Source organism: Salvelinus alpinus, chromosome 6 (genome assembly GCF_045679555.1).
Source record: "Salvelinus alpinus chromosome 6, SLU_Salpinus.1, whole genome shotgun sequence".
Lineage (NCBI taxonomy): Eukaryota > Metazoa > Chordata > Actinopteri > Salmoniformes > Salmonidae > Salvelinus > Salvelinus alpinus.
In genome coordinates, this window is record NC_092091.1 from 8,496,518 (window position 1) to 8,640,696 (window position 144,179).

Below are 144,179 nucleotides of genomic sequence, written 5' to 3' on the forward strand. Positions count from 1 at the left end.
GGACCGTCTGGAGCAGCTTAGGCACGTGCCTGTCAAGGGGCCCAGGGACGTCCCTCACCCCGCACCCCCCCCCATGGTGGGCTCTCTATTCAAACCACCAGATGGGGACTGGGGTTTAGTTTTAATGAATACTATCCTTCAACCCCCACCGTACAGCCCTCTCACACCCCTTCAACCCCCCCCCCCCCACCCCCCCCCACCTCTCCTCACAGACGCCCCGAAGCATCTCTCGCCACAATTTGTTTCCCAAATTGAAATCTGACCGAGAGAAACATTGCCTTCATTGATAATACATAAGAATAGAATATATGAAAACATTATAGACTCTAAGGGCTGATATATAAAATAGATACACTAAGTCTACACTGCCTCCCCAGAATGCATCTGTATGTATATATATGGGACAAAAGATCCAAATCCCCAACAGCAGATATCAAGGTTAGAACAACACTAGACGTGATCCCATCTCTCTGTGAGGAGGAATCGACCGTATCAAATCGGATTGGTGTGAGATAACGATGACATCATCGTCAAACGTCTCCTGTCTATTGAAAGTACTTGACAGTCGGCATCATGGTAAACACAGTGATTGTGTTCACAGCTTAATAGCACATATTACTCACAATAATACCTTTTAATTGAGGGAATTGAGGGAAAAAGGAGGGCTAGCCTAACACATCACAAGATTATTGTGACTCCCAGAAGAAGTCATGCCAGCCTCTATTAAAGTAGACCTACAGTATAGTATGACTCGCTCTACCTCAGAACGCCATGTTGCCACCACTTCATTATCACCACAGCTATGTAAGGGGCTGACGCTCGAAGGTTCTCCTTCTCACCTCTCTTTTTCTCTTCTTCACAGTATTCATCTCTCGCACCCTCTATCTCTCTCTCTCTCTATCTCTCTCCATCTCTCTATCTCTATCTCTCTCCATCTCTATCTCTCTCCATCTCTCTCTCTCTATCTCTCTCCATCTCTCTCTCTATCTCTCTCTCTCTCTCCATCTCCATCTCTCTCTCTCTCCATCTCTCTCTCTCTATCTCTCTCCATCTCTCTCTCTATCTCTCTCTCTCTCTCCATCTCCATCTCTCTCTCTCTCCCTCTCTCTCTCGCTCCCTCTCCCTCTCTCTCTCTCTCTCTCTCTCTCTATCTCTCTCCATCTCTATCTCTCTCCATCTCTCTCTCTCTATCTCTCTCCATCTCTCTCCATCTCTCTCTCTATCTCTCTCTCTCTCTCCATCTCCATCTCTCTCTCTCTCTCTCCCTCTCTCTCTCTTTCTCTCCCTTTCCATCTCTCGCACCCTCTCTCTCTCCATCTCTCTCTCTCTCCCTTTCCATCTCTCTCTCCTCTTCTCTCTCTTTCTCTCTCTCTCCCTCTCTCTCTCATCTCTCTCCTTCTTTCTCTCTCCATCTCTTCTGCACAGTATAGCACATAGCTGACAGAACAAGGTAGCAGCCATGGTGATGATTAGTGTGTTGAAGAGGAGCTGTCTCTCTCTGATTCACACCAGGACACACACCAATGAAAGTGTGTAAAGCCAAGGCCAAACATCACAGAATCACTGCCACACATTGGCTGCACTTATACAGGCAGCCCAATTCTGATTTTATTTCCCACTAATTGGTCCTTTGATCGATCAGTTCAGCTCTTTTGCCAATTATTGGGCACAATAACAAAATGTCTATGTAAACACAGCCATTAACATCCATGTGTATAACAAGGGTTGGTAGTCAATAAGTTTCAGCCAGCCTGGCTCAATTTATTTTGACTGAACATTTTTCCGTGTTGGAGATGAGTATTGTTTTGGTTGCGCTCGTTCCAGGGGGATGAGAGTTTTCAAAACGTCCGAGTTTTCGGCAGCTATATAAAAAAAGATCAAATTTAAAAAAGCAATATATATATATTTACAAAAGAAAGTGATATATATATATATTTACAAAAAATAAGTGGATGTCTTTGTCTTGTGTTTTATGATTGACAGCCAGTTTATATTGGAGAAAGTGACGCATTTAAGTAGCGATGCATTTAAGTTAATTATGTTGTGAGATGGAAGTTGTTTTCTGTTAGCGGTGAGCAAACTTGTCCAACAAAAATATAGGATATATTTGTTGTCTTAAGGGGTTGGTGGCACCTCATTAGTCAGTATGTGTTACACCTGTGCTGGTTGCCGTCTCGTTAGTGGGAAGGTGTTTCATCTGTGCTGGCCCAGGTGCTATTTGAGAGTGGCTGGCCCAGTGCTCCGGTTGTCTTGATAGATGCAGCTTGTTAAACACATTTAGTTGTCTCTCCTTATTTTGATTTCGAGACAAACAATCCTTTATCGGATTAAATCTTTCGTCACCTTTTTGGTTTGCTTCCTGTCTTTAAGTTTGGTGTGGGTTTTTCTTTTGTTTGCGTCTTAGTGGGCAAATTTAATGGGCGCTCGTGGTAGGTGTCTTTCATGAGTGGCTTTCCAGAACCTTTCCTAAAATCCCGCCTGTTTCATTATGGTTGTTGTTAATGACTCTTTGTTAGTTCCCCCTTCTGTTTGAGTGACAATTTTGGGTTTTCTTGCTGGGGCACGTAACAAAATATAGCAGTGAACTCAAAGACGACATATACAGATATCCCCAACATAACAATGAGATGGCAAAAATCAGCCTGTCCAATTGATTGCTTATAAATGATAAGCCTGTCCAATTGATTGCTCATAAATGACTTGTAAAGTGAGGAGCAGGTGAAAACGCTATAGGAAACACACTGGGTTTCTGTTACCAGCTCCGTACATATGTTCCTCATAAAGGTGTTAATAAATTGCTTGTGTAACCGCTGCTCCAGACTCACTGACCCTTGTCTCTTCCGTCTCGTCTCTTGCTTTTTCAGTGGCGTGTTCAACGAGCCATGGCCATGTTGGCGTTTCCCTCCACACCCCGTCCGTGCCTGTCAGTAATCCGCTGGCTGTTATGTCACACACCAGCCATTGTTCTGGGTTTGATTGAAGAGGCCTGATCTGACTAATTGATCCCAGAGCAGCAGAGGTGATCTGACACACACATGGGAGGTGGGATTTGTGTGTGTGAGGGGGGTCTGTGTGTGTGTGTCACGAGGGCCAGCTAACCAGCTGTGTAGAATCGAGGGTGGGGGCCCAGTTTAGCCTACTGGTGAGGAAGAGAAGGCACACTGCTGACATTTTGTGTGTGTGTGTAAGAGGGAGAGAGAGAAGGCGAGGGGAGAGAGACAGTGAGATTGTTTGAAAATCTTTTCCATAAAGAATTTGCTTATATGCGGAGTTCACATTTTCTACATAATTAAAGGTACATATCAGAAGAATGTTGGATCTTTCTGTTTCTGTCTTTCTCAGTGTCTCGTGAAATGAAACTGATATACTGTACATGGTTTCCATGGAGACAAAACAGTAAACGATCCGGAAACAAGACGGACAGATTAATAAACTAAATTTATAGACAAAATGTGTAATAATCTACATAAATAAATATGAAAAAAGGCATGATTGCTTATTGACATCACAACCCTATGTGATCTTGTTCGGTGCTATAAACCTGCCAGGGTGGCTATCAGTGACGGTTGGTGCCGTTTAAGATGGAGGACATTTTTTATTTTTATTTTTTGAACATGGCCTTATTTCTATTACAGCATATTGGATGACTGTCATTCATATTCAATTCACCCAGTTCAATGTAACATCAATAGGTTTAGGCTACTAGTTGATACTCTAATTTTCCCTTCATCATGAAGTTGCTACAACCTAGCCTGTGAATGAACGTTTACAATGTAGGTGCACACAGGTTGAGAGAAATTTGAGTAATCAAGGTGACAGACATTGACACATTCAAAATGGCACACTCCTCTGGCCTGCATCTAGCTGATCTGGGGTGTAATCACTAGTGGCGCAGCGGTCTAAAGGCACTGCATCTCAGTGCAAGAGGCATCACTACAGTCCCTGGTTTGAATCCAGGCTGTATCACATCCGGCCGTGATTCGGAGTCCAATAGGGCGGCACACAATTGTCCCAGCGTCGTCCAGGTTTGGCCGGGGTAGGCTGTTATTGTAAATAAGAATTTCTTCTTAACTGACTTGCCTAGTTAAATAAAGGTTAAATAAAAAAATACAATTAATTCATTAATTCATTAATTAAACAAGAGTTTCTATTGGATAAATTCAGGTCTGTTTATCCTCGTTTCGTTCCAATTGCTTCCGTTCAAGAAATATTTTTCAACAGAATCGGCAGAATGAATACACTCCTGATCACGCGTAAACACTTCACTTTCATAGCAGCCACATACAAACAGCATGATCACTTTGATCGTTGTATAATTCCTTCTCGTATCTATGCATTCTCCTCCTCTCACATTTTCCGTTCCCTTGTGGACACATCAGGCAAAAAAACCTTTCCAAGCCAAACCTTTATACCATAACCACTACCGGCTACACACAGCCTACATCGTTGTCACCATATTAGCTAACGTCATAGTCAACATAGCTAACGCTTTAGTAAACCTGATACAATCATGCAGTACAATGTACAGTCAGCAAGCAGTTTAGCAGTTACACCTGTGGCAATAAATTTATAAAACCAAAAGCTTGTTAGAGTTCTAGTTTTGGATAGCCGTAGCCACAAAGCATCTCTCTCTGTTTGAGCCGGGTGTTTGAGTAGGCTAAACTAGCTAGTTGCATTGGTTAGCTCAGTAAGTGAATGTGTAAAAAAAAAAAAAAAAAACTACGAAACATAACTAGCTCTCTCTCTGTCTCTAGCTTCTCCATTTTTGAAGAAATTAATTTGTTCAAAACATTTCAACTATTGTCTTTCTCTTTGAGACAACTACTCACCACATTTTATGCACTGCAGTGCTAGCTAGCTGTAGCTTATGCTTTCAGTACTAGATTCATTCTCTGATTCTTTGATTGGGTGAATAACATGTCAGTTCATGCTGCAAGAGCTCTGATAGGTTGGAGGATGTCCTCTGGAAGTTGTCATGATTACTATGTAAGTCTATGGAAGGGGGTGAGAACCATGAGCCTCCTAGGTTTTGTATTGAATGTACCAAGACTAGGACTGAAGCTAGCTGTCCTCCGGCAAAACCATGGTGCTACCCTACAGAGTGCTGTTGAGGCTACTGTTGACCTTCATTGCAAAACAGTGTGTTTTAATAAATTATTTGGTGACGTGAACACATTTAGTATAGTTTTATACTATAGATATTTATGTTTCATTCTTTTTATTTTTATGAAATTCACTAAGTAGGATGGTCCTGCCCTGCCTCCTCTGAGGAGCCTCCACCGGTGGCTATGAGGGCCTATGTTGGCCAGCCTGTGAGACAGTCTAATTGTTATTCAGTGTCACTCGAGTCGACAAACAGTCTTGCTACCCGTACTATCACAGAGAGTTATGGAAATACATAATCCTAAATTCACTGACAATTTCCTTTATCAGTTAGTTTAACATTGATTTGTGTTGTGCACTGATTCAGCTACAGGACCAAATATAACAACAGAAACATACATACATATAAATAAATATTGCACAATAAAATTTAGATTTTAGATTCCCACAAAATGTGAGACTGTTCAGGGTTCGTAATTAGATTTTCAAAAGGAATTTGCTAGTCGGGAGCTCAGACTATACAATAGATGTACACTGAACAAAAATAAAACGCAACATTCAACAATTAAAAATATTTTACTGAGTTACAGTTCATAGAAGGAAATCAGTCCATTTAAATAAATAAATTAGGACCTAATCTATGGATTTCACATGACCGGGAATACAGATATGCATCTGTTGGTCACAGATACGAGGATCAGAAAACCAGTCAGTATCTGGTGTGACCACAATTTGTCTCATGCAGGGCGACACATCTCCTTTGCATAGAGTTGATCAGGCTGTTGATTGTGGCCTGTGGAATGTTGTCCCACTCCTAAGGGCTGTACGAAGTTGCGGGATATTGGCGGGACCTGGAACACGCTGTCGTACACGTCGATCTAGAGCATCCCAAACATGCTCAATGGGTCGTGACATGTCTGGTGAGTATGCAAGCCATCGAAGAACTGGCACATTTTTAGCTTCCAGGAAATGTGTACAGATCCTTGCGACATGGGGCCATACATTATCATGCTGAAACATGAGGTGATGGCGGCGAATGAATGGCATGACAACGGGCCTCAGTATCTCATCACGATATCTCTGTGCAGTCAAATTACCATAGATAAAATGCAATTGTGTTCATTGTCCATAGCTTATGCCTGTCCATACCATAACCCCACCACCACCATGGGGCACAACGTTGACATCAACAAACCACATCTACACGATGGCATGTACACTGTCTGCCATATGCCCGGTAGAGTTGAAACTGGGATTCATCGCTTCTCCACACATGGTCTGCGGTTGTGAGGCCGGTTGGACATACTGCCAAATTCTCTAAAACGATGTTGTTTGCGGCTTATGGTAGATAAATTAACGTTCAATTAGCTGGCAACATCTCTGGTGGACATTCCTGCCAGTCAGCATGCCAATTGCACACTCCCACATCAGTGGCATTGTGTTGTGTGACAAAACTGCACATTTTAGCGTGGCCTTTTATTGTCCCCAGCACAAGGTGCACCTGTGTAATGATCATGCATGCTATTTAATCAGTTTATTGATATGCCACACCTGTCAGGTGGATGGATTGTCTTGGCAAAGGAGAAATGCTCACTAACAGGGATGTAAACAAATTTCTGCACAACATTTTTGAGAATAAGCTTTTTGTGCGTATGGAACATTTCTGGGATCTTTTATTTCAGCTGATGAAACATGGGACCAACACTTTGCATGTTGCGTTTATATTTTTCCTCAGTATATTTTCACACATCAGAACCTCTAGAATCATCAAAGACAGGACGACCTTAGAACCTCATCTTAGCTCTCCTCCTCCTCCTCCTCCTCCTCTCCAAACTGCTCTGATAGTGAATGAGAGGCACGGGTCCTTGTGTCCCTGGGGACTCATTTGGAAGGCGCACAACATCCTCTCTCTGGCCTTCAGAGTTCAAGCAGTGGTTGCCTGGGCAACGTGTGACGCTACCATCTGTCACTCCTGCTCATTGAGATTTGGATTTCATTAACTAGCTCATTCTGATGTTGGACATACTGCCAAGCAGTAGAATCAGATTAAAATACACCTTATGGAAGAGCGGGGACTGTGAAGAGACACACATGTGCACACAAGCGCTAGCAAACGCACTCTATACACACGTACATTGTAATATTGTTGTTCGTTGGTATTATACATTTCGCATTGTAGATATGTAGTGCTGTAATAATGTTATGTTGTACTATTTTATCTTTTGTTTAAAATGTAATTTAAGCATCTTAATGTGTTTGGGGCCCAGGAAGAGTAGCTGCTGCCTTGGCAGGAACTAATGGGGATCCATAATAAACCCCAGGAAGAGTAGCTTCTGCCTTGGCAGCAGCTGATGGGGATCCATAATAAACCACAGGAAGAGTAGCTTCTGCCTTGGCAGCAGCTGATGGGGATCCATAATAAACCCCAGGAAGACTAGCTGCTGCCTTGGCAGGAACTAATGGGGATCCATAATAAACCACAGGAAGAGTAGCTTCTGCCTTGGCAGCAGCTGATGGGGATCCATAATAAACCACAGGAAGAGTAGCTTCTGCCTTGGCAGCAGCTGATGGGGATCCATAATAAACCCCAGGAAGACTAGCTGCTGCCTTGGCAGGAACTAATGGGGATCCATAATAAACCACAGGAAGAGTAGCTTCTGCCTTGGCAGCAGCTGATGGGGATCCATAATAAACCACAGGAAGAGTAGCTTCTGCCTTGGCAGCAGCTGATGGGGATCCATAATAAACCACAGGAAGAGTAGCTTCTGCCTTGACAGCAGCTGATGGGGATCCATAATAAACCCCAGGAAGAGTAGCTTCTGCCTTGGAAGGAACTAATGGGGATCCATAATAAACCCCAGGAAGAGTAGCTTCTGCCTTGGCAGCAGCTGATGGGGATCCCTAATAAATACAAATGTTTCAGTAGCTCAGTTTGTCCAAAAAAAAAAAAAAGGGAGATGACAGTATTATTGCACACTTGAAATAAAAATACAAACATTTGTTTAATGAAATTCCTCTTTATTCTGTTATTGATACAAACGTATATGAATGTATTAGCACAAAAACATGTATCCTTTAACAAATATATTTAAATTAATTGTATCTAACGAGGCCAAAGTTCCTCATTTGTCCAACGAACACTGACTGCCAATGACAGAATACTGATGAGGCTACACATGGCTTTGTTCTGCTCAAGAGAGGGGTAAATCCATTTCAATTCACTTTTTGACAGCTTTCATAAAAATTAAAAATTAAATTCCATACATGTTTGCCCATGGAGGAAGTGGTCAGAAAGTACATTTTTGGACCTGAATGCCAAAACATTCAGGAGATAAAAGGTGATCAAAGTTGACCTATTCTGCATACCCCACCATACAATGAGACATCCATGTCTTCATCACTGGAAAAGATAAACGGTTGAGTTTGATTTCATTTAAAAGCTTACAAACAGGGTTGTCAAACTGTTTTATAGATTTTTTTTTAACCTTTAACGTCAATTATCTAAAAGCAAGTAAACTACATTTTTATTTTTTATTTGTTGTGTCACTGTATTCAAGAGCACGTTGTGTCACTCTGTATTCAAGAGCACGTTGTGTCACTCTGTATTCAAGAGCATGTTGTGTCACTCTGTATTCAAGAGCATGTTGTGTCACTCTGTATTCAAGAGCATGTTGTGTCACTCTGTATTCAAGAGCATGTTGTGTCACTCTGTATTCAAGAGCATGTTGTGTCACTCTGTATTCAAGAGCATGTTGTGTCACTCTGTATTCAAGAGCATGTTGTGTCACTCTGTATTCAAGAGCATGTTGTGTCACTCTGTATTCAAGAGCATGTTGTGTCACTCTGTATTCAAGAGCACGTTGTGTCTCAACTGATGGCAACAGACTATGTTTTACACGTTTTTAGATAACTAACATTTCAGACCTTGTTCAGCTCAGAGAGGAGGTCACCCCAAACACTCAGACCTTGTTGAGCTCTGAGAGGAGGTCACCCCAAACACTCAGACCTTGTTGAGCTCTGAGAGGAGGTCACCCCAAACACTCAGACCTTGTTGAGCGCTGAGAGGAGGTCACCCCAAACACTCAGACCTTGTTCAGCTCAGAGAGGAGGTCACCCCAAACACTCAGACCTTGTTGAGCTCTGAGAGGAGGTCACCCCAAACACTCAGACCTTGTTGAGCTCTGAGAGGAGGTCACCCCAAACACTCAGACCTTGTTGAGCTCTGAGAGGAGGTCACCCCAAACACTCAGACCTTGTTCAGCTCAGAGAGGAGGTCACCCCAAACACTCAGACCTTGTTCAGCTCAGAGAGGAGGTCACCCCAAACACTCAGACCTCCAACATCAAAGTCCCCATCGGCAACCTTCAGTTCTGTCAGCTCTCTCTCAACGTCCTCCTTTGTTGACGGACAAGCCCCTAGTAACGACCTATAATGGTCAGACAGTGTCTTGAACGACACCCCGTCGGTGGTATACATTTGAACCCACTCTCCTTCTCCCAAGTCATACTCCAACTGTGACCCCCATTGCTTCAACATGTCACGGTAGGTCACTCTAAATCTCACGGACTGCTGGTAGAGGTCCATCAAAAGTCCAATAGGCAACGTGGAACACATATGCTGGAGTAAACTATGGTGTTGCCGGAGCCAAGCCAGGATAAAGTCTAATGAAACTCCTTCAGAAGCCATTTTTGTTGTTGTTGTTGCTGCTGCTGCCGTTGTTGCTGTTTTGTTGTTTTTCCTTGACAGGAGAGCAGCAGCAACGACTCCTGAGAAGATTTCATTTTCACCACAGGTTTGTAAGATGTTGTCCAATAACTTCTCTGCTAGGCCCACCTTGGACACGCCAGAAGCTGGAGAGAGCAGGGTATCCAATATCTCCATCAGTGTCATGCCTATCACGTCAACATCAGGACCAGGAAAGGACGTACTGCGTTTCAAATAAATGGCGCTTAAAACTTTACGTGCCGATTTCACTTCTATGAGCTCAGTGCAATGACCGGTGGCGTCCTTAGATTTTCCTCCAACCGTTCTAGTGTCGAAAAGTAGTTTGATGACTGAGCTCGGAACAGCGGCGTTGTTTAGTAACCCCACAAGCAGCAAGTGTTGACACTGCGACAGGTCAGAAAACGTGATGTCCGTATACCCCTGAAAAGTTGTTCGTAAACTTTCGTTTGTCACCTGTAGTTGTTTTTCCAAGATGTCCCTGACGGTTGGATTTGCATGGAACCGTGTGTAGACGTGTTCGCAGTACTGAGTCCATTGGAAGGCTCTGTCCAGGGTTTGTTTGTCCCACCGCTGCACCGTCTCTGTCTGCGACACCGCGAGTAGCTCCATGGTCCGCTCCAAGTTCTTTACAACAGCCTCCATGTGACGCTGCGATCTGCTCTCAGAACATTTGGACGTTAGTTTGAAAACGTTAAAATGACGCCTGAAATTACTCCAAAAGGTTGTTTGGAAAAGTCACTTTGGTGTTTTAAGTTACTTATTTTCTCCGTGTCCTCTTCTCTTTTCCCCCCACCAGTTGATGTTGTGAAGTGAACTTCCGGGTACGCGAGCGCGTCACAGTCACTTCAAAATAAAAGTTCTCAAGATAAAAGTTGTGTAAATCATAAAACCTGGCGAATAGAACAAATGTATTGTCCTTCGAGAAAATATTTCTCCCGTTTGAGTTTCACCATCTTTTTTTTTTCTGAATTGGCGAATATGTGTAGATTGTAGAAGAAGAACAAGTACATCGACTCTTGTCACTGTATTGTGTTATAGTCATTTATAATCGAGCAATTGCAATACATAAAATTGCACAGTGGCTGGGCCAATTAATGCTCTTCTCCTTCAGCATCTATCTAATTACAATCTTGCGCACGAACGAGTTTCTCAAATGTCAGATTAGAGAGAGAATGAAAGGAGGAGGGAATGCAGCATAACATTCCCTCCCCGTCAGTCCAGTATGACTGATCAAAAACTCCCCTCCTATCGGCAATGCAGCACTAGGCTCCACAAAAAAGATCCTCGACAGATTGAGAGACAGAGATATGCTATGCATTGCCCGAATCTACCCCGGGCCACTGTTTTCGGCGACAGAGCGGAGGGTAGATGAGCGATGGTGAAAAGCACGGAGGAGCTTAGACACTGCACGAGAGGACAGTGACAGTCCGGATAGAATAGTTGCTTTGCATAGGGTGAGTGGAAGATGCACCGGGACTGTTGATTGCATGCCTCTAATTGGTCTAGTAGGGTTGTTTTTGTACGATTTATACTGTATGCTTTATCCGCAAATATATTATTGCATTTGTTGTGAAGTTGTTACATATTTAGAATAAATCAGAATCAAATGATACGATTTCAATCACTTATTCAACAATACTTCTATTGTTATTTCTATAGATAAAACCCCCAGAGTTTTAGGAAAAAGCTTGGTTATAGCAAGGATGGGCAACTCCAGTCCTCAGGGGCCTGATTGGTGAGGTCACACTTCTCCCCCAGCTGAAGTTAACACACCTGACTCCAATAATCAACTAATCATGATATTCTGTTTATTCTGCAACAGTTGCCCATCCCTGGCCTATAGCCATGGGCAGATGGCTACACAATTGTAGTCTTATTTCCAAGGTTGGTATGAGAGATATTCTTCTGTATAGCTTCAAGTAAAACTCAAAATATGCTCAATATCAAATGTTTAGGTAGATTAACTGTTGATGTATGAGACCAAATAACATTTATCTACCAAACAAGCTGTGTGGAGTCAGTTAGTCAGTTGACTTGTTTTAGAGGAGAATCTATTCTTTAGCTGCAGCCAAACCTTTTTAATGAAGTTCATATGAATAACTTCAAAAGTTTTATTTTATTATGCTGAATGTTTCATTTCATTGGTTTATAGTGGGTGGTCATATTCAACTGTTTTCAGACATTTCGTGTGTGTGTGTGTGTGTGTGTGTGTGTGTGTGTGTGTGTGTGTGTGTGTGTGTGTGTGTGTGTGTGTGTGTGTGTGTGTGTGTGTGTGTGTGTGTGTGTGTGTGTGTGTGTGTGTGTGTGTGTGTGTTTTAATGTCATTTTAAATTGGCTGAACATGGACGTATAAACTGTTCTGGTCGGGTTCATTTTATGAGTGACAAGAATATAAACTTCTTTTTTTTTTATATATATAGTTGTAAAAATGAAAATGCATACCTACCGGGCACAGATGTCAATTCAACATCTATTCCACATTGGTTCAACGTAATTTCATAGAAACGATGTGGAAACAACATTGATTTAACTAGTGTGTAACCAGTGGGTAATGACATGAACACGTGCACTGACATAAGAGACAAAAACACCCCTTAAAATGCATTTACATAAGCAAACAAATCACAAACCTACCTTTTCTGCTACTGTGAACTAACTGGGCGTACTTCAGTAATAAAGGCACTGTAGACTTTACTGAAGACTCATCTCTTCAGGGCTATAAAAGGGCTATATAAATACATTTGATTTGATTTAGACTTGTTAACAGAAGGAAAATATATTTGAACTTGTAATTGATTTATTTATATATGTCTAATATATTTATCAATTTTGGACACATTGAAACCCAATATTTGATCAAGTTGCATACAATTACTATTATTAAAACTAGAATCCTTAGTTGCTACATCAATCTTTTGGACTTATAAATTAATGATGTACACTACCGTTCAAAACTTTGGGCTCACTTAGAAATGTTCTTGTTTTTTAAAGAAAAGCAAATTTTTTTAAATGACTATTGTAGCTGGAAACAGCAGATTTTTTATGGAATATTTACATAGGCGTACAGGGGCCCATTATCAGCAACCATCACTCCTGTGTTCCAATGGCACGTTATGTTAACTAATCCAAGTTTATCATTTTAAAAGGCTAATTGATCATTAGAAAACCCTTTGCAATTATGTTAGCACAGCTGAAGACTGTTGTCCTGTTTGGCTTCCTTTAGACTAGTTGAGTATCTGGAGCATCAGCATTTGTGGGTTCGATTACAGGCTCAAAATGGCCAGAAACAAAGACCTTTCTTCTGAAACTTGTCAGTCTATTCTTGTTCTGAGAAATGAAGGCTATTCCATGTGAGAAATTGTCAATAAACTGAAGATCTGGTACAACGCTGTGTACTACTCACTTCACAGAACAGTGCAAACTGGCTCTAACCAGAATAGAAAGAGGAGTGGGAGGCCCCGGTGCACAACTGAGCAAGAGGACAAGTACATTAGAGTGTCTAGTTTGAGAAACAGACGCCTCACAAGTCCTCAACTGGCAGCTTCATTAAATAGGACCCGCAAAACACCAGTCTCAATGTCAACAGTGAAGAGGCGACTCCGGGATGCTGGCCTTCTAGGCAGAGTTCCTCGGTCCAGTGTCTGTGTTCTTTTGCCCGTCTTAATCTTTTCTTTTTATTGGCCAGTCTGAGATATGGCTTTTTCTTTGCAACTCTGCCTAGAAGGCCAGCATCTCGGAGTCGCCTCTTCACTGTTGACGTTGAGACTGGTGTTTTGCGGGTACTATTTAATGAAGATGCCAGTATAAATGCCTCATGAGCTTAGTTCATCGGTATCAACTCATCAGAAACCAAAATATAAGCTTCTTTTACTCCAATGTTTGTCAACATTGTAAATGGTCAGTCCTTGCATCCATAGCTCTGTCAATTAATTTGAGAGTGGTTGCATTTCTCCAGGCCCATCCCTCAGCTTTTTACCGAAACAGAAGCGGGGTGACGCTTTATTGTTTCAACTAAGGATTCAAGCTTTATTCCAGCTCTGTTTTTGTATGAAAAAGTTGTTTGGCGATGACCCTGGTGGACCTGTTATTTGGTCCAGGGCGCAGTGAGGGCCAACCGAGACAGACTGGCATGTGTTGTTTTCCTAATTGAGTGACTCAGCTACATTCTACAATTCCCATACTGGGGTATGTGTTATGGCTGCACTATCCAGGGTCATCTACAGGCCTCCGTGGGAACGACTGGTAGAGGAGGATGGACCGGGGACCGGTAGAGGAGGATGGAAAGGGACCGGTAGAGGAGGATGGCCTGGGGACCGGTAGAGGAGGATGGCCCGGGGACCGGTAGAGGAGGATGGAAAGGGACCGGTATAGGAGGATGGAAAAGGGACCGGTAGAGGAGGATGGACCGGGGACCGGTAGAGGAGGATGGACCGGGGACCGGTAGAGGAGGATGGACCGGGGACCGGTAGAGGAGGATGGAAAAGGGACCGGTAGAGGAGGATGGAAAAGGGACCGGTAGAGGAGGATGGAAAAGGGACCGGTAGAGGAGGATGGACCGGGGACCGGTAGAGGAGGATGGCCCGGGGACCGGTAGAGGAGGATGGCCCGGGGACCGGTAGAGGAGGATGGACCGGGGACCGGTAGAGGAGGATGGACCGGGGACCGGTAGAGGAGGATGGACCGGGGACCGGTAGAGGAGGATGGACCGGGGACCGGTAGAGGAGGATGGACCGGGAGGATGGACCGGGGACCGGTAGAGGAGGATGGACCGGGGACCGGTAGAGGAGGATGGAAAAGGGACCGGTAGAGGAGGATGGAAAAGGGACCGGTAGAGGAGGATGGAAAAGGGACCGGTAGAGGAGGATGGAAAAGGGACCGGTAGAGGAGGATGGAAAGGGGACCGGTAGAGGAGGATGGAAAGGGGACCGGTAGAGGAGGATGGAAAGGGGACCGGTAGAGGAGGATGGAAAGGGGACCGGTAGAGGAGGATGGAAAGGGGACCGGTAGAGGAGGATGGAAAGGGGACCGGTAGAGGAGGATGGACCGGGGACCGGTAGAGGAGGATGGAAAAGGATATATGTGCAGCGGAAGGATGGATAGAAAGAATAAGAATCAGGAGACGGTTAGAGAGAGCAGGTCTGTCTTGTCTCAGTCTTTGACCCCTCTCCGCCTCTTCTTCTATAGGCCAGTGACGTGGAGGTAACCACGATGTGCAGCTCTCTGAATCCCAAGCAGGTAATTGGCCCAGGCCTGACGGACATGGAGCAGTACAACCAATGGCTGACCAGCCGCCATGAAGCCAGCCTTCTGCCATTGAAGGAAGACCTGGCCCTGTGGCTCACCAACATGTTGGGTAAGGATTGTGGGTTTGATTCCCGCTGGGGCCACCCATAAGAACATGTATGCACTCACTGTTGTAAGTTGCTTTGGATAAAAGTATCTGCTAAATTAATGTATTATTATTATTGACCTCTATGGAGAGCCCTTGATGTGGCTGGTGGTCTAACCCGGGTCTCTAGACAGGACAGGGTCTCTAACCAGGGTCTCTAGACATGCCAGGGTCTCTAGACATGCCAGGGTCTCTAGACAGGGTCTCTAGACAGGACCAGTTCTCTAGACAGGGTCTCTAACCAGGGTCTCTAACCAGAACAGGGTCTCTAGACAGGGCAGGGCCTCTAGGCAGGGCAGGGCCTCTAGGCAGGGCAGGGTCTATAGGCAGGGCAGGGTCTCTAGGCAGGGCAGGGTCTCTAGACAGAACAGGGTCTCTAACCAGGGTCTCTAACCAGGACAGGGTCTCTAGACAGGACAGGGTCTCTAGGCATGGCAGGGTCTCTAGACAGGGTCTCTCGACAGAACAGGGTCTCTAACCAGGGTCTCTAGACAGAACAGGGTCTCTAACCAGGGTCTCTAGACAGGACAGGGTCTCTAGACAGGACAGGGTCTCTAGGCATGGCAGGGTCTCTAGACAGGACCAGTTCTCTAGACAGGGTCTCTAACCAGGGTCTCTAACCAGGACAGGGTCTCTAGACAGGACAGGGTCTCTAGACAGGGTCTCTAACCAGGACAGGGTCTCTAGACAGGACAGGGTCTCTAGCCAGGGTCTCTAGCCAGGGTCTCTAACCAGGACAGGGTCTCTAACCAGGACAGGGTCTCTAGACAGAACAGGGTCTCTAACAAGGACAGGGTCTCTAACCAGGACAGGGTCTCTAACCAGGGTCTCTAGACAGAACAGGGTCTCTAACCAGGGTCTCTAGACAGAACAGGGTCTCTAACCAGGGTCTCTAGACAGGACAGGGTCGCTAGACAGGACAGGGTCTCCAGGCAGGGCAGGGTCTCTAGGCAGGGCAGGGTCTCTAGGCAGGGCAGGGTCTCTAGGCAGGGCAGGGTCTCTAACCAGGACAGGGTCTCTAACCAGGACAGGGTCTCTAGGCAGGGCAGGGTCTCTAACCAGGGTCTCTAGACAGAACAGGGTCTCTAACCAGGGTCTCTAGACAGGACAGGGTCTCTAGACAGGACAGGATCTCTAGACAGGACAGGGTCTCCAGACAGGACGGGGTCTCTAGGCAGGGTCTCTAGACAGGACAGGTTCTCTAGACAGGGTCTCTAACCAGGGTCTCTAGACGGGATAGGGTCTCTAGACAAGACAGGGTCTCTAGACAGGACAGGGTCTCTAGACAGGGTCTCTAACCAGGGTCTCTAGACAGGACAGGGTCTCTAGACAGGGTCTCTAATAAACATGTCAGATAGATGAAAGTGAACAAAGGGCAGACCAGTTAGTTAGACTGCAGGCTGTTTCAGGCAGACCAGTTAGTTAGCCTGCAGGCTGTTTCAGGCAGACCAGTTAGTTAGGCTGCAGGCTGTTTCAGGCAGACCAGTTAGTTAGACTGCAGGCTGTTTCAGGCAGACCAGTTAGTTAGACTGCAGGCTGTTTCAGGCAGACCAGTTAGTTAGCCTGCAGGCTGTTTCAGGCAGACCAGTTAGTTAGACTGTAGGCTGTTTCAGGCAGACCAGTTAGTTAGACTGCAGGCTGTTTCAGGCAGACCAGTTAGCTAGTCTGCAGGCGGTTTCAGGCAGACCAGTTAGCTAGTTTGCAGGCGGTTTCAGGCAGACCAGTTAGTTAGCTTGCAGGCTGTTTCAGGCAGACCAGTTAGTTAGCCTGCAGGCTGTTTCAGGCAGACCAGTTAGTTAGGCTGTTTCAGGCAGACCAGTTAGTTATACTGCAGGCTGTTTCAGGCAGACCAATTAGTTAGACTGCAGGCTGTTTCAGGCAGACCAGTTAGTTAGTCTGCAGGCGGTTTCAGGCAGACCAGTTAGTTAGACTGCAGGCTGTTTCAGGCAGACCAGTTAGACTGCAGGCTGTTTCAGGCAGACCAGTTAGTTAGCCTGCAGGCTGTTTCAGGCAGACCAGTTAGTTAGGCAGGCTGTTTCAGGCAGACCAGTTAGTTATACTGCAGGCTGTTTCAGGCAGACCAGTTAGTTAGACTGCAGGCTGTTTCAGGCAGACCAGTTAGTTAGTCTGCAGGCGGTTTCAGGCAGACCAGTTAGTTAGACTGCAGGCTGTTTCAGGCAGACCAGTTAGTTAGCCTGCAGGCTGTTTCAGGCAGACCAGTTAGCTAGTCTGCAGGCGGTTTCAGGCAGACCAGTTAGCTAGTTTGCAGGCGGTTTCAGGCAGACCAGTTAGTTAGCTTGCAGGCTGTTTCAGGCAGACCAGTTAGTTAGCCTGCAGGCTGTTTCAGGCAGACCAGTTAGTTAGGCTGTTTCAGGCAGACCAGTTAGTTATACTGCAGGCTGTTTCAGGCAGACCAATTAGTTAGACTGCAGGCTGTTTCAGGCAGACCAGTTAGTTAGTCTGCAGGCGGTTTCAGGCAGACCAGTTAGTTAGACTGCAGGCTGTTTCAGGCAGACCAGTTAGTTAGGCTGTTTCAGGCAGACCAGTTAGTTATACTGCAGGCTGTTTCAGGCAGACCAGTTAGTTAGACTGCAGGCTGTTTCAGGCAGACCAGTTAGTTAGACTGCAGGCTGTTTCAGGCAGACCAGTTAGACTGCAGGCTGTTTCAGGCAGACCAGTTAGTTAGCCTGCAGGCTGTTTCAGGCAGACCAGTTAGTTAGGCAGGCTGTTTCAGGCAGACCAGTTAGTTATACTGCAGGCTGTTTCAGGCAGACCAGTTAGTTAGACTGCAGGCTGTTTCAGGCAGACCAGTTAGTTAGTCTGCAGGCGGTTTCAGGCAGACCAGTTAGTTAGACTGCAGGCTGTTTCAGGCAGACCAGTTAGTTAGCCTGCAGGCTGTTTCAGGCAGACCAGTTAGTTAGGCTGTTTCAGGCAGACCAGTTAGTTATACTGCAGGCTGTTTCAGGCAGACCAGTTAGTTAGACTGCAGGCTGTTTCAGGCAGACCAGTTAGTTAGACTGCAGGCTGTTTCAGGCAGACCAGTTAGTTAGACTGCAGGCTGTTTCAGGCAGACCAGTTAGTTAGTCTGCAGGCGGTTTCAGGCAGACCAGTTAGTTAGCTTGCAGGCTGTTTCAGGCAGACCAGTTAGTTAGCTTGCAGGCTGTTTCAGGCAGACCAGTTAGTTAGCCTGCAGGCTGTTTCAGGCAGACCAGTTAGTTAGACTGCAGGCTGTTTCAGGCAGACCAGTTAGTTAGCTTGCAGGCTGTTTCAGGCAGACCAGTTAGTTAGCTTGCAGGCTGTTTCAGGCAGACCAGTTAGTTAGGCTGTTTCAGGCAGACCAGTTAGTTAGACTGCAGGCTGTTTCAGGCAGACCAGTTAGTTAGCTTGCAGGCTGTTTCAGGCAGACCAGTTAGTTAGACTGCAGGCTATTTCAGTCATGGGGCTGTGACTGAGCATAGTTCAGGAAGCAGTTTGATGTTGCTGCCTGATTTGAAATGCCGTGTAAAGCATATCCTATTCATGCTGGTTCAAATACATGGAGACATTGAACAGAAAATCATCTGTGTTACATCATAGTGTTTACTAAGTTTCACCTTAAGGCCTATCTGATATATTGTTTATTAAACATGCAAATTAGCTGATATCTCATTCCGGACACTGGATGAAGTCAGCCTAAATATTTTGGTTTCATTTTGTTAAGACACTGGACTTATACATAGCAGATTGTGACTTTCGGGAAATGACAGTTAAAGACGAGTAAACTGAATTTAGACTTTTACCAAACACCTATTTGGACCCGATCAACATCTATCTCTTCAAAGTAAGTCACGAGATACATAGAGTTCAGTTTGTAACATTCTCTATGAAATTAGCTGTATGTCCATTTTAAAGTGGTTACAATTCATGAATTGTACTATGATAAACTAATGAAAATAGACTTTCATAGATTTTTTCATAAAATATTAATAACTTTTATTATTAATACTAATATTAATGGATCAAAATACAAAAAAATCTCAAGATTTAGAAATGGATGCAAAAATGTTTGTAGAGCTTGGTGCTTGCAACACCAAGGTTGTGGGTTCGATTCCCACAGCGACCAGCACGGAGAAAAATAGTGTGAAAATGTACTCACTGTAAGTGGCTCTGGAGCGGCTGGTAGCCTAGTGGTTAGAGTGTTGGGCCAGTAACCGAAAGGTTGCTAGATCTAATCCCCGAGCTGACAAGGATATGGATATGTCGTTCTGCCCCTGAACAAGGCAGTTAACCCACTGTTCCTAGGCCGTCATTGTAAATAAGAATTTGTTCTTAACTGACTTTCCTAGTTAAACAAAGGTTAAATAAAGAAATACAATTAAAATAAGAGCGTCTGCTAAATGATTCACTACTGTTAGTGGCTCTGGATAAGAGAGTCTGCTAAATGACTCACTACTGTTAGTGGCTCTGGATAAGAGAGTCTGCTAAATGACTCACTACTGTTAGTGGCTCTGGATAAGAGAGTCTGCTAAATGATTCACTACTGTTAGTGGCTCTGGATAAGAGAGTCTGCTAAATGACTCACTACTGTTAGTGGCTCTGGATAAGAGAGTCTGCTAAATGATTCACTACTGTTAGTGGCTCTGGATAAGAGAGTCTGCTAAATGACTAACATGCAATGTAACCCTGTGGTACCTGGTCTTAAACACCGGGGATGAACTGTGGAGGGAAGGCCTGTTTGCTGTCCGAGTTTAACGCGCAGATACATTTTTGTAGCCTATTCAGCTCCAGCCATTATTCATTATTCCCTTTTAATTTGTATGGATTCTCCCGGGTCTTCCTGTTTTCCTGTTGATCTGAAGACCGTTAACAAACGTTAACGAGGCCGGAATGGAGAGTGGGGTCACACACGCTTTGAAACCTTCTCCTCCTAATTGAATAATTGCTATTATTAGCATCTTTAGTTGCCTAATTGTACGATAGGAAGAAGTTCAGCTGTAGACTACTGTATAATCCATCACTGTAGGAGTTGTTTAGAAGTTCAACTGTAGACTACTGTATAATCCATCACTGTAGGAGTTGTTTTGAAGTTCGGCTGTAGACTACTGTATAATCCATCACTGTAGGAGTTGTTTAGAAGTTCAACTGTAGACTCCTGTATAATCCATCACTGTAGGAGTTGTTTTGGAGTTCGGCTGTAGACTACTGTATAATCCATCACTGTAGGAGTTGTTTTGCATGATCATTGGTCCGTATACCAGCAGCCTCCTTATTCCAGGAAGTGCTTGTCATCAGTATATGACGTTTCATCCAATCTGACCCTATAGAAGACCCATCTACTTATCTGTGTCAGGCCGTGTGTGTGTGTGTGTGTGTGTGTGTGTGTGTGTGTGTGTGTGTGTGTGTGTGTGTGTGTGTGTGTGTGTGTGTGTGTGTGTGTGTGTGTGTGTGTGTGTGTGTGTGTGTGTGTGTGTGTGTGTGTGTGTGTGTGTGTGTCTCTCGGGCCCTATCTGTTAGCTGTGTGTGTGTGTCGGGTCCTATCTGTTAGCTGTGTGTGTGTGTGTCGGGCCCTATCTGTTAGCTGTGTGTGTGTGTGTCGGGCCCTATCTGTTAGCTGTGTGTGTGTGTCGGGCCCTATCTGTTAGCTGTGTGTGTGTGTCGGGCCCTATCTGTTAGCTGTGTGTGTGTGTGTCGGGCCCTATCTGTTAGCTGTGTGTGTGTGTCGGGCCCTATCTGTTAGCTGTGTGTGTGTGTCGGGCCCTATCTGTTAGCTGTGTGTGTGTGTCGGGCCCTATCTGTTAGCTGTGTGTGTGTGTCGGGCCCTATCTGTTAGCTGTGTGTGTGTGTCGGGCCCTATCTGTTAGCTGTGTGTGTGTGTCGGGCCCTATCTGTTAGCTGTGTGTGTGTGTCGGGCCCTATCTGTTAGCTGTGCGTATGTGCGCGTGCACTTGCGTGTCAGGCCCTATCTGTTGGCATAGGGTAGCCAGCTGAGGTGTGGCTTCTCTGAGGTGTGGCTTCTCTGAGGTGTGGCTTTTCTGAGGTGTGGCTTTTCTGAGGTGTGGCTTTTCTGAGGTGTGGCTTCTCTGAGGTGTGGCTTTTCTGAGGTGTGGCTTCTCTGAGGTGTGGCTTCTCTGAGGTGTGGCTTCTCTGAGGTGTGGCTTCTCTGAGGTGTGGCTTCTCTGAGGTGTGGCTTCTCTGAGGGTGGTTAGCCTGGGGGTGGAGGGTGAGAGGAGACGAGAGTAAAAAGACACATCACACTGTTTATCTAGCCTTGCTTGTGGCTCTCTAGCCTTGTGGCGCTCTAGCCTTGTGGCGCACTAGCCTTGTGGCGCGCTAGCCGTTTGCAAAGAGCCTTTTACTGATAATGATATTGTCCTTCATGATTACCTACAATGCAGAATGTTCATCTGCAGGCTAAACGGCACAATACAAAAGAGTAATTTGTCTCTAAAAACTGCATGTACATGTCAGATCCTCAATGAGAGAGGGGAAGGGGACTGAGAATAAGGCAGGAGCTTATAGAGGGTATTACCCTCTCTCTGTCTCTGTGTGTCTCTGTGTGTCTCTGTGTGTCTCTCACTCTCTCACTCTCACCCTCTCACTCTCTCACTCTCTCACTCTGTGTGTCTCTCACTCTCTCACTCTCTCACTCTCTCACTCTCTCACTCTGTGTCTTTGTGTCTCTCTCTCACCGTGTCTCTCTCTCTCTCTCTCTCTCTCTCTCTCTCTCTCTCTCTCTCTCTCTCTCTCTCTCTCTCTCTCTCTTTCTCTCTTTCTCTCTTTCTCTCTCTCTCTCTCTCTCTCTCTCTCTCTCTCTCTCACTCTCTCACTCTCTCACTCTCTCACTCTCTCACTCTCTCACTCTGTGTCTTTGTGTCTCTCTCTCACCGTGTCTCTCTCTCTCTCTCTCTCTCTCTCTCACTCTCTCTCACTCTCTCACTCTCTCACTCTCTCACTCTCTCACTCTCTCACTCTCTCACTCTGTGTCTTTGTGTCTCTCTCTCACCGTGTCTCTCTCTCTCTCTCTCTCTCTCTCTCTCTCTCTCTCTCTCTCTCTCTCTCTCTCTCTCTCTCTCTCTCTCTCTCTCTCTCTCTCTCTCTCTCTCTCTCTCTCTCTCTCTCTCTCTCTCTCTCTCTCTCTCTCTCTCTCTCTCTCTCTCTCTCTCTCTCTCTGTCTCTCTCTCTCTCTCTGTGTGCTCAATTACCACATTTGGAACTCATTAAAACTCTGGAACACCTCCCTTTACCCAAAGGATGAAGACAGAAATCCCCGGAGGTTTGTGTTCCACAGTTAGACACCCCACTGCCACCTCCTCCTATTGCAGTCAGAATGATCTAACTGAGAGGGAATGGACGTCTGGACGCCAGTCAACTAGAAAGACCACATGTTGATCACTGTTCTATCTCTGCTGCATTGTGTGTGTGTTTGTTCTGTGTGGGAAGTGTGTGTGTTCTCTGTGAAGGATAACGAGGTGTTACTATGCAGCATGCCAGCTCTGGCTTGTTCAAACTTTGTCTTTGTCTGCTCTTATGTTTTCAGATGTTGTAGGAACTATGGGCTACTATTAGAACAGTGGGCTACTATTAGAACTATAGAACTATGGGCTACTATTAGAACTATGGGCTACTTTTAGAACTATGGGCTACTATTAGAACTATGGGCTACTATTAGAACTATGGGCTAGTCTTAGAACTAATAGAACTATGGGCTACTATTAGAACTATGGGCTACTATTAGAACTAATAGAACTATGGGCTACTATTAGAACTATGGGCTACTATTAGAACTATAGAACTATGGGCTACTGTTAGAACTAATAGAACTATGGGCTACTATTAGAACTATGGGCTACTGTTAGAACTAATAGAACTATGGGCTACTATTAGAACTAATAGAACTATGGGCTACTATTAGAACTAATAGAACTATGGGCTACTATTAGAACTATAGAACTATGGGCTACTATTAGAACTAATAGAACTATGGGCTACTATTAGAACTAATAGAACTATGGGCTACTATTAGAACTATAGAACTATGGGCTACTATTAGAACTATAGAACTATGGGCTACTATTAGAACTAATAGAACTATGGGCTACTATTAGAACTAATAGAACTATGGGCTACTATTAGAACTATAGAACTATGGGCTACTATTAGAACTATAGAACTATGGGCTACTATTAGAACTATAGAACTATGGGCTACTGTTAGAACTAATAGAACTATGGGCTACTATTAGAACTAATAGAACTATGGGCTACTATTAGAACTATAGAACTATGGGCTACTATTAGAACTATAGAACTATGGGCTACTATTAGAACTATTAGAACTATGGGCTACTGTTAGAACTAATAGAACTATGGGCTACTATTAGAACTATAGAACTATGGGCTACTATTAGAACTATAGAACTATGGGCTACTGTTAGAACTAATAGAACTATGGGCTACTATTAGAACTATAGAACTATGGGCTACTATTAGAACTATAGAACTATGGGCTACTATTAGAACTATAGAACTATGGGCTACTATTAGAACTATAGAACTATGGGCTACTATTAGAACTATGGGCTACTATTAGAACTATAGAACTATGGGCTACTGTTAGAACTAATAGAACTATGGGCTACTATTAGAACTATGGGCTACTGTTAGAACTAATAGAACTATGGGCTACTATTAGAACTATGGACTACTATTAGAACTATGGGCTACTATTAGAACTATAGAACTATGGGCTACTGTTAGAACTAATAGAACTATGGGCTACTATTAGAACTAATAGAACTATGGGTTACTATTAGAACTAATAGAACTATGGGCTACTATTAGAACTATGGGCTACTATTAGAACTATAGAACTATGGGCTACTGTTAGAACTAATAGAACTATGGGCTACTATTAGAACTATAGAACTATGGGCTACTATTAGAACTATGGGCTACTATTAGAACTATAGAACTATGGGCTACTGTTAGAACTAATAGAACTATGGGCTACTATTAGAACTATGGGCTACTGTTAGAACTAATAGAACTATGGGCTACTATTAGAACTAATAGAACTATGGGCTACTATTAGAACTATAGAACTATGGGCTACTATTAGAACTATAGAACTATGGGCTACTGTTAGAACTAATAGAACTATGGGCTACTATTAGAACTATAGAACTATGGGCTACTGTTAGAACTAATAGAACTATGGGCTACTATTAGAACTATGGGCTACTATTAGAACTATGGGCTACTATTAGAACTATGGACTACTATTAGAACTAATAGAACTATGGGCTACTATTAGAACTAATAGAACTATGGGCTACTATTAGAACTAATAGAACTATGGGCTAATATTAGAACTATGGGCTACTATTAGAACTATGGGCTACTATTAGAACTATGGGCTACTATTAGAACTAATAGAACTATGGGCTACTGTTAGAACTAATAGAACTATGGGCTACTATTAGAACTAATAGAACTATGGGCTACTATTAGAACTATGGGCTACTATTAGAACTATGGGCTACTATTAGAACTAATAGAACTATGGGCTACTATTAGAACTAATAGAACTATGGGCTACTATTAGAACTATGGGCTACTATTAGAACTAATAGAACTATGGGCTACTATTAGAACTAATAGAACTATGGGCTACTATTAGAACTAATAGAACTATGGGCTACTATTAGAACTATGGGCTACTATTAGAACTATGGGCTACTATTATAACTAATAGAACTATGGGCTACTGTTAGAACTAATAGAACTATGGGCTACTATTAGAACTAATAGAACTATGGGCTACTATTAGAACTAATAGAACTATGGGCTAATATTAGAACTATGGGCTACTATTAGAACTATGGGCTACTATTAGAACTATGGGCTACTATTAGAACTAATAGAACTATGGGCTACTGTTAGAACTAATAGAACTATGGGCTACTATTAGAACTAATAGAACTATGGGCTACTATTAGAACTAATAGAACTATGGGCTACTATTAGAACTATGGGCTACTATTAGAACTATGGGCTACTATTAGAACTAATAGAACTATGGGCTACTATTAGAACTAATAGAACTATGGGCTACTATTAGAACTATGGGCTACTATTAGAACTAATAGAACTATGGGCTACTATTAGAACTAATAGAACTATGGGCTACTATTAGAACTAATAGAACTATGGGCTACTATTAGAACTATGGGCTACTATTAGAACTATGGGCTACTATTAGAACTATGGGCTACTATTATAACTAATAGAACTATGGGCTACTGTTAGAACTAATAGAACTATGGGCTACTATTAGAACTATTAGAACTATGGGCTACTATTAGAACTAATAGAACTATGGGCTACTATTAGAACTATGGGCTACTATTAGAACTATGGGCTACTATTAGAACTATGGGCTACTATTAGAACTAATAGAACTATGGGCTACTATTAGAACTATGGGCTACTATTAGAACTATGGGCTACTATTAGAACTATGGGCTACTTTTAGAACTATGGGCTACTATTAGAACTAATAGAACTATGGGCTACTATTAGAACTATGGGCTACTATTAGAACTAATAGAACTATGGGCTACTATTAGAACTATGGGCTACTATTAGAACTAATATAACTATGGGCTACTATTAGAACTATTAGAACTATGGGCTACTATTAGAACTATGGGCTACTGTTAGAACTATGGGCTACTGTTAGAACTATGGGCTACTGTTAGAACTATGGGCTACTGTTAGAACTATGGGCTACTGTTAGAACTATGGGCTACTGTTAGAACTATGGGCTACTGTTAGAACTATATGCTACTATTAGAACTATAGAACTATGGGCTACTATTAGAACTATGGGCTACTATTAGAACTATGGGCTACTATTAGAACTATATGCTACTATTAGAACTATAGAACTATGGGCTACTATTAGAACTATGGGCTACTATTAGAGCTATATAACTATGGGCTACTATTAGAACTATGGACTACTATTAGAACTATGGGCTACTATTAGAACTATGGACTACTATTAGAACTATGGGCTACTATTAGAACTATGGGCTACTATTAGAACTATAGAACTATGGGCTACTATTAGAACTATGGGCTACTATTAGAACTATAGAACTATGGACTACTATTAGAACTATGGACTACTATTAGAACTATGGACTACTATTAGAACTATGGGCTACTATTAGAACTATAGAACTATGGGCTACTATTAGAACTATAGAACTATGGGCTACTATTAGAACTATGGGCTACTATTAGAGCTATAGAACTATGGGCTACTATTAGAACTATGGGCTACTATTAGAACTATGGGCTACTATTAGAACTATAGGCTACAATTAGAACTATAGAACTATGGGCTACTATTAGAACTATATAACTATAGGCTACTATTAAAACTATGGGCTACTATTAGAACTATAGAACTATAGGCTACTATTAGAACTATGGGCTACTATTAGAACTATAGAACTATGGGCTACTATTAGAACTATAGAACTATGGGCTACTATTAGAACTATGGGCTACTGTTAGAACTATGGGCTACTGTTAGAACTATGGGCTACTGTTAGAACTATGGGCTACTATTAGAACTATGGGCTACTATTAGAACTATAGGCTACAATTAGAACTATAGAACTATGGGCTACTATTAGAACTATATAACTATAGGCTACTATTAAAACTATGGGCTACTATTAGAACTATAGAACTATAGGCTACTATTAGAACTATGGGCTACTATTAGAACTATAGAACTATGGGCTACTATTAGAACTATAGAACTATGGGCTACTATTAGAACTATGGGCTACTGTTAGAACTATGGGCTACTGTTAGAACTATGGGCTACTGTTAGAACTATGGGCTACTATTAGAACTATATGCTACTATTAGAACTATAGAACTATGGGCTACTATTAGAACTATGGGCTACTATTAGAGCTATATAACTATGGGCTACTATTATAACTATGGGCTACTATTATAACTATGGACTACTATTAGAACTATGGGCTACTATTAGAACTATGGGCTACTATTAGAACTATGGGCTACTATTAGAACTATAGAACTATGGGCTACTATTAGAACTATAGAACTATGGGCTACTATTAGAACTATTAGAACTATGGGCTACTATTAGAACTAAGTTACTATTAGAGCTATAGAACTATAGGCTACTTTTAGAACTTCATAAACTATTAGGACCTCATTTAATAGGCCAATATTTTAACTGCATGGCATACCAGTGATTCTCAATTTTCTCTGTATTTTTTATTGAATTCAGGCTTTAGAATTTAGTGTACATATATTTAGAATTTAGTACACATATTACACATTTGGCTTAACTCACTTTATTTTCTATATCAATTTCTATCCTTTCATACAGTCCTCTCCCTTATCCTGTCCTCTCCCTTATCCTTCTCCTGTCCTCTCCTCCCCTCCCTGTCCTCTCCTCTCCCGTCCTCTCCCTTCTTGCCTAGTTAAATAAAGGTTAAATTCTTCTCCTCTCCTCTCCCCTGTCCTCTCCTTTGTCCTTTCCCCTCTCTACGTTGCCCTCCTCTCTTCCCCAGGTCTGGAGATCACAGCAGAGAACTTCATGGAGCGTTTGGACAACGGCTTCCTGCTGTGTCAGCTGGCTGAAACGCTACAGGAGAAGTTCAAGCAGAACCAGACCAAGAACCATGGAGAGGTGCCTGGCGCCGGCCACGGAAAGGTACTGGCTGGGAAACCTTCACCGCAGCAAGCTAGAACCAAGGCAGGGATCATATAGCCCGGTTCCCATTGGCCCGTGTTCAAAAAGTATCTCAGAGTAAAAGTGCTGATCTGGGATCAGTTTTGCCTTTTAGATTATAATGAGGAATAGATTATATGGACAAAGGGGGACCTGATCCTAGATCAGCACTGTTACTGAGAAACCTTTATAATACGGTCCCAGATCTGTTTGTGCTGTATTGTAAACTCCTGTGGTTGGTTGGTTGGCATGACAAGACCGCACAGACAGATCTTGCCAGTGTAACAGTATAACTTTAGACCATCCCCTCGCGTGAACCAGGGACCCTCTGCACACATCAACAACAGTCACCCACGAAGCGTCGTTACCCATCGCTCCACAAAAGCCGCGGCCCTTGCAGAGCAAGGGGAACCACTACTTCTAGGTTTCAGAGCAAGTGACGTAACCGACTGAAAGGCTGCTAGCGTGCACCACCGCTAACTAGCTAGCCATTTCACATCCGTTACACCAGTTTGGGTATTCGAACCAACAACCTTTTGGTTACTGGCCTAACTGCTAGGCTGAAAGTAATCACCAGACTGATTTTGTTGTTGCGGTTCGGGTGTTGCCCCATGCAGTGCCAATCATAATAAAAACGAAGAGGTATATCTGGGAAATGTGAATTCCTTTGTCTCGTTTATTTTTGTTGTCCTTGAATTCAATGCTACCACTGAATTAGTAAATATCTCATGGTCTTACCGCAACCATTTGGATTATGACTCAGAATACTGAGCATTAGGCATCTCAAGGACTAAGAATCTTTGACATAGAATATTAGGAATGCCAAATAACCCAATCCAACCCTGTATTCTGGCTGTTAAAACAACCTCTGACTTCCCCCAGTTTGACAGACAGGATTTTACTTTAGAGGTGAAGAAAATCACACCCACACACTCCCTCCAGGATTGTGTTATAATTTAGCCTATTTATGGTTCCACAGGAATCTGAAAACAGACATAATATTAGCCTGCGGCTAGACAGATGGTCCTACATACATGCCGCATTTGAAAGAAACTGAAGTTATCAGTATTCCTACTTCTACTTGCTATATTGTATTTACTTCGCCACCATGGCCTTTTTTTGCCTTCACCTCCCTTATCTCACCTCATTTGCTCACACTGTATATAGACTTATTTTTCTACTGTGTTATTGACTGTATGTTTGTTTATTCCATGTGTAACTCTGTGTTGTTGTTGTTTGCGTCGAACTGCTTTGCTTTATCTTGGCCAGGTCGCAGTTGTAAATGAGAACTTGTTCTCAACTTGCCTACCTGGTCAAATAAAGGTGAAAATATATTTTTTTTAATGATAGCTGACTTGTTTAAGAAGGCATCTGTTGATTGGATAAGAAGGCATCTGTTGATTGGATAAGAAGGCATCTGTTGATTGGATGATATAGTGTTTTGATGTTTTCATATAAGACAGTCTAATCACCAATTGAGACTTGAACACATCAGATTCCCAGTCAGTTTGTGTTCTTAAAATGGATTTTCCTAAGATATTCTAGCAAAGTCTGTTTCTGCAAGTTCTTTGGCATGTCATGCCATGGCTGTAGTGAGCTGTTGGTACAAGCTTTCCCCCTCTTGCGGCCCCATATTTGAGTAGAGGCCACATGCAGGATGTTGGAGTGAGTAGCACTGTTTAGGAAGGTACTGTATAGCTTGTTAAACTGTATAGGAAGGTACTGTATAGCTTGTTACACTGTATGGGAAGGTACTGTATAGCTTGTTAAACCGTATGGGAATGTACTGTATAGCTTGTTACACTGTATAGCTTGTTACACTGTATGGGAAGGTACTGTATAGCTTGTTACACTGTATGGGAAGGTACTGTATAGCTTATTAAACTGTATGGGAAGGTACTGTATAGCTTGTTAAACAGTATGGGAAGGTACTGTATAGCTTGTTAAACTGTATGGGAAGGTACTGTATAGCTTGTTAAACTGTATGGGAAGGTACTGTATAGCTTGTTAAACTGTATGGGAAGGTACTGTATAGCTTGTTAAACAGTATGGGAAGGTACTGTATAGCTTGTTAAACTGTATGGGAAGGTACTGTATAGCTTGTTAAACTGTATGGGAAGGTACTGTATAGCTTGTTACACTGTATAGGAAGGTACTGTATAGCTTGTTAAACAGTATGGGAAGGTACTGTATAGCTTATTAAACTGTATGGGAAGGTACTGTATAGCTTATTAAACTGTATGGGAAGGTACTGTATAGCTTATTAAACTGTATGGGAAGGTACTGTACAGCTTGTTAAACTGTATGGGAAGTTACTGTATAGCTTGTTAAACTGTATGGGAAGGTACTGTATAGCTTGTTAAACTGTATGGGAAGGTACTGTATAGCTTGTTAAACTGTATGGGAAGGTACTGTATAGCTTGTTAAACTGTATGGGAAGGTACTGTATAGCTTGTTACACTGTATGGGAAGGTACTGTATAGCTTGTTACACTGTATAGGAGGGTACTGTATAGCTTGTTAAACTGTATGGGAAGGTACTGTATAGCTTGTTAAACTGTATGGGAAGGTACTGTATAGCTTGTTAAACTGTATGGGAAGGTACTGTATATCTTGTTAAACTGTATGGGAAGGTACTGTATAGCTTGTTACACTGTATGGGAAGGTACTGTATAGCTTGTTAAACTGTATGGGAAGGTACTGTATAGCTTGTTAAACTGTATGGGAAGGTACTGTATAGCTTGTTACACTGTATGGGAAGGTACTGTATAGCTTGTTACACTGTATAGGAAGGTACTGTATAGCTTGTTAAACTGTATGGGAAGGTACTGTATAGCTTGTTACACTGTATAGGAAGGTACTGTATAGCTTGTTAAACTGTATAGGAAGGTACTGTATAGCTTGTTACACTGTATGGGAAGGTACTGTATAGCTTGTTACACTGTATGGGAAGGTACTGTATAGCTTGTTACACTGTATGGGAAGGTACTGTATAGTTTGTTAAACTGTATGGGAAGGTACTGTACAGCTTGTTAAACTGTATGGGAAGGTACTGTATAGCTTGTTACACTGTATGGGAAGGTACTGTATAGCTTGTTACACTGTATAGGAAGGTACTGTATAGCTTGTTAAACTGTATGGGAAGGTACTGTATAGCTTGTTACACTGTATAGGAAGGTACTGTATAGCTTGTTAAACTGTATAGGAAGGTACTGTATAGCTTGTTACACTGTATGGGAAGGTACTGTATAGCTTGTTACACTGTATGGGAAGGTACTGTATAGCTTGTTAAACTGTATGGGAAGGTACTGTACAGCTTGTTAAACTGTATGGGAAGGTACTGTATAGCTTGTTAAACTGTATGGGAAGGTACTGTATAGCTTGTTAAACTGTATGGGAAGGTACTGTATAGCTTGTTACACTGTATAGGAAGGTACTGTATAGCTTGTTAAACAGTATGGGAAGGTACTGTATAGCTTATTAAACTGTATGGGAAGGTACTGTATAGCTTATTAAACTGTATGGGAAGGTACTGTATAGCTTATTAAACTGTATGGGAAGGTACTGTACAGCTTGTTAAACTGTATGGGAAGTTACTGTATAGCTTGTTAAACTGTATGGGAAGGTACTGTATAGCTTGTTAAACTGTATGGGAAGGTACTGTATAGCTTGTTAAACTGTATGGGAAGGTACTGTATAGCTTGTTAAACTGTATGGGAAGGTACTGTATAGCTTGTTACACTGTATGGGAAGGTACTGTATAGCTTGTTACACTGTATAGGAGGGTACTGTATAGCTTGTTAAACTGTATGGGAAGGTACTGTATAGCTTGTTAAACTGTATGGGAAGGTACTGTATAGCTTGTTAAACTGTATGGGAAGGTACTGTATATCTTGTTAAACTGTATGGGAAGGTACTGTATAGCTTGTTACACTGTATGGGAAGGTACTGTATAGCTTGTTAAACTGTATGGGAAGGTACTGTATAGCTTGTTAAACTGTATGGGAAGGTACTGTATAGCTTGTTACACTGTATGGGAAGGTACTGTATAGCTTGTTACACTGTATAGGAAGGTACTGTATAGCTTGTTAAACTGTATGGGAAGGTACTGTATAGCTTGTTACACTGTATAGGAAGGTACTGTATAGCTTGTTAAACTGTATAGGAAGGTACTGTATAGCTTGTTACACTGTATGGGAAGGTACTGTATAGCTTGTTACACTGTATGGGAAGGTACTGTATAGCTTGTTACACTGTATGGGAAGGTACTGTATAGTTTGTTAAACTGTATGGGAAGGTACTGTACAGCTTGTTAAACTGTATGGGAAGGTACTGTATAGCTTGTTAAACTGTATGGGAAGGTACTGTACAGCTTGTTAAACTGTATGGGAAGGTACTGTACAGCTTGTTAAACTGTATGGGAAGGTACTGTATAGCTTGTTAAACTGTATGGGAAGGTACTGTATAGCTTGTTAAACTGTATGGGAAGGTACTGTACAGCTTGTTAAACTGTATGGGAAGGTACTGTATAGCTTGTTAAACTGTATGGGAAGGTACTGTACAGCTTGTTAAACTGTATGGGAAGGTACTGTACAGCTTGTTAAACTGTATGGGAAGGTACTGTATAGCTTGTTAAACTGTATGGGAAGGTACTGTACAGCTTGTTAAACTGTATGGGAAGGTACTGTATAGCTTGTTACACTGTATGGGAAGGTACTGTACAGCTTGTTAAACTGTATGGGAAGGTACTGTATAGCTTGTTACACTGTATGGGAAGGTACTGTACAGCTTGTTAAACTGTATGGGAAGGTACTGTACAGCTTGTTAAACTGTATGGGAAGGTACTGTATAGCTTGTTAAACTGTATGGGAAGGTACTGTATAGCTTGTTACACTGTATGGGAAGGTACTGTATAGCTTGTTACACTGTATGGGAAGGTACTGTACAGCTTGTTAAACGCTGACTGTGCTGTTTTATACGACCAGTCTAATGACAGCAACGGGTTGTACACTTTGATAGAATCCTTGATGTTAAACACACCATGTTTACCATGTCAATTAAAGAGAATGTTTAGCTTGTTTTGGCCGTGAGCCCAACTGTAAATGTACCCGTCTCCATCCTATCCAACTGTAAAGTAATGTACCCGTCTCCATCCTATCCAACTGTAAAGTAATGTACCCGTCTCCATCCTATCCAACTGTAAAGTAGCCCTGTAGAGTAATGTACCTGTTTCCTCAACTCTGGTACTGTAAAGTAATGTACCTGTTTCCTCAACTCTGGTACTGTAAAGTAATGTACCTGTTTCCTCAACTCTGGTACTGTAGAGTAATGTACCTGTTTCCTCAACTCTGGTACTGTAGAGTAATGTACCTGTTTCCTCAACTCTGGTACTGTAAAGGCGTCTGCATGCTCCCCAGCTGTATTATGATTATATTTTGTGACGTTTTTCTTCGTTTTGGTCTTCGGGCAAGGGTTTTTTCAGCTGTTCGTGGACATAAAAACAATTTCTGGAGGACAGCCCGAAGCTCGGTAGACGCCCCTTCGTCGGTGTTGATCAACAGTAGGGATTGTTCAATGAAGTGTGTGTTGATCAACAGTAGGGGTTGTTCAATGAAGTGTGTGTTGATCAACAGTAGGGATTGTTCAATGAAGTGTGTGTTGATCAACAGTAGGGGTTGTTCAATGAAGTGTGTGTTGATCAACAGTAGGGATTGTTCAATGAAGTGTGTGTTGATCAACAGTAGGGGTTGTTCAATGAAGTGTGTGTTGATCAACAGTAGGGATTGTTCAATGAAGTGTGTGTTGATCAACAGTAGGGATTGTTCAATGAAGTGTGTGTTGATCAACAGTAGGGGTTGTTCAATGAAGTGTGTGTTGATCAACAGTAGGGATTGTTCAATGAAGTGTGTGTTGATCAACAGTAGGGGGGGTTGTTCAATGAAGTGTGTGTTGATCAACAGTAGGGGTTGTTCAATGAAGTGTGTGTTGATCAACAGTAGGGGTTGTTCAATGAAGTGTGTGTTGATCAACAGTAGGGGTTGTTCAATGAAGTGTGTGTTGATCAACAGTAGGGGTTGTTCAATGAAGTGTGTGTTGATCAACAGTAGGGGTTGTTCAATGAAGTGTGTGTTGATCAACAGTAGGGGTTGTTCAATGAAGTGTGTGTTGTCATTCAAACGAGAGACTACTCGTTTTCATTCAAATGTTTTCACTTGAGAAATACTGCACCAAACATCTTAGTTAGATGTAAAATTGAGCGACTAAGACTTCCTTGGTAAAAATGTATTACAGATTTATTGAGTTATCTTAGATTAATTCAGACTATTTTGAGATGAGGAAGTGTATACTCGCTATTGTTGAATTATATATTTTTTTTCTCTAGCTAAGGTGCGATACACATTTGGTCACTTCACCTAGGTGAGTTCTGCTAGGAGCAACACCTTTTAAGGTAGCAGACCTGTCAGTTCCAAGATGGTGGTTTCACTGCATTCCTTACTTGGCTGTATTGTTTTTTAAATATTTTTTATATATACTTTTAACGTTTATTTAACTAGGCAAGTTGGTTAAGAACAAATTATTATTTACAATGACGGCCTACCAGGGAACAGTGTGTTAACTGCCTTGTTCAGGGGGCAGAACGACAGATTTTTACCTTGTCAGTTTAGGGATTCGATCCAGCGTTCTAACCACTAGGCTACCTGCTGCCCCCAACTAAACGGGTAGATATTCAACACATCAGACCTAGTTCTACTCCCCAACATGTCTTCTCCTTTTTAAGCCCTATCCTTGTAACTCTTCTAAACTGTTCTGTAGACACCTCATAGAAAGGTTAGTGTCTTTAGTTCTTCCATGGCCAGAGTTTAATCAGAGTATCCGTGAAGATCTATTTTACACTGATTAACATTTAGTTTAGTGCTAACCGGGAACTACTGTGTTTAGCAGGAAAGAGCCTGTTTGTGTGAGGTGATATCGGAGGATATTTTGACTGACAGATGATAGTCTGATTGTCTTGTGCCACGGCCCACTTTTGGTGCACCTCATCATGCCTGAAATCTAGTTTGCTGATCGGGTTTGTCAGCAGTTACGCTACCTCCCTACCTACTTACCTCCCTACCTACTTACCTCCCTACCTACCTACTTCCCTCCCTACCTACTTACCTCCCTACCTACTTACCTACCTACCTACTTACCTCCCTACCTACTTACCTCCCTCCCTCCCTACCTACCTACTTACCTACTTACCTCCCTACCCACCTACCTCCCTACTTACCTACCTACCTACTTACCTCCCTACTTACTTACCTACCTCCCTACTTACCTACCTACCTACTTACCTACTTACCTCCCTACCTACTTACCTACTTACTTCATGTCTATTACAACACGTCTCCACTTCTGTCAATCAAAAGCCTGTTAGCAGCCTGTCCCCAGTTCAGCATGGTTTTCCTCAGCAGTGATGCTGACTGGCTGTGCCCTTGTGACCTCATCGATTTTTAGAATGCGGCCGAGAAATCAGAAATAGAGAGGGAGAGAGAGAGAGGAGAAGGGGAGAGAAATGAAGAGGGAGAAATGAGTTGGAGAGAGAAAGATGGATGGAGGAGAGAGAGAGAGGGAGAAATGGGTTGGAGAGAGAGGGAGAAATGGGTTGGGGAGAGAGAGAGATGGAGGAGGGGAGAGAGAGAGAGGGAGAAATGGGTTGGGAAGAGAGATGAATGGAGGAGAGAAAAAGGGAGAAATGGGTTGGGGAGAGAAGCAGGCAACAAAACAAGTCATAGAGGTAGATGTCAAATTTCTGAAAGCAATTCTGCATCACTAACTATCATGTTGTCCCCCAGAAGCTATGGATGTGAAGAGTCTTGAGGACATTTAGCTTCAAAGTCAATAACAAGGGAAACTGTTTGTTGAGAAATTTGAGATATATATATATATATATATGGTAATCACTTTAATGTTTTCAGGCACTAAGGGCTATTGCTGTTTAGTTATACCACTGGGCTGGAGCGTTGCATTGCATTGCATTGCAATCATTTTACTGAGGGAATGACCGAGAGGGGAGCAATGGGCTCTTTTGTTTTACTTTGAGCGAGAGTTTCTCTGGGTTTGCTTGGAGGCTTCAGAGAATTCCTAATCAGAACTGGGTTCAAATAGTATTTGAAATCATGTTGCTGGGCTTTATTGAGCTTGCCTGGCGCAATGGAACCGATGGAACCAACGGAATAGAAGAGTGTAAACCTCGACCATCTGGCACTTCTGGCAGGCTAAAAGTATTGTCTGTTACAGAGCTTTTGATGGTGGGTCTCCTGATGCTGGTCTGTTACAGAGCTGGGGATGGTGGGTCTCCTGATGCTGGTGTGGGTCTGTTACAGAGCTGCCGATGCTGGTGTGGGTCTGTTACAGAGCTGCTGGTGTGGGTCTGTTAGAGAGCTGCCGATGCTGGTGTGGGTCTGTTACAGAGCTGCTGATGCTGGTGTGGGTCTGTTAGAGCTGCTGGTGTGGGTCTGTTACAGAGCTGCTGATGCTGGTGTGGGTCTGTTAGAGCTGCTGGTGTGGGTCTGTTACAGAGCTGCTGATGCTGGTGTGGGTCTGTTACAGAGCTGCTGATGCTGGTGTGGGTCTGTTACAGAGCTGCTGATGCTGGTGTGGGTCTGTTAGAGATGCTGGTGTGGGTCTGTTAGAGCTGCTGGTGTGGGTCTGTTACAGAGCTGCTGATGCTGGTGTGGGTCTGTTACAGAGCTGGTGATGCTGGTGTGGGTCTGTTACAGAGCTGGTGATGCTGGTGTGGGTCTGTTACAGAGCTGGTGATGCTGGTGTGGGTCTGTTAGAGCTGCTGGTGTGGGTCTGTTACAGAGCTGCTGATGTGGGTCTGTTACAGAGCTGCCGATGCTGGTGTGGGTCTGTTAGAGAGCTGCCGATGCTGGTGTGGGTCTGTTACAGAGCTGCCGATGCTGGTGTGGGTCTGTTACAGAGCTGCTGGTGTGGGTCTGTTAGAGCTGCTGGTGTGGGTCTGTTACAGAGCTGGTGATGCTGGTGTGGGTCTGTTACAGAGCTGGTGATGCTGGTGTGGGTCTGTTACAGAGCTGCTGGTGTGGGTCTGTTAGAGCTGCTGGTGTGGGTCTGTTACAGAGCTGGTGATGCTGGTGTGGGTCTGTTACAGAGCTGCTGATGCTGGTGTGGGTCTGTTACAGAGCTGCTGGTGTGGGTCTGTTACAGAGCTGGTGATGCTGGTGTGGGTCTGTTACAGAGCTGCTGATGCTGGTGTGGGTCTGTTACAGAGCTGCTGGTGTGGGTCTGTTAGAGCTGCTGGTGTGGGTCTGTTACAGAGCTGCTGGTGTGGGTCTGTTACAGAGCTGCTGATGCTGGTGTGGGTCTGTTACAGAGCTGCTGATGTGGGTCTGTTACAGAGCTGGTGATGCTGGTGTGGGTCTGTTACAGAGCTGGTGATGCTGGTGTGGGTCTGTTACAGAGCTGGTGATGCTGGTGTGGGTCTGTTACAGAGCTGCTGGTGTGGGTCTGTTACAGAACTGCTGCTTACTGTTCATTTTTTAAATAGTTTAATTCACTTTTGTTTTATGTATTTCGCTTGTTTTGGCAATAATAAAGCCCTTATGAATTGAGGGGAGAGAGGCAGGGTGTAGAGAGGAGGGAGAGAGCTACCGAGACTCTGGAGGAAGTGGTGTTTCAGCTTGTCTGACCTAGAAACCTGTTCACTCTCCCTAAAAGAAGATAAGGGGAAAGTGAACCAATATTTATCTCTGAGCTCAATAAGTCATGTTTGTAGAGACTGGGCTTGAAAGATGGTCAGTCAGTTAGGCAGACTGTTACAATATTACTTCTCAGGATGGTCAGTCAGTTAGGCAGACTGTTACAATATTACTTCTCGGGATGGTCAGTCAGTTAGGCAGACTGTTACAATATTACTTCTCAGGATTTATTACCTTTCCCCATGTCTTTTTCTTCCTCCTCTCAGCGCTTACTAAGCAGGTTATTTCATGAGAGATTGAACATGGCACTCGCTGCCTAATATACCTGGGGCCAATTTCTCCCCAATACTTTAGTCAATTAACAGACCTGCCGGCCGCAATGAAATCTACAGCAGGATTAATACACGCTCCTCCGATTCAGTGGCTCCGGCGACGTGTTCTGACCAGCAACTATCTGCTCGCAGAGAAATGGAAAAATACATGTGTGGAACTGATCATTGATCGCATGGTGCAAGAATGAATGCAATCAATTGATTATTGAATGTTATCGATGGACATAGCTATGTAGAATTTAAATATACACCGGCTGCCTCCTGCTCAACGCTTAAACTCGGTAACGAATATTTTGAATGGCTGTCGCAGTTCACGAATTATAGGTCTATTGGGGCAAATCTCCCGGAATCTCCCATTCCGCTAAGAGTCGTTCACAATCTAGTCCAGTTGCGCCTGCAACTAGACCTCGTTTTCAGATGTATCAATAAATTATCTTATTTATATGCCTCGCAATCACAAATGTATTGTTTGAAGCACAGTTTTAGAAATTTCAGTCACAGTTGACAGCTCCAATAAGTCCCCCAAATGGTGAACGAGAATCATGATTTCTTCCAAGTTTTTTTTGTTCATCGTTCACCGGTAGGGAGTCCTGCGTGCTCTGGGCATTACTGACTCAAATGAACAGAATGAGTCGAAAGATGAGTCATTTTGAATGAACGAGTCGAACAGATCAGATTCTGTAAAAACAGAAACTTTCCATGAAAGTATTTAGACCCCTTTTAGAAACGTTACAGCCTTATACTAAAATTGATTAAATTAAATGTTCTACACACAATAAATCAATCTACACACAATACCCAATAATGACAAAGCGAAAAACAAGTTGACATTTTTGCAAATGTATAAAAAAATAAATAAAGATACCTTATTTGCATAAGTATTCCGAACCTTTGCTATGAGACTCAAAATTGAGCTCAGGTGCATCCTGTTTCCATTGATCATCCTTGAGATGTTTCTACAACTTGATTGGAGTCCACCTGTGGTAAATTCAATTGATTGGACATGATTTAGAAAGGCACACACCTGTCTATATAAGGTCCCACAGGTGACAGTGCATGTCAGAGAAAAAAACCAAGCCATGAGGTTGAAGGAATCGTCCGTAGAGAGCAGAGACAGGATTGTGTCGAGGCACAGATCTGGGGAAGGGTACCAAAACATTTCTGCACCATTGACGAGAGATACAGATATCTCTTGGATCATTCTTTGGGGGAAGGATCATTACACTATGACGTCATAATGGAGGACACACCCTTGTCATTCTGTTAAGGATATAATAGATACAGTTGAAGTCTGAAGTTTACATACACCTTGGCCAAATACATTTAAACTCAGTATTTCACAATTCCTGACATTTAATCCTAGTAAAAATTGTCTTAGGTCAGTTAGGATCACCACTTTATTTTAAGAATGTGAAATGTCAGAATAATAGTAGAGAGAATGATTTATTTCAGCTTTTATTTCTTTCATCAGATTCCCAGTGGGTCAGAAGTGTACATACACTCAATTAGTATTTGGTAGCATTGCCTTTAAATTGTTTTAACTTGGGTCAAATGTTTCGGGTAGCCTTCCACAAGCTTCTCCCAATAAGTTGGGTGAATTTTGGCCCATTCCTCCTGACAGAGCTGGTGTAACTGAGTCAGGTTTGTAGGCCTCCTTGCTCGCATATGCTTTTTCAGTTCTGCCCACAACTTTTCTATGGGATTGAGGTCAGGGCTTTGTGATGGCCACTCCAATACCTTGACTTTGTTGTCCTTAAGCCATTTTGCCGCAACTTTGGAAGTATGCTTGGGGTCATTGTCCATTTGGAAGACCCATTTGCGACCAAGCTTTAACTTCCTGACTGATATCTTGCTTCAATATATCTACATAATTTTCCTACCTCATGATGCCATCTATTTTGTGAAGTGCACCAGTCCCTCCTGCAGCAAAGCACCCCCACAACATGATGCTGCCACCCCCGTGCATCACGGTTGGGATGGTGTTCTTCGGCTTGCAAGCCTCCCCCTTTTTCCTCCAAACATAACGATGGTCATTATGGCCAAACAGTTCTATTTTTGTTTCATCAGACCAGAGGACGTTTCTCCTAAAGTATGATCTTTGTCCCCATGTGCAGTTTTTATGGCGGTTTTGGAGCAGTGGCTTCTTCCTTGCTGAGCGGCCTTTCAGGTTATGTCGATATAGGACTCGACCTCTTCACAAGGTCCTTTGCTGTTGTTCTGGGATTGATTTGCACTTTTCACACCAAAGTATGTTCATTTCTAGGAGACAGAACGCGTCTCCTTCCTGAGCGGTATGACGGCTGCGTGGTCCCATGGTGTTTATACTTGCGTACTATTGTTTGTACAGATGAACGTGGTACCTTCAGGCATTTGGAAATTGCTTGTGGAGGTCTACAATTTTCTTGGCTGATTTCTTTAGATTTTCCCATGATGTCAAGCAAAGAGGCAGTGAGTTTGAAGGTAGGCCTTGAAATACATCCACAGGTACAACTCCAATTGACTCAAATTATGTCAATTAGCCTATCAGAAGCTTCTAAAGCCATGACATCATTTTCTGGAATTTTCCATGCCGTTTAAAGGCACAGTCAACTTAGTGTATGTAAACTTCTGACCCACTGGAATGGTGATACAGTGAATTATAAGTGAAACAATCTGTCTGTAAACAATTGTTGGAAAAATGACTTGCGTAATGCACAAAGTAGATGTCCTAACCGGCTTGCCAAAACTATAGTTTGTTAACAAGAAATTTGTGGAGTGGTTGAAAAACGAGTTTTAATGACTCCAACCTAAGTGTATGTAAACTTCCGACTTCAACTGTACTTGGTTGGAACAGAAATGAATCTTCTGCGTTTCTCCCAATAAGACACAGACACACATTGATTCAGAGTCAGCACCACTGGAAGAAGAGCTGGTGGATGACCTGACAAACTTTGGTTTTGTAACCTTAACCTCTCTCCCTCTGATACTAACCTCTCTCCCTCTGATCCTAACCTCTCTCCCTCTGATCCTAACCTCTCTCCCTCTGATCCTAACCTCTCTCCCTCTAATCCTAACCTCTCACCTTAACCTCTCTCCCTCTAATCCTAACCTCTCACCTTAACCTCTCTCCCTCTAATCCTAACCTCTCACCTTAACCTCTCTCCCTCTGATCCTAACCTCTCACCCTCTCATCCTAACCTCTCACCCTCTAATCCTAACCTCTCTCCCTCTCATCCTAACCTCTCTCCCTCTCATCCTAACCTCTCTCCCTCTCATCCTAACCTCTCTCCCTCTCACCCTAACCTCTCTCCCTCTCATCCTAACCTCTCTCCCTCTCATCCTAACCTCTCTCCCTATCATCCTAACCTCTCTCCCTCTCATCCTAACCTCTCTCCCTCTCATCCTAACCTCTCACCTTAACCTCTCTCCCTCTGATCCTAAACTCTCTCCCTAACCTCTCTCCCTCTCATCCTAACATCTCTCCCTCTAATCCTAACCTCTCTCCCTCTGACCCTAAACTCTCTCCCTAACCTCTCTCCCTCTCATCCTAACATCTCTCCCTCTCATCCTAACCTCTCTCCCTCTCACCCTAACCTCTCTCCCTCTAATCCTAACCTCTCTCCCTCTGATCCTAACCTCTCTCCCTCTGATCCTAACCTCTCTCCCTCTGATCCTAACCTCTCTCCCTCTGATCCTAACCTCTCTCCCTCTGATCCTAACCTCTCTCCCTCTGATCCTAACCTCTCTCCCTCTAATCCTAACCTCTCTCCCTCTAATCCTAACCTCTCACCTTAACCTCTCTCCCTCTAATCCTAACCTCTCACCTTAACCTCTCTCCCTCTGATCCTAACCTCTCACCCTAACCTCTCTCCCTCTAATCATAACCTCTATCCCTCTCATCCTAACCTCTCACCCTCTAATCCTAACCTCTCTCCCTCTCATCCTAACCTCTCTCCCTCTCATCCTAACCTCTCTCCCTCTCATCCTAACCTCTCTCCCTCTCACCCTAACCTCTCTCCCTCTCATCCTAACCTCTCTCCCTCTCATCCTAACCTCTCTCCCTCTCATCCTAACCTCTCTCCCTCTCATCCTAACCTCTCTCCCTCTCATCCTAACCTCTCTCCCTCTCACCTTAACCTCTCTCCCTCTGATCCTAAACTCTCTCCCTAACATCTCTCCCTCTCATCCTAACATCTCTCCCTCTAATCCTAACCTCTCTCCCTCTGATCCTAAACTCTCTCCCTAACCTCTCTCCCTCTCATCCTAACATTTCTCCCTCTCATCCTAACCTCTCTCCCTCTCACCCTAACCTCTCTCCCTCTAATCCTAACCTCTCTCCCTCTGATCCTAACCTCTCTCCCTCTGATCCTAACCTCTCTCCCTCTGATCCTAACCTCTCTCCCTCTGATCCTAACCTCTCTCCCTCTGATCCTAACCTCTCTCCCTCTGATCCTAACCACTCTCCCTCTGATCCTAACCTCTCTCCCTCTGATCCTAACCTCTCTCCCTCTAATCCTAACCTCTCTCCCTCTAATCCTAACCTCTCTCCCTCTGATCCTAAACTCTCTCCCTAACCTCTCTCCCTCTGATCCTAACCACTCTCCCTCTGATCCTAACCTCTCTCCCTCTGATCCTAACCTCTCTCCCTCTAACCTTAACCTCTCTCCCTCTGATCCTAACCTCTCTCCCTCTAATCCTAACCTCTCTCCCTCTAATCCTAACCTCTCTCCCTCTGATCCTAAACTCTCTCCCTAACCTCTCTCCCTCTGATCCTAACCACTCTCCCTCTGATCCTAACCTCTCTCCCTCTGATCCTAACCTCTCTCCCTCTAACCTTAACCTCTCTCCCTCTGATCCTAACCTCTCTCTGCCACTGATCCTAATCTCTCTCCCTCTCACCCTAACCTCTCTCCCTCTCACCCTAACCTTTCTCCCTCTCACCTTAACCTCTCTCCCTCTGATCCTAAACTCTCTCCCTAACCTCTCTCCCTCTCATCCTAACATCTCTCCCTCTAATCCTAACCTCTCTCCCTCTGATCCTAAACTCTCTCCCTAACCTCTCTCCCTCTCATCCTAACATTTCTCCCTCTCATCCTAACCTCTCTCCCTCTCACCCTAACCTCTCTCCCTCTAATCCTAACCTCTCTCCCTCTGATCCTAACCTCTCTCCCTCTGATCCTAACCTCTCTCCCTCTGATCCTAACCTCTCTCCCTCTGATCCTAACCTCTCTCCCTCTGATCCTAACCTCTCTCCCTCTGATCCTAACCTCTCTCCCTCTGATCCTAACCACTCTCCCTCTGATCCTAACCTCTCTCCCTCTGATCCTAACCTCTCTCCCTCTAACCTTAACCTCTCTCCCTCTGATCCTAACCTCTCTCCCTCTGATCCTAACCTCTCTCTGCCTCTGATCCTAATCTCTCTCCCTCTCACCCTAACCTCTCTCCCTCTCACCCTAACCTTTCTCCCTCTCACCCTAACCTCTCTCCCTCTGATCCTAACCTCTCTCCCTCTGATCCTAATCTCTCTCCCTAACCTCTCTCCCTCTGATCCTAAACTCTCTCCCTAACCTCTCTCCCTCTAACCCTAACCTCTCTCCCTCTAATCCTAACCTCTCTCCCTCTAATCCTAACATCTCTCCCTCTTATGCTAACCTCTCTCCCTCTGATCCTAACCTCTCTCCCTCTGATCCTAACCTCTCTCCCTCTGATCCTAACCTCTCTCCCTCTGATCCTAACCTCTCTCCCTCTAATCCTAACCTCTCTCCCTCTCACCCTAACCTCTCTCCCTCTCACCCTAACCTCTCTCCCTCTCACCCTAACCTCTCTCCCTCTCAACCTAACCTCTCTCCCTCTGATCCTAACCTCTCTCCCTCTGATCCTAACCTCTCTCCCTCTGATCCTAACCTCTCTCCCTCTGATCCTAACCTCTCTCCCTCTGATCCTAACCTCTCTCCCTCTAATCCTAACCTCTCTCCCTAACCTCTCTCCATCTGATCCTAACCTCTCTCCCTAACCTCTCTCCCTCTAATCCTAACCTCTCTCCCTCTAATCCTAACCTCTCTCCCTCTAATCCTAACCTCTCTCCCTCTAATCCTAACCTCTCTCCCTCTCACCCTAACCTCTCTCCCTCTCACCCTAACCTCTCTCCCTCTCATCCTAACCTCTCTCCCTCTCATCCCAACCTCTCTCCCTCTCATCCCAACCTCTCTCCCTCTAATCCTAACCTCTCTCCCTCTAATCCTAACCTCTCTCCCTCTAATCCCAACCTCTCTCCCTCTAATCCCAACCTCTCTCCCTCTAATCCCAACCTCTCTCCCTCTAATCCCAACCTCTCTCCCTCTAATCCCAACCTCTCTCCCTCTAATCCCAACCTCTCTCCCTCTAATCCCAACCTCTCTCCCTCTAATCCCAACCTCTCTCCCTCTAATCCCAACCTCTCTCCCTCTAATCCCAACCTCTCTCCCTCTAATCCCAACCTCTCTCCCTCTAATCCCAACCTCTCTCCCTCTAATCCCAACCTCTCTCCCTCTAATCCTAACCTCTCTCCCTCTAATCCCAACCTCTCTCCCTCTAATCCCAACCTCCCTCCCTCTAATCCTAACCTCTCTCCCTCTAATCCTAGCCTCTCTCCACCTAACCTCTCTCCATCTAATCCCAACCTCTCTCCCTCTAATCCCAACCTCTCTCCCTCTAATCCCAACCTCTCTCCCTCTAATCCCAACCTCTCTCCCTCTAATCCCAACCTCTCTCCCTCTAATCCTAACCTCTCTCCCTCTAATCCCAACCTCTCTCCCTCTAATCCCAACCTCTCTCCCTCTAATCCTAACCTCTCTCCCTCTAATCCTAACCTCTCTCCCTCTAATCCTAACCTCTCTCCATCTCACCCTAACCTCTCTCCGTCTAACCTCTCTCTCTCTCAGGCCATCCCGTGTCGGAGGATCCCGTGTCGTGCCAGCGCTCCCTCTGGTTCCTTCTTTGCTAGGGACAACACAGCTAACTTCCTGACCTGGTGTCGTCAGGTGGGGGTGGGAGAGACCTGCCTGTTTGAGTCTGAGGGACTGGGTGAGTACGGATGCGTGTCCATTTGCCTTAATGTTCTGTATTGATTATTTCAAGCTACAAGACACCTGACCAAATCTCAGTTCTCTCCCATTAGGTTTTAGAACAATGCATTGAACGTTTCCTGAATTCACTGAAGTGAAGTGAAATGAAATTAACCTCAATCCTGGTGAGAAGAGTACACTTCCTCTGATCACTGTCGGTCAGGTTTCCCCCTCTCTCTCCAGCCCTGTCCCCCTCGCTCTCCCTCCAGCCCTGTCCCCCTCGCTCTCTCCCCACCCCTGTCCCCCTCGCTCTCTCTCCAGCCCTGTCCCCCTCGCTCTCCCTCCAGCCCTGTCCCCCTCTCTCTCTCTCCACCCCTGTCCCCCTCGCTCTCCCTCCACCCCTGTCCCCCTCGCTCTCCCTCCACCCCTGTCCCCCTCGCTCTTCCTCCACCCCTCGCTCTCTCCCCACCCCTGTCCCCCTCTCTCTCTCTCCCCACCCCTGTCCCCCTCTCTCTCTCTCCCCACCCCTGTCCCCCTCTCTCTCTCTCCCCACCCCTGTCCCCCTCGCTCTCCCTCCACCCCTGTCCCCCTCGCTCTCCCTCCACCCCTGTCCCCCTCGCTCTTCCTCCACCCCTCGCTCTCTCCCCACCCCTGTCCCCCTCTCGCTCTCTCCCCACCCCTGTCCCCCTCTCTCTCTCTCCCCACCCCTGTCCCCCTCTCTCTCTCTCCCCACCCCTGTCCCCCTCTCTCTCTCTCCACCCCTGTCCCCCTCTCTCTCTCTCCACCCCTGTCCCCCTCTCTCTTTCTCCACCCCTGTCCCTCTCTCTCTCTACCCCTGTCCCCCTCTCTCTCTCTCTCCACTCCTGTCCCCCTTCATCTTTCCACCTCTCTCGCCACCCCTCTCCCCAACCCTGTCCCCCTCCCTCTCTCCACCCCTGCCTCACTCTCCCCACCCCCGTCTCTCCCCACCCGTCCCCCTCTCTCCCCAGTCCTGTCCCCCTCTCTCCCCAGTCCTGTCCTCCTGCCCCAGTGAACAAAATCACTTACAGCCCAGACGGAGACCAGCTATCCCCTCCTCTCCATTGCTCTCTACACCAGCTCCTCTTCTGTTGTCCACAGACTCCATCCACAATAGCCTAACTTCACAGAATACCCACTTGGACAGCAGACTGTCCTGAAACTGCTGTGACTGCCTTGGCTTACTAAATGACTGATATGGACTGTAATGTGTATTTTAAACAGTCGTTCACTGTACAGAACGTCCCAGGAAACACAGAGTAAGAGAAGACAGACAGTGGGGAGTTAGCTGGCTGGCTGGAGAATGTTATTTAAATGATTCACTCAGTCGTACAGTGGGGAGTTAGCTGGCTGGCTGGAGAATGTTATTTAAATGATTCACTCAGTCGTACAGTGGGGAGTTAGCTGGCTGGCTGGAGAATGTTATTTAAATGATTCACTCAGTCGTACAGTGGGGAGTTAGCTGGCTGGCTGGAGAGTGTTATTTAAATGATTCACTCAGTCGTACAGTGGGGAGTTAGCTGGCTGGCTGGAGAGTGTTATTTAAATGATTCACTCAGTCGTACAGTGGGGAGTTAGCTGGCTGGCTGGAGAGTGTTATTTAAATGATTCACTCAGTCGTACAGTGGGGAGTTAGCTGGCTGGCTGGAGAATGTTATTTAAATGATTCACTCAGTCGTACAGTGGGGAGTTAGCTGGCTGGCTGGAGAGTGTTATTTAAATGATTCACTCAGTCGTACAGTGGGGAGTTAGCTGGCTGGCTGGAGAGTGTTATTTAAATGATTCACTCAGTCGTACAGTGGGGAGTTAGCTGGCTGGCTGGAGAATGTTATTTAAATGATTCACTCAGTCGTACAGTGGGGAGTTAGCTGGCTGGCTGGAGAGTGTTATTTAAATGATTCACTCAGTCGTACAGTGGGGAGTTAGCTGGCTGGCTGGAGAATGTTATTTAAATGATTCACTCAGTCGTACAGTGGGGAGTTAGCTGGCTGGCTGGAGAGTGTTATTTAAATGATTCACTCAGTCGTACAGTGGGGAGTTAGCTGGCTGGCTGGAGAGTGTTATTTAAATGATTCACTCAGTCGTACAGTGGGGAGTTAGCTGGCTGGCTGGAGAGTGTTATTTAAATGATTCACTCAGTCGTACAGTGGGGAGTTAGCTGGCTGGCTGGAGAATGTTATTTAAATGTTTCACTCAGTCGTACAGTGGGGAGTTAGCTGGCTGGCTGGAGAATGTTATTTAAATGTTTCACTCAGTCGTACAGTGGGGAGTTAGCTGGCTGGCTGGAGAATGTTATTTAAATGTTTCACTCAGTCGTACAGTGGGGAGTTAGCTGGCTGGCTGGAGAGTGTTATTTAAATGATTCACTCAGTCGTACAGTGGGGAGTTAGCTGGCTGGCTGGAGAATGTTATTTAAATGTTTCACTCAGTCGTACAGTGGGGAGTTAGCTGGCTGGCTGGAGAATGTTATTTAAATGTTTCACTCAGTCGTACAGTGGGGAGTTAGCTGGCTGGCTGGAGAATGTTATTTAAATGTTTCACTCAGTCGTACAGTGGGGAGTTAGCTGGCTGGCTGGAGAATGTTATTTAAATGTTTCACTCAGTCGTACAGTGGGGAGTTTCGTGTTGCTCTCTTCTATGCTGTTAAAGTCTACGTCAGTGCCTAGGTTCTGCAGTATGTGTCTGTGTTCCAAATGGCACCCTATTCCCTATATAGTGCACTACTTTGAATCAGAGCCCTATGGCATGGTCAAAAGTAGTGCCCTATATAGGGAATAGTGTTCCGTTTGGAACACAAGTCTGAATTTAATGTGAAGATGATCTCAGAGCATCTCTTGAAATATGCATGAGAATACCTAGCCTTTTAAACCTGATTGATGAAGGCCACGTCAGCCGTAGAGGTGCAGACGATTCTCATGTTTTCTCTCTCCTGGTCGGTTTTCTGGCTGATGGTTGGTTTATTCCTCTCTTGTTTTCAACCCCAGCCAGCTAACTGTCCTGTTCCCTCAAGGCTAGTAGTGTGGTCACAACCACAGTGTGTTACAACAGGGTAGCTAAGCTAACTGTCCCGTTCCCTCAAGGCTAGTAGTGTGGTCACAACCACAGTGTGTTACAACAGGGTAGCTAAGCTAACTGTCCCGTTCCCTCAAGGCTAGTAGTGTGGTCACAACCACAGTGTGTTACAACAGGGTAGCTAAGCTAACTGTCCCGTTCCCTCAAGGCTAGTAGTGTGGTCACAACCACAGTGTGTTACAACAGGGTAGCTAAGCTAACTGTCCTGTTCCCACTCTTTCCCCTTCTTGCCTTCTAAGCTAAGCTAACTCTCCTGTTCCCACTCTTTCCCCTTCTTGCCGTGTTGCAACAGGGTAGCTAAGCTAACTGTCCCGTTCCCTCAAGGCTAGTAGTGTGGTCACAACCACAGTGTGTTACAACAGGGTAGCTAAGCTAACTGTCCCGTTCCCTCAAGGCTAGTAGTGTGGTCACAACCACAGTGTGTTACAACAGGGTAGCTAAGCTAACTGTCCCGTTCCCTCAAGGCTAGTAGTGTGGTCACAACCACAGTGTGTTACAACAGGGTAGCTAAGCTAACTGTCCTGTTCCCACTCTTTCCCCTTCTTGCCTTCTTTTCCCTGTGATGGATTGAATAGTGTATCATCACGGTGTAGCTGTACGACAACAGGTTTGGAGAACTATTGCTGTCATGATGCATGGTGTGCTGTGTCACACGTCATTATCCCCATCGATCCTCCCACTGTCTGTCACTGTGTTCGTGGAAGTCTAGTTTTAATCTAAAAATTCCTGTTTTGTTGATCTTAAAAAAAAATATTTCCTCTAGCTGTTTTAAGCCCCACACTCATGTTCACCTTAAAACTACCACACCAATATTTAAAAAAAGGCAATCTTTAACAAACAAACACTTCTCATTTCCTCTCATACCCATTGGCATGTGCGTATAGGAGTTTTAGACCACTTTAACACAGTTTCAATGAGATTATATTACCACCTGGTCATTTGAGATGTGTTGCTAGGAAGATAATTTGCTTAATGAATACATTTATATTGATTTCTCCTATTAGTTCTTCACAAGCAGCCACGGGAAGTGTGTCTGTGTCTCCTCCAACTAGGAAGGATAGCATCTCGGTAAGAAAGAATTGAGGAATTTTTCCCTTTAAAAAAAATAATAAAAAAAAATGATTCAATTAAAATGCCTTTAATATCAATTTAATTTGTATGCATGTTTATATATATGTGTATTTAAATAGAAGTTTAATTAACCTTTTGATTACATCCTCTCAGAAACGATTATCCTCAGTCTGTAAAAAATATCAAATCTAAAGGAGTGAGGCAGGCCCACTCCTAAAATATTTTACATTTTTTTGGATTGAGAGAGGGATGAAATGGCAGTGGGCCAGATTCAACCCCATGCTGCAGTGGGATATATAATCTGTGTGATGAAACGGCAGTGGGCCAGATTCAACCCCATGCTGCAGTGGGATATATAATCTGTGTGATGAAATGGCAGTGGGCCAGATTCAACCCCATGCTGCAGTGGGATATATAATCTGTGTGATGAAACGGCAGTGGGCCAGATTCAACCCCATGCTGCAGTGGGATATATAATCTGTGTGATGAAATGGCAGTGGGCCAGATTCAACCCCATGCTGCAGTGGGATATATAATCTGTGTGATGAAACGGCAGTGGGCCAGATTCAACCCCATACTGCAGTGGGATATATAATCTGTGTGATGAAATGGCAGTGGGCCAGATTCAACCCCATGCTGCAGTGGGATATATAATCTGTGTGATGAAATGGCAGTGGGCCAGATTCAACCCCATGCTGCAGTGGGATATATAATCTGTGTGATGAAATGGCAGTGGGCCAGATTCAACCCCATGCTGCAGTGGGATATATAATCTGTGTGATGAAATGGCAGTGGGCCAGATTCAACCCCATGCTGCAGTGGGATATATAATCTGTGTGATGAAATGGCAGTGGGCCAGATTCAACCCCATGCTGCAGTGGGATATATAATCCAAAAACAGTGGCTTTGACTGCCAGGCCACTTTAAACCATTGCATTGTTGAATACTTGTTTTTGATTGGCTTGAAGGGCATTCTAGAGCGTAATTTTCCTATAACACACAGTATATTTTCACGGGTAGAATTAAAAAGGCTATGGTTCTTAAAATGTTCTATGTTTGAGTTGCTTTTGAAAAGCAAAAGTCGAATTGAAAATATTATTGGCATTGTTGAATTCGATTTTCATAATAGCAAGCTAGGACTGATGGTTTGGTTAGCTAAACTAGCAAGTCTGTTTGGTTACCACGGCAACTACTGTAGCTATCTAAGTTAACTTGCTAGCTACTTCAGTGGCTGTTGAACACATTTCTACCGGCAAATGATGTGTTAAATTATAGCCATGGTATAAAAGAGATGGAAAATAATGCAACTCCGTTAAAGGTCATTTCCACTCAGTTGGCGCGTTGTGGAACATACCTTCTTCCCACGTTGTTTATTATTCTCTGCTGGCGCGTTGTGAAACACACCTAACCACGTTGTTCGTTATTCTCTGCTGGCGCGTTGTGAAACACACCTAACCACGTTGTTCATTATTCTCTGCTGGCGTTGTGAAACACACCTAACCACGTTGTTCATTATTCTCTGCTGGCGCGTTGTGAAACACACCTTCCACGTTCATTATTCTCTGCTGGCGAGTTGTGAAACACACCTTCCACGTTCATTATTCTCTGCTGGCGCGTTGTGAAACACACCTAACCACGTTGTTCATTATTCTCTGCTGGCGCGTTGTGAAACACACCTAACCACGTTGTTCGTTATTCTCTGCTGGCGCGTTGTGAAACACACCTTCCACGTTGTTCGTTATTCTCTGCTGGCGCGTTGTGAAACACACCTAACCACGTTGTTCATTATTTTCTGCTGGCGCGTTGTGAAACACACCTAACCACGTTGTTCATTATTCTCTGCTGGCACCTTGTGGTGAAACACACCTAACCACGTTGTTCATTATTCTAAGCTGGCGCGTTGTGAAACACACCTTCCACGTTTATTATTCTCTGCTGGCGCGTTGTGAAACACACCTTCCACGTTCATTATTCTCTGCTGGCTAGTTGTGAAACACACCTTCCACGTTCATTATTCTCTGCTGGCGCGTTGTGAAACACACCTAACCACGTTGTTCATTATTCTCTGCTGGCGCGTTGTGAAACACACCTTCCACGTTATTCGTTATTCTCTGCTGGCGCGTTGTGAAACACACCTTCCACGTTGTTCATTATTCTCTGCTGGCGCGTTGTGAAACACACCTAACCACGTTGTTCATTATTCATTATTCTCTGCTGGCGCGTTGTGAAACACACCTTCCACGTTGTTCGTTATTCTCTGCTGGCGCGTTGTGAAACACACCTAACCACGTTGTTCATTATTCTCTGCTGGCTCGTTGTGAAACACACCTAACCACGTTGTTCATTATTCTCTGCTGGCGCGTTGTGAAACACACCTAACCACGTTGTTCATTATTCTCTGCTGGCGCGTTGTGAAACACACCTTCCATGTTGTTAATGATTTTCCATATTACGCATAGCCCCTCGTTGATTATCCCTTAAGTAATGTAACCTTAATGTAAACTGATTTTCCAATTGTCTCTTTCTTTAGGTACAACGTGGAGCCTCCTTGGCTTATTAAGCTAGAGAAGGAGATAGAACAGGAGGAGATGGCACCTCTACCTTCATCTGTCTCCCTCTCTCCATCCCCCTCTCCTGCCAAGTGCTCCTCGTCTAGCCAGAAGAGCACAGGGAAGCTGTTGGATGATGCAGTGAGTTGGGTGGTAAAATTCCTTGAATTTCAAGGAATGCTGAACTTTTCCATGGATATTTCTGGGAATTTCTGAGGATTACCAGTAATTTGTGGTGGTTTTAGACCCTTATTGACCTCCCTACTAATCTGGAAGTGTTTAACTATAACACAAATCCCCACAAGAATAGTAAACAAACAAGACATTTGACCAACTGGGGATATTTTGTTTGTCCCCACAAGGTGAAATGCTATTTCTAGAGGGTTAAGGTTAGAATTAGGGTTAATGTTGTTGTTGTTGTTGGGGGAGGCCAGAGAGAGGGGCTGATTCTGGAGGTAGGCTGCTCATATGACTGTTACATGGAGTCGGCCTTTTCTGACAAGATGCTTAAATACCAGCCCCTCATCACCCCTGAACAGGCCTTTTCTGACAAGATGCTCAAATACCAGCCCCTCATCACCCCTGAACAGGCCTTTTCTGACAAGATGCTTAAATACCAGCCCCTCATCACCCCTGAACAGGCCTTTTCTGACAAGATGCTTAAATACCAGCCCCTCATCACCCCTGAACAGCCTTGGATATCAGTGCAGGCCTGCTGTGGTGATATTAAGAAGTCTGTGCCATGTTTACAGGCTGACTGTACCTGGCCTTCAGATAACAGGCCTACATAAGATGAGGATAGAGGTACTGCTCTGTGTCAGCAGTCATGGGCAGCCTTGCTGTGTGGAGGAGAAGGTGCTGTCTGTTTCCCCAGGGGTTCCAGAAGGTGCTGTCTGTTTCCCCAGGGGTTCCAGAAGGTGCTGTCTGTTTCCCCAGGGGTTCTAGAAGGTGCTGTCTGTTTCCCCAGGGGTTCCAGAAGGTGCTGTCTGTTTCCCCAGGGGTTCCAGAAGGTGCTGTCTGTTTCCCCAGGGCTCCAGAAGGTGCTGTCTGTTTCCCCAGGGGTTCCAGAAGGTGCTGTCTGTTTCCCCAGGGGTTCCAGAAGGTGCTGTCTGTTTCCCCAGGGGTCCAGATATCTGTTCTGAAATGTGAATTTGTGTCTTCAAATCAAGGATTTTAAAGTGTGTGTGTGTGTGTGTCAGGTGAAGCATATCTCGGAGGACCCTCCCTGCAAGTGTCCCAATAAGTTCTGTGTGGAGAGACAGGCCCAGGGCCGCTACCGCGTTGGAGAGAAGATGCTATTCATCAGGGTGGGTGTAACACATCACACACACACACACACACACACACACACACACACACACACACACACACACACACACACACACCATGTAGGAGATAACATGCTATTCACCAGGGTGGGTGACACCTCATCTTAAAACTTGTTACACAAGAACCTTGTTTTTGCTTGTTTAAAAGGGGAACTCCACTTCCCTTTGGTATTTGTGTTGTTGTTTGTAGAGACGGTGTGAAATGGAGGGTTAACCCCTGGACCAACCTCTGAAACAAGAACCTTGTTTTTCTAGTTACGGTTCAGCCACTTGGCTCGCAGGCAGCTGGGCGTGGACAGTCCCTGCCGAAATAACTTTGACCAAATGTTTAGGGTTTTAGGTGGGATCAAATCTGAAGCATTGAAACCTGGTGTAAATGATTTACTGTACGTGATTTACACTGGGGTTGTGTTACATATTGCTGTGGATATTCTCATATGAACAAATACTACATACAGTGGGGAGAACAAGTATTTGATACACTGCCGATTTTGCAGGTTTTCCTACTTACAAAGCATGTAGAGGTCTGTAATTTTTATCATAGGTACACTTCAACTATGAGAGACGGAATCTAAAACAAAAATCCAGAAAATCACATTGTATGATTTTTAAGTAATTAATTTGCATTTTATTGCATGACATAAGTATTTGATACATCAGAAAAGCAGAACTTAATATTTGGTACAGAAACCTTTGTTTGCAATTACAGAGATCATACGTTTCCTGTAGTTCTTGACTAGGTTTGCACACACTGCAGCAGGGATTTTGGCCCACTCCTCCTTACAGATCTTCTCCAGATCCTTCAGGTTTCGGGGCTGTCGCTGGGCAATACGGACTTTCAGCTCCCTCCAAAGATTTTCTATTGGGTTCAGGTCTGGAGACTGGCTAGGCCACTCCAGGACCTTGAGATGCTTCTTACGGAGCCACTCCTTAGTTGCCATGGCTGTGTGCTTCGTGTCGTTGTCATGCTGGAAGACCCAGCCACGACCCATCTTCAATGCTCTTACTGAGGGAAGGAGGTTGTTGGCCAAGATCTCGCGATACATGGCCCCATCCATCCTCCCCTCAATACGGTGCAGTCGTCCTGTCCCCTTTGCAGAAAAGCATCCCCAAAGAATGATGTTTCCACCTCCATGCTTCACGGTTGGGATGGTGTTCTTGGGGTTGTACTCATACTTCTTCTTCCTCCAAACACGGCGAGTGGAGTTAGACCAAAAAGCTCTATTTTTGTCTCATCAGACCACATGACCTTCTCCCATTCCTCCTCTGGATCATCCAGATGGTCATTGGCAAACTTCAGACAGGCCTGGACATGCACTGGCTTAAGCAGGGGGACCTTGCGTGCGCTGCAGGATTTTAATCCATGACGGCGTAGTGTGTTACTAATGGTTTTCTTTGAGACTGTGGTCCCAGCTCTCTTCAGGTCATTGACCAGGTCCTGCCGTGTAGTTCTGGGCTGATCCCTCTTCTTCCTCATGATCATTGATGCCCCACGAGGTGAAATCTTGCATGGAGCCCCAGACTGAGGGTGATTGACCGTCATCTTGAACTTCTTCCATTTTCTAATAATTGCGCCAACAGTTGTTTCCTTCTCACCAAGCTGCTTGCCTATTGTCCTGTAGCCCATCCCAGCCTTGTGCAGGTCTACAATTTTATCCCTGATGTCCTTACACAGCTCTCTGGTCTTGGCCATTGTGGAGGTTGGAATCTGTTTGATTGAGTGTGTGGACAGGTGTCTTTTATACAGGTAACGAGTTCAAACAGGTGCAGTTAATACAGGTAATGAGTGGAGAACAGGAGGGCTTCTTAAAGAAAAACTAACAGGTCTGTGAGAGCCGGAATTCTTACTGGTTGGTAGGTGATCAAATACTTATGTCATGCAATAAAATGCAAATTAATTATTTAAAAATCATACAATGTGATTTTCTGGATTTTTGTTTTAGATTCCGTCTCTCACAGTTGAAGTGTACCTATGATAAAAATTACAGACCTCTACATGCTTTGTAAGTAGGAAAACCTGCAAAATCGGCAGTGTATCAAATACTTGTTCTCCCCACTGTATATATACATATAGTACTTACTATAGAATTCTATTGTAAACGTATAGAATTCTATTGTAAACTGTAGTATACTATACTACGTACTGTAGTATCCCTCGATCATGTGTAGTACTTACTATAAAATGTACGTATTCTACAGTATAGACTTAATCTCGGGCCTAACCACACCGTGTCAATATATCCTCCAAGCACCAGCTTCTCGGGCATTATCACCTAATTGCAGTAAATACTACAGTATTATCCACACACACAAAAAGTGTAGTAAAAGTTACAGTAATGTCCAGGAGCCCCAGTATATAAATATAGTAGACCTATAGTATAATATTTGTTTATATGAGTTGACACGCCAGGTATGAATATGGATTGTATGCCGTCTACAGAATCTCTTACTTACTTAGGCCCATTGCTCCTCAGTGTCCTCAGGGACCATAGACCGTCTATGACTACAGATGGCTGTTGAATGACTCATCCTATTCTGTCCCCATTGCAAACCCACTCTTTTCTCATTGTTCTGAGATTTGATGAGTCTGAATTGAATGAGTCTGGATTTTAGTTGACTCCCAATTTTTGCCCACAGACTTCGTTGTTTATTGAACTGTCACTTTTATGTCCGGGTTTTATCCAGGCTGGATCATATGGGGTTTCAGTTCGCCAACAATAAGGTTCTTTATCTCAATGTAAGGTCACAGGTCGTGTCCCAAAATGGCACCCTATTCTCTCTGTAGTGCACTACTTTAGACCAGATTCCCTGGTCAAAAATAGTGCACTAAAATAAAAGGGTGTCATTTGGAACACGACCGCGTTCATACCGTTACAGCCACGGTGCACATTGCAGTGTGTTGATATTTGGACTGCCTGACTGTGTGGATGACAGACGTCCATTGTCTCTGCTGGTAGCAGCTCCTCTGCTACTGTGAGGCTTCATTTACTGGTGATGATATTCCAACTATGTCTGTGTCTGGGCCAAGAGGCCAACCCATGGAGAGATGTATAAAAAGGACTCCTCCCTGTATTGTCCATGCTAAAACGGGTTCTATCCATCTAGACTCCGGTGTCTATCTATGGGTCAGCCAGGGTTGCTGTGGTTCTGGTTCACCCACTGTACTGGGAGAAGAGAGCCCTCAGGTTCAATCCAACAGGCTTGATAAATAGTCCATAGGATTAGAAAATATGCTTGAGGATAATGCTATTACTGTTGCCATGGCGCTAACGGCACTTATTAATAATCCTTCCCATTTACATAAAATGTGATTTTCTTATGTAGCTAAATAAATACTGTACCTCAAACAGACCTTACAAAAAGCACCTTGCACCAATTAAGTCTATTGACAAGTACAGATTGGTTGAGGTAGCATTGGTGCCCTTGGGATCTGTGGTTACTTGGCAACCTCCAACCCGGATTCACACGTCTGAGAACGAGGACGCTGTGGAAGGAGGATCTGGACTGTAGTTCGAGGTGTGCTGACAATCAACTCTAGAAAGACCCTCTACTGGTAGCGCAGCTTCTGGATGGACAGCTGGATCACAACTGGAGAATAAGACAGCTTCTGTATGTTAGCCCGGGTTTTCACCGGACACGGACCAGTGTTCAGTGTCTGAAATAAACCTTTCGGTCCGATTTAGTGCCCTCTACTGATAGATAGCTGAAATATACAGTGAACGTCAGTGCACTGATCATATAACATAAACATCGCAAAATAAAAAAGGATATACGAGGAGAAAAATATCCACCAAAATTACCATCCAGTGTCTATCTATGTGGAAGCACGCTTTCCCCTTAAAAAATATGTTCTACCGTGCAAAATGTGAATACCCAGCATTCTCTGACTGCCTTTTGTACGATAGACAGCGTTTCTTTCAACCATACATGAGAGTTGCTGAGCAACCAAGGACAAGTCACAACCGAAGGAGAGAGTCTTGATTCTTCTTTGTAAATGGCTTTTCATATTAGAATCCCAAGAATGCACCTCTTAGATTCTAGAGCGTTGGATGGAATGGAACGTCTGTTACTGTGTGTTTTTATATGTGAGCTTCCTGCTAGACAATTCCAGCAGTTCATAGGTGTGACCCTCAAGATCTCACTCTAGGTTCTCAGCACAGCGCTCTGCCTTCACTGAGAGAGATGGTTTAATTAAAATTCCTGCAGAGTGGTAACGCCCTCTCCCTTTCTCACCCTCTCTCTTGCTCTCCCCCTCTCTCTCTCTCCACTCTGCGTCTTCTCTAATAAAATGCATTGCTGACAGGTCAGAAACATCATCCTTTGCTAGGAGAGAAATTAGTTTTCAGCCCACAGTCATCTGAAGACAAAATAAAAAGTGTTGTGGTGCAATGGAATCATGTCCTTCAGGAGAAAAGCCAAGGATGTGGGCTTATACAAAGCTGGTCCCTTATCCTCCAGCTAAAAAGCCAGGGGTGTTGGCTTATACAAAGCTAGTCCCTTATCCTCCAGCTAAAAAGCCAAGGGTGTTGGCTTATACAAAGCTGGTCCCTTATCCTCCAGCTAAAAAGCCAAGGGTGTTGGCTTATACAAAGCTGGTCCCTTATCCTCCAGCTAAAAAGCCAAGGATGTAGGTTGAGTGTAGTGTACAGTATATAGAATAATGAATACCCTGTCCCTTGGCCTTCCACAAGCAGTCAGTCTGTGGAGACTGACCTTCTCAGCCCTTCCCAGTAAATGAATGTGTTGTACCTTTACTGAGGGGACTGACCAGTCTGAAACTTTGAGATCACAGGAGGCCACCAGGCCACCCCCAGGCTCCCCTCTCTCTGCTGGGTACAAATCTAGCTGGGGTCCCCCTGTCTCCCAGCACCATAGATTCATGATTGAAAAGGCCTCTGTACCAAAAGCCCATTATATTCCCTAGTCACAGAGCCTTGGGGACAATACTGTCATGATTGGAACCACTGCCCTGCCAATGGACTGTTGATTGATTCTGTTAAATGTTTGATGTTATTATATTATGCTGCTGGAGGCTTGACAGAGAGCAAGCTTCATGCACTATCAATCAAATGTATTTATAAATCCCTTGTTACATCAACCAATGTCAAAGTGCTATACAGAAACCCAGCCGAATACCCCAAACAGCAAGAGGGTTTAATTAAAATTCCTGCAGAGTAGTAACTCTCTCTCTCGCTCTCCCCCTCTCTCTCCCTCTCTCTCTCCCTCTCTCTCTCTCTCCATCTACATGACCAATAGTATGTGGACACCTGCACATAAAACATCTCATTCCATTAATATGGAGTTGGTCCCCCCTTTGCTGCTATAACAGCCTTCACTCTTCTGGTAAGGCTTTCCACTAGATGTTAGAACATTGGTGTTGGGACTTGCTTCCTTTCAGCCATGAGCATTAGTGACGTCGGGCACTGATGTTGGGCGATTAGGCCTGGCTCGCAGTTGGCGTTTCAATTCATGCCAAAGGCATTCGATGGGGATGAGGTCAGGGCTCTGTGCAGGCCAGTCAAGTTCTTCCACACTGATCTCAACAAACCATTTCTGTATGGACCTTGCTTTTGTGCTGAAACAGGAAAGGGATTTCCCCAACTTTTGCCACAAAGTTGAAAGCCCAGAATCGTCTAGAATGTAATTGTATGCTGTAGCGTTAAGATTTCCCTTCACTGGAACTAAGGAGTCTAGCCCAAACCACGAAAAACACCCCCTGGCCATTATTCCTCCTCCACCAAACTTTACAGTTGGCAATATGCATTCGGGCAGGTAGCATTCTCATGGCATTCGCCAAACTCAGGTTCATCTGTCAGACGGTGAAGCAACTACCTCATCCCCGTATTGGTATTCATTTATCTTGCTCCTTTGCACCCCAGTATCTCTACTTGCACATTAATCTTCTGCACATCTATCACTCCAGTGTTTAATTGCTATATTGTAATTACTTCGCCACTACGGCCTATTTATTGCCTTACCTCCCTAATCTTACCTCATTTGCACAGACTGTATATAGATTTTTTCCTATTGTGTTATTGACTGTAGGTTTGTTTATTCCATGTGTAACTGTGTTGTTTGTGTCGCACTGCTTTGCCTTATCTTGGCCAGGTCGCAGTTGTAAATGAGAACTTGTTCTCAACTGGCCTACCTGGTTAAATAGAGGTGAAAAATTAATTAGAAAAACTCCAGAGAAAGCATTTCCATTGCTCCAGAGTCCAATGGCGGCGAGCTTTACACCACTCTAGCCGACGCTTGGCATTGCGCATGGTGATCTTAGGCTTGTATGCGGCTGCTCGGCCATGGAAACCCATTTCATGAAGCTCCCGACGAACAGTTCTTGTGCTGACATTGCTTCCAGAGGCAGTTTGGATCTCGGCAGTGAGTGTTTTAACCGTTGGGCAGACTATTTTTACACCCTATGCGCTTCAGCACTCAGCGGTCCCATTCTGTGAGATTGTGTGTCTTACCATTTTGCGGCTGAGCGGTTGTTGCTCCTAGACGTTTCCACTTCACAATAACAGTACTTACAGTTGACCAGGGAACCTCTGGCAGGGCAGAAATGTGACGAACTGACTTGTTAGAAAGGTGGCATCCTATGACGGTGCCACGTTGAAAGTCACTGAGCTCTTCAGTAAGACCATTCTACTGGCAGTGTTTGTCTATGGAGATTGCATGGCTGTGTCCTCGATTTTATACACCTGTCAGCAACGGGTGTGGCTGAAATAGCCAAATTCACTAATTTGAAGGCGTGTCCACATATTGTGTATACAGTGTATATGGGTGTGGGGAATACTCTTCTACTTTCTTCCTCTCAGACCTGATTAACATTGTTGTGTTTGGCCATCAGGGCCAACAGTCAGCAACAATCAGCAGTATGTCTGCACTGGGTCAAACTGGTACTTCCTGTCAGTGACACTCGAAATGTTTAGCTTCTGATCTGATTTGTTATCTTGTTGTTTATCACACCATTAGTAGAATTCATATGACCTGGTTCCCATGCAGTTAAAACACAACGTATGAGGTTCTGGACATTTATTATTTTGTTTGTTTGGTTTTACTATAGTAAAACAATTAAAATTCGGACAAGTGGGAACATTTTACCCAATCCGCACAAGGAAAAAGGCTATTTTAGGCTTAGGTTTTGGATGAGAAACAATTGTTTGGTTCCAACAAAGATAGTTAAAAACAAATGTTTGTGTCTGATGACAATGGCAGTGTCTTTTTATTTCCCTCTCCTGCTATTTATTGGTGTGGCGTAAGAGGTTGCCATGGTACCCAACCCACCCAGAAAATGTGCAATATGTAGCAGGCAGCATGAGCGAATAAACAGTTGTAATTTAAATGAACAAAATGCAGCCCCACATTATAATGTATTGGTTAACCACAGCATGTTGATTTCTAGTTGAGTCATTTATTAGTGAAAAGGAATCCAACAATGCCATTGTTAATGTGCAAATATTGTACTAAACAAAAATATGAAAAGGAACGTTACATTTCATATAAGGAAATCAATCAATTGAAATAAATAAATTAGGCCCTAATCTATTGATTTCACATGACTGGGCAGGGGCGCAGTCATGGGTGGGCATAGCCCCACCCACTTGGGAGACTGGCCCACCCAATCAGAATGAGTTTTTCCCAACAAAAGGGCTTTATTACAGACAGAAGGGGGGCTGGACGTAGAGACCCTGGGTTGGCGTGGTTACACGTGGTCTGTGGTTGTAAGGTCGGTTGGACATACTGCCAAATTCTCTAAAAGGATATAATAGGAGGTTTATGGTAGAGAACTTAACATTAAATTCTCTGGCAACAGGTCTGGTGGGACATTCCTGCAGTCAGCACACAAATTTGCCCACTCCCTCAAAACTTCAGACATCTGTGGCATTGTGTTGTGTGACAGAACTGCACGTTTTAGTGGCCTTTTATTGTCCCCCGGCACAAGGTGCACCTGTGTAATGATCTTGTTTAATCAGCTTCTTCATATGCCACATCTGTCAGGTGTATCAATTATCTTGGTAAAGGAGAAATGCTCACTAACAGGGATGTAAACAGGGATGGAACATTTCTGGGATCTTTAATTTCAGCTCATGAAACCAACACTTTACATGTTGTGTATATTTTGCTCAGTGTAGTGGTACTAGCTGTGGATTCTAGAGATTACCAACTAATACAAAAGGCCATTTCAAATCTGGACCTCAAAGCCAGCTCCATTTTTATTCTTCCCCTCTAATCAAGGTCTGATTTAGACCTGGGACACCAAGTGGATGCTATTAATTATCAGGTAGAACAGAAAATCAGCAGTACTCTAGACCTCCAGGATCTGATTTGAATATCCCTGTATTACACCATGAAGTTATATTGTCAGCTAAAGATTATCCCCGTTTTTACATATGTTTGTTATTCGCCTTGCCTGGGATAAAGCAGAACACACATTTTAATTTGTGAACAATGAATGGACAATAAAGTAATCTTCTTCTCCTAGATGCTACACAACAAGCATGTGATGGTGCGTGTGGGAGGAGGCTGGGAGACCTTTGAGAGCTACCTTCTGAAACACGACCCATGTCGGATGCTCCAGATCTCCAGAGTGGAGGGGAAGATCTCTCCCATGTCCTCCAACACCAAGGACCTCACCCCAGACAGCTACCTGGTGGTGGCCGCACACCACCGCAGCAAGAAGTAAAAGATGGCCGCACACCACCGCAGCAAGAAGTAAAAGATGGCCGCACACCACCGCAGCAAGGAGTAAAAGATGGCCGCACACCACCGCAGCAAGAAGTAAAAGATGGCCGCACACCACCGCAGCAAGGAGTAAAAGATGGCCGCACACCACCGCAGCAAGAAGTAAAAGATGGCCGCACACCACCGCAGCAAGAAGTAAAAGATGGCCGCACACCACCGCAGCAAGAAGTAAAAGATGGCAGCAATTAAACCGTTGAAAACCCTCCCACTTTCTGGCCAACAGATTTTCTTGTGGAGGTATCATTCAATAGGGTTTTCAGTACATTTAACTAAAACCATCCCTTTAAATACGCTGTACCTTTTTAATTAGAATTGTCAGACTCACTAGAATACATGGAGAGAACGGTTCAGAATATTAGAGATCAATGAAAGAAAGCCATCTAAATATATATACATATTCTTCTCCTTTTCAGCACCAATTGGTAGATTTAAAAATACTCTGATCTTGTATATTATTTAGGGTTAGGAAAGTATACTGAACAAAAATATAAAATGCAACAATTTCAAAGATTTTGATGAGTTACAGTGTTATATAAGGAAATCAGTCAATTGAAATAAATGCATTGGGGCCTAATCGATGGATTTCACATGCCTGGGCAGTGGCACAGCCATGGTTGGGCCGGGAAGGGGATAGGCCCACCCACTGGGGAGCCAGGCCCACCCACTTGGGAGCCAGGCCCAGCCAATCAGAATGATTTTTTCCCCACAAAAGGGCTTTATTAGACAGAAATACTCCTCCACGCAGCTGTGGTGGACATTCCTGCAGCCAGCATGCCAATTGCAATTTAATCAGCTTCTTGATATGACACACCTGTCAGTTGGATGGATTGTCTTGGCAAAGGAGAAATGCTCACTAACAGGGATGTAAACACATTTGTGCACAACATTGGAGAGAAATAAGCTTCTTGTGTGTATGGAACATTTCTGGGATCTTTTATTTCAGCTCATGAAACCAACACATGAAATGTTGTATTTATATTTTTGTTCAGTGTAATTTTGAATAATAAAAACTGTTTTGGATAACTTTTAGGCACAACATATATTGGTGAATCAAAAATAGTGATTAGATTCTTCCTGAAAGTTGACATTCAATTGTTCAAAACATGAAATATTGGAAAGTGAGAAATGTGTACAATAGAGGTTGAACGGTAGTCTATAAATTATACCATAATCCCCAATAATCATGGAACTGTGATGACAACGGTCCCGTCGTCGTGAACCGTACGCCAGGCTAACCTGCTACGGTGTGGTCGGAGTTCCATAATGATTGAATCAGGCTACATGTCCTAAATTACTGCACAACTTGTAACACGTTAGGCTAATATGATCTACTACCGCTAGTGATTATCAGGAACAACCACACGAACGTGACAGAGGGGGGTAAACTAACGATGTAATGGAGTGATGCAAAATGTAATGAAACTAACAGTAAAGTGACAGTTTATTTGGGTATTACCGTGGAGATCCTATGAAATTACTGTGTGATCGACCTTGTTCATTGTTTCATCACGCGTAAAGGTGGTGGAATTAAATCAAGGTTAGAATCTGTAGACTCACCTCTGCCACACCTTCATTTCTTTGATCTCCACCCCAAAGGAATATCGGGTGAATAGCATGCTATTCTCATGCTTCAATTCAAGGTCAGAAAACCATTTATATTTTTTAAAGGCAATTACTTGCCATTTACGCGCGCTCGGATAGGAATTCCCTCCATAATGATTTAGTTATTTGGGATGTAAGAATTTATAGATCGTTCCTTTGACGATAGCTAACTGATGATGGTTACCTACTACCGGAGCGAGAAATTAAGACGTTCGTGATGAGGATGTGACTTCCTGTATCTGGTCTTGCATCTCTCCTAGATGATGTCGGCCACAGTTGAACACCACTCCCAACAGTGATTGCATCTCTTCTAGATGATGTCAACTACAAAACAGACGGCGGGCAGCAGGCTTGAGTTATCCATCACCTGATCTTGCTGTCACCAACGACCCTGTTTTTTATCATGTCACGACGGTCGTTTAGGTGCAATAAACTAACTTATTTTTTTTGTTGAATTTGCTCTCAGAGATTATGCAAGTATGTTAATCTTATGTTTCTAACAAATTAATTTCAGAACATTCTTGTGCTTTGAGGTGGAATGACCCATAAAAGATTTTAACAATTTTTGACAGAAATGTGATAGATTTTTTTGTGTCTGGGATTGAGGCTGGAATATGTGGTACTAAAAGCATTTTTGTTACCATGGGTACTTTGGTTGTCAGTGATTTTCTTTGTTAGTTCCCTTTGTTGTGAGCGACATTGAGTTTCTCTTGTGGAAACGTAACAATTGAATGAATGCTAAACCAAACAAGAGTTTAAAAGGGGTTCTAACAGAAACCCATCATGGATGCCCACTAGGTTTGCCTCTAAAAAGACAAACCCCACAGCAATTTAGAATAGGGAGTAAAAAGACTATGGAGCGAAAACAAGCAGGGGAAACCAAAACTCAGCCTTCTTTCAAATTGAACTCGCACCTCAGCTGACGTAGCCCTCTCAAGCTCAACTGGAGCACTGGGCTGGTCAGTCCTAAGTAGCACCTGGGCCAATAGGTGAAACACCTTCCCACTGAGATGGCAACCAGCACAGTTGTAACTGACGAGGTGACAATCTGTGCACCCTAAGTGCCAAAAGTCCAACCTAAAAAAACAAAACCTGTAGCAAGTGAACATACAGTATGATTGCTGTAATAGTGGGTATATTCTGAACTTGGGAGTGAGTTTTCCCAAATGTATATTTTTTATTTCACCTTTATTTAACCAGGTAGGCTAGTTGAGAACAAGTTCTCATTTGCAACTGCGACCTCGCCAAGCTAAAGCAAAGCAGTTCGACACAAACACAGAGTTACACATGGAACAAACAAACACAATAGTAACGTCTATATACAGCATGTGCAAATGAGGTAGGATAAGGGAGGTAAGGCAATAAATAGGCCATGGTGGCAAAGTAATTACCATATAGCAATTAAACACTGGAATGGTAGAATATGCAGAAGATGAATGTGCAAGTAGAGATACTGGGGTGCAAAGGAGCAAGATAAATACAGTATGGGGATGAGGTAGATTGGATGGGCTACAGAACACCACATGTAATCACACTGTTTCCGTCACAAGTACAGGCTTACCAGTTACCACATCCAGGGACTTCTACTGGGTTGTTTTTGGCCACAACTCAATAATGGAAGTCAACTATGAAAATGCTACATTACCATGTTATGAATTTGTTTTATATTTGTCATCTTAAAATGACAGACTCATCTTAAAATAGCTAGGTGGGACAATATCACAGGCATAGAGAAAGAACATTTGTCCTCCAAGTGGAATCAGAGGTAATGGGTGGGGGTGAAGAGGATTACTTAGAATGCTGTTTGAAGAGGTAGTTTGATGGTATCAGAAGAAATCTGCAGTGACTCCGTCCTAGCTTCAGGGGGAAGCTGGTTCCACCGTTCGGGTGCCAGGACAGAAGAGATTGGACTGGGGAGCTGTCCTCCTGGAAGGCTGGGAGTGCCAAGAGATGGTAGAACAGTGCTCAGGTTGGGGTGTAGGGTTTGAGCATAGCAGTATGGAGGGCAGGGCATCTTGCTGTTCTGTACCTAAGCAACACGGTCAGACTTAGTTTCCTTTGATAGTTTAACCAGACACCTTTCAAAGGCATCTATTAAACCTCATCCACAGGCAAATTGCTAGAGCATGTCTATGGTGATACTTTAGTGACCCCTATTGGTAAGTCAGTACCACCAATGACAACTATTACAAAGACAGCTTGCAGTGATCTGTAATAGTTACAGAACTATGACCTAAACAGGAACTAGCATCCAATCACATTCACACAAACTACCAGAACACATTATAAAAACCTTTATTAAATACCTTAACAGAACATAGAACCAAGGTCTTCATACGAGACCATACTGCTGCTGACTGTAGAGTCCATTTACAGGCAGGGTGAAAACAGAAATTGTAAACAATAGTAATGAAACAATAAAACTACAGCCGACATAAATAAAAACACTCTGTGCCAAAATCCTAAAGTACCCATTAAATGCCAGGTGCCCTGTTCTGGGCCAACTAATTTGCCCGTGTCCTTAGTGGCACTTAACCATATAACTGGACAGTAGTATAGGGCTGCAGTTCAAACAAAAGACTAGGCCAAAAACCCTCAACTTAAGCCCTTGGGGGAATCCTGTCACCATCTTGGCGGGCGGCGCAAATTATTAGCCAAGCAGGAGAAGTTTGCAACGTAAGGACCGCAGCCCTCGTTTTATTTGTCAATTTACAAGTGTAAGTAAAAACTAACAAATCAGTACTAAATTGTACTACTAATGCACATGACAGCACATCTCGTAAAGTAATATTTGTTTAGCTTTTGGAAATTGTATTAATACATTTATCTTCAGAAGTTCCTGCTAGACAAGCTAACGGGAGTTAAATAATCTGCTAGCTAACATACAGTTTGTGTAAATTAATAATTATATATTTAGACATGCAATCATAATTGACTGTAGCACATAAAAGCACCCACAAGCTACCCGGTGGCTAAAAAGATAATCGCTGGAAGAACGAGCAATGGATTTCCAGGCCAGGGCAGTCCATTTAAAAACCATTCCTTCCTTGCCCTGCAAGTGTGTACTCGTCAGGCAGCATTAGTCATCAGAAGTGTCCACTTAATGAGGGCTGAAGGGACAGGGTGCATCTTAAGTGTTTGGACTGCAGCCCAGGTGTGCTAAAACTAGGGCCTGTAAAAATATATCATCAAGAACCAGAGCAGTGTTTTATCAGACCTCCCCCCAGCTACCGTTGAATCATTAAATGTACAATCCAGGGTTATAACAGTCTAGTCTCTTGAACTTGCCCAATTGATTACAAGATGTAGCTAATGATTTGGCCCACATACAATGCTTAGTTTGATACATAGCACATATACTGGATAACACCAGCTGTGGGCAGTAACCTCCCCTTCAACACGTTGGAATTCAGCACCCTTCTGATTCTGAAACGCAACACTCCAGAGAAACCACAGGATGGGCAGCCATTATGGTAGGAAGCCCCTCCCGTTTATGGAACCTGAAACAGAGGAACAGTTGAGGTCAGCGTAGATCCAAAACCTCACGTAAGCTAGTTTGACAGGCTACAGTACCACCTTTACATAGTTACTACCAGGGCCTCAGAGTGGAGTTCGAATCAGAGGCTGTTACCAGCTCTCATACGAGGTGTCAGAAAAGTTATTTTAGTTTTGTCATCACTGGCTCACTGCTACTATACATCAACAATCACTAGAAAACAAAGTAATGCCTGAGCAGTAGTAGGGGTTGTTTACCAGAGGGCCGAGGGATGGTGGATCACTGCAGGTCACATGGTCTCAGATTGACCAAACAGACTGAAGCATTGAGAGCCTGGTGGGAGAAATCAGAGCAATCATATCAGGGATGCTAACTGGTGAGGGTCCAAAAAGACAACACAGAAACATTAAATATATTTTTTAGCTAGACCAACATAATGGAAGATTTAGAGTGATAAAACATCTCATTCCATTAATATGGAGTTGGTCCCCCCTTTGCTGCTATAACAGCCTTCACTCTTCTGGTAAGGCTTTCCACTAGATGTTAGAACATTGGTGTTGGGACTTGCTTCCTTTCAGCCATGAGCATTAGTGACGTCGGGCACTGATGTTGGGCGATTAGGCCTGGCTCGCAGTTGGCGTTTCAATTCATGCCAAAGGCATTCGATGGGGATGAGGTCAGGGCTCTGTGCAGGCCAGTCAAGTTCTTCCACACTGATCTCAACAAACCATTTCTGTATGGACCTTGCTTTTGTGCTGAAACAGGAAAGGGATTTCCCCAACTTTTGCCACAAAGTTGAAAGCCCAGAATCGTCTAGAATGTAATTGTATGCTGTAGCGTTAAGATTTCCCTTCACTGGAACTAAGGAGTCTAGCCCAAACCACGAAAAACACCCCCTGGCCATTATTCCTCCTCCACCAAACTTTACAGTTGGCAATATGCATTCGGGCAGGTAGCATTCTCATGGCATTCGCCAAACTCAGGTTCATCTGTCAGACGGTGAAGCAACTACCTCATCCCCGTATTGGTATTCATTTATCTTGCTCCTTTGCACCCCAGTATCTCTACTTGCACATTAATCTTCTGCACATCTATCACTCCAGTGTTTAATTGCTATATTGTAATTACTTCGCCACTACGGCCTATTTATTGCCTTACCTCCCTAATCTTACCTCATTTGCACAGACTGTATATAGATTTTTTCCTATTGTGTTATTGACTGTAGGTTTGTTTATTCCATGTGTAACTGTGTTGTTTGTGTCGCACTGCTTTGCCTTATCTTGGCCAGGTCGCAGTTGTAAATGAGAACTTGTTCTCAACTGGCCTACCTGGTTAAATAGAGGTGAAAAATTAATTAGAAAAACTCCAGAGAAAGCATTTCCATTGCTCCAGAGTCCAATGGCGGCGAGCTTTACACCACTCTAGCCGACGCTTGGCATTGCGCATGGTGATCTTAGGCTTGTATGCGGCTGCTCGGCCATGGAAACCCATTTCATGAAGCTCCCGACGAACAGTTCTTGTGCTGACATTGCTTCCAGAGGCAGTTTGGATCTCGGCAGTGAGTGTTTTAACCGTTGGGCAGACTATTTTTACACCCTATGCGCTTCAGCACTCAGCGGTCCCATTCTGTGAGATTGTGTGTCTTACCATTTTGCGGCTGAGCGGTTGTTGCTCCTAGACGTTTCCACTTCACAATAACAGTACTTACAGTTGACCAGGGAACCTCTGGCAGGGCAGAAATGTGACGAACTGACTTGTTAGAAAGGTGGCATCCTATGACGGTGCCACGTTGAAAGTCACTGAGCTCTTCAGTAAGACCATTCTACTGGCAGTGTTTGTCTATGGAGATTGCATGGCTGTGTCCTCGATTTTATACACCTGTCAGCAACGGGTGTGGCTGAAATAGCCAAATTCACTAATTTGAAGGCGTGTCCACATATTGTGTATACAGTGTATATGGGTGTGGGGAATACTCTTCTACTTTCTTCCTCTCAGACCTGATTAACATTGTTGTGTTTGGCCATCAGGGCCAACAGTCAGCAACAATCAGCAGTATGTCTGCACTGGGTCAAACTGGTACTTCCTGTCAGTGACACTCGAAATGTTTAGCTTCTGATCTGATTTGTTATCTTGTTGTTTATCACACCATTAGTAGAATTCATATGACCTGGTTCCCATGCAGTTAAAACACAACGTATGAGGTTCTGGACATTTATTATTTTGTTTGTTTGGTTTTACTATAGTAAAACAATTAAAATTCGGACAAGTGGGAACATTTTACCCAATCCGCACAAGGAAAAAGGCTATTTTAGGCTTAGGTTTTGGATGAGAAACAATTGTTTGGTTCCAACAAAGATAGTTAAAAACAAATGTTTGTGTCTGATGACAATGGCAGTGTCTTTTTATTTCCCTCTCCTGCTATTTATTGGTGTGGCGTAAGAGGTTGCCATGGTACCCAACCCACCCAGAAAATGTGCAATATGTAGCAGGCAGCATGAGCGAATAAACAGTTGTAATTTAAATGAACAAAATGCAGCCCCACATTACAATGTATTGGTTAACCACAGCATGTTGATTTCTAGTTGAGTCATTTATTAGTGAAAAGGAATCCAACAATGCCATTGTTAATGTGCAAATATTGTACTAAACAAAAATATGAAAAGGAACGTTACATTTCATATAAGGAAATCAATCAATTGAAATAAATTAATTAGGCCCTAATCTATTGATTTCACATGACTGGGCAGGGGCGCAGTCATGGGTGGGCATAGCCCCACCCACTTGGGAGACTGGCCCACCCAATCAGAATGAGTTTTTCCCAACAAAAGGGCTTTATTACAGACAGAAGGGGGGCTGGATGTAGAGACCCTGGGTTGGCGTGGTTACACGTGGTCTGTGGTTGTAAGGTCGGTTGGACATACTGCCAAATTCTCTAAAAGGATATAATAGGAGGTTTATGGTAGAGAACTTAACATTAAATTCTCTGGCAACAGGTCTGGTGGGACATTCCTGCAGTCAGCACACAAATTTGCCCACTCCCTCAAAACTTCAGACATCTGTGGCATTGTGTTGTGTGACAGAACTGCACGTTTTAGTGGCCTTTTATTGTCCCCCGGCACAAGGTGCACCTGTGTAATGATCTTGTTTAATCAGCTTCTTCATATGCCACATCTGTCAGGTGTATCAATTATCTTGGTAAAGGAGAAATGCTCACTAACAGGGATGTAAACAGGGATGGAACATTTCTGGGATCTTTAATTTCAGCTCATGAAACCAACACTTTACATGTTGTGTATATTTTGCTCAGTGTAGTGGTACTAGCTGTGGATTCTAGAGATTACCAACTAATACAAAAGGCCATTTCAAATCTGGACCTCAAAGCCAGCTCCATTTTTATTCTTCCCCTCTAATCAAGGTCTGATTTAGACCTGGGACACCAAGTGGATGCTATTAATTATCAGGTAGAACAGAAAATCAGCAGTACTCTAGACCTCCAGGATCTGATTTGAATATCCCTGTATTACACCATGAAGTTATATTGTCAGCTAAAGATTATCCCCGTTTTTACATATGTTTGTTATTCGCCTTGCCTGGGATAAAGCAGAACACACATTTTAATTTGTGAACAATGAATGGACAATAAAGTAATCTTCTTCTCCTAGATGCTACACAACAAGCATGTGATGGTGCGTGTGGGAGGAGGCTGGGAGACCTTTGAGAGCTACCTTCTGAAACACGACCCATGTCGGATGCTCCAGATCTCCAGAGTGGAGGGGAAGATCTCTCCCATGTCCTCCAACACCAAGGACCTCACCCCAGACAGCTACCTGGTGGTGGCCGCACACCACCGCAGCAAGAAGTAAAAGATGGCCGCACACCACCGCAGCAAGAAGTAAAAGATGGCCGCACACCACCGCAGCAAGGAGTAAAAGATGGCCGCACACCACCGCAGCAAGAAGTAAAAGATGGCCGCACACCACCGCAGCAAGGAGTAAAAGATGGCCGCACACCACCGCAGCAAGAAGTAAAAGATGGCCGCACACCACCGCAGCAAGAAGTAAAAGATGGCCGCACACCACCGCAGCAAGAAGTAAAAGATGGCCGCACACCACCGCAGCAAGAAGTAAAAGATGGCCGCACACCACCGCATCAAGAAGTAAAAGATGGCCGCACACCACCGCAGCAAGAAGTAAAAGATGGCCGCACACCACCGCAGCAAGAAGTAAAAGATGGCCGCACACCACCGCAGCAAGAAGTAAAAGATGGCCGCACACCACCGCAGCAAGAAGTAAAAGATGGCCGCACACCACCGCAGCAAGAAGTAAAAGATGCCCGCACACCACCGCAGCAAGAAGTAAAAGATGGCAGCAATTAAACCGTTGAAAACCCTCCCACTTTCTGGCCAACAGATTTTCTTGTGGAGTTATCATTCAATAGGGTTTTCAGTACATTTAACTAAAACCATCCCTTTAAATACGCTGTACCTTTTTAATTAGAATTGTCAGACTCACTAGAATACATGGAGAGAACGGTTCAGAATATTAGAGATCAATGAAAGAAAGCCATCTAAATATATATACATATTCTTCTCCTTTTCAGCACCAATTGGTAGATTTAAAAATACTCTGATCTTGTATATTATTTAGGGTTAGGAAAGTATACTGAACAAAAATATAAAATGCAACAATTTCAAAGATTTTGATGAGTTACAGTGTTATATAAGGAAATCAGTCAATTGAAATAAATGCATTGGGGCCTAATCGATGGATTTCACATGCCTGGGCAGTGGCACAGCCATGGTTGGGCCGGGAAGGGGATAGGCCCACCCACTGGGGAGCCAGGCCCACCCACTTGGGAGCCAGGCCCAGCCAATCAGAATGATTTTTTCCCCACAAAAGGGCTTTATTAGACAGAAATACTCCTCCACGCAGCTGTGGTGGACATTCCTGCAGCCAGCATGCCAATTGCAATTTAATCAGCTTCTTGATATGACACACCTGTCAGTTGGATGGATTGTCTTGGCAAAGGAGAAATGCTCACTAACAGGGATGTAAACACATTTGTGCACAACATTGGAGAGAAATAAGCTTCTTGTGTGTATGGAACATTTCTGGGATCTTTTATTTCAGCTCATGAAACCAACACATGAAATGTTGTATTTATATTTTTGTTCAGTGTAATTTTGAATAATAAAAACTGTTTTGGATAACTTTTAGGCACAACATATATTGGTGAATCAAAAATAGTGATTAGATTCATCCTGAAAGTTGACATTCAATTGTTCAAAACATGAAATATTGGAAAGTGAGAAATGTGTACAATAGAGGTTGAACGGTAGTCTATAAATTATACCATAATCCCCAATAATCATGGAACTGTGATGACAACGGTCCCGTCGTCGTGAACCGTACGCCAGGCTAACCTGCTACGGTGTGGTCGGAGTTCCATAATGATTGAATCAGGCTACATGTCCTAAATTACTGCACAACTTGTAACACGTTAGGCTAATATGATCTACTACCGCTAGTGATTATCAGGAACAACCACACGAACGTGACAGAGGGGGGTAAACTAACGATGTAATGGAGTGATGCAAAATGTAATGAAACTAACAGTAAAGTGACAGTTTATTTGGGTATTACCGTGGAGATCCTATGAAATTACTGTGTGATCGACCTTGTTCATTGTTTCATCACGCGTAAAGGTGGTGGAATTAAATCAAGGTTAGAATCTGTAGACTCACCTCTGCCACACCTTCATTTCTTTGATCTCCACCCCAAAGGAATATCGGGTGAATAGCATGCTATTCTCATGCTTCAATTCAAGGTCAGAAAACCATTTATATTTTTTAAAGGCAATTACTTGCCATTTACGCGCGCTCGGATAGGAATTCCCTCCATAATGATTTAGTTATTTGGGATGTAAGAATTTATAGATCGTTCCTTTGACGATAGCTAACTGATGATGGTTACCTACTACCGGAGCGAGAAATTAAGACGTTCGTGATGAGGATGTGACTTCCTGTATCTGGTCTTGCATCTCTCCTAGATGATGTCGGCCACAGTTGAACACCACTCCCAACAGTGATTGCATCTCTTCTAGATGATGTCAACTACAAAACAGACGGCGGGCAGCAGGCTTGAGTTATCCATCACCTGATCTTGCTGTCACCAACGACCCTGTTTTTTATCATGTCACGACGGTCGTTTAGGTGCAATAAACTAACTTATTTTTTTTGTTGAATTTGCTCTCAGAGATTATGCAAGTATGTTAATCTTATGTTTCTAACAAATTAATTTCAGAACATTCTTGTGCTTTGAGGTGGAATGACCCATAAAAGATTTTAACAATTTTTGACAGAAATGTGATAGATTTTTTTGTGTCTGGGATTGAGGCTGGAATATGTGGTACTAAAAGCATTTTTGTTACCATGGGTACTTTGGTTGTCAGTGATTTTCTTTGTTAGTTCCCTTTGTTGTGAGCGACATTGAGTTTCTCTTGTGGAAACGTAACAATTGAATGAATGCTAAACCAAACAAGAGTTTAAAAGGGGTTCTAACAGAAACCCATCATGGATGCCCACTAGGTTTGCCTCTAAAAAGACAAACCCCACAGCAATTTAGAATAGGGAGTAAAAAGACTATGGAGCGAAAACAAGCAGGGGAAACCAAAACTCAGCCTTCTTTCAAATTGAACTCGCACCTCAGCTGACGTAGCCCTCTCAAGCTCAACTGGAGCACTGGGCTGGTCAGTCCTAAGTAGCACCTGGGCCAATAGGTGAAACACCTTCCCACTGAGATGGCAACCAGCACAGTTGTAACTGACGAGGTGACAATCTGTGCACCCTAAGTGCCAAAAGTCCAACCTAAAAAAACAAAACCTGTAGCAAGTGAACATACAGTATGATTGCTGTAATAGTGGGTATATTCTGAACTTGGGAGTGAGTTTTCCCAAATGTATATTTTTTATTTCACCTTTATTTAACCAGGTAGGCTAGTTGAGAACAAGTTCTCATTTGCAACTGCGACCTCGCCAAGCTAAAGCAAAGCAGTTCGACACAAACACAGAGTTACACATGGAACAAACAAACACAATAGTAACGTCTATATACAGCATGTGCAAATGAGGTAGGATAAGGGAGGTAAGGCAATAAATAGGCCATGGTGGCAAAGTAATTACCATATAGCAATTAAACACTGGAATGGTAGAATATGCAGAAGATGAATGTGCAAGTAGAGATACTGGGGTGCAAAGGAGCAAGATAAATACAGTATGGGGATGAGGTAGATTGGATGGGCTACAGAACACCACATGTAATCACACTGTTTCCGTCACAAGTACAGGCTTACCAGTTACCACATCCAGGGACTTCTACTGGGTTGTTTTTGGCCACAACTCAATAATGGAAGTCAACTATGAAAATGCTACATTACCATGTTATGAATTTGTTTTATATTTGTCATCTTAAAATGACAGACTCATCTTAAAATAGCTAGGTGGGACAATATCACAGGCATAGAGAAAGAACATTTGTCCTCCAAGTGGAATCAGAGGTAATGGGTGGGGGTGAAGAGGATTACTTAGAATGCTGTTTGAAGAGGTAGTTTGATGGTATCAGAAGAAATCTGCAGTGACTCCGTCCTAGCTTCAGGGGGAAGCTGGTTCCACCGTTCGGGTGCCAGGACAGAAGAGATTGGACTGGGGAGCTGTCCTCCTGGAAGGCTGGGAGTGCCAAGAGATGGTAGAACAGTGCTCAGGTTGGGGTGTAGGGTTTGAGCATAGCAGTATGGAGGGCAGGGCATCTTGCTGTTCTGTACCTAAGCAACACGGTCAGACTTAGTTTCCTTTGATAGTTTAACCAGACACCTTTCAAAGGCATCTATTAAACCTCATCCACAGGCAAATTGCTAGAGCATGTCTATGGTGATACTTTAGTGACCCCTATTGGTAAGTCAGTACCACCAATGACAACTATTACAAAGACAGCTTGCAGTGATCTGTAATAGTTACAGAACTATGACCTAAACAGGAACTAGCATCCAATCACATTCACACAAACTACCAGAACACATTATAAAAACCTTTATTAAATACCTTAACAGAACATAGAACCAAGGTCTTCATACGAGACCATACTGCTGCTGACTGTAGAGTCCATTTACAGGCAGGGTGAAAACAGAAATTGTAAACAATAGTAATGAAACAATAAAACTACAGCCGACATAAATAAAAACACTCTGTGCCAAAATCCTAAAGTACCCATTAAATGCCAGGTGCCCTGTTCTGGGCCAACTAATTTGCCCGTGTCCTTAGTGGCACTTAACCATATAACTGGACAGTAGTATAGGGCTGCAGTTCAAACAAAAGACTAGGCCAAAAACCCTCAACTTAAGCCCTTGGGGGAATCCTGTCACCATCTTGGCGGGCGGCGCAAATTATTAGCCAAGCAGGAGAAGTTTGCAACGTAAGGACCGCAGCCCTCGTTTTATTTGTCAATTTACAAGTGTAAGTAAAAACTAACAAATCAGTACTAAATTGTACTACTAATGCACATGACAGCACATCTCGTAAAGTAATATTTGTTTAGCTTTTGGAAATTGTATTAATACATTTATCTTCAGAAGTTCCTGCTAGACAAGCTAACGGGAGTTAAATAATCTGCTAGCTAACATACAGTTTGTGTAAATTAATAATTATATATTTAGACATGCAATCATAATTGACTGTAGCACATAAAAGCACCCACAAGCTACCCGGTGGCTAAAAAGATAATCGCTGGAAGAACGAGCAATGGATTTCCAGGCCAGGGCAGTCCATTTAAAAACCATTCCTTCCTTGCCCTGCAAGTGTGTACTCGTCAGGCAGCATTAGTCATCAGAAGTGTCCACTTAATGAGGGCTGAAGGGACAGGGTGCATCTTAAGTGTTTGGACTGCAGCCCAGGTGTGCTAAAACTAGGGCCTGTAAAAATATATCATCAAGAACCAGAGCAGTGTTTTATCAGACCTCCCCCCAGCTACCGTTGAATCATTAAATGTACAATCCAGGGTTATAACAGTCTAGTCTCTTGAACTTGCCCAATTGATTACAAGATGTAGCTAATGATTTGGCCCACATACAATGCTTAGTTTGATACATAGCACATATACTGGATAACACCAGCTGTGGGCAGTAACCTCCCCTTCAACACGTTGGAATTCAGCACCCTTCTGATTCTGAAACGCAACACTCCAGAGAAACCACAGGATGGGCAGCCATTATGGTAGGAAGCCCCTCCCGTTTATGGAACCTGAAACAGAGGAACAGTTGAGGTCAGCGTAGATCCAAAACCTCACGTAAGCTAGTTTGACAGGCTACAGTACCACCTTTACATAGTTACTACCAGGGCCTCAGAGTGGAGTTCGAATCAGAGGCTGTTACCAGCTCTCATACGAGGTGTCAGAAAAGTTATTTTAGTTTTGTCATCACTGGCTCACTGCTACTATACATCAACAATCACTAGAAAACAAAGTAATGCCTGAGCAGTAGTAGGGGTTGTTTACCAGAGGGCCGAGGGATGGTGGATCACTGCAGGTCACATGGTCTCAGATTGACCAAACAGACTGAAGCATTGAGAGCCTGGTGGGAGAAATCAGAGCAATCATATCAGGGATGCTAACTGGTGAGGGTCCAAAAAGACAACACAGAAACATTAAATATATTTTTTAGTTAGACCAACATAATGGAAGATTTAGAGTGATAAAACATCTCATTCCATTAATATGGAGTTGGTCCCCCCTTTGCTGCTATAACAGCCTTCACTCTTCTGGTAAGGCTTTCCACTAGATGTTAGAACATTGGTGTTGGGACTTGCTTCCTTTCAGCCATGAGCATTAGTGACGTCGGGCACTGATGTTGGGCGATTAGGCCTGGCTCGCAGTTGGCGTTTCAATTCATGCCAAAGGCATTCGATGGGGATGAGGTCAGGGCTCTGTGCAGGCCAGTCAAGTTCTTCCACACTGATCTCAACAAACCATTTCTGTATGGACCTTGCTTTTGTGCTGAAACAGGAAAGGGATTTCCCCAACTTTTGCCACAAAGTTGAAAGCCCAGAATCGTCTAGAATGTAATTGTATGCTGTAGCGTTAAGATTTCCCTTCACTGGAACTAAGGAGTCTAGCCCAAACCACGAAAAACACCCCCTGGCCATTATTCCTCCTCCACCAAACTTTACAGTTGGCAATATGCATTCGGGCAGGTAGCATTCTCATGGCATTCGCCAAACTCAGGTTCATCTGTCAGACGGTGAAGCAACTACCTCATCCCCGTATTGGTATTCATTTATCTTGCTCCTTTGCACCCCAGTATCTCTACTTGCACATTAATCTTCTGCACATCTATCACTCCAGTGTTTAATTGCTATATTGTAATTACTTCGCCACTACGGCCTATTTATTGCCTTACCTCCCTAATCTTACCTCATTTGCACAGACTGTATATAGATTTTTTCCTATTGTGTTATTGACTGTAGGTTTGTTTATTCCATGTGTAACTGTGTTGTTTGTGTCGCACTGCTTTGCCTTATCTTGGCCAGGTCGCAGTTGTAAATGAGAACTTGTTCTCAACTGGCCTACCTGGTTAAATAGAGGTGAAAAATTAATTAGAAAAACTCCAGAGAAAGCATTTCCATTGCTCCAGAGTCCAATGGCGGCGAGCTTTACACCACTCTAGCCGACGCTTGGCATTGCGCATGGTGATCTTAGGCTTGTATGCGGCTGCTCGGCCATGGAAACCCATTTCATGAAGCTCCCGACGAACAGTTCTTGTGCTGACATTGCTTCCAGAGGCAGTTTGGATCTCGGCAGTGAGTGTTTTAACCGTTGGGCAGACTATTTTTACACCCTATGCGCTTCAGCACTCAGCGGTCCCATTCTGTGAGATTGTGTGTCTTACCATTTTGCGGCTGAGCGGTTGTTGCTCCTAGACGTTTCCACTTCACAATAACAGTACTTACAGTTGACCAGGGAACCTCTGGCAGGGCAGAAATGTGACGAACTGACTTGTTAGAAAGGTGGCATCCTATGACGGTGCCACGTTGAAAGTCACTGAGCTCTTCAGTAAGACCATTCTACTGGCAGTGTTTGTCTATGGAGATTGCATGGCTGTGTCCTCGATTTTATACACCTGTCAGCAACGGGTGTGGCTGAAATAGCCAAATTCACTAATTTGAAGGCGTGTCCACATATTGTGTATACAGTGTATATGGGTGTGGGGAATACTCTTCTACTTTCTTCCTCTCAGACCTGATTAACATTGTTGTGTTTGGCCATCAGGGCCAACAGTCAGCAACAATCAGCAGTATGTCTGCACTGGGTCAAACTGGTACTTCCTGTCAGTGACACTCGAAATGTTTAGCTTCTGATCTGATTTGTTATCTTGTTGTTTATCACACCATTAGTAGAATTCATATGACCTGGTTCCCATGCAGTTAAAACACAACGTATGAGGTTCTGGACATTTATTATTTTGTTTGTTTGGTTTTACTATAGTAAAACAATTAAAATTCGGACAAGTGGGAACATTTTACCCAATCCGCACAAGGAAAAAGGCTATTTTAGGCTTAGGTTTTGGATGAGAAACAATTGTTTGGTTCCAACAAAGATAGTTAAAAACAAATGTTTGTGTCTGATGACAATGGCAGTGTCTTTTTATTTCCCTCTCCTGCTATTTATTGGTGTGGCGTAAGAGGTTGCCATGGTACCCAACCCACCCAGAAAATGTGCAATATGTAGCAGGCAGCATGAGCGAATAAACAGTTGTAATTTAAATGAACAAAATGCAGCCCCACATTACAATGTATTGGTTAACCACAGCATGTTGATTTCTAGTTGAGTCATTTATTAGTGAAAAGGAATCCAACAATGCCATTGTTAATGTGCAAATATTGTACTAAACAAAAATATGAAAAGGAACGTTACATTTCATATAAGGAAATCAATCAATTGAAATAAATAAATTAGGCCCTAATCTATTGATTTCACATGACTGGGCAGGGGCGCAGTCATGGGTGGGCATAGCCCCACCCACTTGGGAGACTGGCCCACCCAATCAGAATGAGTTTTTCCCAACAAAAGGGCTTTATTACAGACAGAAGGGGGGCTGGATGTAGAGACCCTGGGTTGGCGTGGTTACACGTGGTCTGTGGTTGTAAGGTCGGTTGGACATACTGCCAAATTCTCTAAAAGGATATAATAGGAGGTTTATGGTAGAGAACTTAACATTAAATTCTCTGGCAACAGGTCTGGTGGGACATTCCTGCAGTCAGCACACAAATTTGCCCACTCCCTCAAAACTTCAGACATCTGTGGCATTGTGTTGTGTGACAGAACTGCACGTTTTAGTGGCCTTTTATTGTCCCCCGGCACAAGGTGCACCTGTGTAATGATCTTGTTTAATCAGCTTCTTCATATGCCACATCTGTCAGGTGTATCAATTATCTTGGTAAAGGAGAAATGCTCACTAACAGGGATGTAAACAGGGATGGAACATTTCTGGGATCTTTAATTTCAGCTCATGAAACCAACACTTTACATGTTGTGTATATTTTGCTCAGTGTAGTGGTACTAGCTGTGGATTCTAGAGATTACCAACTAATACAAAAGGCCATTTCAAATCTGGACCTCAAAGCCAGCTCCATTTTTATTCTTCCCCTCTAATCAAGGTCTGATTTAGACCTGGGACACCAAGTGGATGCTATTAATTATCAGGTAGAACAGAAAATCAGCAGTACTCTAGACCTCCAGGATCTGATTTGAATATCCCTGTATTACACCATGAAGTTATATTGTCAGCTAAAGATTATCCCCGTTTTTACATATGTTTGTTATTCGCCTTGCCTGGGATAAAGCAGAACACACATTTTAATTTGTGAACAATGAATGGACAATAAAGTAATCTTCTTCTCCTAGATGCTACACAACAAGCATGTGATGGTGCGTGTGGGAGGAGGCTGGGAGACCTTTGAGAGCTACCTTCTGAAACACGACCCATGTCGGATGCTCCAGATCTCCAGAGAGGAGGGGAAGATCTCTCCCATGTCCTCCAACACCAAGGACCTCACCCCAGACAGCTACCTGGTGGTGGCCGCACACCACCGCAGCAAGAAGTAAAAGATGGCCGCACACCACCGCAGCAAGAAGTAAAAGATGGCCGCACACCACCGCAGCAAGGAGTAAAAGATGGCCGCACACCACCGCAGCAAGAAGTAAAAGATGGCCGCACACCACCGCAGCAAGGAGTAAAAGATGGCCGCACACCACCGCAGCAAGAAGTAAAAGATGGCCGCACACCACCGCAGCAAGAAGTAAAAGATGGCCGCACACCACCGCAGCAAGAAGTAAAAGATGGCCGCACACCACCGCAGCAAGAAGTAAAAGATGGCCGCACACCACCGCAGCAAGAAGTAAAAGATGGCCGCACACCACCGCAGCAAGAAGTAAAAGATGGCCGCACACCACCGCAGCAAGAAGTAAAAGATGGCCGCACACCACCGCAGCAAGAAGTAAAAGATGGCCGCACACCACCGCAGCAAGAAGTAAAAGATGGCCGCACACCACCGCAGCAAGAAGTAAAAGATGGCCGCACACCACCGCAGCAAGAAGTAAAAGATGGCAGCAATTAAACCGTTGAAAACCCTCCCACTTTCTGGCCAACAGATTTTCTTGTGGAGTTATCATTCAATAGGGTTTTCAGTACATTTAACTAAAACCATCCCTTTAAATACGCTGTACCTTTTTAATTAGAATTGTCAGACTCACTAGAATACATGGAGAGAACGGTTCAGAATATTAGAGATCAATGAAAGAAAGCCATCTAAATATATATACATATTCTTCTCCTTTTCAGCACCAATTGGTAGATTTAAAAATACTCTGATCTTGTATATTATTTAGGGTTAGGAAAGTATACTGAACAAAAATATAAAATGCAACAATTTCAAAGATTTTGATGAGTTACAGTGTTATATAAGGAAATCAGTCAATTGAAATAAATGCATTGGGGCCTAATCGATGGATTTCACATGCCTGGGCAGTGGCACAGCCATGGTTGGGCCGGGAAGGGGATAGGCCCACCCACTGGGGAGCCAGGCCCACCCACTTGGGAGCCAGGCCCAGCCAATCAGAATGATTTTTTCCCCACAAAAGGGCTTTATTAGACAGAAATACTCCTCCACGCAGCTGTGGTGGACATTCCTGCAGCCAGCATGCCAATTGCAATTTAATCAGCTTCTTGATATGACACACCTGTCAGTTGGATGGATTGTCTTGGCAAAGGAGAAATGCTCACTAACAGGGATGTAAACACATTTGTGCACAACATTGGAGAGAAATAAGCTTCTTGTGTGTATGGAACATTTCTGGGATCTTTTATTTCAGCTCATGAAACCAACACATGAAATGTTGTATTTATATTTTTGTTCAGTGTAATTTTGAATAATAAAAACTGTTTTGGATAACTTTTAGGCACAACATATATTGGTGAATCAAAAATAGTGATTAGATTCATCCTGAAAGTTGACATTCAATTGTTCAAAACATGAAATATTGGAAAGTGAGAAATGTGTACAATAGAGGTTGAACGGTAGTCTATAAATTATACCATAATCCCCAATAATCATGGAACTGTGATGACAACGGTCCCGTCGTCGTGAACCGTACGCCAGGCTAACCTGCTACGGTGTGGTCGGAGTTCCATAATGATTGAATCAGGCTACATGTCCTAAATTACTGCACAACTTGTAACACGTTAGGCTAATATGATCTACTACCGCTAGTGATTATCAGGAACAACCACACGAACGTGACAGAGGGGGGTAAACTAACGATGTAATGGAGTGATGCAAAATGTAATGAAACTAACAGTAAAGTGACAGTTTATTTGGGTATTACCGTGGAGATCCTATGAAATTACTGTGTGATCGACCTTGTTCATTGTTTCATCACGCGTAAAGGTGGTGGAATTAAATCAAGGTTAGAATCTGTAGACTCACCTCTGCCACACCTTCATTTCTTTGATCTCCACCCCAAAGGAATATCGGGTGAATAGCATGCTATTCTCATGCTTCAATTCAAGGTCAGAAAACCATTTATATTTTTTAAAGGCAATTACTTGCCATTTACGCGCGCTCGGATAGGAATTCCCTCCATAATGATTTAGTTATTTGGGATGTAAGAATTTATAGATCGTTCCTTTGACGATAGCTAACTGATGATGGTTACCTACTACCGGAGCGAGAAATTAAGACGTTCGTGATGAGGATGTGACTTCCTGTATCTGGTCTTGCATCTCTCCTAGATGATGTCGGCCACAGTTGAACACCACTCCCAACAGTGATTGCATCTCTTCTAGATGATGTCAACTACAAAACAGACGGCGGGCAGCAGGCTTGAGTTATCCATCACCTGATCTTGCTGTCACCAACGACCCTGTTTTTTATCATGTCACGACGGTCGTTTAGGTGCAATAAACTAACTTATTTTTTTTGTTGAATTTGCTCTCAGAGATTATGCAAGTATGTTAATCTTATGTTTCTAACAAATTAATTTCAGAACATTCTTGTGCTTTGAGGTGGAATGACCCATAAAAGATTTTAACAATTTTTGACAGAAATGTGATAGATTTTTTTGTGTCTGGGATTGAGGCTGGAATATGTGGTACTAAAAGCATTTTTGTTACCATGGGTACTTTGGTTGTCAGTGATTTTCTTTGTTAGTTCCCTTTGTTGTGAGCGACATTGAGTTTCTCTTGTGGAAACGTAACAATTGAATGAATGCTAAACCAAACAAGAGTTTAAAAGGGGTTCTAACAGAAACCCATCATGGATGCCCACTAGGTTTGCCTCTAAAAAGACAAACCCCACAGCAATTTAGAATAGGGAGTAAAAAGACTATGGAGCGAAAACAAGCAGGGGAAACCAAAACTCAGCCTTCTTTCAAATTGAACTCGCACCTCAGCTGACGTAGCCCTCTCAAGCTCAACTGGAGCACTGGGCTGGTCAGTCCTAAGTAGCACCTGGGCCAATAGGTGAAACACCTTCCCACTGAGATGGCAACCAGCACAGTTGTAACTGACGAGGTGACAATCTGTGCACCCTAAGTGCCAAAAGTCCAACCTAAAAAAACAAAACCTGTAGCAAGTGAACATACAGTATGATTGCTGTAATAGTGGGTATATTCTGAACTTGGGAGTGAGTTTTCCCAAATGTATATTTTTTATTTCACCTTTATTTAACCAGGTAGGCTAGTTGAGAACAAGTTCTCATTTGCAACTGCGACCTCGCCAAGCTAAAGCAAAGCAGTTCGACACAAACACAGAGTTACACATGGAATAAACAAACACAATAGTAAAGTCTATATACAGCATGTGCAAATGAGGTAGGATAAGGGAGGTAAGGCAATAAATAGGCCATGGTGGCAAAGTAATTACCATATAGCAATTAAACACTGGAATGGTAGAATATGCAGAAGATGAATGTGCAAGTAGAGATACTGGGGTGCAAAGGAGCAAGATAAATACAGTATGGGGATGAGGTAGATTGGATGGGCTACAGAACACCACATGTAATCACACTGTTTCCGTCACAAGTACAGGCTTACCAGTTACCACATCCAGGGACTTCTACTGGGTTGTTTTTGGCCACAACTCAATAATGGAAGTCAACTATGAAAATGCTACATTACCATGTTATGAATTTGTTTTATATTTGTCATCTTAAAATGACAGACTCATCTTAAAATAGCTAGGTGGGACAATATCACAGGCATAGAGAAAGAACATTTGTCCTCCAAGTGGAATCAGAGGTAATGGGTGGGGGTGAAGAGGATTACTTAGAATGCTGTTTGAAGAGGTAGTTTGATGGTATCAGAAGAAATCTGCAGTGACTCCGTCCTAGCTTCAGGGGGAAGCTGGTTCCACCGTTCGGGTGCCAGGACAGAAGAGATTGGACTGGGGAGCTGTCCTCCTGGAAGGCTGGGAGTGCCAAGAGATGGTAGAACAGTGCTCAGGTTGGGGTGTAGGGTTTGAGCATAGCAGTATGGAGGGCAGGGCATCTTGCTGTTCTGTACCTAAGCAACACGGTCAGACTTAGTTTCCTTTGATAGTTTAACCAGACACCTTTCAAAGGCATCTATTAAACCTCATCCACAGGCAAATTGCTAGAGCATGTCTATGGTGATACTTTAGTGACCCCTATTGGTAAGTCAGTACCACCAATGACAACTATTACAAAGACAGCTTGCAGTGATCTGTAATAGTTACAGAACTATGACCTAAACAGGAACTAGCATCCAATCACATTCACACAAACTACCAGAACACATTATAAAAACCTTTATTAAATACCTTAACAGAACATAGAACCAAGGTCTTCATACGAGACCATACTGCTGCTGACTGTAGAGTCCATTTACAGGCAGGGTGAAAACAGAAATTGTAAACAATAGTAATGAAACAATAAAACTACAGCCGACATAAATAAAAACACTCTGTGCCAAAATCCTAAAGTACCCATTAAATGCCAGGTGCCCTGTTCTGGGCCAACTAATTTGCCCGTGTCCTTAGTGGCACTTAACCATATAACTGGACAGTAGTATAGGGCTGCAGTTCAAACAAAAGACTAGGCCAAAAACCCTCAACTTAAGCCCTTGGGGGAATCCTGTCACCATCTTGGCGGGCGGCGCAAATTATTAGCCAAGCAGGAGAAGTTTGCAACGTAAGGACCGCAGCCCTCGTTTTATTTGTCAATTTACAAGTGTAAGTAAAAACTAACAAATCAGTACTAAATTGTACTACTAATGCACATGACAGCACATCTCGTAAAGTAATATTTGTTTAGCTTTTGGAAATTGTATTAATACATTTATCTTCAGAAGTTCCTGCTAGACAAGCTAACGGGAGTTAAATAATCTGCTAGCTAACATACAGTTTGTGTAAATTAATAATTATATATTTAGACATGCAATCATAATTGACTGTAGCACATAAAAGCACCCACAAGCTACCCGGTGGCTAAAAAGATAATCGCTGGAAGAACGAGCAATGGATTTCCAGGCCAGGGCAGTCCATTTAAAAACCATTCCTTCCTTGCCCTGCAAGTGTGTACTCGTCAGGCAGCATTAGTCATCAGAAGTGTCCACTTAATGAGGGCTGAAGGGACAGGGTGCATCTTAAGTGTTTGGACTGCAGCCCAGGTGTGCTAAAACTAGGGCCTGTAAAAATATATCATCAAGAACCAGAGCAGTGTTTTATCAGACCTCCCCCCAGCTACCGTTGAATCATTAAATGTACAATCCAGGGTTATAACAGTCTAGTCTCTTGAACTTGCCCAATTGATTACAAGATGTAGCTAATGATTTGGCCCACATACAATGCTTAGTTTGATACATAGCACATATACTGGATAACACCAGCTGTGGGCAGTAACCTCCCCTTCAACACGTTGGAATTCAGCACCCTTCTGATTCTGAAACGCAACACTCCAGAGAAACCACAGGATGGGCAGCCATTATGGTAGGAAGCCCCTCCCGTTTATGGAACCTGAAACAGAGGAACAGTTGAGGTCAGCGTAGATCCAAAACCTCACGTAAGCTAGTTTGACAGGCTACAGTACCACCTTTACATAGTTACTACCAGGGCCTCAGAGTGGAGTTCGAATCAGAGGCTGTTACCAGCTCTCATACGAGGTGTCAGAAAAGTTATTTTAGTTTTGTCATCACTGGCTCACTGCTACTATACATCAACAATCACTAGAAAACAAAGTAATGCCTGAGCAGTAGTAGGGGTTGTTTACCAGAGGGCCGAGGGATGGTGGATCACTGCAGGTCACATGGTCTCAGATTGACCAAACAGACTGAAGCATTGAGAGCCTGGTGGGAGAAATCAGAGCAATCATATCAGGGATGCTAACTGGTGAGGGTCCAAAAAGACAACACAGAAACATTAAATATATTTTTTAGCTAGACCAACATAATGGAAGATTTAGAGTGATAAAACATCTCATTCCATTAATATGGAGTTGGTCCCCCCTTTGCTGCTATAACAGCCTTCACTCTTCTGGTAAGGCTTTCCACTAGATGTTAGAACATTGGTGTTGGGACTTGCTTCCTTTCAGCCATGAGCATTAGTGACGTCGGGCACTGATGTTGGGCGATTAGGCCTGGCTCGCAGTTGGCGTTTCAATTCATGCCAAAGGCATTCGATGGGGATGAGGTCAGGGCTCTGTGCAGGCCAGTCAAGTTCTTCCACACTGATCTCAACAAACCATTTCTGTATGGACCTTGCTTTTGTGCTGAAACAGGAAAGGGATTTCCCCAACTTTTGCCACAAAGTTGAAAGCCCAGAATCGTCTAGAATGTAATTGTATGCTGTAGCGTTAAGATTTCCCTTCACTGGAACTAAGGAGTCTAGCCCAAACCACGAAAAACACCCCCTGGCCATTATTCCTCCTCCACCAAACTTTACAGTTGGCAATATGCATTCGGGCAGGTAGCATTCTCATGGCATTCGCCAAACTCAGGTTCATCTGTCAGACGGTGAAGCAACTACCTCATCCCCGTATTGGTATTCATTTATCTTGCTCCTTTGCACCCCAGTATCTCTACTTGCACATTAATCTTCTGCACATCTATCACTCCAGTGTTTAATTGCTATATTGTAATTACTTCGCCACTACGGCCTATTTATTGCCTTACCTCCCTAATCTTACCTCATTTGCACAGACTGTATATAGATTTTTTCCTATTGTGTTATTGACTGTAGGTTTGTTTATTCCATGTGTAACTGTGTTGTTTGTGTCGCACTGCTTTGCCTTATCTTGGCCAGGTCGCAGTTGTAAATGAGAACTTGTTCTCAACTGGCCTACCTGGTTAAATAGAGGTGAAAAATTAATTAGAAAAACTCCAGAGAAAGCATTTCCATTGCTCCAGAGTCCAATGGCGGCGAGCTTTACACCACTCTAGCCGACGCTTGGCATTGCGCATGGTGATCTTAGGCTTGTATGCGGCTGCTCGGCCATGGAAACCCATTTCATGAAGCTCCCGACGAACAGTTCTTGTGCTGACATTGCTTCCAGAGGCAGTTTGGATCTCGGCAGTGAGTGTTTTAACCGTTGGGCAGACTATTTTTACACCCTATGCGCTTCAGCACTCAGCGGTCCCATTCTGTGAGATTGTGTGTCTTACCATTTTGCGGCTGAGCGGTTGTTGCTCCTAGACGTTTCCACTTCACAATAACAGTACTTACAGTTGACCAGGGAACCTCTGGCAGGGCAGAAATGTGACGAACTGACTTGTTAGAAAGGTGGCATCCTATGACGGTGCCACGTTGAAAGTCACTGAGCTCTTCAGTAAGACCATTCTACTGGCAGTGTTTGTCTATGGAGATTGCATGGCTGTGTCCTCGATTTTATACACCTGTCAGCAACGGGTGTGGCTGAAATAGCCAAATTCACTAATTTGAAGGCGTGTCCACATATTGTGTATACAGTGTATATGGGTGTGGGGAATACTCTTCTACTTTCTTCCTCTCAGACCTGATTAACATTGTTGTGTTTGGCCATCAGGGCCAACAGTCAGCAACAATCAGCAGTATGTCTGCACTGGGTCAAACTGGTACTTCCTGTCAGTGACACTCGAAATGTTTAGCTTCTGATCTGATTTGTTATCTTGTTGTTTATCACACCATTAGTAGAATTCATATGACCTGGTTCCCATGCAGTTAAAACACAACGTATGAGGTTCTGGACATTTATTATTTTGTTTGTTTGGTTTTACTATAGTAAAACAATTAAAATTCGGACAAGTGGGAACATTTTACCCAATCCGCACAAGGAAAAAGGCTATTTTAGGCTTAGGTTTTGGATGAGAAACAATTGTTTGGTTCCAACAAAGATAGTTAAAAACAAATGTTTGTGTCTGATGACAATGGCAGTGTCTTTTTATTTCCCTCTCCTGCTATTTATTGGTGTGGCGTAAGAGGTTGCCATGGTACCCAACCCACCCAGAAAATGTGCAATATGTAGCAGGCAGCATGAGCGAATAAACAGTTGTAATTTAAATGAACAAAATGCAGCCCCACATTACAATGTATTGGTTAACCACAGCATGTTGATTTCTAGTTGAGTCATTTATTAGTGAAAAGGAATCCAACAATGCCATTGTTAATGTGCAAATATTGTACTAAACAAAAATATGAAAAGGAACGTTACATTTCATATAAGGAAATCAATCAATTGAAATAAATAAATTAGGCCCTAATCTATTGATTTCACATGACTGGGCAGGGGCGCAGTCATGGGTGGGCATAGCCCCACCCACTTGGGAGACTGGCCCACCCAATCAGAATGAGTTTTTCCCAACAAAAGGGCTTTATTACAGACAGAAGGGGGGCTGGATGTAGAGACCCTGGGTTGGCGTGGTTACACGTGGTCTGTGGTTGTAAGGTCGGTTGGACATACTGCCAAATTCTCTAAAAGGATATAATAGGAGGTTTATGGTAGAGAACTTAACATTAAATTCTCTGGCAACAGGTCTGGTGGGACAATCCTGCAGTCAGCACACAAATTTGCCCACTCCCTCAAAACTTCAGACATCTGTGGCATTGTGTTGTGTGACAGAACTGCACGTTTTAGTGGCCTTTTATTGTCCCCCGGCACAAGGTGCACCTGTGTAATGATCTTGTTTAATCAGCTTCTTCATATGCCACATCTGTCAGGTGTATCAATTATCTTGGTAAAGGAGAAATGCTCACTAACAGGGATGTAAACAGGGATGGAACATTTCTGGGATCTTTAATTTCAGCTCATGAAACCAACACTTTACATGTTGTGTATATTTTGCTCAGTGTAGTGGTACTAGCTGTGGATTCTAGAGATTACCAACTAATACAAAAGGCCATTTCAAATCTGGACCTCAAAGCCAGCTCCATTTTTATTCTTCCCCTCTAATCAAGGTCTGATTTAGACCTGGGACACCAAGTGGATGCTATTAATTATCAGGTAGAACAGAAAATCAGCAGTACTTTAGACCTCCAGGATCTGATTTGAATATCCCTGTATTACACCATGAAGTTATATTGTCAGCTAAAGATTATCCCCGTTTTTACATATGTTTGTTATTCGCCTTGCCTGGGATAAAGCAGAACACACATTTTAATTTGTGAACAATGAATGGACAATAAAGTAATCTTCTTCTCCTAGATGCTACACAACAAGCATGTGATGGTGCGTGTGGGAGGAGGCTGGGAGACCTTTGAGAGCTACCTTCTGAAACACGACCCATGTCGGATGCTCCAGATCTCCAGAGTGGAGGGGAAGATCTCTCCCATGTCCTCCAACACCAAGGACCTCACCCCAGACAGCTACCTGGTGGTGGCCGCACACCACCGCAGCAAGAAGTAAAAGATGGCCGCACACCACCGCAGCAAGAAGTAAAAGATGGCCGCACACCACCGCAGCAAGGAGTAAAAGATGGCCGCACACCACCGCAGCAAGAAGTAAAAGATGGCCGCACACCACCGCAGCAAGGAGTAAAAGATGGCCGCACACCACCGCAGCAAGAAGTAAAAGATGGCCGCACACCACCGCAGCAAGAAGTAAAAGATGGCCGCACACCACCGCAGCAAGAAGTAAAAGATGGCCGCACACCACCGCAGCAAGAAGTAAAAGATGGCCGCACACCACCGCAGCAAGAAGTAAAAGATGGCCGCACACCACCGCAGCAAGAAGTAAAAGATGGCCGCACACCACCGCAGCAAGAAGTAAAAGATGGCCGCACACCACCGCAGCAAGAAGTAAAAGATGGCCGCACACCACCGCAGCAAGAAGTAAAAGATGGCAGCAATTAAACCGTTGAAAACCCTCCCACTTTCTGGCCAACAGATTTTCTTGTGGAGTTATCATTCAATAGGGTTTTCAGTACATTTAACTAAAACCATCCCTTTAAATACGCTGTACCTTTTTAATTAGAATTGTCAGACTCACTAGAATACATGGAGAGAACGGTTCAGAATATTAGAGATCAATGAAAGAAAGCCATCTAAATATATATACATATTCTTCTCCTTTTCAGCACCAATTGGTAGATTTAAAAATACTCTGATCTTGTATATTATTTAGGGTTAGGAAAGTATACTGAACAAAAATATAAAATGCAACAATTTCAAAGATTTTGATGAGTTACAGTGTTATATAAGGAAATCAGTCAATTGAAATAAATGCATTGGGGCCTAATCGATGGATTTCACATGCCTGGGCAGTGGCACAGCCATGGTTGGGCCGGGAAGGGGATAGGCCCACCCACTGGGGAGCCAGGCCCACCCACTTGGGAGCCAGGCCCAGCCAATCAGAATGATTTTTTCCCCACAAAAGGGCTTTATTAGACAGAAATACTCCTCCACGCAGCTGTGGTGGACATTCCTGCAGCCAGCATGCCAATTGCAATTTAATCAGCTTCTTGATATGACACACCTGTCAGTTGGATGGATTGTCTTGGCAAAGGAGAAATGCTCACTAACAGGGATGTAAACACATTTGTGCACAACATTGGAGAGAAATAAGCTTCTTGTGTGTATGGAACATTTCTGGGATCTTTTATTTCAGCTCATGAAACCAACACATGAAATGTTGTATTTATATTTTTGTTCAGTGTAATTTTGAATAATAAAAACTGTTTTGGATAACTTTTAGGCACAACATATATTGGTGAATCAAAAATAGTGATTAGATTCATCCTGAAAGTTGACATTCAATTGTTCAAAACATGAAATATTGGAAAGTGAGAAATGTGTACAATAGAGGTTGAACGGTAGTCTATAAATTATACCATAATCCCCAATAATCATGGAACTGTGATGACAACGGTCCCGTCGTCGTGAACCGTACGCCAGGCTAACCTGCTACGGTGTGGTCGGAGTTCCATAATGATTGAATCAGGCTACATGTCCTAAATTACTGCACAACTTGTAACACGTTAGGCTAATATGATCTACTACCGCTAGTGATTATCAGGAACAACCACACGAACGTGACAGAGGGGGGTAAACTAACGATGTAATGGAGTGATGCAAAATGTAATGAAACTAACAGTAAAGTGACAGTTTATTTGGGTATTACCGTGGAGATCCTATGAAATTACTGTGTGATCGACCTTGTTCATTGTTTCATCACGCGTAAAGGTGGTGGAATTAAATCAAGGTTAGAATCTGTAGACTCACCTCTGCCACACCTTCATTTCTTTGATCTCCACCCCAAAGGAATATCGGGTGAATAGCATGCTATTCTCATGCTTCAATTCAAGGTCAGAAAACCATTTATATTTTTTAAAGGCAATTACTTGCCATTTACGCGCGCTCGGATAGGAATTCCCTCCGTAATGATTTAGTTATTTGGGATGTAAGAATTTATAGATCGTTCCTTTGACGATAGCTAACTGATGATGGTTACCTACTACCGGAGCGAGAAATTAAGACGTTCGTGATGAGGATGTGACTTCCTGTATCTGGTCTTGCATCTCTCCTAGATGATGTCGGCCACAGTTGAACACCACTCCCGACAGTGATTGCATCTCTTCTAGATGATGTCAACTACAAAACAGACGGCGGGCAGCAGGCTTGAGTTATCCATCACCTGATCTTGCTGTCACCAACGACCCTGTTTTTTATCATGTCACGACGGTCGTTTAGGTGCAATAAACTAACTTATTTTTTTTGTTGAATTTGCTCTCAGAGATTATGCAAGTATGTTAATCTTATGTTTCTAACAAATTAATTTCAGAACATTCTTGTGCTTTGAGGTGGAATGACCCATAAAAGATTTTAACAATTTTTGACAGAAATGTGATTGATTTTTTTGTGTCTGGGATTGAGGCTGGAATATGTGGTACTAAAAGCATTTTTGTTACCATGGGTACTTTGGTTGTCAGTGATTTTCTTTGTTAGTTCCCTTTGTTGTGAGCGACATTGAGTTTCTCTTGTGGAAACGTAACAATTGAATGAATGCTAAACCAAACAAGAGTTTAAAAGGGGTTCTAACAGAAACCCATCATGGATGCCCACTAGGTTTGCCTCTAAAAAGACAAACCCCACAGCAATTTAGAATAGGGAGTAAAAAGACTATGGAGCGAAAACAAGCAGGGGAAACCAAAACTCAGCCTTCTTTCAAATTGAACTCGCACCTCAGCTGACGTAGCCCTCTCAAGCTCAACTGGAGCACTGGGCTGGTCAGTCCTAAGTAGCACCTGGGCCAATAGGTGAAACACCTTCCCACTGAGATGGCAACCAGCACAGTTGTAACTGACGAGGTGACAATCTGTGCACCCTAAGTGCCAAAAGTCCAACCTAAAAAAACAAAACCTGTAGCAAGTGAACATACAGTATGATTGCTGTAATAGTGGGTATATTCTGAACTTGGGAGTGAGTTTTCCCAAATGTATATTTTTTATTTCACCTTTATTTAACCAGGTAGGCTAGTTGAGAACAAGTTCTCATTTGCAACTGCGACCTCGCCAAGCTAAAGCAAAGCAGTTCGACACAAACACAGAGTTACACATGGAATAAACAAACACAATAGTAAAGTCTATATACAGCATGTGCAAATGAGGTAGGATAAGGGAGGTAAGGCAATAAATAGGCCATGGTGGCAAAGTAATTACCATATAGCAATTAAACACTGGAATGGTAGAATATGCAGAAGATGAATGTGCAAGTAGAGATACTGGGGTGCAAAGGAGCAAGATAAATACAGTATGGGGATGAGGTAGATTGGATGGGCTACAGAACACCACATGTAATCACACTGTTTCCGTCACAAGTACAGGCTTACCAGTTACCACATCCAGGGACTTCTACTGGGTTGTTTTTGGCCACAACTCAATAATGGAAGTCAACTATGAAAATGCTACATTACCATGTTATGAATTTGTTTTATATTTGTCATCTTAAAATGACAGACTCATCTGAAAATAGCTAGGTGGGACAATATCACGGGCATAGAGAAAGAACATTTGTCCTCCAAGTGGAATCAGAGGTAATGGGTGGGGGTGAAGAGGATTACTTAGAATGCTGTTTGAAGAGGTAGTTTGATGGTATCAGAAGAAATCTGCAGTGACTCCGTCCTAGCTTCAGGGGGAAGCTGGTTCCACCGTTCGGGTGCCAGGACAGAAGAGATTGGACTGGGGAGCTGTCCTCCTGGAAGGCTGGGAGTGCCAAGAGATGGTAGAACAGTGCTCAGGTTGGGGTGTAGGGTTTGAGCATAGCAGTATGGAGGGCAGGGCATCTTGCTGTTCTGTACCTAAGCAACACGGTCAGACTTAGTTTCCTTTGATAGTTTAACCAGACACCTTTCAAAGGCATCTATTAAACCTCATCCACAGGCAAATTGCTAGAGCATGTCTATGGTGATACTTTAGTGACCCCTATTGGTAAGTCAGTACCACCAATGACAACTATTACAAAGACAGCTTGCAGTGATCTGTAATAGTTACAGAACTATGACCTAAACAGGAACTAGCATCCAATCACATTTACACAAACTACCAGAACACATTATAAAAACCTTTATTAAATACCTTAACAGAACATAGAACCAAGGTCTTCATACGAGACCATACTGCTGCTGACTGTAGAGTCCATTTACAGGCAGGGTGAAAACAGAAATTGTAAACAATAGTAATGAAACAATAAAACTACAGCCGACATAAATAAAGACACTCTGTGCCAAAATCCTTAAGTACCCATTAAATGCCAGGTGCCCTGTTCTGGGCCAACTAATTTGCCCGTGTCCTTAGTGGCACTTAACCATATAACTGGACAGTAGTATAGGGCTGCAGTTCAAACAAAAGACTAGGCCAAAAACCCTCAACTTAAGCCCTTGGGGGAATCCTGTCACCATCTTGGCGGGCGGCGCAAATTATTAGCCAAGCAAGAGAAGTTTGCAACGTAAGGACCGCAGCCCTCGTTTTATTTGTCAATTTACAAGTGTAAGTAAAAACTAACAAATAAGTACTAAATTGTACTACTAATGCACATGACAGCACAAGCACATCTCGTAAAGTAATATTTGTTTAGCTTTTGGAAATTGTATTAATACATTTATCTTCAGAAGTTCCTGCTAGACAAGCTAACGGTAGTTAAATAATCTGCTAGCTAACATAGTTTGTGTAAATTAATAATTATATATTTAGACATGCAATCATAATTGACTGTAGCTCATAAAAGCACCCACAAGCTACCCGGTGGCTAAAAAGATAATCGCTGGAAGAACGAGCAATGGATTTCCAGGCCAGGGCAGTCCATTTAAAAACCATTCCTTCCTTGCCCTGCAAGTGTATACTCGCCAGGCAGCATTATAAGTCATCAGAAGTGTCCACTTAATGAGGGCTGAAGGGACAGGGTGCATCTTAAGTGTTTGGACTGCAGCCCAGGTGTGCTAAAACTAGGGCCTGTAAAAATATATCATCAAGAACCAGAGCCGTGTTTTATCAGACCTCCCCCCAGCTACCGTTGAATCATTAAATGTACAATCCAGGGTTATAACAGTCTAGTCTCTTGAACTTGCCCAATTGATTACAAGATGTAGCTAATGATTTGGCCCACATACAATGCTTAGTTTGATACATAGCACATATACTGGATAACACCAGCTGTGGGCAGTAACCTCCCCTTAACATGTTGGAAGTAGGTCAGCACCCTTCTGGTTCTGAAACACTCCAGAGAAACCACAGGATGGGCAGCCATTATGGTAGGAAGCCCCTCCCGTTTATGGAACCTGAAACAGAGAAACACTTTTAGTCAGCGTAGATCCAAAACCTCACGTAAGCTAGTTTGACAGACTACAGTACCACCTTTACATAGCTACTACCAGGGCCTCAGAGTGGAGTTCGAATCAGAGGCTGTTACCAGCTCTCATACGAGGTGTCAGAAAAGTTATATTTTTTTGTCATCACTGGCTCACTGCTACTATACAACAATCACTAGAAGACAAAGTAATGTCTGAGCAGTAGGAGGGGTTGTTTACCAGAGGGCCGAGGGATGGTGGATCACTGCAGGTCACATGGTCTCAGATTGACCAAACAGACCGAAGCATTGAGAGCCTGGTGGGAGAAATCAGCGCAATCATATCAGGGATGCTAACTGGTGAGGGTCCAAAAAGACAATTAACACAGAAACATTAAATATATTTTTTAGCTAAACCAACATAATGGAAGATTTAGAGTGCCTCTGTCAAGAGTCGGTAGTTATGTTAGCCAGCCAACTAATTGGAGCATTTAAAAAAATATAAACAGGTCTTTCTCAGAGTCACTAATATCGATCATTATCATTCAGTAGCAGAACTGGACAAGGTTATCTTCATAGAAAGACCAGCACCAAAAGTGATAAAAGACACCAGAAAACTTAGTTTCAACACCACTGGCTCATTGCTACAATAAACCAACTATCACTGGCTCAAGAGTCCTAGTGTGTAAGTGGAGAGCCTGGTTTACCCGAGGGATAGGGTGGAGGGCGGTTCACTGCAGGTCACATGGTCAGACTGACACCAAACTGCAGCACTGGGCACCCGACTCCTGGTGGGTTGAAGGTAAAAATAAATAATCAGATACAATACCTCACCAGTAATACTGCAACAGTCACATTTATTTAACTATGCAAATCAGTTAACATTTTATTTACAATGACTGTCAAACCCTAACCTAGACAAAGGGCCAATTGTGCACAGCCCTAGGGGACTCCGGTTGTGATACAGCCTTGAATTGAACCAGGGCCTGTAGTGACAGAGGCGGTGCCTTAGACCGCAGTGCCACTCGGGAGCCCAATACTACTACCAGAGCCTCAGAGTGGAGTTCGAATCAGAGGCTGTTACCAGCTCTCATACGAGGTGTCAGAAAAGTTATATTTTTTTGTCATCACTGGCTCACTGCTACTATACACCAACAATCATTAGAAAACAAAGTAATGTCTGAGCAGTAGGAGGGTTTGTTTACCAGAGGGCCGATGGATCACTGCAGGTCACATGGTCTCAGATTGACCAACCAGACTGCAGCACCCAACTCCTGGTGGGAGAAAGGTTGAGAAAGATGAATACCTCACCAGTAATACCACTCACTGTAAGCCACACATACATAGTTACTACCAGAACCTCAGAGTGGAGTTCGAATCAGAGGCTGTTACCAGCTCTCATACGAGGTGTCAGAAAAGTTATTTTAGTTTGTCATCACTGGCTCTGTTCCTTAAACCTGACCAGGTGTTATCAGTCAGATTGATTAACATTGGGAAATGATTAACATTGGGAAATGACTCACCTGACGACGTAATGGCAGCCTCTGATATCATGGAGTACTTCCTACAGCCGCCTCTTCAGACCAGAACAGATCAACTAGTCTGTCGGCCTGGTGGATCCATCAGAAGCCCTGTTACTGATGAGACAAATGGTCGTTTAGTTAACCTGCATGGTCAATTGTTTATCCAAGGTAATTACGGATTTGGCACGGTTCTATTAAGGCCGGCCGACTAGTTGACTAAAGCATTGTAAAAACCCAGGTCTTTCTCAGAGTCACAAATATCGATCACCATCATTCAGTAGCAGAACTGGACAAAGATATCTTCACAGAAAGACCCAATGTTAAAGTTAAAACGTTAGGCAACTTAATTTTTTGGGGCGCATTGTCGACCCACGTGGTGTTAATTAACTAAGAAACGTTAACCTAGCTTCGAAGTTACGTTAACTTAACAGGTTGGCATGTAATTTACTTTAAACATCAGCAAGTTAGGGTAGCACACTACCAAACTATACTTCTACTAAATGAATCATTGAAATGGACGAAGAACCGCTAGACAAGTACATCGTAAGCCAAAATAGCTAACGTTAGCTAAAGCAAACGAGGTGCAGCATAAAGTTCGTTAGCGACCTAACTAGCGCTCAATAAGTCTGCAAATGATTACTCACCAAAGGTATCGAGTCATTTCATGACGGATGCATGGTGTTGGCTGTGCGGCTGCCAAAGACAACTTAGTTTTATAATGAGAGCCATAATTCTCCCCGGCGGATTTGTGAAGCTAGCACGCCGTGTATTTTGTAGTGAAAGACCGAATGAGCGAAGAGCGGGGTATTTATAGGGCCTTTCTCTGTCTGGGGTGGACCCACCGGCGAATCAGCCAATTATTCGTCTGTAGTTCTGAGCTACACAGGCTCCCGTAGATGACACCGCATTGTCTGTACTTCAATGACTACAAATCCCATGAACATTTTTTATGGCGAGCAACTTCAAGTTCTGTTACGTTACCATCATGTCTAGTTCAGACGGTATTTACAGTGAAAGGTTTGTCCCTGACCATTTATTATGCTTTATTGACGAAAGAGTTGATGAATTCCTACTAAAGTCTTACCTAACGATATCCATTACCAGCACATTGGGATCCATTACTGACAGCAGCACTGCTGAAAACAAAGCACTGTAGTCTTCCCCTCCATTCTGGAGATCTGGAGCATCCGACATGGGTCGTGTTTCAGAAGGTAGCTCTCAAAGGTCTCCAAGCCTCCTCCCACACGCACCATCACATGCTTGTTGTGTAGCATCTAGGAGAAGAAGATTACTTTATTGTCCATTCATTGTTCACAAATTAAAATGTGTGTTCTGCTTTATCCCAGGCAAGGCGAATAACAAACATATGTAAAAACTGGGATAATCTTTAGCTGACAATATAATTTCATGGTGTAATACAGGGATATTCAAATCAGATTCTGGATATCTAGAGTACTGCTGATTTTCTGTTCTACCTGATAATTAATAGCATCCACTTGGTGTCCCAGGTCTAAATCAGACCTTGATTAGAGGGGAAGAATAAAAATAACAATGGAACTGGCTTTGAGGTCCAGATTTCTGCTGATTTTCTGTTCTACCTGATAATTAACCAGTTAAACGTAACAAAATGTAATGGAAAATGTATCTGGACAGCAGCAAATCAAATCTCTGTGAGAGATGAAGCCTTGAGAGAGACAGAGATGACTTGCCTCAGTAGCTTCCTGTTTTGGTCTAGCTGTCTACAAGGACATTTAGTGAGAAAGGAACTGCCCTGTTCCATTATTTCTCCAAGCTGCTGGTAAAATTGACCATTTCAGCAAATTGCTGCTGTTGCCATCTGCTGCATTCTGAAGGAGATTGGGCATCGATAGTAATGCATTTAAAACTCCTGATTATACTGTGTGATGATTTTCCACTTTGCTCATCAATCAATCAGCTTAATGTAGTGTCTCTACCTGCTCACCAATCATTCAGCTTAATGTACTGTCTACCTGCTCACCAATCATTCAGCTTAATGTACTGTCTACCTGCTCACCAATCATTCAGCTTAATGTACTGTCTACCTGCTCACCAATCATTCAGCTTAATGTACTGTCTACCTGCTCACCAATCATTCAGCTTAATGTACTGTCTACCTGCTCACCAATCATTCAGCTTAATGTACTGTCTACCTGCTCACCAATCATTCAGCTTAATGTACTGTCTCTACCTTCTCAAGGCACTACAGAGGGTAGTCCGTACGGCTCAGTACATCACTGGGGCTAAGCTGCCTGCCATCCAGGACCTCTACACCAGGCGGTGTCAGAGGAAGGCCCTAAAAATTGTCAAAGACACCAGCCACCCCAGTCATAGGCTGTTCTCTCTACTACCGCATGGCAAGCGGTACCGGAGTGCCAAGTCTAGGACAAAAAGGCTTCTCAACAGTTTTTACCCCCAAACCATAAGACTCCTGAACAGGTTGTCAAATGGCTACCCGGACTATTTGCATTGTGTGCCCCCCCAACCCCTCTTTTTACGCTGCTGCTACTCTCTGATTATCATATATGCATAGTCACTTTAACTATACATTCATGTACATACTACCGCAATTGGTCCAACCAAAAGGGCTATCTGCATTGTATTCCACCCACCACCCGCCAACCCCTCTTTTACGCTACTGCATTGTGTGCCCCCCCCAACCCCTCTTTTTACGCTGCTGCTACTCTCTGATTATCATATATGCATAGTCACTTTAACTATACATTCATGTACATACTACCGCAATTGGTCCAACCAAAAGGGCTATCTGCATTGTATTCCACCCACCACCCGCCAACCCCTCTTTTACGCTACTGCTACTCTCTGTTCATCATATATGCATAGTCACTTTAACCATATCTACATGTACATACTACCTCAATCAGCCTGACTAACCAGTGTCTGTATGTAGCCTCGCTACTTTTATAGACACCGCGTCTCACAAAGACACGGCGGTTGGAACCAAAAATCTAAAATTTGGACTCCAGACCAAAGGACAGATTTCCACCGGTCTAATGTCCATTGCTCGTGTTTCTTGGCCCAAGCAAGTCTCTTATTACTGGTGTCCTTTAATAGTGGTTTCTTTGCAGCAATTTGACCATGAAGGCATGATTCAGTCTCCTCTGAACAGTTGATGTTGAGATGTGTCTGTTACTTGAACTCTGTGAAGCATTTATTTGGGCTGCAATTACTGAGGCTGTTAACTCTAATGAACTTATCCTCTGCAACAGAGGTAACTCTGGGTCTTCCATTCCTGTGGCGGTCCTCATGTGAACTAGTTTCATCATAGCGCTTGATGGTTTTTGCTACTGCACTTGAAGAAACTCTCAAAGTTCTTGAAATGTTCCGTACTGACTGAGACCTTTGCTTATTTGAGCTTTTCTTGCCATAATACGGACTTGGTCTTTGACCAAATAGGGCCATCTTCTGTATACCCCCCTACGTTGTCACAACACAACTGATTGGCTCAAACGCATTAAGGAAAGAAATTCCACAAAATAACTTTTAAGGCACACCTGTTAATTGAAATGCATTCTAGGTGACAACCTCATGAAGCTGGTTGAGAGAATGCCAAGAGTGTGCAAAGCAGTCAAGGCAAAGGGTGGCTATTTGAAGAATCTCAAATATAAAATACATTTTGATTTGTTTAACACTTTTTTTTGGTTACTACATGATTCCATGTGTGTTATTTCATAGTTGTGATGTCTTCAGTTATTCTACAAATCTACAATGTAGAATAGTAAAAATAAAAAACCCTTGAATGAGTAGGTTTCCAAACTTTTGACCGGTAGTGTATATAATCATTTTCACACCTCATATCCAAATCATCTAAGCAACATCAATTTACACACATTTTTAGATAGTTTACAATTTTGATATTTGAAAATTCTAATATAGGGTACATTAGCATACCAGATCTAGCTACACATTGAATTTCCATAGTCTCGGGCCACAATGTATGAATAGATCAGAATCACCGTTATAAATCATTGACCAGTACAGCAAATTAAGTTAAACACAAAGCCTTTTGCTTTGACCAAAGAGCTACACCATAATGATCAACTAAGTTAAATGCTATAGTGCCATATCACAAGTCGTAATGTTATGAACAGTTATTCATAAAAAGGTGTTTATACATTTCTCTAAAATATGCATTTCTACAATGCACCAGTTCTTTCCAGCCATTAGTTTAGCACTATTGTTTGAAGCCAAGACAAAAGGATTAAGACTAATTTAGAACATTGTCTTTGATGGGAATGTCATTAGGATTGATTCTGAGAACATTCATTGTGTCAGTCTATTTTAACCACTGACAAGTGTTCATTTAACATTCCCAGGCAAATTGCTAGAGCCGGCTGGCGGACTGACTATTGTGATACTTCACGTATCCCTAATGATAAATCAGTACTGCCAATGGCCACCATTACAGAGACTGCATGGATAGCAGTGGTGGAGCATACAGGCAGTTGCATTAGAACCAACTAGAAACTAATCCAGTATCAATTTCATTCACACAAAGCACCAGAACACATGTTATAAAACTTTATTGACATCATAAAAATATTAAAACTGCCACACTGGAGATTAAGCATACTGTTGCCGACATCAGCTGTAGGGTACATCTAAATACATTTTTTTTTATGTAGTAGGCAAATCCATTAAGAACAAATTCTTATTTACAATGACGTCTACACAGGCCAAACCCGGACAACGCCCTAAGGGATTTCCGATCATGGCCGGTTGTGATAGAGCCTGGATTCAAACCAGGGCGTCGGTAGTGAGGTCTCCAGCACTGAGATGCAGCGCCTAGACAGGTGCGCCACTCGGGAGTTTATAGGTAGGGAAAGCAGAGGGGGGGGGACTAGTACATTTTAAGGGATACTTTAGGCTTTTGACAACAAGGCTCTATTGTCTACTTCCCTTTACTTCATTTTGCTAACGCTATTTAGCAATAGCTGGCTACTTCCTTTAAACTGGATGCAGACCAAACGGATATCCATGAGGTCAGACTCTGGGGAAGTAAATAAAAGGCACCATAAAAAAAATTATAAACCACTGAAGTATCCCTTTAAGAGCCAGCAGTAGTACCCCATTCTGTGCAAATTAATTTGCCTGTCCTTTGTGGCACTTAACATATAACTGTGCAGTAGTCCAGGTGTGATAAAACTAGAGCCTGTAGTAATTGTTTTGTGGATCGAAAAGCAGCGCTTTATCACTGACAGACCTCCCCATCTTAGCTACCGTTACAGCAATACGTTTACACCATTTAAGTTTAACAATCTAGGGACACCAAGAAATTGTCACAACTTGCTAAATTGCAACATTGACATCATGTAAGGTTAAATGAATTGTCCCACATGCAAATCTTAGAGGGCTGAAGGGACAGGGTGGGTCTTAAGTGTTTGGACTGCAGCCCAGGTGTGCTAAAACTAGGGCCTGTACGAATTGATTATCAAGAAACCAGAGCAGCGTTATCAGACAGACCTCACACCCCCCAGCTACCGGCGAATCATTAAATGTATTATTTCAGTGTACAATCCAGGGTTATAACAAACAGTCTAGTCTCTCGAACTTGGCTGATCTCCACATTCATTATTTAGCTAATGATTTGGCCCACATACAATGCTTAGTTTGATACATAGCACATATACTGGATAACACCAGCTGTGGGCAGTAACCTCCCCTTAACATGTTGGGAGTATGGTGGGAAGCCCCTCCCATCCATGGAACCTGAAACAGAGGAACACTTTTGGTCAGCGTAGATCCAAAACCTCACCTAGGCTAGTTTGACAGACTACAGTACCACCTTTACATAGTTACTACCAGGGCCTCAGAGTGGAGTTCGAATCAGAGGCTGTTACCAGCTCTCATACGAGGTGTCAGAAAAGTTATTTTAGTTTTGTCATCACTGGCTCACTGCTACTATACAACAACAATCACTAGAAGACAAAGTAATGTCTGAGCAGTAGGAGGGGTTGTTTACCAGAGGGCCGAGGGATGGTGGATCACTGCAGGTCACATGGTCTCAGACTGACCAACCAGACTGCAGCACCGAGCACCCAACTCCTGGTGGGAGAAAGGTTGAGAAAGATGAAAACCTCACCAGTAATACCACTCACTGTAAGTCACACATACATAGTTACTACCAGAACCTCAGAGTAGAGTTAGAATCAGAGGCTGTTACCAGCTCTCATACGAGGTGTCAGAAAAGTTATTTTAGTTTCGTCATCACTGGCTCTGCTCCTTAAACCTGACCAGGTGTTATCAGTCAGTTTGATTATCATTGGGAAATTACTCACCTGACGACAACCTCATATCATGGACTTCCTACAGCCGCCTCTGTAGACCGACCATCACTCATTACAGAATCCCTGAAATACAACATCTGTTACTGACACGAGACAAATGGTAGTTTGATAAACTTCATTTATCATGCAGTTGTTAACTAAACCTAAGTAAAACTTTGTTAAAAACAGCTAACTAATACGAGTTATAAAATTCCAGGTCTTTCTCAGAGTCACAAATATCGATCACCATCATTCAGTAGCAGAACTGGACAAAGATATCTTCATAGAAAGACCAAAGATTATAATTAAAACGTTGTGCGGTGTACAAAAAAAGTTTTACATTAACGCACTATGGACCCACGTGGCACTAGCTAGGTTAATGTTAGTTAACGTTAAACCTTTAGCTAACTTCGAAGTTTAGTTTATACCGGTTGGCATGTAATTTACTTTAAACATGAGCTAGTTAACATATGTATTCTTCCACGAAATTATTAATTGGGAGAGTCGTAAGCCAAAATAGCTAACGTTAGCCATCTTGAAGCAAACTATGTGCAGCGAAAATAAATTACAAACTAGGCTAACTCAACAAGTCTGCAAATGATTACTCACCAAAGGTAGCTTATCATTTTATGACGGATGTATTGTATTTTCTGTCCGGCTGCCAAATAGAACCAAGCTTTATAATGATAGCCATAATGCTTCAGACAGACATCTTAACTCAGTGAAAGAACGAACAAGGGAAGGGCAGACTATTTATAGGGCCTGTTCCTTGTCTGGCGTGTACGCCGGCTAACCAGCCAATTATTCGTCTGTAGTTCTGAGCTACAGAAGCTCCCACAGGTCAGACAGAATGATCTGTACTTCAAGGACTACAAATCCCAATAAAACATTTTTTTTATGGCGAGCAACTTCAAAAACTGTCATCGTCATGTCTAGCTCAAACGGTATGTACAGTGAAGGGTTTGTCCCTGACCATTTCTTATGCTTTTTTTTTTAACCAAAGAGTTACATTCCATTCGAATGTAAGTCAACAATTAAATATGTTTTTAATGATAATGCTGAATTCCTATTAAAGTCCTACCTAACGATATCCATCATAAACACATTGGGATCCATTACTGACCCCTAGAGCTTATTAACAGTACTGCTAAGAACTATGTATTTTATTTATTTCACCTTTATTTGACCAGGTAGGCTAGTTGAGAACAAGTTCTCATTTACAACTGCGACCTGACCAAGATAAAGCAAAGCAGTTCAACACATACAACAACACAGAGTTACACATGGAATAAACAAACATACAGTCAATAACACAATAGAAAAAGAAAAGGTCTATATACAGTGTGTGCAAATGAGGTAAGATAAGGGAAATAGGCAAAAAAATAGGCCATAGTGGCAAAGTAATTACAATATAGCAATTAAACACTGGAGTGATAGATGTGCAGAAGATGAATGTGCAAATAGAGATACTGGGGTGCAAAGGAGCAAAATAAATAAATAACAGTATGGGGATGAGGTAGTTGGATGGGCTATCTACAGATGGGCTACGTGCAGGTGCAGTGATCTGTGAGCTGCTCTGACAGCTGGTGCTTAAAGTTAGTGAGGGAGATATGAGTCTCCAGCTTCAGTGATTTTTGCAGTTCGTTCCAGTCATTGGCAGCAGAGAACTGGAAGGAAAGGCAGCCAAAGGAGGAATTGGCTTTGGGGGTGACCAATGAAATATACCTGCTGGAGCGCGTGCTACGGGTCGGTGCTGCTATGGTGACCAGTGAGCTGAGATAAGGCGGGGCTTTACCTAGCAAAGACTTATAGATGACCTGGAGCCAGTGGGTTTGGCGACGAGTATGAAGCGAGGGCCAGCCAACGAGAGCGTACAGGTCGCAGTGGTGGGCAGTATATGGGGCTTTGGTGACAAAACGGATGGTACTGTGATAGACTGCAGCCAATTTGTTGAGTAGAGTGTTGGAGTCTATTTAGTAAATGACATCGCTGAAGTCAAAGATCGGTAGGATAGTCAGTTTTACAAGGGTATGTTTGGCAGCATGAGTGAAGGATGCTTTGTTGCGAAATAGGAAGCCGATTCTGGATTGGAGATGCTTAATGTGAGTCTGGAAGGAGAGTTTACAGTCTAACCAGACACCTAGGTATTTGTAGTTGTCCACATATTCTAAGTCAGAACTGTCCAGAGTAGTGATGCTGGACGGGCAGGTAGGGGCAGCGATCGGTTGAAGAGCATGCATTTAGTTTTACTTGCATTTAAGGGCAGTTGGAGGCCACAGAAGGAGAGTTGTATGGCATTGAAGCTCGTCTGGAGGTTAGTTAACACAGTGTCCAAAGAAGTACTAAAAGTATACAGAATGGTGCCGTCTGCGTAGAGGTGGATCAGGGAATCACACGCAGCAAGAGCGACATCATTGATTTATACAGAAAAGAGTCGGCCCGAGAATTGAACCCTGTGGAACCCCCATAGAGACTGCCAGAGGTTCCAGACAACAGGCCCTCCGATTTGACACACTGAACTCTATCTGAGAAGTAGTTGGTGAACCAGGCGAGGCAGTCATTTGAGAAACCAAGGCTGTTGAGTCTGCCGATAAGAATGTGGTGAGCAGGTTACAAAGCACTGTAACCCTGATCAGTGATCATCACAGCAAGAACATTATGTTCCAAGATGGATGCAATGTAACTGATCCCTTTTTTTACCAAAAACCCACAGAGAAAAAGTCAACAAGAGTCTTTTATTTCTACAAAATTACATTGGCGTGACTTCATACCCTTCAAAATGGCAAGAGCACTTGAAGCAGTAAGGGAATAGGGAGAAAAAGCACTAGAGTACAAAACAAGGCAGGTAAAAAGTCAATACTTCATCAAGTACACACTAGCGCCCTGCTAGTTCAGGCATGCTTCTTTCCTTTCATTTCAGTTGAGTTCTCATTGTGGTCGACAGGTAAGGCCAGTAGACAAAAATCGACTCAGTCCTATATGTTACCATCGTACCGACAGAATGCATAAACAATGTTACTGTTCGTGCACAGGTTGGAAATGGGAAAACTCAAAATCTACGGGATACAGCCAACTACCCATACAACACGTCAATCTGTCAACAACTTCATTAATATTAAATAAAAGCAGAGATCAAGATAAATATCCTTCGTACATTACATACCAATACTAAAGTGGAGCAAATAACTTCTATTGCATAGACAATAGGAAAACCAATCTCTAAAGTGAAATGTCAACTGATTAGATAGTGTTGGTGCATAAACTCTAAAACAGCATTCAAATGTGGTTCATAAGTAGTTATATAAAATGTAGCTCATTTTCCACACTGATATACAATAGAAAATGTTTTATGAATCATCTAGGCCTATGTTGAACATGAAGGACTTGGTAGCGTATATTTTTTTTTAGGAGAAATCTATCATATAAACTGTCACAAGAATGAGAACATTCTTTAAAAAGTTTTAAAATGTCAGAAATAAATTACAAAAGCAGTAAGCAAAATGGTATAAAATCTGCAAAGTTGAAATGGCAGAGAGAGAGAGAGAGAGAGAGAGAGAAAAGGTGGAGAGAGAGGGCAGAGGACTAGTAGATGGAGAGAGAGAGAGCGAAAGGGGGAAAGAGCAGAGAAAGAGAGTGGCAAGACGGCTGGTACAGTTTATAGATGTACTGTGAGTGTGGATACTGTATGCTACTCATAGCTGTGTCATAGTCACCCTGTCCGTTCCAAAGATCCATATCTCTTGTACATCTTGGCATTAGGGGAGGCATGTACTGCGCTGCACACGGCCAACATCGAGCAGCAGAATCTTTCTTTCTACCAAGGCGAAGCATGGCAAACTATCCCGCTGCCTCTGAAAAAGCTTGTATTTTAAATAAAACATTTTTAGAAGGACAGACAGCCAAAAAGGCATTTTCAAGTCAACTGGTACCAATATTCTTCATGTTGTTGGCTGAACCTCAGTGTAGATTGAGACTTTCATAAATCTCTCCATGTCCGTCGATCTTTAGCCCACCTGCCACTACAGACAGAAGGGGAAAAAAGTGAATTCTGTTATTGAATAGGAATGACCACAGCAATTAACAGTATATTGCCTGTATGAAGTTCCTATTTTGTAGACGTAAATATATATGTAAATATAGTGAGAACAACAACATTTCTACAGCTCCAACTGAGCATCAACCAGCAGTTACAATGCATCTGTAACCCCTCCTCCAGACATCACCTAATCTGTGTTCTAGATGAAAGGACTCACCTCCACCCTCCCCCTCCAGACATCACCTAATCTGTGTTCTAGATGAAAGGACTCACCTCCACCCTCCCCCTCCAAACATCACCTAATCTGTGTCCTAGATGAAAGGACTCACCTCCACCCTCCCCCTCCAGACATCACCTAATCTGTGTTCTAGATGAAAGGACTCACCTCCACCCTCCCCCTCCAGACATCACCTAATCTGTGTTCTAGATGAAAGGACTCACCTCCACCCTCCCCCTCCAAACATCACCTAATCTGTGTTCTAGATGAAAGGACTCACCTCCACCCCCCTCCTCCAGACATCACCTAATCTGTGTCCTAGATAAAAGGACTCACCTCCACCCTCCCCCTCCAAACATCACCTAATCTGTGTCCTAGATAAAAGGACTCACCTCCACCCTCCCCCTCCAGACATCACCTAATCTGTGTTCTAGATGAAAGGACTCACCTCCACCCTCCCCCTCCAGACATCACCTAATCTGTGTTCTAGATGAAAGGACTCACCTCCACCCTCCCCCTCCAAACATCACCTAATCTGTGTTCTAGATGAAAGGACTCACCTCCACCCTCCCCCTCCAAACATCACCTAATCTGTGTTCTAGATGAAAGGACTCACCTCCACCCTCCCCCTCCAAACATCACCTAATCTGTGTTCTAGATGAAAGGACTCACCTCCACCCTCCCCCTCCAAACATCACCTAATCTGTGTTCTAGATGAAAGGACTCACCTCCACCCTCCCCCTCCAGACATCACCTAATCTGTGTTCTAGATGAAAGGACTCACCTCCACCCTCCCCCTCCAAACATCACCTAATCTGTGTTCTAGATGAAAGGACTCACCTCCACCCTCCCCCTCCAAACATCACCTAATCTGTGTTCTAGATGAAAGGACTCACCTCCACCCTCCCCCTCCAAACATCACCTAATCTGTGTTCTAGATGAAAGGACTCACCTCCACCCTCCCCCTCCAAACATCACCTAATCTGTGTTCTAGATGAAAGGACTCACCTCCACCCTCCCCCTCCAAACATCACCTAATCTGTGTTCTAGATGAAAGGACTCACCTCCACCCTCCTCCTCCAGACATCACCTAATCTGTGTTCTAGATGAAAGGACTCACCTCCACCCTCCCCCTCCAAACATCACCTAATCTGTGTTCTAGATGAAAGGACCCACCTCCACCCTCCCCCTCCAATCACCTAATCTGTGTTCTAGATGAAAGGACTCACCTCCACCCTCCCCCTCCAAACATCACCTAATCTGTGTCCTAGATGAAAGGACTCACCTCCACCCTCCTCCTCCAAACATCACCTAATCTGTGTTCTAGATGAAAGGACTCACCTCCACCCTCCCCCTCCAAACATCACCTAATCTGTGTCCTAGATGAAAGGACTCACCTCCACCCTCCCCCTCCAAACATCACCTAATCTGTGTCCTAGATGAAAGGACTCACCTCCACCCTCCCCCTCCAGACATCACCTAATCTGTGTCCTAGATGAAAGGACTCACCTCCACCCTCCCCCTCCAAACATCACCTAATCTGTGTTCTAGATGAAAGGACTCACCTCCACCCTCCTCCTCCAAACATCACCTAATCTGTGTTCTAGATGAAAGGACTCACCTCCACCCTCCCCCTCCAGACATCACCTAATCTGTGTCCTAGATGAAAGGACTCACCTCCACCCTCCCCCTCCAAACATCACCTAATCTGTGTTCTAGATGAAAGGACTCACCTCCACCCTCCCCCTCCAAACATCACCTAATCTGTGTTCTAGATGAAAGGACTCACCTCCACCCTCCCCCTCCAGACATCACCTAATCTGTGTTCTAGATGAAAGGACCTACCTTCAGCCCTCCTCCCCCTCCAGACGGAGACGTGGTCATCTCTTGTTTGTTCATCTCCTCCTGTTTCTTTTTCTTTCTCTCAACTGCTTCTGGGTTTTTGACACCCCTGTAGGTTGTCTAAGAGGAGATGGGGAAGTCAGAATGGCAGCTGGCTAAAGACATTGGTTGTGTCCCAAATGGAAGGGTTGCAAAAATAATGCTGAGCTGGTGGTGGTGGTCGTGTGTGTGTGTGTGTGTGGGGGGAGACGGGTGGTGGTGTGTGTGGGGGTGGTGTGTCATCCACGAGATGAGCTCAGTCATTCTCCTCATACTCACCTGGGTGCTTTAATAGTCTGACATGTTTTATTTGTTGGAAACAATTGGCTTTGACTGAAGAATTTCTGTGTCACAGTAAAAAATACCCACCAGTCTAAACATTGATTGATGAGACTTTAGTAGCCTTGCCACAATGGTACAAACAACAAAGATTGGATTTCTTGGTTAAAGTCTCTAGTTATATAGGCTACCCTTTTCACACGATATAGCCGAACCGAGCCGAGCTGCAGTGCGCTGACCCGCTCACACAGCACATCTATCGTAGCTGCTGGAACTGTGCTGGAAAAAGATTGGAGTCAGCACAGTAGGGTTTGGGTCAGAACAATAGTGTGAAAACGATTTTAAGGATAGGTCCAGGGGTTTACCTTCTCACAATTCACATTATTACTTGTAAATAAGTCATACTTGACATATTTTTTTTGTTTATTTAACCTTTATTTAACTAGGCAAGTCAGTTAAGAACAAATTCTTATTTTACAATGACGGCCTAACCCCCCCGGCGAAACCCGGACAACACTGGGCCAATTGTGCGCCGCACTATGGGACTCCCAATCACGGCTGGTTGTGAGACAGCCCAAGATCAAACCGGGGTCTGTAGTGACACCTCTAGCACTGAGATACAGTGCCTTAGACCGCTGCACCACTCGGGAGCACAGTCCTAATGTATATAATATATCACATTGTCTACCCATTCTACCACAACCAGTTATTATTCTTATTTCCATGATACTCCTTTTACATTGCTTGTTCTATTTTTGATTTGACGTTTGATTATTATTGATATCTGTACTGCACTGTTGAGGAGAGCTTGCAAGTAGGCATTTCACTGTACCGTTTATACCTGCTGTATCCTGTGTATGTGACAAATCAACTCTGATTTGATTCTCCCAGTAGGCTCCACTCTGTCTCAGTATAAACTCCATGAATAAAAAGGCAGGGAGAGTGGCTGGCTGCTGAGACTGACTGGCCAGCGGCTGTATCCAGTATGATACTTAGCAGACACTTTCATCCTAAGTGACTTTTTATGGTACAGTGAGTGCATACAAAAGGTATGTGTACAAGATCCCGGTGGAAAATGAACCCACAACCACACCACACCCTAATCCAACTAAGTCACAAAGGACCACCATGTGTAGGTTATATAGGGCTGGTTTCCCGAACACAAATTAAGCCTAGTCCTGGAGAATCTCCATTTAAAGTGCTTTTCAGTCCAGGACTAGGCTCAATCTGTGTCCAGGAAACCAGCCCTTAGTGTAACAGTGTAGGCCTAGGCTATATGGTTGTCGTGAACACTTGTCAAAACCAGTCATACCTCTTTCTGTCTCTTCTCAGCTGCCTCTGCTAGCTGACGTCTCCTCGTCTCCTGTGAAGGAAGCAGAACATGATGTTGAGTGTTTCAAATCATAGAATTACATAGATAAGGGATTTATAGGATATCTGTGGTTTCAATCTATTGGAAGAGGGTATGAGCATTACAGTTATCATTCATATAACTTCCATAACACGGGGAGAGACGTTTTCAAAATAATTTATCTTAGAAGAATAATATAACCAAGTTGACATGAACAAATAAATCTGGGACCAGGTTATGTTTGGTAACATGAATGACAAGGAGGGGCATACTGGCACAAACAGACTGGTACCCAGGCTATAACCAGATAGGGGCGGGTCTGAAACTAGGTAGGTAGTTTGGTAAGGTAAATATTGAACAATAAAAATGTGTAGTTACCTCGCTAGCTATGTTTACTGTCAATAACCAACACTCTGGCACACCTAGATAGCATTTTGTTCAAACAACGCTTCGCTAGAACTAGTTAGGTCAACGTTGATCGAATGACAGAAAATGGCACACTCAGAGTAGCTAGCAACCAAACTTGCTAATGAACATGTTATAATTAACAAGGATAGTTTGTAGTTTGCTAGCTAACTTACTGGGTCTGGTGTCGGTACCACGTCGTCTCCAGCTCCACCAAGGCACGGCAAGCACATCCCCATACTTGAGCAAGGCAATCAATTTGTTAGTGTCCGTTTTGAATGTTTGCTAGCTAGTTGACTAGAATTAAAAAAAAATCTCACATACAGCTAGCAAAATTGCCTAGCTTCTCTTATGCACATCGACGAAGCTAGCTAACGTTAACTAGCCATTCTGCTTGTGCTAAATCTACGAGCCTACTACTAGCTACTAAAAAGCAGTTGCTAGCTAGTTGTATTGCTAGCTAAATATGTATCCAAGCTAACCTTTTGTTGAAACAACGCGTCATTTGGAAAACGTTAATTTGAAAGACAGCGAAAAAAATATGACCTAGTTAGCTATTTAACCAATGTAAACACAGAATATGGGCTATGTTCATGGGCATACAAAAACTGGGACCGACCTCACCTTGCGTTTGCGTTGGGTTGCACCCATAGAAAACGTTGTCTGACGTTGCGATCTGAAACAAACCCTAGTCCGCCAGGCGTGAAAGAAGCTGGGGTGTACACGACTGCCATCGTGAGGTGAGGAGTGGACGTTACCCATATGTTACAGGTCGCACCTTTGCAGCGGTTGTGAGATCTGTTAATATGCGCAGCTATACTGCAAAACATAAATTAAAAATATGCCTGGAACGCAACCATTTCCATTGGGGCAAATCAATTCAAACTAATGGAATAGTATTGGTTTCATTATCATAGCCAACAAACTACCCAATTTTCTATGTTTTTATCATAGGAGACTTTATTTAATATGTAAACAAATGAAATTATTGTAATGAAACAGCAGGGAGCAGGTCTCGAACCCTCGACCTTCCAGCCCGAAGTCCAGGGCGCTATAGACAGACTGTGCCGCAAAAGCATGCTCGTGCGGCAGAGTCGATTTCCGCGCTAATAAACCCAGGGTCGTTACATTATGTTGTCCTAGTTTCAAACCATAACCATGTTCTCCATAATGTGACCTAATGTTGCTCATGGAATGTCATTCCCTTGCAACATTATTTGGGAGCTAGAGAGGATGCGCCATAGAATTAGGAATTAGAATACGATCTCACCGAGTGCCATTCATGTAAAGTGTTTCCTTCAAATCAATAAAAATGGAGAAAAAAATAAACACACGTTGCTGAACTATTGTACATGTTCTTTACAAGAGTATATCCTGGAAAATATGATATCATCAAATTCACAGCTATCCGTCTTAAATGTGTGCAATTCATTGACATATAGATGCAATCTAGATATATGTTTCCCGACTCTTGTGTAATGTCGCGAAATAGTCCATAAAATTATATTATTTGCATTATAGGCTCACCTTTTGGTCATCTTGGATCAGCCAATCCCTGCTTGAGTAGCATTTTCTACACAGAGTTCACCATTTTCCCAATCAATATAATCAATAGACGTTTTATTATAGCATACTGTGAGAACCATAACCAATCGCATTTCAAACCCCACCCATGAATACAGCTAAACTTAACATGTCAAAAGCCAGTGCGTTAGTCAGTGTGTTCTGTTGGAAGAGAAGACAATGGTCCGACTCCGCTTCAAGGAAGCATATTTCATTTCATGTTTATCAGTTAGCTTAATAGTATTGTTTCATCCGAGGCACGGGGGATAACGGGAATCGCGCAATGGAAGTTCAAGTTCAGTTTCATTCAGTGGATCCCGGAACCGAACTTTCCTCAGCGGGGAATGGTAGGGCTAACACCAACTCCACTTTAAATAGTTTCTGTGCGGATTAATTTCCTAATGGTTTATCTTTTGTTTATATTGGCATTGGGTTTATATTTTAGATAATAGCCTAATTGCTTATCTGACATGGTCTAGGCCTACGTTTTTATAATTTAAAAAGAAGCTCTCAATAGAATCAACACGTTTCTATCTCAATCGTGAATGAAAGGTTCACTTTACAGTCGCTTTAATGTCGATGCACGTCAGTTATTCCTGAGGCGAAACTGCGCTCAACTTTATAGGAATAGATTTGGGATTTTACGCACTAGGCTAATATGAATGTCAAAAATATATTTCCAATATTGAAAAAAAAAGATTTGCACATCATTTTTTAGGGGGGACCATAAAAACAGTAATTACGAAATTGTCTACATATTTTCATCATATTTCTCCCCCTCAGAGATATTCATTCAATGCATTCAATTGCATAGCCTATCAAACAATGTAACACAGGTTACTAAAATGATATTCATATGAATCACTTTATTGACATAACTTCCAGTAGCCTACACACTAAGTGTACAAAACATCAGGGCCACCTGCGCTTTCCATCACATAGACTGACCAGGTGAAAGCTATGACCCTTTATTGATGTCACTTGTTAAATCCACTTCAATCAGTGTAGATGAAGGGGAAGAGACAGGTTAAAGAAGGATTTTTAAGCCTTGAGACAATTGAGCCATGGATTGTGTATCTGTGCCATTCAGAGGGTGAATGGGAAAGACAAAATATTTCAGTGCCTTTGAACATGGTATGGTAATAGGTACCAGGCACACCGGTTTGAGCGTGTCAAGAACTGAAACCCTGCTGGGTTTGTCAAGCTCAATCGTTTCCCGTATGTATCAAGAATGGTCTACCACTCAAAGGACATCCAGCCAACTTGACACTACTGTGGGGAAGCATTGGAGTCAACATGGGCCAGCATCCCTGTGGAACGCTTTTAACACCTTGTAGGGTCCATGACCCGACGAATTGAGGCTGTTCTGAGGGCAAGAAGGCAGGGGACGGACAGACGGACTAATAAAAATAGTAACACTAATAATCAATAATAACACTAATACTCAATAATCATGTTTATTCAACATAACAATCAACAATAGGTTACTTCCAGAACCACTTGGTTATCAGTTTGACTTTGCTGGTGATGTTAATTTGACCAAAACGTGCATCTGTTGCACCATGGACACTAAAGTCATCATAACTAGCCTACTTTTCTTGTATGGTTAGCCTAATGTTTTTTTTACAGAGTTGGTGGTGGTTGTGTCCCATATTGAAAACAGTGGAATTGTGTCATCGTCATTTATCAGTTGGTCTCCACCAGGGACTTTTGTTACCCGTCATTGTGCCTTCTTGTGTTTGCTACAGGGCTTTTGTTACCTGTCATTGTGCCTTCTTGTGTTTGCTACAGGGCTTTTGTTACCCGTCATTGTGCCTTCTTGTGTTTGCTACAGGGCTTTTGTTACCCGTCATTGTGCCTTCTTGTGTTTGATACAGGGCTTTTGTTACCCGTCATTGTGCCTTCTTGTGTTTGATACAGGGCTTTTGTTACCCGTCATTGTGCCTTCTTGTGTTTGCTACAAGGCTTTTGTTACCCGTCATTGTGCCTTCTTGTGTTTGCTACAGGGCTTTTGTTACCCGTCATTGTGCCTTCTTGTGTTTGCTACAGGGCTTTTGTTACCCGTCATTGTGCCTTCTTGTGTTTGCTACAGGGCTTTTGTTACCCGTCATTGTGCCTTCTTGTGTTTGCTACAGGGCTTTTGTTACCCGTCATTGTGCCTTCTTGTGTTTGCTACAGGGCTTTTGTTACCCGTCATTGTGCCTTCTTGTGTTTGCTACAGGGCTTTTGTTACCCGTCATTGTGCCTTCTTGTGTTTGCTACAGGGCTTTTGTTACCCGTCATTGTGCCTTCTTGTGTTTGCTACAGGGCTTTTGTTCATTCAGGTGTTCATTTGCTTGCTCCAGTGCTTTCTTCATTCGGGTCTTGAGAAAGGCCTCTGTGCTGAAATCGTAAACACGAAACCGTCTCAACTATATCCCCTCCTTGTTTTGTCTATAGTATGTAACTATAGGGGATCTTTTTACTGTGTGGCACTGATCTTTATAATGTCATTTTTTATTATAAACTGGGTAAAAACTTATGCTACTTTGTTTGATTTGGTTTTGTCTGTATATTCGGCCTTTCTTAACATTTTTATACGCTCAAACTTAACACAGTGGGAAGCTATAAAGTCTGTTTCCTCTCAGTCTGGTGTGGTTGTTTTGAAAACAAAAATGTAAATCAATCAAGTTAATTAATAAACCACCTTTTAAATCAGCAGTTGTCACAAACACACACAACCTAATTATGAACTTGTACCGAATTATTGGCAAAACATCAGATGTGCTTGGTCACAACACCAATAATTGGGCAGAAGATCAGAATGGTGTAAGTGCAGCCATTAAGTCTCTTAAAGTCAAGAGGTCTGTTGTTTTGTTTTAATATATAATCAGTGTTCCAGGAAGTAAGAGAGAATTACCTGTAGTGCTCACCAATCGATCAGATTAATGTATCGTCTCTCTATCTACATATTGATAGTGTTTGGGCTAAAGTACTGTCTCTACCTGCTCATCAATCAAGCAGCTTAATGTAGTGTCTCTACCTGCTCATCAATCAAGCAGCTTAATGTAGTGTCTCTACCTGCTCACCAGTCAATTAGCTTAATGTACTGTCTCTACCTGCTCATCAATCAAGCAGCTTAATGTAGTGTCTCTACCTGCTCATCAATCAAGCAGCTTAATGTAGTGTCTCTACCTGCTCACCAGTCAATTAGCTTAATGTAGTGTCTCTACCTGCTCACCAGTCAATTAGCTTAATGTAGTGTCTCTACCTGCTCACCAGTCAATTAGCTTAATGTACTGTCTCTACCTGCTCATCAATCAAGCAGCTTAATGTACTGTCTCTACCTGCTCATCAATCAAGCAGCTTAATGTACTGTCTCTACCTGCTCACCAGTCAATTAGCTTAATGTACTGTCTCTAACTGCTCATCAATCAAGCAGCTTAATGTACTGTCTCTACCTGCTCATCAATCAAGCAGCTTAATGTAGTGTCTCTACCTGCTCACCAGTCAATTAGCTTAATGTACTGTCTCTACCTGCTCACCAGTCAATTAGCTTAATGTAGTGTCTCTACCTGTTCACCAGTCAATTAGCTTAATGTAGTGTCTCTACCTGCTCACCAGTCAATTAGCTTAATGTACTGTCTCTACCTGCTCACCAGTCAATTAGCTTAATGTACTGTCTCTAACTGCTCATCAATCAAGCAGCTTAATGTACTGTCTCTACCTGCTCATCAATCAAGCAGCTTAATGTAGTGTCTCTACCTGCTCACCAGTCAATTAGCTTAATGTACTGTCTCTACCTGCTCACCAGTCAATTAGCTTAATGTAGTGTCTCTACCTGTTCACCAGTCAATTAGCTTAATGTAGTGTCTCTACCTGCTCACCAGTCAATTAGCTTAATGTAGTGTCTCTACCTGCTCACCAGTCAATTAGCTTAATGTAGTGTCTCTACCTGCTCAATGTCTCTCTGATGCATCATTATGTTTGACTGATATTCGATAGAGCAACACTGAGCTAACAGAAATCCCCATTAGAATCACAGAGAGACAGAACACTGGCAGAACACGGACAGTCAGACAGAATACTGACAGTCAGACAGAATACTGACAGTCAGACGGAACACTGACAGAACATTGACAGTCAGACAGAACACTGACAGTCAGACAGAACACTGACAGTCAGACAGAACACGGACAGTCAGACAGAACACTGACAGTCAGACAGAACACTGGCAGAACACTGACAGTCAGACAGAACACAGACAGTCAGACAGAACATGGACAGTCAGACAGAACACTGACAGTCAGACAGAATACTGACAGTCAGACAGAACACGGACAGTCAGACAGAACACGGACAGTCAGACAGAACACTGACAGTCAGACAGAATGCTGACAGAACGCTGACAGACCGCTGACAGAACACTGACAGAACGCTGACAGAACGCTGACAGATCGCTGACAGAACGCTGACAGAACGCTGACAGAACGCTGACAGAACGCTGACAGAACGCTGACAGAAGGCTGACAGAAGGCTGACAGAACGCTGACAGATCGCTGACAGAACGCTGACAGAACTCGGACAGAACGCTGACAGATCGCTGACAGAAAACAGACAGAACACTGACAGAACGCTGACAGAACGCTGACAGAACGCTGACAGAACGCTGACAGAACGCTGACAGAACGCTGACAGAAGGCTGACAGAACGCTGACAGAACGCTGACAGAACGCTGACAGAAGACTGACAGAACGCTGACAGAACGCTGACAGAACGCTGACAGATCGCTGACAGAAAACAGACAGAACGCTGACAGAACGCTGACAGAACGCTGATAGGACCCTGACAGAACGCTGACAGAAGGCTGACAGATCGCTGACAGAACGCTGACAGGACCCTGACAGAACGCTGACAGAAAACAGACAGAACGCTGACAGAACGCTGACAGGACCCTGACAGAATGATGACAGAACGCTGATAGGACCCTGACAGAACGCTGACAGAAGGCTGACAGATCGCTGACAGAACACTGACAGGACCCTGACAGAACGCTGACAGAAGGCTGACAGAACGCTGACAGAACGCTGACAGGACCCTGACAGAACGCTGACAGAACGCTGACAGAACGCTGACAGGACCCTGACAGAACGCTGACAGAACGCTGACAGAACGCTGACAGAACGCTGACAGAAAACAGACAGAACGCTGACAGAACGCTGACAGAACGCTGACAGAAGGCTGACAGAACGCTGACAGAACGCTGACAGAACGCTGACAGAATGCTGACAGAAAACAGACAGAACGCTGACAGAACGCTGACAGAATGCTGACAGAACGCTGACAGAACGCTGACAGAACGCTGACAGAACGTTGACAGAACCCTGACAGAACCCTGACAGAACCCTGACAGAACGCTGACAGAACGCTGACAGAACGCTGACAGGACCCTGACAGAATTCTGACAGACTGCTGACAGAACGCTGACAGGACCCTGACAGAACGCTGACAGAACGCTGACAGGGCCCTGACAGAATGCTGAGAGACTGCTGAATGTTCCACTGAATTCTGTCAGGGAATTGCTTTTGAATGCCTGTGGTGGTTAATTTCTTTACTAACAAATGACGAGAGACAAATTTATCACACAAGTCAGAGTTATACTTAAACTAAATCTTTAATCACGTATTAATAATGGAGCAGGTCAATACAACGCACACATATAAAGTGAATCGATTGAGTACTCTACGATAATGATGGTTGGTCGATGATTCACGCTCAGATGATTTGTTGAGAGCCCCGAGACAAAAGTACAAAGGTATTTTATAGCCAAGATATACCCCTTTCAACCTACATGACGAACAACAGATGTATAGAATGGGTCACAAGGTTAATATTTGTATGAAAGACACCTATAATTCACAGCAGACAGTATCTGCTGTGTCAACAGTTTTAATTGTGTCTGGCCCCCCAACTCCATACTGGAGCCATGTCTCCCTGGTACAGTATAGAACAGAAACATTAATCCATGCTCTGGAATGCTCTTTAGGTTTTATCACCCAAAAGACATAGTAAATCTCCTGTCAGTGTTATCTCCCAGAGGCCCATCCTCAGTAGAACACACACACACAATAGTTAACAGAATACTCTATTCTGTTGCATAAAACAACCATTTGATGCAATAAAAGCATTATAACAATCTTGCAATTTTCCACGATAATATACAGTTGTAGCTGTTTGAGAAGGCATGGAAACTAGAGCAAGAATGGGGAGATTTGATTAACCAATGTCATGTCCTAGCTGATGGAGCTCAGACACACCCCTTTCCCCTGAAACACGTTGTGACCATTTTTCCCAAGCATCTCTGAGCAAGCATCTCTGAGCAGTCATAGCACCTCAGGAGTAAATGTCAGTTGGCTTTTCATAGCCGATCATTCAGAGTATCTCTACCGCTCCTGTTGTCTCTAGAGAGTTGAAAACAGCAAGTCTGGGACAGGTAGCAAGTCCGGTGAACAGGTCAGGGTTCCATAGCCGTAGGCAGAACAGTTGAAACTGGAGTAGCAGCACGGCCAGGTGGACTGGGGACAGCAAGGAGTCATCAGGCCAGGTAGTCCTGAGGCATGGTCCTAGGGCTCAGGTCCTCCGAGAGAGAGAAAGAAAGAAAGAGAGAAAGAGAGAAAGAGAGAGAGAGAATTAGAGAGAGCATACTTAAATTCACACAGGACACCGGATAAGACAGGAAAAATACTCCAGATATTATAGACTGACCCTAGCCCCCCGACACATAAACTACTGCAGCATAAATACTGGAGGCTGAGAAAGGAGGGGTCGGGAGACACTGTGGCCCTGTCCGACGATACCCCGGACAGGGCCAAACAGGCAGGATATAACCCCACCCACTTTGCCAAAGCACAGCCCCCACACCACGAGAGGGATATCTTCAACCACCAACTTACCATCCTGAGACAAGGCCGAGTATAGCCCACGAATATCTCCGTCACGGCACAACCCAAGGGGGGGCGCCAACCCAGACAGGAAGACCACGTCAGTGACTCAACCCACTCAAGTGACGCATCCCTCCTAGGGACGGCATGGAAGAGCACCAGTAAGCCAGTGACTCAGCCCCTGTAATAGGGTTAGAGGCAGTGAATCCCAGTGGAGAGAGGGGAACCGGCTAGGCAGAGACAGCAAGGGCGGTTCGTTGCTCCAGAGCCTTTCCATTCACCTTCACACTCTTGGGCCAGACTACACTCAATCATAGGACCTCCCGAAGAGATGAGTCTTCAATAAAGACTTAAAAGTTGACACAGAGTCTGCGTCTCTCACATTCCATAAAAATTGAGCTCTATAGGAGAAAGCCCTGCCTCCAGCTGTTTGCTTAGAAATTCTAGGGACAGTTAGGAGGCCTGCGTCTTGTGACCGTAGCGTACGTGTAGGTATGTACGGCAGGACCAAATCAGAAAGATAGGTAGGAGCAAGCCCACGTAATGCTTTGTAGTTTAGCAGTAAAACCTTGAAATCATCCCTTGCCTTAACAGGAAGCCAGTGTAGAGAGGCTAGCACTGGAGTAATATGATAAAAAATGTTAGTTCTAGTCAAAATTCTAGCAGCCGTGTTTAGCACTAACTGAAGTTTATTTAGTGCTTTATCTGGGTAGCCGGAAAGTAGAGCATTGCAGTAGTCTAAACTAGAAGTAACAAAAGCATGGATACATTTTTCTGCATCATTTTTGGACAGAAAGTTTCTGATTTTTGCAATGTTACGTAGATGGAAAAAAGCTGTCCTTGAAACAGTCTTGATATGTTCGTCAAAAGAGAGAACAGGGTCCAGAGTAACGCCGAGGTCCTTCACAGTTTTATTTGAGACGACTGTACAACCATCAAGATGAATTGTCAGTTCCAACAGAAGATCTCTTTGTTTCTTGGGACCTAGAACAAGCATCTCTGTTTTGTCCGAGTTTAAAAGTAGAACATTTGCGGCCATCCACTTCCTTATGTCTGAAACACAGGCTTCCAGCGAGGGCAATTTTGGGGCTTCACCATGTTTCATCGAAATACACAGCTGTGTGTCATCCGCATAGCAGTGAAAGTTAACATTATGTTTCCAAATGACATCACCAAGAGGTAGAATATATAGTGAAAACAATAGTGGTCCTAAAACGGAACCTTGAGGAACACCGAAATTTACAGTTGATTTGTTAGAGGACAAACCATCCACAGAGACAAACTGATATCTTTCCGACAGATAAGATCTAAACCAGGCCAGAACTTGTCCGTGTAGACCAATTTGGGTTTTACTTTAGTGTTCCAGTTCCTTCTATTTTTAAGATGTATTATTTAAATAATGATCTGTTCTTCTAATTGTGTCTCTTATCTATTTATAAACACTATCAATAGAAAGTCGAATACTAATTATTTTACAACATTCCCTTTCTTGAATGGTAGAGTGTATTTGTGGTTTTATTTCTTTATCAATTGTTGTATTTCATTGTTTTCCTGTTTTTTATTCAATCCCTACCATGGATAGTAGTATTTTACACATTTAGATAATATTGTACTCACCACCAGGTCTTTCACAGAGGACTGGGAGTTTAACCTGCTCTCTGTTCACTTGTCTGGTTTCCTGGTGTTGTTGGCAAAGCTTTTGTGCAGTGACAGGAAACAATGCTTCGTGGGTGACAGTTGTCGATGTGTTCAGAGGGTCACTGGTTCGAGCCCAGGTTGAGGCAAGGAGAGGGATGGAAGCCATCCTGTTACACTTTCTGGTTTTCATGATAAAACATCCAGATTCCATCCCATACATTCAGATACTGTCAAATCAGACTTGATGTCACGACTTCCGCCGAAGTCGGTCCCTCTCCTAGTTCGGGCGGCGTTCGGCGGTCGAAGTCACCTGCCTTCTAGCCATCGCCGATCCACCTTTCATTTTCCATTGGTTTTGTCTTGTCTTCCCTCACACCTGGTTTCAATTCCATCAATTCCATGTTGTGTATTTAACCCTCTGTTCTCCCCCCCATGTCCTTGTCCGGAATTGTTTCTTGTAGTGCTTGTGTACGTTATGCTGGTGGATACCGGGTTTTGTTTGACCCATTCATTGATTGATCTGTTTACGGTGGTTTTTATGTTTATTAAACGACACCGTTGTAAATCAGTATTCGCTCTCCTGCGCCTGACTTCTCTGCCGCCAGTACGCACCACGTTACACTTGACATTAGGTCTGTGGCTGGAGCTGGGAGACAAACGGGTATGTTGCCAGGGATGGTCTATGAGATGGCCTGGTTTGTCACCCGGCTATCATTTTATTTATTTAACCTTTATTTAACTAGGCAAATCAGTTAAGAACAAATTATTATTTACAATGACGGCCTAACCCCGGCCAACCCCTAATAATGATGAGGCTTCTAAGTCTATTAGTGTACTGTAAAACTTCTAAATCTATTAGTGTACTGTAAAACTTCTAAATCTATTAGTGTACTGTAAAACTTCTAAATCTATTAGTGTACTGTAAAACTTCTAAATCTATTAGTGTACTGTAAAACTTCTAAATCTATTAGTGTACTGTAAAACTTCTAAATCTATTAGTGTACTGTAAAACTTCTAAATCTATTAGTGTACTGTAAAACTTCTAAATCTATTAGTGTACTGTAAATCTTGTCTCCAAATTGTACTTGCTATACTGCAATCGCACGCCTTAAAACAGCAACAACAACGGTTACTTTGATTAGCTGAGTCAGGCAGTCAAGGAAGTAGTCATTAGAAGTGATCGTGGCTAATGTATTTAATTGTAAACCTACTAAATATTTGATCAGTGGGAAAGATTGCAGTACTTATTTATTCATGTATGCCACAAAGAGTTGCTTTTGAATGCCTGATTAAAAAACCAGGGCTCGTATTCACAAAGCATTTCACAGTAGGAATGCTGATCTAGGATCAGCCCCCCCCTTGTCCGTATAATGATGAGCTAAAAGACATAACTGATCCTAGATCAGCTCTCCCACCTTCTGAGACACTTTGTGAATATGTTCCCTGATAAAACTAGGTCCCCATTGTCCACCATTAGTGTCAAGTATCATCAGCTTGTTATCAGCGTGTCGAGGAATTTTAAACAGATGTTAAAAAATGCATGAGGTCCAGCCCAGCAAGCCAGCAACATGAGAGGGAGAGAAAAGACTGGAGTAGCATTTTTATGATCTACTAACGGTTTGATTTTCCCAAAGAATTTGACTTAAACTTCAAACCACAAAGGGCTCAAAGATAAGTTCCCCTCCCCCCCCCCTTCTCTTTAAGATGTATGAGATTTAAAGGAGAGTATGGCCTTGTTAAGTTTGGGAATGTTTAAACTAACAAGAGGCGGCAGGGGCGACAGGTAGCCTAGTGGTTAGAGCGTTGTGCCAGTAACCGAAAGATTGTAAGATTGAATCCCCGAGCTGACAAGGTAAACATCTGTCGTTCTGCCCCTGAACAAGACAGTTAACCCACTGTTCCTAGGCCGTCATTGTAAATAAGAATTTGTTCTTATTAATGACTTACTTGCCTGGTTAAATAAAGAAAGAGCAACTCCTAAGTACCCTGAAGTACTGGAGCTCTTGGAAGCACCACAGTGTGTGTGTATAAACAATAGAGAACAAACCATCTGCCTTTGTTAAAGGCTCAAAAGCTGATTGGTTTATTTATACTGTGATACCTCCCTTCCAGGGTCATGTCTTCAGGAGTGGCAGCAGCCTCTGCTGGAGGAGAAGGAAGACTCAGGCCCAGGCTCCATAACGACCAGGAGTGGCAGGCAGCCTCTGCCGGAGGAGGAAGGCCCAGGCTCCATAACGACCAGGAGTGGCAGGCAGCCTCTGCTGCAGGAGGAAGGCCCAGACTCGATAAGGACCAGGGGAGGCAGGCAACGTGTCCTTCCCCAGCCACGGCCCTGTCTGAGCCACTCCTCATCCTGGAGTTCCTCCCTGGCTAGCAGCCTTCACACTGGAGACGCTGAGACAGATCACGACTCTGGTGAGTGAGTCGCTCATACTGCACGTCAGACCTCCGACAACATATCTCTTGCATAAACCTCTCTCTGTGCAGGTCCAGGAAGTTTTGGTTATCATTGTACAGAGACTAAGACTGGTGAGTTTCTCACAGATATCTGACTGTCACAGTGGGACTTGTCTCTTATCATTAGTGTTCTATAAACTTTCCTCTGTAGCCAAAGCATAATCCAGGTATAGTCCAGATATAATCCAGGTATAATCCAGATATAGTCTAGGTATAATCCAGACATAGTCCAGGTATAATCCAGATATAGTCCAGATATAGTCCAGGTATAATCCAGATATAGTCCAGATATAGTCCAGGTATAATCCAGGTATAGTCCAGATATAGTCCAGGTATAGTCCAGGTATAGTCCAAGTATAGTCCAGGTATAATCCAGATATAGTCCAGATATAGTCCAGGTATAGTTCAGATATAGTTCAGATATAGTCCAGGTATAATCCAGATATAGTCCAGATATAGTCCAGGTATAATGCAGATATAGTTCAGGTATAGTCCAGATATAGTCCAGATATAGTCCAGACATAGTCCAGATATAGTCCAGATATAGTCCAGATATAGTCCAGGTATAGTCCAGATATAGTCCAGATATAGTCCAGGTATAGTCCAGATATTGTCCAGATATAATCCGGATATAGTCCAGGGATAGTCCAGGTATAGTCCAGATATAGTCCAGGTATAGTCCAGGTATAGTCCAGATATAGTCCAGGTATAGTCCAGATATAGTCCAGGTATAGTCCAGATATAGTCCAGATATAGTCCATGTATAGTCCAGATATAGTCCAGATATAGTCCAGGTATAGTCCAGATATAGTCCAGGTGTCAAAGCATTGTCAGGTATGGGTTAACGTTGAGAATATGTAAAAAATAAAGTTGATTTGCATTTTGTTCATTTGAAATGCAAAGAAACACTGCCCTGGTAATAGGTTAACATGATTTGAATACTGCTCATAGGTTAATATAGGACATGAATACTGGTCATAGGTTACTATAGGACATAAATACTGGTCATAGGTTAATATAGGACATGAATACTGGTCATAGGTTTACACAACATGACTACAGGTCATAGGTTAACACAGGACATGAATACTGGTCATAGGTTAACACAGGACATAAATACTGGTCATAGGTTAACACAGGACATGAATACTGGTCATAGGTTAACACAGGACATAAATACTGGTCATAGGTTAACACAGGACATGAAAACTGGTCATAGGTTAACACAGGACATGAATACTGGTCATAGGTTAACACAAGACATGAATACTGTTATAGGTTAATGAATACTGGTCAACCATCAAAACATAGTATTGTCTGATAGCCTAATGATGATGACTTTGTGATGTGGATGACAGTGAGACTATCCTTTCGTGTGTGTGTGTGTGTGTGTCTGTGTGTGTGTGTGTGTGTGTGTGTGCGTACAACACCCCCATCATCACCATCATCAGCACATCAGAGGTAGCTATCTAGACAGCAGCAAATCAAATCTCTGACAGAGATGACTTGCCTCAGTAGCTTCCTGTTTTGGTCTAGCTGTCTACAAGGACATTTAGTGAGAAAGCTTCTGCCCTGTTCAATTATTTCTCCAAGCTGCTGGTAAAATTTACCATATCAGCAAATTGCTGCTGTTGCTATCTGCTGCTGAGTGCTTTCTGAAGAGGTAGGGCGTCGATAGTAATGTATTTAAAACTCCTGATTATACTGCGTGTGTTCGTCATGAGTGATGCTGTGTTCATGATTTTCTACTTTGAGGGTGAAAAAGAGCGCCACCACGTGGTGGTCTCTGATGGAGGTGCCGGGTTTGGATTCTAGGTGCAGCTGTCCCAGAGTCCCAGTTTAAGGAGGCTGATAATGGCCCGCAGGAGACAGGGATACAGCATACACTTTATTACCACAGCAAACAGACAGACACACACACACACACACACACACACACACACACACACACACACACACACACACACACACACACACACACACACACACACACACACACACACACACACACACACACACCGAACAGACAGACACACACACACACACACACACACACCGAACAGACAGACACACACACACAGCAAACAGACAGACACACACACACAGCAAACAGACAGGCACACACACACACACACCGAACAGACAGACACACACACACACACACCGAACAGACAGACACACACACACACACACACACACACACACACACACACACACACACACACACAGCAAACAGACAGACACACACACACAGCAAACAGACCGGCACACACACACACACAGCAACCAAAGAAGGGGAGACTAGTAGTCGTGTTAGTGGTTGTCTGTAGTTAACAGGGAGAAATTAAGATAATGTATTACACAGCAGTAATAGCAGGCTAATGAACGATAACAATTCTAACAATGCTATGCTAGCAGTAGCACACAGCAGTAATAGCAGGCTAATGAATTCTAACAATTCTAACAATGCTATGCTAGCAGTAGCACACAGCAGTAATAGCAGGCTAATGAACGATAACAATTCTAACAATGCTATGCTAGCAGTAGTACACAGCAGTAATAGCAGGCTAATGAACGATAACAATTCTAACAATGTTATGCTAGCAGTAGTACAGAGCAGTAATAGCAGGCTAATGAACGATAACAATTCTAACAATGCTATGCTAGCAGTAGTACAGAGCAGTAATAGCATGCTAATGAACGATAATAATTCTAACAATGCTATGCTAGCAGTAGCACACAGCAGTAATAGCAGGCTAATGAACGATAATAATTCTAACAATGCTATGCTAGCAGTAGCACACAGCAGTAATAGCAGGCTAATGAATTCTAACAATTCTAACAATGCTATGCTAGCAGTAGTACAAAGCAGTAGTACACAGTGTAATGGGAGCTTAATAGCAGTATAGCAATACAGGCTAGCAGTAGTAGCAGTAAAAAAAAAATAGCAGTGCTATAGGCTATCCATAAAACAAATTCGATATAAGCAGCATCGGAATAACAGCAGTGATGGCTAAGCAGTAGCATATAGTGGCTAATAGCACTGGGCTAATAGGCAGAACATGGCACACAATAGTCACACTATGTACAGGGGCTAGCAGAGGGGCTAGCATAGCATACTATATACAGGGCCAACTAGCATAGGCAACAGTGGTAAGCTAGCAGGAGTGTCGGTTGGGTTGCTGGTTCAGGCACCAGTGGCTGCTGGTCTGGCTTACAGTCTGCAGGTTGAGGTTGAGCAGGGTGGAGCAGCTCTGGTACTTGCTGGACTGTCTGCAGCACTGGAGAGCACTGGGCTGTCTGCAGCACTGGCAATGGCTCGACTGGCTCAGGTGCTGCTTGTGTTAGCAGCGGGGTTGGGTGTGGAGTGGATCTTGGCCGGCTGCTGGAACAAACCGCTGTCTGGACCCGCTGTCTGGACCTGTTGTCTGGACCTGCTGTCTGGACTCACTGTCTGGACCCACTGTCTGGACCCTCTGTCTAGACCGGTTGTCTGGACTCGCTGTCTGGACCCACTGTCTGGACCCTCTGTCTGGACCCGTTGTCTGGACCCACTGTCTGGACCCTCTGTCTAGACCCGTTGTCTGGACCCACTGTCTGGACCCTCTGTCTAGACCCGTTGTCTGGACTCGCTGTCTGGACCCACTTCCACTGTGTTCCATAATTTACAGACACCCAATATAACTTCCACATTTCAGCAGTCTTTCCAGTTCCTCTGTAACAGGCCAAGTCCTGTTATGGAGAGACAGGATACAAGGTTCCACCTTTGTGTCCCTCTCCCGAAAGTGAATTGCCATTGCCCTGTGGAAGCTGAATACCTTACTACAATCTATGTTCGACCAATTTGATTGTTTAATAAAAGTGTTAAAATCGTAGTATACCTACTCTTTATTTCCTACATTTAAAATCAACACAAGTAATCGTGTTTAATGATTACATGTTTAAGAAGTTTATTGCTTCTTATTTACCTAAGTTTTCAGAGCCTTTGCTATGAGACTCAAAATTGACCTCAGGTGCATCCTGTTTCCATTGGAACCCTGACCTGTTCAGCGGACTTGCTAAAAAAGCCAACTGACATTTACTCCTGAGATGCTGACTTGCTGCACCCTCGATAACTACTGTGATTATTATTATTTGACCATGCTGGTCATTTATGAACATTTGAACATCTTGGCCATGTTCTGTTATAATCTCCACCCGGCACAGCCAGAAGAGGACTGGCCACCCATCATAGCCTGGTTCCTCTCTAGGTTTCTTCCTAGGTTTTGGCCTTTCTAGGGAGTTTTTCCTAACCACCGTGCTTCTACACCTGCATTGCTTGCTGTTTGGGGTTTTAGGCTGGGTTTCTGTACAGCACTTTGAGATATCAGCTGATGTACGAAGGGCTATATAAATACATTTGATTTGATTTGATTTGATTTGATTTGATCGATCATCCTTGAGATGATTCCACCTGTGGTAAATTCAATTGATTGGACATGATTTAGAAAAGCACACACCTGTCTATATAAGGTCCCACATCTGGAGGAAACCTGGCACCATCACTGTGGTGAAGCATGATGGTGACAGCATCATGCTGTGGGGATGTTTTTCAGCGGCAGGGACTGGGAGAATAGTCAGGATCGAGGCAAAGATGAACGGAACAAGTTCAGACAGATCAGAAACTGGACCCTCTGTACCTTGGGAAAGTATTCAGACCCCTTGACTTTTTCCACATTTTGTTAGGTAGCGTCATAAGTCCCAGGACCAGAGAGAGGGTTCTGAGAAGTAGACTCACACGTTACAGCTAGCTACGCTGAAGACATTTGTAGCTAGCTAGATAGTCATTTGGCTAAAACAAAGTTTTACCGTGCTGATCATTGCTGCTCGGAGTGGCCAGCAGCATACCACAGCATACCATATCACTGCTGGGTTGCCTCTGAAGCTAACCAGGGTTGGTCCTGGTCAGTCCCTGGATTGGAGACCAGATGCTGCTGGAAGTGGTTTTGGAGGGCCAATAGGAGGTGCTCTTTCCTCTGGTCTAAAAAAAATATCCCAATGTCCCAGGGCAGTGATTGGGGACATTGCCGTTTTTCGGATGGGACGTTAAACAGGGGTCCTGACTCTCTGTGGTCCCCAAAGGACCCATGGCACTTATTGTAAGTGTAGGGGTGTTAACCCTGGTGTCCCGGCTAAATTCCCAATCCGGCTCTCATACCATCATGGCCACCTAATCATCCCCAGCTTCCAATTTTCTCATTCATCCCCCTCCTGTTATATTTCTGTCAGTAATGTTGAATCCAGCGTCCCCTGACTAGACATCACTGGTCTGCATCCCAGCACAGCGCCGACAATGTCGAACCACCGGTGTGTTTTGCGTGTCGGATCCACTTTTGTTGTTGTGGTCTTTTATCTTTTTATATTCTTGTTTGAGTTTCTTAATATATTCCCTGCACTTGTTTTACTCTCCGATGCATTCCCATCTCAGCTAATGTATCCAATATGTATCCAATCACTTTTCATTCCTGATGGAAGAATCCAGTTGCCTCTGAATGTTGGAGCCCAGATGCATGTGAAATCATTGCGTGAGACCAATAATAGAGTACTGCCATTTGCAGTGGCTATTTTAGCATGTAAATCTTGGTGGGGCAAGCTCCCCAAAACAATGTGTTTGCCAAGGCAGCAGCTACTCTTTATGGGGGATCCAGCAAAATTAAGGCAGTTTATACAATTTTAAAAACATTACAATACATTCACAGATTTCACAACACACTGTGTGCCCTCAGGCCCCTACTCCACCACTACCACATATCTACAATACAAAATCCATGTCTATGTGTGTGTATGTTATCGTGTGTGTGTGTGTGTGTGTGTGTGTGTGTGTGTGTGTGTGTGCGTGTGTTTGTGTGTGTGTGTGTGTGTGTGTGTGTGCGCATGTGTCTGTGCCTATGTTTGTGTTGCTTCACAGTCCCCGCTGTTCCAAAAGGTGTATTTTTCTCTGTTTTTTAAATCTAATTTTACTACTTGCATCAGTTGCTTGATGTGGAAGATAGTTCCATGTAGTCATGGCTCTATGTAGTACTGTGCACCTCCCATAGTCTGTTCTGGACTTGGGGACTGTGAAGAGATCTCTTGTGGCATGTCTTGTGTGGTATGCATGGGTGTCCGAGCTGTGTGCCAGTAGTTTAAACAGACAGCTCGGTGCAGTCAACATGTCAATACCTCTCATAAATACAAGTAGTGATGAAGTCAATCTCTCCTCCACTTTGAGCCAGGAGAGATTGACATGCATATTATTAATATTATCTCTCTGTGTACATTCAAGGGCCAGCCGTGCTGCCCTGTTCTGAGCCAATTGCAATTTTCCTAAGTCTTTTTGTGGCACCTGACCACACGGCTGAACACTTTCTAGAAGGCTTAAATTGAAGATGTGGCAAATAGGAGTGGCAATATCGTCTGCTATTATCCTCAGTAATTTTCCATCCAGATTGCCAGACCCCAGTGGCTTGTCATTGTTGATAGACAAAAATATTTTTTTAATCTCTTCCACACTGACTTTACAGAATTCAAAAGTATAATTCTTGTCTTTCATAATTTGGTCAGATATACTTGAATGTGTGGTGTCAACGTTTGTTGCTGGCATGTCATCCTTAAGTTTGCTTATCTTGCCAATGAAAAAGTAATTAAAGTAGTTGGCAATATCAGTGGGCTTTGTGATGAGTGAGCCGTCTGATTCAATGAAAGATGGAGCCGAGTTGGCTTTTTACTATCATTCAATTTTCGATGCTCGCCAGCAAAGCCACTAGACAACACAACAAAACACTAAACAATACATAATTGCCCTATAACGGTGACAAACGGTGCCCAAAAACTGTTCATCTCGATAAACCCAGAACTAAAATAATTTGGTTAGAAACTACACCTAGATCTGCCCACAAGAGATCACCACCACCACCACAAATGGAGATGCATGGTGTTCATCACAGCCACCACAAGATGGCACTATTCCTTAACGTAAAACAGGCTTCAGTAGCCCCCACTGAAGATATGTCTTGTTGACCTACATCAGATCTGAACATTGACACAGAAATAGAGGATCTACATATTTATAAAGTCACCATTGAAGAGCTAGTCATTTATTTATTGACCCGAAAGGAGAGAGAGAGAGGGAGAGAGAGAGGGAGAGAGAGAGGGAGAGACATAGAGAGAGAGAGAGAGCCTGCTGTCAGGAGACCAGATGGTATTTCTGTCTGGGACTAGAGACAACAGACCACTATCCAAACCACAGAGAGACAATGATTCAATCCAAGGCCTACTGTTGTAGCTTACAGACCTATTCACAAAGCGTCTCAGAGTAGGAGCGTGCACCGCCCTATGAAACTCCCAATCACGGCCGGTTGTGATACAGCCTGGATATCAGGTACCCCTTGTCCATATAATATGATTATATGGACAAGGGGTACCTGATTCTCTGGTAGTTGACCAATCACAAAAATTCCAATGAAATGGAATCAGAAATACAGTACCAGTCAAAAGTTTGGACACACCTACTCATTCCAGGGTTTTTCTTTATTTTTACAGTTTTCTACGTTGTGGAAAAATAGTGAAGACATCAAAACTATGAAATAACACACATGGAATCATGTGCAAAGCTGTCATCAAGGCAAAGGGTGGCTACTTTGAAAAACATGAAATATATTTTGATTTGTTTAACACTTTTTTGGTTACTACGTGATTCCATATGTGTTATTTCATAGTTTTGATGTCTTCACTATTATTCTACAATGTAGAAAATAGTTAAAAATGAAAAAAATAAAAAATAAATAAAACCTTGAATGAGTAGGTGTGACCAAACGTTTGATTGGTACTGTATATCTTGCCTCTCCATTGCGAGTAGTAAAACATATTTTATGGTCCAGCGTATAACCTATGATAACAAGTGAATGGAGGCAGACTGGACTTGTGATTGTCTCCTGCTGTGCCGGTTGACGATGAGATAAGACCAATAACCTTGGCTTGCCGACATACCGTAGCTTTCATTGTCGAATATGATTGTACTGTAAGAATCTTCGGTGTTTTCATCCTCTAAAACAGGAATCTTATTCTGCCGGTGATAATCTATTATAATTATCTTCTATTGTGTGTTTAGTGTTGAATGATGTAACAATGAAATGGAAATGAAAGAATATGAGTTAGAGAGAAAGATAAAAAATATTGTTGTCCTTGTATGGTTTATAATGGACTCAATATAGAAACGTGTGAAAATGGTCTTTGACATTCTGCCAAATTTCAGGAGATACTGTTACACATGAGATTTTATGTAAGAATAATTTTGCATGTAAAAAAAACCTCTGGTGTTTTATTACATTAAGAAATAATGCTTTTTTTTAAAAGTCATTTTATTAATAATAATTCACTTTCTCTAAGAAGTTCTCCGGGGTCATCTTTAATTTCATAAAAACTGTATATAACAATGCAGGGATTTTAGGCTTCTACATTTATCATTATGAAACTATTATTATAATACACTGCAGTAAAATCTAAGAGCAGCTGTTCTTTTTACCTTAAGCAGGATGTGAACTCCCATGATTTATAATATATATCTTCCTTTATCTCCTTGTGTTTTATAAGACATAGAATAGACAACAGAATCTAGATATCTAGAATCTAAATTCATAGAATCTAGTCCATGAGAATGAATAGAATCTAGTCCGTGAGAATGAATAGAATCTAGTCCATGAGAATGAATAGAATCTAGTCCATGAGAATGAATAGAATCTAGTCCGTGAGAATGAATAGAATCTAGTCCGTGAGAATGAATAGAATCTAGTTCATGAGAATGAATAGAATCTAGTCAGTGAGAATGAATAGAATCTAGTTCATGAGAATGAATAGAATCTAGTCCGTGAGAATGAATAGAATCTAGTCCGTGAGAATGAATAGAATCTAGTCCATGAGAATGAATAGAATCTAGTCCATGAGAATGAATAGAATCTAGTCTATGAGAATGAATAGAATCTAGTCCGTGAGAATGAATAGAATCTAGTTCATGAGAATGAATAGAATCTAGTCAGTGAGAATGAATAGAATCTAGTTCATGAGAATGAATAGAATCTAGTCCGTGAGAATGAATAGAATCTAGTCCGTGAGAATGAATAGAATCTAGTCCATGAGAATGAATAGAATCTAGTTCATGAGAATGAATAGAATCTAGTCAGTGAGAATGAATAGAATCTAGTCCATGAGAATGAATAGAATCTAGTCCATGAGAATGAATAGAATCTAGTCCATGAGAATGAATAGAATCTAGTCCGTGAGAATGAATAGAATCTAGTCTGTGAGAATGAATAGAATCTAGTCCGTGAGAATGAATAGAATCTAGTCCGTGAGAAGGAATAGAATCTAGTCCGTGAGAAGGAATAGAATCTAGTCCATGAGAATGAATAGAATCTAGTCCATGAGAATGAATAGAATCTAGTCCATGAGAATGAATAGAATCTAGTCCATGAGAATGAATAGAATCTAGTCTATGAGAATGAATAGAATCTAGTCCATGAGAATGAATATAATCTAGTCTGTGAGAATGAATAGAATCTAGTCTGTGAGAAGGAATAGAATCTAGTCCGTGAGAAGGAATAGAATCTAGTCCATGAGAATGAATAGAATCTAGTCCATGAGAATGAATAGAATCTAGTCCGTGAGAATGAATATAATCTAGTCCGTGAGAATGAATAGAATCTAGTCCGTGAGAATGAATAGAATCTAGTCCGTGAGAATGAATAGAATCTAGTCCGTGAGAATGAATAGAATCTAGTCCATGATAATGAATATAATCTAGTCCATGAGAATGAATAGAATCTAGTCCATGAGAATGAATAGAATCTAGTCTGTGAGAATGAATAGAATCTAGTCCGTGAGAATGAATAGAATCTAGTCCGTGAGAATGAATAGAATCTAGTCTGTGAGAATGAATAGAATCTAGTCCATGAGAATGAATAGAATCTAGTCCATGAGAATGAATAGAATCTAGTCCATGAGAATGAATAGAATCTAGTCCATGAGAATGACTAGAATCTAGTTCATGAGAATGAATAGAATCTAGTTCATGAGAATAGATTATATTACTGTTCTCTCTCCTCCCACTAGAAGCTCCTCGGGAGGAGGGAAGTGTGTGTGTCAGCACCACCAGAAGTAGGTACCTCAGCCTTAGCCTAGCTGTAGCCCTAGCCAAGACAGTATTGATTGCATGGAAGTTTTTCTCACAGGCTCATAGCCAGCCTCTAATGCCTCTGTCAAACCTGGTTTACTCTGTGATCAGCCCAAGGAAACTCTAACCTCCAATGTCTTTGTCTAACCTGGTTTACTCTGTGATCAGCCTGAGGAAACTCTAGCCTCTAATGTCTCTGTCATACCTGGTTTACTCTATGACCAGCCTGAGGAAACTCTAGTCTCTAATGTCTCTGTCAAACCTGGTTTACTCTGTGACCAGCCTGAGGAAACTCCAGCCTCTAATGTCTCTGTCAAACCTGGTTTACTCTGTGACCTGCCTGAGGAAACTCTAGCCTCTAATGTCTCTGTCAAACCTGGTTTACTCTATGACCAGCCTGAGGAAACTCTAGTCTCTAATGTCTCTGTCAAACCTGGTTTACTCTGTGACCAGCCTGAGGAAACTCCAGCCTCTTGAATAGCAAGTAACTGTCTCAAAGCCATATAGGCTCTGGCCATCTATCTCAGTCCAACCTCTCACAACTATCTCACAAGTCTTATTAAAAATAAGTTCCCCTCAGGTAATGGTGCCAGTCAGGATAGACAATAAGTCATTGATGGTGTGATGACAGTGGTAGACCCTAAGGATGAATGATAATCTTATACCAAGGAAAATTGACATGATTTTGTATTGTTATTTTCAAAAGACTGGCCATTTATAGTGACAATGTAGCCTAAATTCAGAACCAGGTCAGCTGTGTCCGTGCAAAGGGGGTGAAGAGAAGGAACCACTGCCATCACCGGACCTCCCCTCCGTCACCGGACCTCCCCTCCGGTTCGTTACCATGACAACAGCCACGGATGAGGAGCATGCGGAGGGGACGGTACTCGGTACAGGTGTTGTTGTGGTTACCGCATCGCTTTAGATATCGCTGCTGTGATGACTGTAGTCTACTGGGCATGGATGGTAGCTGCGAGAACACCTACGCAATCCCACCATAGTTTCCCTATTCGGTAACCTTGCTTTTACGAAATACGGAATAGTATTTACGGGGGGGTGGGGGAATAATAATCAACAAACAAACGACACTATGGTGCATCACTCGGGCTCCATACAGTCCTTCAAGCAGCAGAAAGGTTAGTAGTTGCAGGTTCTGTGTGTTTAGTTTGGATTAGGCGAGTCGTGTCACTGAAATATTTATGGTCGAAGTGAAGTTTTTGTACCTTGTTTACGAGTTTTTGGAATTCAGTTATTTTTTGAAACGACAAGCAGTCACGAGCGTGCACCTTCATTGCCCGCGCGCTGTGATAAAACGGTCGCGTGGATGGGTGCCGCAGAGTTAACGGTTCTCTAAACATGTAAAATATATATTTCCGTTCGTTGTCATTTGACCATTGTAATGCATTGACTTTTGATGAACAATATAATTTCTATCTATGTAGCATGATATTCATAAAAAGTTGCCTTTAAAAAAAAATCTGTTCGCGCCCATAAATCAGCTACATTTGATCGTTAGTTTCACTATTTTCATGGCCCATTATCATCGATCTGACTTTGGTTTTATAGCCTACAGACACCTACATTCTACCAGCTTTATTGAAGTATTTTTTTTTTATTGGACAAAATGAGCCCCAAAACTGTTAAAAATAAACACCTTTGGTGCCTTTTACGTGATCATAATTATTTGATTTATATCACGATACAGTTATGGCAATGTAGGATACATTTATGACACCCGCTTTGTGTTCCAAAATCATTTTTTTTTAAACTAATTGCAATCTCAAATATCTTTACTTTGAAAGTTAAAATGCAGAATTATTAACACATGGATACTGTATAACTTATTTGTTGTTAGGCTATAAATATATATAAATATATAAATTTCTCTTGGAAAATGAGATTAAATTCAAGTAGCACTGAATTGCAGTTTTACAATTGGCACATAAATATCTTGCATCATCAAGAAACAGGGATAGGCTATTTCCCATTAAAGGTAAAGTGGGTTGTCTCTGTGTGTACATCCTAAATGGTACCCTATTCCCTATATAGTATGCACTAGAGCCTTGTGGGCTCTGGTCAAAAGTAGTGCATTAAAAAGGAAATGGGATTCCATTTTGGATAAAGCCTGTGTAAAATATATTTTAAAAAACGCTGTGTGTGGAAATAGCAACAGCACCACTCAAGCTATTTTGCTCTGTGGTGAGTGAATTATTCAGGAGAGAGTATGAGAGGGGAGATGTCTGGTCGAATCCCCCATAGAGGCCCTGGTCAAAAGTAGCGCAGTATATAATAGGGAATAGGGTGCTATAGGGCCCTGGTCTAAAGTAGTGCACTATATAGGGAATAGGGTGCTATAGGGCCCTGGTCTAAAGTAGTGCACTATATAGGGAATAGGGTGCCATAGGGCTCTGGTCCAAAGTTTGAGTTTATTTTATTTTTTACAGGGACAGTGCACATTAATCAACGTTTCAGTAAAAGTGACGGTTTTAGCCAGCCGGCTAATTTTCAACCGCAGTCCCTGGGCAGGTTATTAAAAACAATTACAATATAGACAATCAATGAGCAGTGAGCACACGCAGAGCAACATAGGACAAGCAAGACGTAGCATACAGACAGAGCAACATAGGACAAGCAAGACGTAGCATACAGACAGAGCAACATAGGACAAGCAAGACGTAGCATACAGACAGAGCAACATAGGACAAGCAAGACATAGCATACAGACAGAGCAACATAGGACAAGCAAGACGTAGCATACAGACAGAGCAACATAGGACAAGCAAGACGTAGCATACAGACAGAGCAACATAGAACAAAAAGCAGCAAGACAAAATTCATAAAAGCAACAGTGTTTCCACACCTCACAAGCTACAGACAACATGGAAAGCGGCAATACACAGCTAGGGATTATGTTCACAAATCTGATTGACCTTTAGTAGTAGTGCAACTGTTCTGCCTGCGGCTATGGAACCCTGACCTGTTCACCGGACGTGCTACCTGTCCCAGACCTGCTGTTTTCAACTCTCTAGAGACAGCAGGAGCGGTAGAGATACTCTTAATGATTGGCAATGAAAAGCCAACTGACATTTACTCCTGAGGTGCTGACTTGCTGCACCCTCGACAACTACTGTGATTATTATTATTTGACCATGCTGGTCATTTATGAACATTTGAACATCTTGGCCATGTTCTGTTATAATCTCTACCCGGCACAGCCAGAAGAGGACTGGCCACCCCTCATAGCCTGGTTCCTCTCTAGGTTTCTTCCTAGGTTTTGGCCTTTCTAGGGAGTTTTTCCTAGCCACCGTGCTTCTACACCTGCATTGCTTGCTGTTTGGGGTTTTAGGCTGGGTTTCTGTACAGCACTTTGAGATATCAGCTGATGTAAGAAGGGCTATATAAATACATTTGATTTGATTTGATTTGATATAGGGAATAGGGTTCGATTTGGGATGCAGCCCGAGGGAATCTCTGTCCACCTCTAAATGTAATGGAAAACAATTGTAATATGAGAGGCAGTGTTAGCCTCCAGCAACCCTCCAACGTATGCCTGTCCAGTGTCCTATAGGCATTTAACATGTAACATATGACAATGTTGTGACCATGATTGAATACTGCCAAAATAGTCTGTCTGTCTTGATAGAGCTTGTGTCGTACCTAGCTACCCTAAAGTGGCAATCAGCAGTAGAAACGATAACAAAGTGGCCTCTCCCGCCCCTGTTTTGGTAAAAAGCTGAGGGATGGAGGCTGGAGAAATGTAACCACTCTCAAAATTCATAGACAGAGTTATGGATGCAACGAATGACCATCCATTATATCAACATTATAGTTTTAACCATGTTTAACCATATATACGGTTTGTTTACATTTTCTTTGTTTACAAACATTGGAGTAAAACCAGCAAAATTTTTTGGGTTCTGATGGAGTATGACCGTTGAACTAAAGCTCATGAGGCATTTTATTAGTTATATTCTTCAACAATCATATCATTAGTTTATAAGACCAAAAATGGATGTCGCAACTGCTGGTTGCCCCTTTAAGATGGATGCACTAACTGTAAGTCGGTCTGGATAAGACCGTCTACTAAATGAATAAACAATACATTTAAATCAGTTTGGATTCCAGGCTAGTTTTGAAGGAAGAACTGTCCATGGGGGTCCTGTTTCTGTAGTGTGAGGCATTACATCATCATGACCACAGGGAACCTTGTACAGAGACAGAAGATAGGCCCAGAGGTGTAGCCATCCCACACAATGTGTTTCATTTCCAATATAGGGCAATGTTCCTACATCCAGTCTTCTGTCGCAAAGTTAGATTCGTCAACTTGTCTTGACTAGCTGATATTGTACAGCACGCCGGATCGCCTCATTGCGAAGTGAATTATGGGCAATATTTGGCGCATTTGTCCCTGGCGGTGAGCGGGGGGGGTGTAATGTGCATCCACAGGAATATTAATTGACTCATTTATCTGCTTCTTCCCCTCTCCTGACTGGCGATGTGTCCTAAATGGCACCCTATTCCCTGTGCGGGCCCTGGTCATAAGTAGTGCACTATGTAGGGAGTATGGTGCCATAAAGATGCAGACAAGAGTTTATGGCCCCATATTGATTGTGTAATGTATGTACGACTGACTCTTTAAAGAACATTAGCACAACTCCAATGATATCTGTTTAATTATTTAACACGTCTCTTCTGTTTTTGTCTGTATCTAAACTTATCAGAATTGTCTAATACATGGAGAGGGGGGTTAGAGCACGAGACAGAGAGAGAGACAGAGAGAGAGACAGAGAGAGAGACAGAGAGAGAGACAGAGAGAGAGACAGAGAGAGAGACAGAGAGAAAGAGAGACGGATAGAGACAGGGAGACTGACAGATAGAGACAGAGACGGATAGACAGAGAGAGACAGAGAGAGAGAGACGGATAGAGACAGAGAGACTGACAGATAGAGACAGAGACGGATAGACAGAGAGAGAGACGGATAGAGACAGAGAGACTGACAGATAGAGACGGAGAGACAGAGAGAGACAGAGAGATACAGAGAGCGAGAGACAGAGAGATACAGAGAGCTAGAGACAGAGAGAGACAGAGATTGGAGAGAGACAGACTGAGAGACACAGATAGAGACAGAGAGAGACAGACAGTGATAGAGACATTGAGATAAAGGGAGACAGAATGTGAGAGAGAGAGGGAGAGAGACAGCAGAAGGAGATGGACACAGACAGGCAGGGAGACACACAGACAGACAAGCAGGCAGACAGACAGACACCTACAGTGTTGTAACATGGCACATTACGTGGCTCTCCTCTGTAATTAGGATATAGCAGTATTATTACTGTATTATGTATTATATTGGTGTATCTGTGTATCTTTATCGGTGTATCGGTCTCAGCAGAGAGGATGTAGTATGACTGAGGTGTGTGTGTGTGTGTGTGGTACAAGATAATGTATCAGAGATAATGTGTGTGTGTGTGGCTGTGTGTGTTGCTCTGTGTGTGTGTGCATGGTATCAGATAGGGCTGCACGATATGGGCAAGAAATCTAATTGCGATTTTACATATATACAGTACCAGTCAAAAGTTTTGGACAAGCCTACTCATTCAAGTTTTTTTTTCATTTTTAACTATTCTACATTGTAGAATAATAGTGAAGACATCAAAACTATGAAATAACACATATGGAATCACGTAGTAACCAAAAAAGTGTTCAAAAATCAAAATATATTTTAATATTTTAGATTCTTCCAAGTAGCCACCCTTTGCCTTGATGACGTCTTTGCACACTCTTGGAATTCTCTCAACCAGCTTCATCTGGAATGCTTTTCCAATAGTCTTGAAGGAATTCCCACATATGCTGAGCACTAGTTGACTGCTTTTCCTTCACTCTGCGGTACAACTCATCCCAAACCATCTCAACTGGGTTGAGGTTGGGGGATTGTGGAGGCCAGATCATCTGATGCAGCACTCCATCATTCTCCTTCTTGGTCAAATAACCCTTAACCAGCCTGGAGGTGTGTTGGGTCATTGTCCTGTTGAAAAACAAATGATAGTCCCACTAAGCGCAAACCAGATGGGATGGCGTATCACTGCAGAATACTATGGTAGCCTGCTGGCTAAGCGTGTCTTGAATTCTAAATAAATCGCAGACAGTGTCACTAGCAAAGCACCTCCATACACCCACACCACCACCTCCATGCTTCACGGTGGGAACCACACATGCGGAGATCATCCGTTCACCTACTCTGCGTCTCACAAAGACACGGCAGTTGGAACCAAAAATCTCAAATTTGGACTCATCAGACCAAAGGACACATTTCCACTGGTCTAATGTCCATTGCTCGTGTTTCTTGGCCCAATCAAGTCTCTTCTTATTATTGGTGTCCTTTAGTTGTGGTTTCTTTGCAGCAATTCGACCATGAAGGCCTGATTCACGCAGTCTCCTCTGGGACAGTTGATGTTGAGACGTGTCTGTTACTTGAACTCTGTAAAGCATTTATTTTGGCTGCAATTTCTGAAGTGCAGTCAACTCTAATGAACTCATCCTTTGCAGCAGAGGTAATTCTGGGTCTTTCTTTCCTGTGGCGGTTCTCTTGAAGAAATGGATTGACTGACCTTCATGTCTTAAAGTAATGATGGACTGTCGTTTCTCTTTGCTTATTTGAGCTGTTCTTGCCATAATATGGACTTGGTCTTTTACCAAATTGGGCTATCTTTTGTATACCACTTCTACCATGTCACAACACAACTGATTGGCTCAAACGCATTAAGAAGGTAAGAAATGCCACAAATGAACTTTTAACAAGGTGTAACAGTATAACTTTAAACCGTCCCCTCGCCCCGACACGGGCGCGAACCAGGGACCCTCTGCACACATCAACAACTGACACCCACAAAGCACCGTTACCCATCGCTCCACAAAAGCCGCGGCACTTGCAGAGCAAGGGGCAACACTACTAATAGGTTTCAGAGCAAGTGACGTAACTGATTGAAACGCTACTAGCGCGTACCCGCTAACTAGCTAGCCATTTCACATCCGTTACAAAGGCACACCTGTTAATTGAAATGCATTCCAGGTGATTACGTCATGAAGCTGGTTGAGAGAATGCCAAGAGTGTGCAAAGAATTCATCAAGGCAAAGGGTGGCTACTTTGAAGAATTTCAAATCTAAAATATATTTACATTTGAATAACACTTTTTTGGTTACTACTTGATTCCATATGTGTTATTTCATAGTTTTGATGTCTTCACTATTATTCTACAATGTAGAAAATAGTAAAAATAAGGAAAAACCCTTGAATGAGTAGGTGTATCCAAACTTTTGACTGTTACTGTACATTGAACAAGAATATGAAAGTGTTGGTCCCATGTTTCATGAGCTGAATCGTTGTAATGTACTGCTGCATCTAATAGCATTTCAATTGGTACTGTATCAGTTCGGTTGTAGCAAGATAATGTGACTGCATCAGTAGTATTCCTCTCGTAATAATCACATGACCACATTATTTGAACATACATATGTTAATTGTTTAGGCCTGAATACACAAATGCAGTGATAATATCTTATACTGTAATGGTACCAGGTATAGCATGTTCCTTTAGTATTTGATAAAGAAGGGAATTGCCTGCACACGGTATACAATGTACTTTATTGTCCATTTACATGGAAATTCATTTTGTGAAGTCAGCATACAAATATACAAAAACAATATACCATAATACATAGATATTATTCACCATATTATGTTGTTATGCTGATTCCCTGTAGTCCTGTACCATGTTATGTTGTTATACTGATTCCCTGTAGTCCTGCACCATGTTATGCTGATTCCCAGTAGTCCTGCACCATGTTATGCTGATTCCCTGTAGTCCTGCACCATGTTATGCTGATTCCCTGTAGTCCTGCACCATGTTATGTTGTTATACTGATTCCCTGTAGTCCTGCACCATGTTATGTTGTTATACTGATTCCCTGTAGTCCTGCACCATGTTATGCTGATTCCCTGTAGTCCTGCACCATGTTATGTTGTTATGCTGATTCCCAGTAGTCCTGCACCATGTTATGTTGTTATACTGATTCCCTGTAGTCCTGCACCATGTTATGCTGATTCCCTGTAGTCCTGCACCATGTTATGTTGTTATGCTGATTCCCAGTAGTCCTGTACCATGTCATACTGATTCCCTGTAGTCCTGCACCATGTTATGTTGTTATACTGATTCCCTGTAGTCCTGCACCATGTTATGTTGTTATGCTGATTCCCTGTAGTCCTGTACCATGTCATACTGATTCCCTGTAGTCCTGCACCATGTTATGTTGTTATGCTGATTCCCAGTAGTCCTGTACCATGTCATACTGATTCCCTGTAGTCCTGCACCATGTTATGTTGTTATGCTGATTCCCTGTAGTCCTGCACCATGTTATGTTGTTATGCTGATTCCCAGTAGTCCTGTACCATGTCATACTGATTCCCTGTAGTCCTGCACCATGTTATGTTGTTATACTGATTCCCAGTAGTCCTGTACCATGTCATACTGATTCCCTGTAGTCCTGCACCATGTTATGTTGTTATACTGATTCCCTGTAGTCCTGCACCATGTTATGTTGTTATGCTGATTCCCTGTAGTCCTGTACCATGTCATACTGATTCCCTGTAGTCCTGCACCATGTTATGTTGTTATGCTGATTCCCTGTAGTCCTGCACCATGTTATGTTGTTATGCTGATTCCCTGTAGTCCTGCACCATGTTATGTTGTTATGCTGATTCCCTGTAGTCCTGCACCATGTTATGTTGTTATGCTGATTCCCTGTAGTCCTGCACCATGTTATGTTGTTATACTGATTCCCTGTAGTCCTGCACCATGTTATGCTGATTCCCTGTAGTCCTGCACCATGTTATGCTGATTCCCTGTAGTCCTGCACCATGTTATGTTGTTATGCTGATTCCCAGTAGTCCTGCACCATGTTATGTTGTTATGCTGATTCCCTGTAGTCCTGCACCATGTTATGTTGTTATACTGATTTCCTGTAGTCCTGCACCATGTTATGTTGTTATACTGATTCCCTGTAGTCCTGCACCATGTTATGTTGTTATGCTGATTCCCTGTAGTCCTGCATCATGTTATACTGATTCCCTGTAGTCCTGCACCATGTTATGTTGTTATACTGATTCCCTGTAGTCCTGCACCATGTTATACTGATTCCCTGTAGTCCTGCACCATGTTATGCTGATTCCCAGTAGTCCTGCACCATGTTATGCTCATTCCCTGTAGTCCTGCACCATGTTATGTTGTTATACTGATTCCCTGTAGTCCTGCACCATGTTATGCTGATTCCCAGTAGTCCTGCACCATGTTATGCTGATTCCCTGTAGTCCTGCACCATGTTATGCTGATTCCCAGTAGTCCTGCACCATGTTATGTTGTTATACTGATTCCCAGTAGTCCTGTACCATGTTATGTTGTTATACTGATTCCCTGTAGTCCTGCACCATGTTATGTTGTTATACTGATTCCCAGTAGTCCTGCACCATGTTATGTTGTTATACTGATTCCCTGTAGTCCTGCACCATGTTATGTTGTTATACTGATTCCCTGTAGTCCTGCACCATGTTATGTTGTTATGCTGATTCCCTGTAGTCCTGCACCATGTTATGTTGTTATACTGATTTCCTGTAGTCCTGTACCATGTTATGCTGATTCCCTGTAGTCCTGCACCATGTTATGTTGTTATGCTGATTCCCTGTAGTCCTGCACCATGTTATGTTGTTATGCTGATTCCCAGTAGTCCTGCACCATGTTATGTTGTTATGCTGATTCCCAGTAGTCCTGCACCATGTTATGCTGATTCCCTGTAGTCCTGCACCATGTTATGTTGTTATGCTGATTCCCTGTAGTCCTGCACCATGTTATGTTGTTATACTGATTCCCTGTAGTCCTGCACCATGTTATGTTGTTATACTGATTCCCAGTAGTCCTGCACCATGTTATGCTGATTCCCTGTAGTCCTGCACCATGTTATGTTGTTATGCTGATTCCCTGTAGTCCTGTACCATGTTATGTTGTTATACTGATTCCCTGTAGTCCTGCACCATGTTATGTTGTTATGCTGATTCCCTGTAGTCCTGCACCATGTTATGTTGTTATACTGATTCCCTGTAGTCCTGCACCATGTTATGTTGTTATACTGATTCCCTGTAGTCCTGCACCATGTTATGTTGTTATGCTGATTCCCTGTAGTCCTGCACCATGTTATGTTTTTATGCTGATTCCCTGTAGTCCTGCACCATGTTATGTTTTTATGCTGATTCCCTGTAGTCCTGCACCATGTTATGTTGTTATGCTGATTCCCAGTAGTCCTGCACCATGTTATGTTGTTATGCTGATTCCCTGTAGTCCTGCACCATGTTATGTTGTTATACTGATTTCCTGTAGTCCTGCACCATGTTATGTTGTTATACTGATTCCCTGTAGTCCTGCACCATGTTATGTTGTTATGCTGATTCCCTGTAGTCCTGCATCATGTTATACTGATTCCCTGTAGTCCTGCACCATGTTATGTTGTTATACTGATTCCCTGTAGTCCTGCACCATGTTATGTTTTTATGCTGATTCCCTGTAGTCCTGCACCATGTTATGTTGTTATGCTGATTCCCAGTAGTCCTGCACCATGTTATGTTGTTATGCTGATTCCCTGTAGTCCTGCAC

At 43.1% G+C, this 144,179-nt stretch overlaps 4 protein-coding genes, 5 long non-coding RNA genes and 11 other non-coding genes across 22 annotated transcripts in view; 2 read left to right on the top strand and 18 right to left on the bottom strand.

The window, feature by feature from the left end:
• Positions 1-8,100: 8,100 nt before the first annotated feature.
• Positions 8,101-11,038, bottom strand: fancf (FA complementation group F). Its single transcript, XM_071405247.1, has one exon. It carries the CDS (start codon positions 10,468-10,470, stop codon positions 9,391-9,393), a length of 1,080 nt encoding a protein of 359 aa, XP_071261348.1. The 5' UTR covers positions 10,471-11,038; the 3' UTR covers positions 8,101-9,390.
• A 25-nt stretch (positions 11,039-11,063) lies between these two features.
• LOC139578069 (growth arrest-specific protein 2-like) lies at positions 11,064-64,070 on the top strand. The gene is made up of 8 exons (XM_071405248.1): positions 11,064-11,282; positions 15,013-15,181; positions 27,825-27,967; positions 44,917-45,058; positions 49,134-49,197; positions 51,731-51,890; positions 52,949-53,056; positions 61,560-64,070. The coding sequence occupies exons 2-8, from the start codon at positions 15,037-15,039 to the stop codon at positions 61,758-61,760; spliced, it is 963 nt and encodes a 320-aa protein (XP_071261349.1). The 5' UTR covers positions 11,064-11,282; positions 15,013-15,036; the 3' UTR covers positions 61,761-64,070.
• Positions 64,071-65,700: 1,630 nt separating this feature from the next.
• LOC139578070 (uncharacterized) lies at positions 65,701-73,113 on the bottom strand. The gene is made up of 3 exons (XR_011675485.1): positions 72,661-73,113; positions 67,175-67,250; positions 65,701-66,921 (listed from the first exon to the last, which is right to left on the bottom strand). It is a non-coding gene; the product is annotated as an uncharacterized lncRNA (long non-coding RNA).
• On the bottom strand, positions 67,017-67,105 carry LOC139579905 (small nucleolar RNA SNORD60). Its single transcript, XR_011675913.1, has one exon. It is a non-coding gene; the product is annotated as a small nucleolar RNA SNORD60 (small nucleolar RNA).
• A 1,871-nt stretch (positions 73,114-74,984) lies between the features above and the next one.
• On the bottom strand, positions 74,985-82,362 carry LOC139578071 (uncharacterized). The gene is made up of 3 exons (XR_011675486.1): positions 81,945-82,362; positions 76,459-76,534; positions 74,985-76,205 (listed from the first exon to the last, which is right to left on the bottom strand). It is a non-coding gene; the product is annotated as an uncharacterized lncRNA (long non-coding RNA).
• Positions 76,301-76,389, bottom strand: LOC139579906 (small nucleolar RNA SNORD60). Its single transcript, XR_011675914.1, has one exon. It is a non-coding gene; the product is annotated as a small nucleolar RNA SNORD60 (small nucleolar RNA).
• Positions 82,363-84,268: 1,906 nt separating the features above from the next.
• Positions 84,269-91,293, bottom strand: LOC139578073 (uncharacterized). The gene is made up of 3 exons (XR_011675488.1): positions 91,163-91,293; positions 85,743-85,818; positions 84,269-85,489 (listed from the first exon to the last, which is right to left on the bottom strand). It is a non-coding gene; the product is annotated as an uncharacterized lncRNA (long non-coding RNA).
• LOC139579908 (small nucleolar RNA SNORD60) lies at positions 85,585-85,673 on the bottom strand. Its single transcript, XR_011675915.1, has one exon. It is a non-coding gene; the product is annotated as a small nucleolar RNA SNORD60 (small nucleolar RNA).
• Positions 91,294-93,486: 2,193 nt separating the features above from the next.
• On the bottom strand, positions 93,487-97,033 carry LOC139578072 (uncharacterized). The gene is made up of 6 exons (XR_011675487.1): positions 96,888-97,033; positions 96,244-96,357; positions 95,926-95,994; positions 95,428-95,508; positions 94,962-95,037; positions 93,487-94,712 (listed from the first exon to the last, which is right to left on the bottom strand). It is a non-coding gene; the product is annotated as an uncharacterized lncRNA (long non-coding RNA).
• Positions 94,808-94,895, bottom strand: LOC139579904 (small nucleolar RNA SNORD60). The gene has a single exon (XR_011675912.1). It is a non-coding gene; the product is annotated as a small nucleolar RNA SNORD60 (small nucleolar RNA).
• On the bottom strand, positions 95,233-95,302 carry LOC139579898 (small nucleolar RNA SNORD38). Its single transcript, XR_011675906.1, has one exon. It is a non-coding gene; the product is annotated as a small nucleolar RNA SNORD38 (small nucleolar RNA).
• Positions 95,769-95,856, bottom strand: LOC139579901 (small nucleolar RNA SNORD60). The gene has a single exon (XR_011675909.1). It is a non-coding gene; the product is annotated as a small nucleolar RNA SNORD60 (small nucleolar RNA).
• LOC139579902 (small nucleolar RNA SNORD60) lies at positions 96,077-96,164 on the bottom strand. The gene has a single exon (XR_011675910.1). It is a non-coding gene; the product is annotated as a small nucleolar RNA SNORD60 (small nucleolar RNA).
• On the bottom strand, positions 96,485-96,554 carry LOC139579897 (small nucleolar RNA SNORD38). Its single transcript, XR_011675905.1, has one exon. It is a non-coding gene; the product is annotated as a small nucleolar RNA SNORD38 (small nucleolar RNA).
• Positions 97,034-100,790: 3,757 nt separating the features above from the next.
• LOC139578075 (uncharacterized) lies at positions 100,791-103,295 on the bottom strand. Its single transcript, XR_011675489.1, has 4 exons — positions 103,158-103,295; positions 102,561-102,632; positions 102,245-102,327; positions 100,791-101,991 (listed from the first exon to the last, which is right to left on the bottom strand). It is a non-coding gene; the product is annotated as an uncharacterized lncRNA (long non-coding RNA).
• Positions 102,087-102,175, bottom strand: LOC139579909 (small nucleolar RNA SNORD60). The gene has a single exon (XR_011675916.1). It is a non-coding gene; the product is annotated as a small nucleolar RNA SNORD60 (small nucleolar RNA).
• On the bottom strand, positions 102,410-102,498 carry LOC139579903 (small nucleolar RNA SNORD60). The gene has a single exon (XR_011675911.1). It is a non-coding gene; the product is annotated as a small nucleolar RNA SNORD60 (small nucleolar RNA).
• Positions 102,769-102,838, bottom strand: LOC139579900 (small nucleolar RNA SNORD38). The gene has a single exon (XR_011675908.1). It is a non-coding gene; the product is annotated as a small nucleolar RNA SNORD38 (small nucleolar RNA).
• Positions 103,296-105,269: 1,974 nt separating the features above from the next.
• Positions 105,270-111,491, bottom strand: svip (small VCP interacting protein). 2 transcript variants are annotated; one of them, XM_071405250.1, is made up of 5 exons: positions 111,342-111,491; positions 110,894-110,957; positions 110,274-110,324; positions 108,647-108,763; positions 105,270-106,567 (listed from the first exon to the last, which is right to left on the bottom strand). In XM_071405250.1, the coding sequence occupies exons 1-5, from the start codon at positions 111,449-111,451 to the stop codon at positions 106,553-106,555; spliced, it is 357 nt and encodes a 118-aa protein (XP_071261351.1). In that variant the 5' UTR covers positions 111,452-111,491; the 3' UTR covers positions 105,270-106,552. The 2 variants fall into 2 exon arrangements, with proteins under 2 accessions (XP_071261351.1, XP_071261352.1); XM_071405251.1 differs by having other exon boundaries at positions 111,200-111,344.
• Positions 111,492-134,342: 22,851 nt separating this feature from the next.
• The window catches only part of ano3 (anoctamin 3), a 141,677-nt gene continuing 131,840 nt past the window's right edge, over positions 134,343-144,179 (top strand). For both annotated transcript variants that reach the window (XM_071405252.1, XM_071405253.1), the window contains exon 1: positions 134,343-134,617. In XM_071405252.1, coding sequence (XP_071261353.1) covers positions 134,572-134,617 — 46 coding nt within the window. In that variant the 5' untranslated portion in view covers positions 134,343-134,571. The remainder of the gene's footprint in view (positions 134,618-144,179) is intronic.

Coding starts and splice junctions, on each gene's coding strand:
- fancf (XM_071405247.1), bottom strand. CDS start 10,470: ATGGAGGCTGTTGTAAAGAACTTGGAGCGGACCATGGAGCTACTCGCG.
- LOC139578069 (XM_071405248.1), top strand. CDS start 15,037: ATGTGCAGCTCTCTGAATCCCAAGCAGGTAATTGGCCCAGGCCTGACG. Junction 15,182..27,824: donor GTGGCTCACCAACATGTTGG/GTAAGGATTGTG, acceptor TCTCTTCCCCAG/GTCTGGAGATCACAGCAGAG. Junction 49,198..51,730: donor CTAGGAAGGATAGCATCTCG/GTAAGAAAGAAT, acceptor CTCTTTCTTTAG/GTACAACGTGGAGCCTCCTT.
- svip (XM_071405250.1), bottom strand. CDS start 111,451: ATGGCAGTCGTGTACACCCCAGCTTCTTTCACGCCTGGCGGACTAGGG. Junction 110,325..110,893: donor TGGTACCGACACCAGACCCA/GTAAGTTAGCTA, acceptor CTTCCTTCACAG/GAGACGAGGAGACGTCAGCT. Junction 108,764..110,273: donor CTGAGAAGAGACAGAAAGAG/GTATGACTGGTT, acceptor ATCTCCTCTTAG/ACAACCTACAGGGGTGTCAA.